Here is a 144179-nt window from a genome sequence, read left to right as displayed (position 1 = left end):
GTGATCTGGGTTGTGAACAATAGGTAAATAAGAGAAGGTACTGCCTGACTGGTGTGGCTCAGTGGTTGAGTGTTGACCCATGCACTAAGAGGTCACCGGTTCGACTCCCAGTCAGCGCACATGCCTGGGTTGTGGGCCAAATCCCTCGTTGGGGCCTGTAGGAGGCGGCCAATGTTCTCTCTTAAGGATGTTTCTATCTGTCTCTCCCTCTCCTTTCCTCTTTCTCTCTAAAATCAATGAAGGGGAAATTTTTTGAAAAAAAAAAAAAAGAGAAGGTACGAAGGAGTTGCTTTTTGCCAGGCTAGCACGAAGCAGTGCTAGCACTTTACATATCTGATTGAATGGGGTTCTTCAACAACTCTATGACATAGGGATTATGTTCCTGTTTTGTAGATGAAGAAACAGCTTTGAGTGTTTTGCTTGGCCAGAAACACCTCTAAGATTATAAAGAAGCTTTAATTAATGAGAAATTATTGTGTTACTTATAACGTCCAGTGGGAAAATAATTTATTTACATAGATTCCTGGAGGAAAAGGAGCTGTTTGGTGTTGCTAATTGCTGCAGATTAAATGTATATACAGGGTATAACATGAGTATCAAGCAGAGACATACTAAGAAGGAGAGTCTTTGGGGAAGAGAATGAAAATAATCTGAAGAAATGTGAATGTTTTCTATTCTCCTCTTTTGTGTTCTATATATAAATCCCCAGCTCTTTATCACAAATGGTGAAGTAGTATTTTTTTTTCTTTATTGATTTGAGAGAGAGAGAGGAAGGGAGAGGGAGAGAGAGAGAAACATTGATGAGAGAGATTTTCGATTGGCCGCCTCTTAATGCCGCCCCCACTGGGGATTTGGCCCACAATCTGGGCATGTGCCCTGACCAGGAATTGAACCTGTGATCTCTTGGTGTACGAGTCAATGTTCAACCACTGAGCCACACTGGCAGTGCTGAAGTAGTATTTTTGTATAGGCCTAATCGTATGGTTCATGACCAAACTATTATGAAAAGTATAGAAAAGAATTTTGCTGTGCTGCTAACAGTGTAAATAAACAAGGGATCTTTCTTTATCAAAATTAGGGGAATAGTACCAGAATTTGCACTAGAAAACAAGCAGACTACTTTCTCTTTATATAGTCCTAGCTGTCATTTCATCTCAGCGTAGTGCAGAAACTAGTTTATATGTATTTCTTCGAACTCCTTTGTGACTCATATGGAACAAAAATCATGTCTCTAGGAGTTGCTTTCAATTATACTAATAGCAAAGTAAAATAAATTTCAGAAATGTCATAATTCTTAGCCTGATTTATTTGACAAAAAGCTCCAGATTCAACTCTTCTGATGTATGCCAGTTGTAAAGTTTCGAGGATTTAGTGTGATTTGGAAAAGTGACTAACATTCAGAACTTTCACTTATTTATAGAGATCTGTTGAAATAGTCAAATTCTTCCGTTGTTACTATTTGCCCAGCAATTTTAATGAGCAGACAGAATACTTTCTGGGATGTATATAAACACTATAATATAGACCAAGTTTCAAAGCAAAGGCTATCCTCATTTTTAGGAATTGGTATAAGAGAACAGAGCTTATAGTAATCGGAAGATATTTACTTAGGTCATCTTTACAACTTTCTTTGATACTTTAAGACTCCTTGTGAATTTGAGATTAGAATATAAATTACTTTATTCCCCCAGAGGCTTTAGGAATTCAATGTTAGCAAGACTCCCTGTGCACTCTGGGAGGTCTTCTGGTTTATTTTCACATAGACTTTTCTACTTCTTCATGTTTTGGGAAGCGTCAAGCAAATAGAAGGTGAGTAAAATAACTCTCATATTTCTCAACACTAATTCTGAGCGTTAAATTGAGAGCAGGACTTCCATCCGTTATCTTCACTGCTCCACCCACTGTGTCTATAACATTGCTTAGCACATAGAAGCATTCCATACGCACTTACTGATAAAGTGAGTAAGTGAATGAATCTGTGCTAGTCATATGTAGCTTTTCAGGATGGCATCAAGACAAATAATTAGTAAAGTATTAACTTCACTGCAGACTTAGAGGATAGACATAGAGATACATTTCTTAACAATTAAACATAAAATAATGTTAAACTATTCTTAATAGAAAACAAAAAATTTTATTTCTTAGTCAGTTTTGTTAATATATTTTAAACTAATTACAATCTCTGAACATGAAAAAAAAAAGTCTAAATTTTGAAGTCTTCCCAGAAGGCAAAAATGGGTCTAGTGTTGGGAATATCAAAAAGAGAGATTTTGACATATGTGTGTGTATAGGATGGCATCAAGACAAATAATTAGTAAAGTATTAACTTCACTGCAGACTTAGAGCATAGACATAGAGATACGTTTCTTAACAATTAAACATAAAATAATGTTAAACTATTCTTAATAGAAAACAAAAAAATTTATTTCTTAGTCAGTTTTGTTAATATATTTTAAACTAATTACAATCTCTGAACATGAAAAAAAAAGTCTAAATTTTGAAGTCTTCCCAGAAGGCAAAAATGGGTCTAGTGTTGGGAATATCAAAAAGAGAGATTTTGACATATGTGTGTGTGTATATATATATAGTGGTTGTTGTTTTTTTTGAGAGAGAGAGAAAGGGAGAGAGATTGAAACATCTATGTGAGAGTGATCGGCTGCCTCCTGCATGCCTCCTACTGGGGATGGAACCTGCAACCTGGGCATGTGCCCTGACTGGGAATTGAACCAGGACCTGTCGTCCATGGGATGACACTCAATCCATTGAGCCACACCAGCCGGGGCAGAGATTTTGACTTCAAAAAGCTAGAACTCTTTATCAATTAGGAAATAAAAAAGATGAACCTAAGGAAGATTTCACTTTGGAGGATGTTTCAAATAATAATTCTAAGATTTCTTTCAATTAGAACATTTCCTTATGTTATGATTCTTTTCCTGGTTTCTCTGATCATTATTTCTTCTGAACTCTTACCAATTTTATTTACCCAAAACATAATTTAGTGACATGTATTTTAACTGTCCATCTTTACTGTAAGCCCTTTAAGGGCAGGGATGATGTCATAGACTTTCCTGGTATACCCCACAGAACCTAGCAGTGCTGTCTACAAACTTCCTATTCATTATCAAGTGGCTGTATAATATATGAGAGAATCTTATTATTTGCAGCAATAGGCTTTAGGTACTTTACTTACATTACCTAATTTAATCCTGACTACAACCATATGACATAAGTAGTGGGACTGAGATAAGAATCTAGGCCTGTCCGACTATATCTCTGCATAACTCATGCAATTTAAATGATTATCTGTCAGCATCTCTAATTTGAAGTCTTGAATAAGCGTTGTGCTATCATATGGTAATACAGTCCTCTTAGATTCTGTGGTTTGACCAAGTCACATAGACGGCTTTTGAAATCTATTATTCTATTTAGGCATTTCTTAGGCATTGGGGAAGTAATGTTATTTTCTTACTTATTGGATGTTTGGCTGGAGGGAAAATCATAGATGAAGCATACATAAAAAGTATAAATTTTGACTAAAAATTGTTGTAAATGCCAAGAGTTGTCAAGGCTAAATGTTGTCATCTCTTTTAGTTCTTTGAATTAAATGTAGCTATTATTTAGCTTGGTATAAGTGAAGGAATGTATTGTTTAAAATATGTTATTCACTCTCTCTTATTATTTTTTTTCTGTTAATTGCCAAGCTACATAAAGCAATTTAAAGCTTACTTACTAAATGATTTACGAATATTTAATAAAAATACAAGTTTTTTGTTTTCCAATCAGCACCCATTTTTTATTACTTGTAGATTGGCTAGTTTTTAACTCTAGTAGTTATTATAAAAACAAGTTACAAAGGGAAATAGGGCTAGTCATCTTTTATAGGAGAATAAAAGACGTACTTATCTTCTGCCTGGTTTGGTGCTAGTGTAGATTTTTGTTTATCATTTTATCATTTTTCAATGTGACCCTGAGATTTCACTAGCAGTGTTTAGAAACTCTTGTCAGTCTTCATTTTGCAAATGGTCATTTATTTCATTATGCTAATAAGTTGAATAAGTTTAACATTGGCCTAGGAGTGAATTTGAGTAAGCTTCTGGGAAACCTCTGCAAATTCACAAAGTTAATGGCTTGACCTCCCAATTCACCAATGTAAAATAAGCTATAATGACTTTTCAGGCCCTTAGCTGTCCTGCATTTAAAAAAAAAAAATTAGAGTTCCCATTTACTTCAAACAACTTGACTTCCCTTATAATCGCATTGTAAATGAATAATCCTTTATTTATCTTCTGAAATAATTCACATCTGGGTTTGGCTGAGACCCTTCTTCATGACAAAGAAAGAAACATCTCTTAGCAGATGTTCTGAATAAAAACAGTGAATTCTTTGAAATTTATGACACCAGGAGGATATTTCAAAGAGGCAGCTCATATATTTGAGCAAATACCCAAAGAGGAAACATGATAAACACTTTTAATACTTAATTACTTGATTTACAGAAGGTTGGTAAAGTAGAAAGGAATGTATGTGATATAAAAAAAATTTGACCTGTGTCCTTTTAAGACCTTAGGAACAGTTGGCTTTTCTTTAATATTAGTCAATTCTAACAACTTCTTGTTAAACTGAAACTTTGCCTACCACATTACGTATATAATTCTTAATGAATGGGTACACATTCACAGCTAATGCTTGAGTAATCTGGTGCTATCCTAAGGAAAAGTCTCACTATTTTTTGTTGTTGAGATTAATGCAAATAAGAAAAAATAGTAGGATGATTTTAGAATTGTTTAATGTTGGTATAAAGTTGTATTTTTTCTATACAAACAAAAAGGATTATTACTGATAGCAGAAGCTAATAAAATAGGTTTTAAAAAGTTAAATAATTATCAAATTTGATAGGGACTAATTTGAATCTGACTGATCATATTTTTTTATTTATTAAAAAGATAGTGGCAAAACCTCTTATTTTGACTCTTTGGTTGCAAAGCTACCATATTTCTGCTGAACAATCACATTATGGGATATATTTTGATAGGTTTTTACTCTATTTTTTTTCCTCTCTTGACTTAGGAATTTGTAAAGCAACAAATAAAATGTTATTTTGTTTGTTTGTTTTTATTGATTTGAGAAAGAGAGATTGATGTGTTGTTCCACTTATTTATGTTTCTTGTATGTGCCCTGAATCAGGATCGAACCCACAACCTTGGCATATTGGGATGAGGCTCTAACCAACTGAGCTACTCCGCCAGGGCCATTAGAAGAGTCAATTAATGTCAATGTTTTCTGATCTTAGAAAGGAAAGAGAAAGTGAGTTTTTTGAGGGGGTGGTAGTGTGGCTGTAGAGTTTGAATCAGAGTCTCTTCCTTTAATGAATTTCTTAAAATAGTTCATTTACTCTAATGTTTTCTATCATCTTTATTAGTTTGAGTTTTAGAAGGTAGGTGCTAAAGGGCTGTTTTCGTGACATCCAGTTCCCTGGTACAAGGATTTATTCAGAACTGACTTTAGTATTCTCAGCCTTTGAGGTCCTGGCTCTGAACAGAAAGAGTGCATATATTTTTTGTTTGTTTGTTTGTTTTCAATTTTGTAACAGCCAAAGAAGACAATGGTATCATTAAGCAAAGATCTCAGATATAAGCATGTTACCTTCTGTCTTTGATGATTTGTCCCTGATGCCATTTCACACTAGAAACATGATTAGAGAAAGACAGATCCCATACAATTTCACTTACATGTGGAGTCTAAAAAACAAAATAAATAAACAAACAAAACCAGAAACATGTTCATGGTTGCCAGATGGGAGGGAGCTTAGGGGGCTTGGATAAAAACAAAGAAGGGATTAAGAAGTACAAATTTGTAGTTACAAAATAGTCATAAGGATGTAGCATTGGAATATAGTCAATAGTATTGCAATAACTATGTATGTTGTCATGGTTATTAGATTTATTAGGGTGATTATTTTGTAAGTTATATGAATGTTAAATCGCTATGTTGTACACATGACACTCATATACTATTGTTTGCGAACTTTAATAAAAAATAAAAATTAAAAAAAGAAAATGACTACATTATATTAAAAAAAAAAAGAAAAAAGTTCAAAGGAGAGCAAGGAGCAGTCTTGAAAAGCTGAATCCCAGTGTGAAATGTTCTGCTTTCCCTGGATTGACTTTGGCAAGAAGCACAAGGCAAAGGGAGACCCTGGTCATGACTGCCTCGTGCCTGGTTAGTAAAGCAGATGGCACTTGTGAAATAGGATGGTCATAGCTGTGCTGTGCCAGGGGTCCTTGTGGGTTGCAGATTCACTTAAGTCCACAACATAGGCAACTCTGCTGAAAGAGGGCTTGGGGGATTGGGTCAAAAAGGAGAAGAGATTAAGACGTACAAATTTGTAGTTACAAAATAGTCATAAGGATGTAGCAGAGGAATATAATCGGCAGTATTGCAATAATTGTGTATGCTGTTATGGTTATGAGACACCAACTGTAAAAACTAGAAAATAAACTTCTCCAAGTTGCCGTTATGTTGCTAATATCTTGAAAATGGTCTATTGTTTGGGAGATTTAAGACATATTCCCATAAAACAACATTTTCATCTATCATTGTAGCATCTTTGAAGAAAAAATACCGTAAAGTGATACTTTCAATGAGAATAAATTGCTAGAAGACAGGGTTCTTATAGGCAAAAATCTGAGAAAAAATAGCATCATGAGTGTTGGTTCTAAAACTTTTAAGTGAGGTTTTAGTGTAGATTGTGAAAGATTAAAAAGAGATATAAATTATTTCTACCTGATGGTTAATTTATATACTTTTTATAGCAACCTATTATTCTGATCTTATTTTTGCATTGATCAATGGGTTCCTGGAGCCAATTGTTTTTAAAAATTAAATTGCAATGATTAAAACATGTGCAAGCATTTTTATTCTGCAAGAAATGTTACTTGCTTGCCATTGAAATAATATTCATGGCACCTAAATTTCTATACTTGGCACCTTTCATTTTCTTTGGTATATAAGCCTTATTGGCACTGTGGCTTAGTCTTTTGGTATCAATAACTTTGGGACCTGGACAGAGTTTAGCCATTAATATGCCTGGAAACTTTTGGGTCTAATTGGATCTTTTTTCTGTACGTTTTAGTCAATGTAACAAACAGAATCACAGATAGAAACAGATTTCAAGAAATTATTTGTTCCATGTCTTCAGGCAGAAAAAAAAATAACTTTTTTTTTCATATTAAAAATGTTTTATTAAACTGCAACAAAAAAGTACATGACTCAAATGTAAAGTTGTCTAAATTTTATACACTATACACCATATATGTATATACACACACACACACAAATGATTTATTTTTATTGTTGACACAATTACAGATGTCTCTTTAATAACATCAAGGTCTAGTTATTTAGCCCAAATTAAATGGAGAATTGTGTAATTCTTCAGTGAATGTTGGTTGACTGGACAGGCAATATAGGGGAAAATTTCTATTTCTGCCTGAAGAATCCATCTTAAATTAACTCATAATTTTCTAAAATACTTTGACTATGTGTGCAATTCAAAAAGGATGCTTAAATGTTTTGAGGTCCCCTGAGAAATAGAAAGTATCAATGATATATTTTCTTTCCTCCATTCCCTCCCCTCAGCATTGAGACTTCCTGTGTTCACATCTGGATTCTATAATCTCTCCAGTAAGGATGGATGGGCTTATAATATAATAACAATGATAACTGATGTTGCATTCTCTTCTCTCTCTCATAGTGAGCCTCCGTATTCCCTGCAAATCCTCCCTCTGTATGAATGCCCCCTGCCCATTGACTGCCACTTACTTTTAGAAGTCTTACTAGGATGTTTCTCAAATGGATTCACCAAAGTACAATATGCAAAGTTGTATCCTTAAGCACTGGATACACTTTGCCAGACACCATCATCAATAATGAATGTAATTCCTACAATTCCACTACTGTACAGTGGTATGTGGCCTATTTGGAGAGAAAGCCTTGCTCTCCTTGTGTGACTTTCTCATAGAGGTTGGTCTGCCTGTGCTCCAATGAGTCAGAGTTTTAGTGTCATAGCTGTCTCAGTTTTCATAGTTTTCTTGCTCTTCAGAATAATTATTTAGGAGGCAGATCCGAGAACAAAAGTCATGCTTTCCGAATAGTCCTCCTGTTGATGGTTTAGGCTGCATGACTGGTTTAAGATCATAGTGCCTAGCTACATGTTGCTTCAGGATGAGTTCTTCTTAGAGCCCTCCTGAGCACAGACTCTTGGAGCAACCATTTCCCTGCTTTATAGACTTACACTGATATATACAAATACCACTGAGAATCATGCTGGGACCGCCTCCACACTCCACCTGCATTGCTATTCATTGCATTACTTCATAAATTTTATGAATTGAGTAGCCAATTAACTTTTGCCTTATAATCTCTTTAATTGCTCAAGGCTTCAGTTATTTCACTTACCTGAACTAGAGTGCTGGAAAAAGCGACAATGTGTATTTTACATAGCTTCTTGTTTGGAAGGTATATCTACCAAAAGGGGTTGTGATTTTATTTACGCATCCAGATCTCTTTATTTCTCCCTTATTGCAACATTCAGATGAAGGCGACTGTAAGATTTGAGCTGTGGTTTTTAAAAATCATTCCTATTGTGACAAACTAGAGCCCACCTTTCCTTTTCTGTAAAACTCATAAAATTTGCAGCCTCTTGGAGAATTTCCATGTGGGAAGAATAAATAAAAGAATATACCTGGAGGAACTTAACAGCTCTAGAACTGTATTGAGGCTGTGAGGTTTCTTCTCATGTGCTCTTCTCGGCTAAATTTTTTAGTGTATTTGACCTAAAATGTAGTTTGTACTATTTAAAAATGATTTTGACTTTACTAATGTCCGGGTAAGGAGAAAATGGGATTACAATCACTTGCCTTGGCACCCAGTTAGGCTGCCACATGGCAGAGCGAGCAATCACATCACCAGGATGTGACATCACTGCAGACAGAAGGTGGCGCTGTTGATCAGGAACAAGCTCCACGTTTTCCTATCAAACTCGCGATCAAGTTGTTATCACAGTCATTCTTTACTGAACAGGAAAAAGAAATCACAGTCAACTGGAACTTATTCTGGCATTTGATTTCAGTTATTTCTCTGCTTAAAATCGGCCTGAAGAGTAAGTTATTCCTTATTCTTTTATGTAGGTCTTGGAAGCTGTGTGGAAAAAAAAGTTTAAAAATATAGTGCATGTTTCCCTCCATGCGGTGAGGTTTAACATGATCTACATTGACAGCAAAACATTCAGGGGCCTGGATGACTCACTGGTTGCAAGAAAAAGCCACACATTTAAAACTAACATGATATTGTTACATTTGAATATTAATGTTTTCTGAACACGGAATATTGAAAGAACATTTGCTGACTCTGGAGTGCTCCCTGGATAAAAATTTCTTTAGTGTGTGGTACTCAATCAAGCTCAGGCACCAGAAAAGGAGCTTGTCTTCCCCCTGCACCCCCCCACCCCCCGAGAACGGTGGTCACATCCCAGGGCTCCTGGCTAGGGTTCTGAGGAGGGATGAGGAGTTCTAGGAGCAGGCACAGGCTCATGTCCCTGTGAAAGACCAGGGAAGGGCAGGAAAGCTAGAAGTCAGGTCACCTAAATCATCTGCAATATCGTGGAAATAGGTTAATATTGCAAAACTATAAGGGTTAGGGCTAAAGTCAAATCAAGGGAACCATGAGCTGACTAAAGTCTAGGCAGTGAGAGCAATGGGACAGTCAGGTGGTGTTTTATTTAGTTAGTGAGAGGTCCAGATGTCTAACATTAACACATCAGTTAACACCGTAGTTGGAGAACTGTGTTGGGCTTGAAGATCTGTGTGTGTCTTGTGATATGTGGTGCCTCCTTTGGAGGAAATCTGAGACAAGAAGAGAATCTTAATTAGCAATAATAATAAACTTGAATCTTTCCACTGAACTTGAGAATGTGTATGTTCTCCTTTTTCAAAATCCCCAATATCTCTTCAGGAGTTGTAAGTGATTTGTATCTAATTCTGGTTGGAGAGGCCAGCTTAAAGATTTGTGGTTTGAAACATGAAACCAGGTTGTCTGTCTTTTATTTATTTTTATTTTATTTATTTATTTATTTATTTATTTATTTATTTATTTATTTATTTATTATTAATTAATTTGTTTTTGTTAAAGATGCTTCTTCTTTTCCCCCCACTGATTTCCCCCTTCCCAGCCCTCCCCGCCCTGTCCCCAGATTTGGTGTCCATGTCCATTGTTCATGCATAGCTGCATATAAGGCCTGTGGTTTATCTCTCCCCCACCACTCCCTCTTCTGGGAATTGTCAGTCTGTACCCACTTCCACGTCTCTGGGACTACCCCATTCCTCAGACTGTTATGTTCATTATATTCCACAAATAAGTGAGATCATATGATATTTGTCTTTCTTTGTTTGGCTTGTTTGGCTTAGGATAATACTTTCCAGGTCCCTCCATGTCGTCTCAAAGGATAAGAGATGTTTCTTTCTTACAGCTGTATAGTATTCCATTGTGTATATGTACCACTGCTTTTTTATCCATTCGTTTACAGATGGACATTTGGGTTGTTTCCAGATCCTACTATTGTAAATAGTGCTGCTATAAACATGGGGGTACATATATTCTTTCTGATTGGTGTTTCAGGCTTCTTAGGATATATTCCAAGAAGTGGGATCACTGGGTAAAATGGAAGTTCAATTTTTAATTTTTTGAGGTAACACCATAGTGTTTTCCATAGTGGCTGCACCAGTCTGCATTCCCACCAGCAGTGTACTAGAGTCTCCTTTTCTCCACACCCTCGCCAACACTTGTTATTTAATGATTTGTTGATGGTGGCCATTCTGACAGGTGTGAGGTGGTACCTCATTGTTGTTTTAATTTGCATCTCTCTGATGATTAGTGATGTTGAACATTTCTTCATATGTCTCTTAGCCATTTGTATGTCCTGTTTGGAGAGGTGTCTATTTAGTTCCTCTGCCCATTTTTTAATTGGGTTCTTTGTTTTCCTTTTGTTGAGTTGTGTGAGCACTCTATATATATTGGAAATTAACCCCTTATCTGATATATCATTGGCAATTAAACTCTCCCATACAGTGGGTTGCCTTTCCATTTTAATGATTGTCTCTTTTGTTGTGCAGAAGTTTTTTAGTTTGATGTAGTCCCATGTGTTCATTTTCTGCTTTGTTTCTGTTGCCTTAGGTGATGTATCAATGAATATTCTGTTGCGTAGGATGTCAGAAATTTTGTTGCCTACATTTTCTTCTAGGATTTTTATGGATTCATGAGTCACATTTAAGTCTTTTATCCATTTTGAGTTTATTCTTATGTGTGGTGTAAGTTGATGGTGTAGTTTTATTTTTTTGCACGTAGCTGTCCAATTTTCCCAACGCCATTTATTAAAGAGGCTGTCTTTACTCCACTGTATGCTCTTGCCACCTTTGTCAAATATTAATTGAGCATATTGCCTTGGGTCCATTTCTGGGTTCTCTGTTCTGTTCCACTGGTCTATATGCCTGTTCTTGTGCCAGTTCCAGGCTGTTTTGATTACAGTGACTTTGTAGTATAACCTGAAATCTGGTAATGTGATTCTTCCTACTTTGTTCTTCTTTTTCAAGATTGCTGTGGCTGTTTGAGGTCTTTTTTGGTTCCATATGAACTTTTGAAGTATTTGTACTAGTTCTGTGAAGTATGTCATTGGTATTTTGATGGGGATTGCATTGAATCTATAGATTGCTTTGGGTAGTATGGACATTTTAATGATGTTAATTCTTCCAATCCATGAACAAGGTATGTGCTTCCACTTTTTTATATCTTCTTCTATTTCTTTTTTCAATGTCCTGTAGTTTTCTGCAAAAAGGTCCTTTATTTTTTTGGTTAAGTTTATTCGTAGGTATCTTAACTTTTTTGCCGCAATGGTAAATGGAATTGTTTTCTTAGTTTCTCTTTCTGTGAGTTCATCATTGGTGTATAAGAATGCCATTGATTTCTTGACGTTAATTTTGTATCCTGCTACTTTGCAAATTCATTTATTTAGTTTAGTAAATTTTTGATGGAGTCTTTGGGGTTTTCTACGTATAATATCATGTCATCTGCAAATAATGAGAGTTTCACTTCCTCCTTTCCAATTTGGATCCCTTTTATTTTTTTCTTCCTGTCTGATTGCTGTGGCTAAGACTTCCAGTACTATGTTAAATAAGAATGGCAAAAGTGAGCATCCTTTTTATCCTTTTTTTTCCCCAAGAAAATAGATGTTTATTTATTATTTATTTCTTTATTTCATTTATTTATTTTATTTTTGTTATACATGTTTTTTTTTTTTTACCACATTCACACCCGCCTTCCCATACCCCCAACCCCGTCTCCGGCTTTGTTGTCCATGTCCATTGGTTATCTGTACATGCATATAAATTCTGTGGTTTATCTCTTTCTTCCCCCCACCACCCCATCTTCTGAGGGTTGTCAGTCTGTACCCTACTGCCACGTTTCTGGGTCTACCCTATTTCTCAGACTGTTATGTTCATCATATTGTACAAATAAGTGAGATCATGTGTATTTATCTTTCTCTGCTTGGCTTGTTTCGCTTAGGATAATACTTTCCAGGTTTCCCCATGTTGTTTAAAAGGATAAGAGATATTTCTTTCTTATAGCTGCATAGTACTCCATTGTGTATATGTACCACTGATTTTTTATCCATTTGTCTACTGATGGACACTTGGGCTGTTTCCAGATCTTAGCTATTGTAAATAGTGCTGCTATGAACATGGGGGTACATATATTTTTTCTGATTGGCATTTCAGGCTTCCTAGGGTATATTCCTAAAAGTGGGATCACTGGGTCAAATGGAAGTTCAACTTTTAATTTTTTGAGGTAACATCATATTGTTTTCCACAGTGGCTGCACCAGTCTGCATTCGAAAGTGGGCATCCTTGTCTTGTTCCTGTTCTTAAGGGAAATGCTTTTAATTGTTGCCCATTGAGTATGATGTTGGCTGTAGGTCTTTCATATATGGCTTTTATTATGTCAAGATATGATCTCTCTATTCCCAGACTGCTAAGCATTTTTATAAGAATTAGGTGCTGGATTTTGTCGAATGCTTTTTCAGTATCTATTGATATGATCATTTGACTTTTATCTTTCATTTTGTTTATGTGGTGTATTGCATTTATTAATTTGCAAATATTGTAACAGCCTTGCATCCCTGGAATGAATCTCACTTGGTCATGGTGAATAATTTTTTTGATGTATTGCTGGATTCGATATGCTAGTATTTTGTTGAAGATTTTGGCATCTATGCTCATCAGGAATATTGGCCTGTAGTTTCCTTTTTCTGTAGTGTCTGTTTTTGGTTTCAGAATTAGAATTATGCTGGCCTCATAAAATTAGTTTGGAAGTCTTCCTTCTCCTTGAATTTTTAAAAATAGTTTTAGGAGAATGGGTATTAGTTCTTCTTTTAATGTTCGGTAATATTCCCCCAGGAAGCCGTCCGGGCCTGGGCCTTTGTGTGCTACCGTGTCTTTTAATTCACTGATCTGGTCCTCAACTTTCTCTATTCTGCTGTTTAGTCCTTCCAATGTGTGCTGAGAGAGTCTTGATTACATCTTCAATTTCCTTTGTTGTTTTTGGTGTGTTCATATTTTATATCTCTTCCTGGTTCAGTTTTGGGAGACTATGTGTTTCTAGAAATTTGTCCATTTTGGTGAGATTGTCGAATTTGTTGCCGCATAATTGTTCATAATATTTGTTAATAATCCTTAGTATTTCTGTGGTTTCAGTTACTATTTCTCCTCTTTCATTTCTGGTTTTGTGTATTTGGGTTCTCTCTCTTTGTTGCTTGGTGAGTCTAGCTAAGGGTCCATCAATCTTGTTTATCTTTTAGAATATCTCTTTGTTTCATTGATCCTTTGAATTGGTTTTTGGTTTCCATGTGATTTATTTCTGCTCTGATCTTTACTATTTCCTTCCTTCTACTAGCTCTGGGGTTTTCTTTTGTTTGCTTTCTAATTCTTTAAGTTGGGAAGTTAGATAGTCTATTAGAAATTTTTCTTGCTACTTGAGGTAGGCCTGTAGTGCTATGAACTTTCTTCTCAGAACTCCTTTCACTGCATCTCATAGATTTTGTGTTGTTGTGTGTTCATTTTCATTGGTTTCCAGGAAGTTTTTAATTTCTTCCTTGATCTTCTTGGTAACCCATTCATTGTTCAATAACATGCTATTTAGCCTCCACGTGTTCAAATGTCTTTGCATGTTTTTGTTGCAATTGATATCTAGTTTTATGCCATTGTGATCTGAGAAGATACTTGATATGACTTCCATCTTCTTGAACTTGTAGAGACTTAGTTTGTACCCTAACATGTGGTCTATCTTTGAGAATGTCCCATGTGCACTTGAGAAAAATTTGAATTCTGCCGATTTGGGGTGTCATTCTCTGTAGGTATCAATGAAATCCACTTGATCTAGCACTTCATTTAGAGTCTGTATTTTCTTGTTAAATTTTTGTCTTGATGATCTATCCAGTGATGTCAGTGGGGTGTTGAAGTCCCCTGCTATGATTATATTGCTATCGATTTCTCCTTTGAAGTCCTCCAGAACATTTAAAATATATTTTGGTGCTCCTATGTTGGGTGCATATATGTTTACCAAGGTTATATCTTCCTGTTGGATGAATCCTTTCAATATTATGTAGTGGCCTTCTTTGTCTCTAGTTATGGCCTTCATTTCGAAATCTACTTTATCACATATGAGTATTGCTACCCCAGGTGTTTTTTGCTTTTCGTTTTCTTGAAAGATTTTTTCCATTCCTTCACTTTCAACCTATGTGAGTCTTTTGTTGTGAGGTGGGTTTCTTGTAAACAACATATATGTGAGTCATGCTTTCTTATCCAGTCAGCTATTCTGTGTTTTTTTTTTTTTTTTTTTTAATCAGAGCACTCAAACCATTCACAATTAAGTTGCTAATTGATATGTACTTATTTATTGCCATTTTTGTTTAGTGTGGTTCTCTTTTTCTTCATATTTCTTCTACTAATTACAGCAGTCCTTTCAGCATATCTTGCAGTGCTGGATCGGTGTTAATATATTCCCTTAGCCTTTTTTGTCTGGGAAGCTCTTTATTTGACCTTCTATTTTGAATGATAGTCTTGCTGGGTAGAGTAGTCTTGGATTCAGATCCTTGTTTTTCATGACCTTGATTACTTCATGCCACTCCCTTCTGGCCTGTAGTGTTTCTGTTGAGAAGTCAGCTGAGAACCTTATGGGGTTTCCTTTGCAGGTCACCTGTTGCTTATCTCTTGCTGTCTTTAGGATTCTCTCTGTCTTTAATTTTTGGCATTTTAATTACTATGCATGTTGGTGTGGGCCTGTTTAGGTTCTTTTTACTTGGGGCTCTCTGTGCTTCTTGAACTTGAATGCCTTCTTCCTTCTCCAAGTTAGGAAAATTTTCCGTCACCATTTCTTCTAATATATTCTCTAACCCTTGCCTATTTTCTTCCTCTTTAGGGACTCCTTTGATGCAAATGTTATTACATTTCCAGTTATCCCATGGTTCTCTTAAGCTGTCATCCTGTTTTTTCATTGTTTTTTCCTTTTGGTTTTCTGATTGGTTGATTTTTTTCTACCGTGTCTTTTAATTCACTGATCTGGTCCTCAACTTTCTCTATTCTGCTGTTTAGTCCTTCCAATGTGTTCTTAATTTCTGTTATGTCATTCTTCATTTCCATTTGGTTGGTTTTCAGTGTTCCTATATCTTTACTCATGGTGCCGATGTCCTTACTCATGCAGTTGAGCTTCCTCAAGATCATGGCTCTGAACTCTACCTCTGATAATTTGCTTAGCTGCATTTCATTGATCTCATCTTTGATAGTGTTCTCTTGTTCTTTCATTTGGGATTTGTTTCATTGTTTTACCAATTTGGCTATGTCAGTGGGTTTTGGAGGCTGCCAAATTTTCCCTGTTGGTATTGGCATTCTGCTGTTTCTCGCTCACTCTACTGGGTTTGGATGAGCCTGGGTGGGCCCACATTAAACACCACTGTCAAGTCTTTCTTTCCTGAGTAGATTTGCAAAGAAATGTAGACACAAAGAAATGCAAATTGAGGCTCATTAATAACCAGCATCTATCCCACCCGTTGGAAATCCTCTTATGCAGAACACCAGGGCTACATTCCAAGGCACTGAGTAACTGAGACCACTAGCCACCAGGAAAAAGCTAGAGGATAACTGAACCCTTCCTGGGCTTTTTCCTGGTGGCTAGTGGTCTCAGTTACTCAGTGCCTTGGAATGTAGCCCTGGTGTTCTGCATAAGAGGATTTCCAACGGGTGGGATAGATGCTGGTTATTAATGAGCCTCAATTTGCATTTCTTTGTGTCGCCTGTGAAAGGCTGAATCTTCAAGGTTCGGGGGCTGCTGCTTCTCCCCACAGCTCTGGGATGGAGCACACTCGCCACCGTCCTTTGTGACCACAACTCAGCAAAACCTCTGAGTGCCCTTAAAATCCCAGGTGTCCCCACAGAGTTCCAGCCCAGCTACCCTAACCTCTGCTGTAGCCCCCAGGTGAGTGGCTGTGGCTATTTTAGCACTCTGTCCTGGCTCCCTGCTCTGTGGAGCCGGCTTGGTCTTTATTTCCCAATGGCACTGTTCACAGCTAAGAATGCTGCTGTCAGTGGGCTCCCAGCCCACCACCCTCTCTTGCCTCCACAGAGCCTTCCAGTGTCCTTGGTTATATGGTCCTGTCCTGCTGCTTTTCTGTTGATTTTTTTTCTGAGGTTTTGTCTTTATTTTATTTGTTATTCCCGTTTGGTCCTAGGAGATTGTCTGTGTAGCTTCTATTCACTCCACCTCCATTTCTCACATCCTCTGTGCCTATCTTGTGTGCAGCTGAGTTGCACAGGCCTTCCTGGTACCCCAGCGTGCTGCACATCCCACGGGTAACGGGATCGCACAGTCCCTTTGGGAACTCGGCTCTATGCCTATGTTCTGGGCTGTTGGGTTGCACAGTCCTCTCTGGTGCTGCAGCATTCCACAGGTCCCACGGGTAACTAGATAGCACAATCCCTGCTGGGTCACACATGCCTCTCTGGTGCTGCAGCACCCCACAGGATCCAGGGGTAACTAGATTGCATAGTCCCTGCTGGGTTGCACAGGCCTCTCTGGTGCTGCAGCACCCCATAGGTCCCACAGGTAACTACACAGCACAGTCCCTGCTGTGTTGCACAAGCCTCTCTGGTGTTTCAGTATCCTGAAGGTCCTGGGGGTAACTAGATGGCACAGTCCCTGCTGGGTCGCAGAGGCCTCTCTTGTGCCCCGTACCCTGCATGTCCCCAGGGTAGGCAGCTGGATCGCACCAGTCTCTCTGTCTCTCTTGGGCTCTGGCTTCCCACTTCTCTTGTGAGCTACTGGACTGCACAGGCCTCTGTGGAGCCCCAGGTCCTGCGCTGGCAGCTGGGGAGTGCTGCTGCCCTGTGGGGCTCAACTCCTGATCAGCTTTTGTTGTAGTTGTTTTTGGGGATGGGTCTCAGCTGCTGGTCTGTGCTTCTGTTGCCTGGGGATAAATGTCAGCTCCCCAGCCTCTGTTGCTGGGGGTATATCTCGATTCTGATCTGGCTGCTACTGTAGGGGATGGTGCTGGGCTCCCGGCTGGCCTAGGCTTCTGCAACCGGCACCTTGGGAGCTCCACTACTGTGCACAGGTCTGTGTGGACATAGAGTGTCCACTGATCTGATGGTGCCAGGTGTGCTGGTGGGCTCATGTTACTGGGCCCTAGCTGTTCCCACTGCCTCCTCTCAGGGAAGACCCAGGATCTTCAAAATTGTGGGATCTCCCCGTGGTGCAGGGGGGAGTGTCCTGAAGGGCCACTTACCGTGGTAGCCGGCTGCTCCGTTCACAGCACAGGAACCTTCTGCTCAGTGTCTCTGCACTGCTTGGGTTTGGTTGTCCACCTTCAGGTCCACCCACAATCTCTCACACCCTCTCACACAATCTCACCCTCCTTTTGGTCCTACCTGCCACCATCTTTTTTCCTGTCATTTATTTATTTTTAATCCTCACCCAAAGATATTTTTCCATTGATTTTTAGAATAGAAGGGGGGAGGGGTAGAAACATCAATGACACATCTATTTGACCCTGACTGGTGCTGGGGATCAAACCTTCAACCCAGATACGTGCCCTTGACCAGGAATCAAACCCTTGACCCTTTGGTCTGCAGGCAGTTCTCTAACTGCTGAGCTGAACCAGGTCTAGATTGTCTGTCTTTTAAATGAGGTTCCACCATTTGCTGGTTTCTTTTTCATGCCTCAATTTCTCATTTATACATAATGAAAGTACCCAACTCATGGGGTTGTATGGAGCCAATCAGTTTACACAGGCAGAGCATGATGAAAACAATCTGGTTCATAGTAAATGTGGCTGGAATAGAACTTGTTACTATTATTCCTGTTGACTCCGGGAGGTCTGAGAAAGGGTACAAGTAGCAGAAGCTATATCAAGGAGGATGTTTCCTTTCTGATGGTACCTTTTCTCTCTGCCAGGACATGATCTCTTTTTGGAATATGCCCTGGACTTCTGTCATCACAGGTGTTACAGACTGTGTAACATATATCAAAGGAATGAGTATGTCAGTGATGGCAATAATCTGCCACTTAACAGCCAGGCACAATAAGCCTGAAACCTGTGTAACTAGGTCCATAAATGACTTTCCCAACAGAAATATTTTTAGAAAGAAAATAATAGATTTATCGGACAGCTGTACTGAGATCTCTATACACCTAGGAAGACATGCACATGAGATCTTAAACATTAAGACAAAAGGAAAAGTAAAGCATGTGTTTGGAAATAATAAAGATCCTGAATAATAAAGGTCCTTTTCTATGAATAGGAGAATCTGATACTTTCTCAACAGAATTGCCATGGTGTAATTGTTTTTTTTTTTTCAAATATCATCTCCAAAGAGGGTCCTCTTAGGTTTACATACTTTGCTTTTATCTATTTCTGATACAATTTTTTGATGCATTTGTATTTGATATAGGCTTTTTTTTCTTTTATGTATTTTTTAAAATGTATTTTATTGATTTTTTAGAGACAGGAAGGGAGAGAGAGATTGAAACATCAAGGTGCGGGAGAAGCATCAATCAGCTGCCTCCTGCATGACCCCCCACTGGGGATAGAGCCTGAAACCCGGGAATGGAATCAGGACCTCTCAGTCCATGGGGCAATGCTCAATCCACTGAGCCACAACAGCAGGGCTATTTTTTCTTTTAATGAATTAAAAAGTACAACTCCTTCAAATACTTTTTAATTTTAGAAATTTTTTTATAGGATAGGAAAAACGTATGTTTGTGCTAGATTATATCATTTAAGGAAACAAAAAACTATAGAGGAATATATATATATATATATATATACACACACACACACACACACACACACACACACATAATATCCATTGATAACCTCACTTTTGGTTTATATGACTTTGCCTTAAATCCTCCAGATTAGGCAACTTGCCTTGACTATGTTGCCATAATACTCTATGCTTCTTCTTGCTTTTGGGAGAACAGCATTGCTATTGACTAATTGCATCTCTAGCTTTGTGTGTGAGCAAAAAGTGAATCAGGTTCATCTCTGTGTCCATAAAATTTAGCAAGGTGTCTATAGTACGTATTCAATAGTATTTCTTGAATTAATAAATAAATGAGTGGTGGCAGGTGATCAAATATGTGTGTGTGTGTGTGTGTGTGTGCGCGCGTGCGCGAGAGAGAACTGAAATTTGAGGCAAAAAATTGACATTTGAGCTCTAAGTGGCTTGTCTGATTTTCCTCAAGAATTTTGTCAAGGGATGTCTGTTCAAAACTCTCTGCTAGTTTTCTGGTGCTTCGATAAATTTAGAGGTGCTGAGGGAAATTTCAGTTTTTTCTGAGCCAAGCACCAATACTTGACATTTGTTGAATGTTAGGAGAACAACTAGCTAATGGTAGTTCACATACGCAACATTAGATCATACCACACTCTTTCCAATCATATTTTGAAATTTTGTTGCTTGATAGTTTTTGCCATTAAAAGCAAGTAGGAAATGAAAATATTTGGTTGATCTGGTTCCAAAACTTCAGAGATTGTGCTGTGCCCAATAGGAACACACATCTCATTAGGAAAAGATCACAGTTATTTAAGAATGAGAGAACATATTTTCCTTTCAAAGTATGTGTATATCATTTCAAGTCTCTACCAGGTTGTTAGGACATAAATACTTTTTTTGCATCTTACAACACAATAAATGTAGCTATTAAGTATCTTTTGGCCTAAAGGCACTGTGAAGAAATTACTGAGACATTAAGAGCATTGTGAACTAAAAAAGTTGCGGGGCACCTGTTCAAGGATAAAAAATAGAAAACTGGACATGGGATCCATGATGGGAAGATTCAGCTTTTTGAAGGTGGCATGATGCCAGGACTATGGCTTTGTTCCTGAACATGGGTTTTCAACTGAAGATCAGGACAGATAATTAATTTGAGACCTTCAGTTCAAGTCTAGGTGAAAATTTTAATCATATTATTATTTAATAGAGTTATTGCTACATGAGACTTGGTTTTATTTCCTCACAGACCATAAAGCCTTCCAAATTAAATATTTTTAAATTACCCATGGATCAACTACTATAGAACCTAGTAATATGACAGGCAAATATAAAGTAATTTCTAAACTTTCCTTTAGAAATGTAGGATAATATTTTATTTTTAGCCTTTTTAATACTGCTGCAAAATTCTAAAGCAATGATTGGCAGTATTGTTTTACTTATAGTTGATTTTAGCCTTTTTAAAGCTTTCTATCAGTCAAGTTAAATAAATTAATAAAGAAGTATCACATGTTATTATGACTTTGGGCATCAGTCAAAATTTAGATTTTGTTTTTTTCTTACTTTACACAGCTAATTAACAATTTAACTTGACAACAGATATTTTTTTTTTCTTTATCTCCCTTTAAGGAAAGATCATAATTCATGAGAATTTGGAAAAAAAATATAATTCTGGATTTTAGATTCATATTTTAATAAAAGTGCTTTTTAGTAATCTTGGTTTTTCATAAAAGCTTTTAGCTATCTCTCTGAAAGTGCCATCAGTGTGTAGCAAATGTCTTTAATATCTGCTACTTGTGATAGACATAGGAAATATTTTCAGGACCTGCATATTAATCTTGTGATTTTCTCTATTTGAAAAGAAAAAGAATATGCATGAGTTAATCTGAAGGCCGTATTTTCCCTTGATGAATATCTCATCTTTTTTCTTTAGCACTGCAAAGTACTTTTGTTCTTTATTTGCCACTGATGCTTATGATAAAAAATTAAATTACTGTTCATCCTTTCAATATGCTTTCCTCAGAGGATCGCTGCAGAAGAACAAACATTTAAAAGAGGATGCAGAAGATTTAGTTTTATACACAGCCCTGCTATATTATTCATTGCAATGAATTTTTAATGTTAGTGAAAGAAAAGTAAAATATATGTTAATTTCTACGGTGAGACAGGTGGTGATTGAGAGGATGATAAATTTACAGAGGCTGGAGATGTGTGCATGACAATAAAATAAATCCTCTCTCTTCCAAATCCTGAGCTTTTTCTCTACATGTGGGAAGAAAATTCACTAGGTTTTTTTAGTGACAATCTCAAAACATGATCTCCAATAGCTAACATGTCTCAGACTCTTCATATTTTCAGGTTAGAAAAAATTCACCAGAGAAGATTATTAAAAGCAAAAACACAAACAAAGCAAAACAAAAAAGGAAGTTCTATCAATATAACTGATAGGATTTTGCTATATCCTTTATGAGATCCCCTGCTCTCATCTCACCAATTTATTTTACATTTATTAACAAAATTTGTATTCTTGTTGCTCAGACATAAGCCAATTATTTTTCCTAAATAGATGAACAGATTTATGTGAGCATTCTTTTAACTTTTAAGACCTGACACTATTTTACAAGAACAGAGAATGAATAACGTGTTTTATTTTGTCTATGAATTGTCAAGGCTAATGGTTTTCTTTGTATTGTATTCTTTTGGAATTCAACAATTTATCTTCAATCCAAAAGAATTACAGTGTCTGATAAGGAATCGATTTACAAACTTCTCACAATGTAAGAGAACAGATTACAATTTATGGACTCTTTTCTTCAAGCTCCCATAAGCTTCTCTGCTCCCAATAAAGGGCTGGGCAGTTTGATATAAACAAGAGATAGTGACAACACAGGTGTTCTCTGATATTTTCTCAACTTTTTAAAAGCTGTATTCAAACTGTTGTCATAGGAAAACACACATTTTGAATTTAGGGAGAATGAATGTGTGAACAACAACAACAAACACCCTGTTGTGTGGGGAATTGTCTATTCTTTGTTGTCTGCCAAATACCAAGTAGTAATTCTGTCAATCATTAAAAAAAAGAGAGAGGGCATTTTTCATTTTCTTTTGTTGAGGAGAGATAAGCAAAAAAGGAAAAAGCTATATATTTGGAAAAACATGTATGAGGTATGAACTGTGTTTGCAAAATATTTAATTTTATAACCCCTGAACCAAAATCAATATGCTGTATTATACTCTTAATCTCAATACAGAGCATCTCTTAGAATTCAGTTTTTCATGCAATCACTGTATGTTAGCATTTCTTTTTCTCAGTTCTTTCATAAATATTAATGTAAAACTGGAAATACCTACTGCTTAGGGAAAATATAATTTTATTTCAGTGCTCTAACAATATATAAAACAACAAATACCTACTTTTAGAGCATTACCTCTTTCATTGTATTCTAGACATGTAGTGGTCTTATTTTTATTTTACCCATTTTATAATGACTATCACCATAGTAACCAGGCAGATTTTACCAAAATGAAAAGACCTTCTTTATAAGTAGCAAACTACAATGCTCATGATAAACAGAATACACACCAACACTGAATCTATGATGACATTCAAATTATCAGTCACGATCAAAGAGTAACAAAACCAATCACCCCCAAATTGTTGTTTTGTCTTATTCATTTCTACTTCTTTGTTTTCTTCTGTTATATTGCTAAGGTATCTAGATACTTCATTGGTTTAAATTACAGAAGCCTGGGTTTCTAGGAGCAAAGTTTCTATTTAAAAAAACCATTGCTACTATTATCTAAGTCTGTTCAAATTAAATTTGATAGGGAAGTGTGCTTTTTATAAAAGAGAAGTAGTTAATATGCCTTAGGACACTCCATGTATTTATTTAGGATGGTCCCTATGTTTGTTTCTCAGAGGCAATGTTCAAGTAAGCATGAAATATGTGTTCTGGAAGGCAGGGTGGTATCTTGTTCTAGACATTTGTGAACCTGCCATTTTCTTGTAACCTAAAATCATTGACTTAAAAATCCTGATGCTTGTTGTTTTTAATCTTTAAAATAGAGTTTCTGCAACAAGTAATTAAAGGCATTGTGTATAGCTTTAAGCACAAGGTCTCATACATGGAAATTGCTCAAAAATGTTAACTATGATAATGATGGTACCAATGGTGAAATAATACTTCCTCTATAAGTGTACCTTTTTTCTTTTTCATCTCAAACTATATTTATTCTTATTACCTGGCTGAGTTAAAGTTAGATTTCTGAAACCTTTACTCCCAAATACATTTAGCAAGTTAACTAAAAATAAATAAATAAATCTTTTTTTTTCAAGCACAGTATGTATTCATATAACCCTGCTTCAGTGTTGTATCTAATAACATTTCAAATTTCTACGTACTTATCTTGGGAAAAATATTCACATATAAAAAATTCAGTGATTTTTTTTTTGGTCTATAAAACTTATTTGTTATTTACAATTAGAAAATATTACTTTGAAACTCTCAACAATATTTTCTGAAATATTTTTTCTGTAGCTCTGCTGGATTCTGGGCAGATATTTATATCATTTTTTCTTAGCATAACTGAGGTCCATTAGTTTCAGACTTGAGCACTGTGATTCAGACCAGAAAAAAGTGGAAATTCTGGGTATTTTTTGTGTTTACAGATCGTGAGCCTTTCATGGTTATTTTATCCAATCTAAGATATGTCAGAATATAGTCACTTCCAAAAAGTTACTTCTAGAAGCTACAGTCAACATTTTGGTGCACAGAATGACAGCCAACCGAGCCACACCAGCCAGAGCTCTACGTGACATTTTTAAAGTACTGAGTGACTACGTCAAGGGCAGGATCAGGGTGAGGGTTCATTCACACACTTTTGCTTCTTAGACATTGGTATAGCAGGACTTATCAATTGTGCTTTTCTGGAATCCAGTTCTCAGAGATGTATTTCAGGCAGAACTGACTGCGACACATTTGATCATTATTATCAAATCTTCCATACTCCCTTGTTACCTGTGAAGCATTTTCCAAACTGCGTCATCACATTGTTGACTTTCTTCACTCTTGCTTCTGTTCCAGTTTATAGAAGACCCATTGCTGTTTAAAAAAAAAAAATCATAAAACCATGCTGACCAAGGGACCTTATCTCAGGCTCTGTGACCTTTGGTATAAGAGTTTGCATTTACTAAGACTGCCCATTTATCAGATATAATTACACATTTCACAAAATATCATAATTGCTCTTTGTGTTAAGGATGGTTATCCCCATTTTGCAGATAACAGAAACTAAAATTTCAAATGTTTATATAACTAAGGATTAAAAAATGATGTGGGCAGAGCCAGCATTAAATATCAAACAACAGCAACAAAAAGAAAGCACTTTGTCTAATGTCTGGCAGGTACCTTGTGCTCATTAACCATCATCAGTGGGGTCAAAGCTGGTGCTATTATCTGCCCCTCAGCAATATTTTGAGTCATCTCCCCAGAGTCCTATTTTGTTTACTGCTTTTTCTTTTCCAGAACTTATACTTTTCTCAAGCTTTAATCTCACCTCTGCTCCTCTTAGCAGAGGTACCTGGGGAATACTTTACTAAGAAAACTAACAAAATTACTTAGTCTTACTCCTTTTAGCAGAACTTCTATGTAACAACCCCCTCACTTCTACATCAAAATTTATAATCACCTTTTCTCATTGTTTCCTTTCCTCTGTCTCCAAGGAAAACAAAAGCTGTCTTCTAAAATGAACTGATCTTTTTACCTATACTCTTGATCTCATCTTGTTTGCCTTCACCAGGACCTGGTTGATCATTTATGGTCTCGTTTCTATAATCAATCCTTACATATCCTCCAATATCAGAACTTTTCTCTATGCCTATAAACATTTTCAGATCCATTTTTCCAAACCACACCAAGCCAAACAAAAACAATGCAAAACATTAGAAAAACATCTGCATTAGACCTAGAACCTGATCATTGCCCCTGTATCTCACAGTGACGTTCTTTATCCTTTCCTGAATACATTTCTTGAAATAATCACAACATTTTGTCTACACATTCTCACTTCAATTTCATCTTTGTATATCCTATGATCTGACCTTTTTCTGCAGCCATCTACTGGACACTCTCACAGTTCAATGGAGACTTCATATAAATAGTACATAGTCAATATAAAACTTTATAGAAAAATAAAATTATTGTTTTGGTTCAGTCATGAAAGGGAGAATGAGAATTGTTCCCAGATGAGTAATATAGACCATACATTATGAAGAGCCTTGTATTTTTGGTTAATATTTTGGACTATTTCCTGAAAAAAATGGGGACACGTGAAGGGATTTTTAACACATTGTGGTAGAATTTGTTTTTAAAACCTGTGGGTCTGACTCCTTTGGGGGTCGAATGACCCTTTCAGAGGGGTTGCATAAGACCATCAGAAAACACATATTTCCGATGGTCTTAGGAACCGAGACACCACTCCCTCTATCCGTCTCCAGGCAGGTCTGTCCACATGCAGATACGCCCACATACAACATGAGGAACTGTATTAAAAGGTCGCAGCATTAGGAAGGTTGAGAACCACTGGATGATATGAAAAAAGAACACCCAGATTTTTGAAGAATGTATTAACAGAGACAACACTACAGAGTTATCAATTCAGAAATTATTGTAATCATACAGGAAAGAAAATGATGAATTTTGAACTAAGATAATAACAATAAGAAATTAGAAAAGGGAATTGATGTGAAGCTATTTATTTAATTTTCAAATTTTCTATAATGGGAAATTGAAAACATATGCAAAGATAGAGAGAATATTATAAAGATTAATCACATATTCACCACTCAGGTTCAGTAATTTTTTTTAAGCTTCATTGAAATATAATTGACATATTATTGTGTAAGTTTGAGTGATTTTATATATGTATATATTACAAGATGATTATAACAATAAGGTTGGTTAACACATCATCACCTCACATGATTATAATTTGTGTGTGTGGTGAGACTTTAAAAATCTACTCTCTTAGTAAATTTCAAATTTACATGACAATATAGTAAACTATAGTCACCATGCTGTACATTACATCTCCAGAACTTACTCATCTTATAACTGGAAGTTTGTACTCTGACAACTTTCCCACATTTCCCACACTCTCCACCACCTATTGCTGGAAATCACCAATCTGTTCTCTATTTCTATGAATTTGACTTTTTAGATTTCACATATTAATAATATAATACAGTATTGTTTTTCTTTGTCTTTCTTATTTTACTTAGGATAATACCCTCAAGCTTCACCCATGTTGTTGCAATTGGCAGGATTTTCTCCTTTTTTATGACTGAAAATAGTTCATTGTATGTGTGTGTGTGTGAGTGTGTATATATCACATTTCCTTTATGCATCTATATCTATTGATGGACATGTAGGTTGTTTCCATGTATTGGCTATTGTAAATAATGCTTCAATGAACATAGGAGTGAAGCTATCTCTTTGAAATAGTGATTTCCTTGGGATATACAGTCATTGTTTGATATCTATGGGGGATTGGTTGCAGGACACCCAAGGATACCAAAACACACAGATGCTCAAGTCCCTTAGATACAATGAAGTAATATTTGCATATAACCTATATTTGCATGTAGGCTGCTGCCTGCTTTGTCTACACATCACTTCATTCACATGGCTTTGGCGAAGTGCTTATTTGGCAAGTTCGAGTTTTGCATTTTGAAACTTTTGGGGATATTTTAAAAAATATACTTTCAATCTGTGGTTGGTTGAATCCATGCATGTAGAACTCACAGATATGGAGGGCTGACTGTATACAGAAGTTGGATTGCTGGATCACATAGCAATTCTATTTTTAATTTCTTGAGAAACTTCCATCTTGTTCTATTGTGGCTGTACCAGTTTACATTCCCACCAGCAGTGTATAGGGTTTCCCCTTTCTCCACCTCTGCACCAGCATATTATCTCTCTCTTTTTTTTTTTTTATCATAGCCATGCTAACAGGTGTAAGGTTTATTTCTGGGTTCTCTATTCTTTTCCATTGATTTATGTATCTGTTTTTGCTGTTGTTGTTGTTTTTCCACAAAATCATGCTGCTTTGGTTACTATAGCTTTGAAATATAGTTTGAAATTAGGACATGCGATGCCTCAAGCTTTGTTCTTCTTCCTCATGATTCTTGTCTCTGCTGCTACTACCCTCGTTCTGATAACCATCACCCCTTACTGTGTTTCTGTAACAATCTTCCAACTGGTCTACTGCTTCAAATTTTGCCCTCACTAAATGCATTTTACAATTAGTAGGCAGAGAAGTTTATAAAAACTTAACTAGAATAGACACCCATAGCTTAAAATATCCCAATGCCTTTTATTGCATTTAGAATAAATCCAAGTGCTTTACCAGAGCCTATACATCCTTCATGACTCGTGCCCAGCTGTCTGTTCTGACCTTATCACCCACAAATTTCCCTTCCACTCTCTATGCTCCAGGCACATTGGCCTTTCTTGTCCTCCAGAGTGTCAAGCTAAATCTTCCGAGACATTTATCCTTGATTATCCTTCTGCCAAGATATTCTTCCCTCAGGTCTTCTCCTATCTCTTAGTTTATTCAAGTCTCATGTGAAATGTAATTTTTCAATATTGCATAACTTGACACCTAATCTAAATTGGTGCCTTCTGTCAGTAATATTTCTTTAATCATCCAGTTTTATTTTTTGTTCTCAGTTTGTATCACTATCTGAAGTTCTTCAGACCTGATATTTAAGAGCTATCTTTGAATAATCTACCTTACCTACCACATCCAATTAATTCCCAAGCCTTTCATTTTTTTTCTTGAAATATAATTAACGTCAATGTTGTCCTTCTTATGTCTATTGGTATACATGTATTCCAGGCTTTTTTATCCACATGGAGTATATCTGTTTCTTTGTTCTCAAATGTGTCTTCTTATCTCTAGTTTTTCTTCATTCTGACCCATTTCATTTATAGTCAAGATCAATCTTTTTTAAAGTGGGCTATAATTTTGACACTTCCCACCTCAATGTTCTTTTATTATTCAAATTTGCCTAAGGAGTAATGTCTCAAATTCTCCCTCTGGAATTTATGGTCTGTAAATTTAATTTCTCTCTATTTCTCTAACTTTATCTTTTCTCATTAACTTTTATTCTATCCAAACCAAAGAGGTTTTAATTTCTTAGTTTTCTCTTATTTGGTTAAAATGATATGAAGTACAAAAATTTTTTTTAATGGAACTACTAATTCTATCTCTTTTCTCTCTTAAACAATTTTAATTTACTTAAATTAACCTATATTTTCAACATAGAGATTTTGACTCGACACTATTGGGAATGAGTTTTGTAGATGGTACTTTAAATTGAGACATTGTTTTTGTGTCTATTCAAGTGCTGCTTCTATCTTCCAACTCTGACAAGGAGGGAAACAATTTTTATCATTTATATGTACATGGCAATTCATCATATTAAAAAAAAGTAGTACAAAAGCATTATTTCTGCTAGGATAATGGCACTGATGCTTTTTTACTTTATAGTATTTAAAGACAAATTGCTATGTGATTTCTACCTCAAAATTTTAAAAATATATATTTTAAAAGTAACTTGTTTTTGGATTTAAGTAAGTGCTAATAGTCATTTGATAGAGTAACTATATACTTCTATTAAAACAATATAATATTATTGATCAGGTATTTTTATTATATTCTATACTTTATAAAACACCTCGATAATAAACATAAAATATAACATTTACTTCTCTCTTTTCCTTCTCACTCGATATACATATAGCCCCATGATAGGTAGAGATCATATTTGGGTTTGATGACAAAGAAAGACAGAATTAGAAACCATAATCTTCCGTTTCTAGTCCAGAAGTGGTTTAGCAGTTAGCATTTTAGTTTTTTTGATGTTTCATTAAATTAAAATTAAAACACTTTTAGTGTTATAAGACAAATTAAATTTTAGTTCTATTTTATATCTTACTTTTTAATTTCCTAGAAAAATATTAGAATGAGCTTGTCTCAATTTAAATAAGTATAAAAATAAAAGATTTTGAGGACAATCCAAAAATGAGAAAGAGCAAAAACAAACAAACAAACATTAATCATTTTTTTCCCTATGTACTGGCCCTTCCTTCTTTCCTTCCTTCTTTCCTTCCTTCCTTCCTTCCCTCCCTCCCTCCCTCCCTCCCTCCCTCCCTCCCTCCTTCCTCCTTCCTCCCTTCCTTCCTTCCTTCCTTCCTTCCTTCCTTCCTTCCTTCCTTCCTTCCTTCCTTCCTTCCTTCCTTCCTTCCTTCTCTTTCCTTACCTCTTTTGTTTTCTTCACTGAGTTTCTTTGGTTCCCTGAATTATTTTTGTATCCTCTGAGGCCCAATTTTCAAGAAATCTTTGTTTCCTCATCTTGGTTGTAAGGATTACTCAAATGTCTATGATTCTCATTTGGTCATGATAATAAGAATGAAGAGATGGGAAACTGATTTGAGTTTCTATTCACATGGATATAAGTGTTTAATGGTAAGTAATGCCTACCCCATGAAGAATTGGTTATTTCAATAAAGACTCCTCAAATGTCTGAATCCAGAGAAAGTGTTCTTTCTCTAGACCACACAAAACTCAGAGAGTTTATGCAGTTTTTTTCTTGTTTAAAGCTTAGCTATTGGCCATTCTATATGCCAGAGTACCTTCAATTTGTACTTGATTTTTACATCATGTTTTACTTTTTTCCTGTTATATTTGACATAAGTGAGTCTGGGACATTCTGGGCTTAATTAAGAAGATTTCTTCTCTTCACTGTTGTCAGCCTCTCTGCACAGTGACCAAATATTCACCATGTGTTTTCTGGGCACCTATTATGTTCTAGACTTTGTTCCCTGTGCTGGAGATTCACCATATATACCTGTAAGCAGAACTAAAAAAATATTCCATCATAGAAATTATGTCTTAGCAGGAAAGACATTTCCTTTACACCCCATGAAGCTGACCATTTAAAAAATCTGATTCAAAATGGCCACTTGGATTTCCTTCTTTTTTTGAATTGCCTATTTATAATCCTTATGCATTTTTCTATTGGAAATTTTTTTTTTACTATTAGTTTATAGGAGGTTATTGTATTTTGGAGGTATTTAGTACTTGTGTCATATATTTTGTAAAGTAAGTCAACAGTGAGGTATCATGATTATCTGACCAGATTTAGAAAAATGACAAGGAATAACAATATGATGCAGGGAAATAAGCACCCTTTCACATTACTTATGAATTGTGAATTAATATAACATTTTAAACAGCAACTATTTAGATTTAGAAGTCAAATGCCAACAGCTAAAGCTATTGTATACTGAAGACATTAATTTTTTTTAGTAGGAATACAAGATAATATAAAAATGGTGATGCCTAATGCCCTTGCTAAAGTTATTTGTGTTGCTATTATATAACCTCCATTCTCTGTCTTTGGTAATTATCAATAAATTATATTGTATTCAAGAATATATTAGATTTTGAGGTCACCTAAAAATTCTTCTCAATTTCACTGGCAGGTGTAACTGATACGGGAAAAAGAACACGTGTAGAAGTAGTACCTAAACATCTATCAGTGTGGAGAAGATTTCAAAAAATGTAATATATAAAGGTATAAAATATTGTACAATTTAAATAATGAATTTGGTCTAAATTTATTGAATTAATATCTGTAATTCATTCTTAAGTGAAAGAAAGCTGAAGAATGTGTCTTATATAACCCCATTTATAAACCAATGAAATAGCCTGGTCAGTTTGGCTCAGCAGTTAGAGCATTGGCTGTGGACTGAAGGGCCGCAGGTTCAATTCATTCCTGGTGAAGGGCACGTACCTAGGCTGCAGGTTTGATCCCTGGCCCCACTTGGTGTGTCTCTCTCACATCCATGTCTCTCTCTCTCCCTCCCTCTTTTCGTCTTTACCTAAAAATCAATGGAAAACTATCCTCAGGTGAGGATTAATAACAAACAAATAAAATAAAACAGATACATCTGTTTATTTGAGCATAAAGAAAAATGTAGAGGAATTCACAGTGGATTGTTACCTAACAGGTGTGAGAAAGGAAGATGAGAACACAGAGGCATATTTAACTTATTCTTTATGACTATTTAAATTAAAAACCTTTTTAAACAACCATGTGCTATTTAAAAAAATAACTGTAAAATTTTTTATTAAAAAAAGTCTAACCGAATAGTATATTATTGTCTCTGCCTGAGACTTTCTGAATCAGAAGCTCTGGGATCAAAGTTTTAGAATTTGTACTTTTGAAGAACTCCTTACATGACACCAACACACATTTCAATGTTAGACTCAGTCACTTAGAGGAAAGCAATAATTAGAAAAATAATAGAAACATTAATTTATGTATCTAGACTAAGACTTATCCATGTATATGCAAATAACATGAATTAAATGTGATGACTAAATTTTAAAAGCTCACATAGTGTAATGTAGTTCTGTAGAGGAAAGTTCATTAGACATTGATTCAAAAGATAGGTTTGCAAAATGATTATCAATGACTTCTGTTGTTTTAAAACAGTCAACAATTCTCTTTACAGAGGTGTTTAGAAGAATGCATGCAGGCAATGAGGACTATCCATTTCAAATGATGACTCACAAAAACCCCTCAGCAATGTGATATCCATGGAATGGGTGAATAGTCACCCAAAGTAATTAATTAGAAGGTGAAGATTCATTTTTATGTAGAAGTTCTGATATGACTACAACAGCTAAGTTCTACCATACACAAGACAAAGAGTGGCAATAAAGAAGCGGGATCTTGGATGTGGGTCATGGGTGGAGGAGTGGGGGCATATTCCCAGAGTAGGACTGGGCAGCAAATACAAGCAGGCAAGCATCCTAAAGAGTGTGGCACACTCTGGTATTTTCTTAACAATCTAATCTCACAGTAGAGGGGATCTCCAGAAAGTGACAATAGCTAGACCCTGGGAGGAGACTTAAATTGTCACTGATCTTTAGGGGTTGAATTGGGGAAGATCCAGACCTTCTTATTCCAAATCTGTTCTGCATGCCTTGCATCTGACTACTATTTTCTCTATGATTTAAAAACATGAATACACAGATATTTGCATATCATGTATGAAGATATAATTGTGTGATGAATATTTGCTATTTCTGCTGCCCAGAATCCTTCACTCTTCTGTTAACAGTAAACTGATCGGGTTCCAGGTTGCTGCTCTCCTCTGTTCCCACTAATGTCCTCAGGTGAGGGTGACTAAACTCCTGGATTGAGGGGCAGACATGTGTGACCTAGACCAGATGAATTAGAATTTATCAGTCCCTGAGTAACAGTGATTGGTTCAGGAAGACTCACCATTTCTAACGAGTCAGTTAGATTTTGTTTGTTTATTTGAGGGACTAGAAAAAATGAATTTCCTTTTCACAAGATGTGTACCTGAGAGGCTACAGTCTAAAGGCAATGGTGCTACCGAATGGTGCTACCAAATGTTGCCATAGATTGATGCTAGCACAGAGCCAGAAGTTGGAAAATGACCAGGTTCTAGATCCAGAGGTCAAGCCACTGGATCAACTGCATTTTTTTAGTATGTGACCAACAATTTCTCCTTATTGCTTAATTCATTTTGAACTTCGTCATTTGTCATCAATGAGCCTTGGGTAATTGTGGCAGATTATTTATTGGGTCTGTCATTCCCCCCACCCCTGAATCTTGGTGGGCATTATGACTGCTATGCCTAATAGAAAGTGGCAGAACAGACATGCCAGTTTTCAGTTTCAGACCTTAAGAAACTGGCAGTTTCTGTGTCCTTTCTAATGAAACACAACCTCGAGGAGCTCTCAGACACAGTGGAAGAAGACCAGCAGCCCTGGGACTAACACACTCAAGAGCTCAAGAGACAATGTGTTGTGTAAGCACATTGGTATAAACAGTCCCAGCTGAGAACAGCCTGCCAGCCCAGCCACATGGCATGTTGACTGAAACTACTTTGGATTCTCCAAATGAATTCATCCATTGAGTCCCAACTCCATTTGAGAAAATAAGTAGCCAAATACCACCAAGTGACCTCAGTTGACACTACATGGAGCTAAAGAATCATCTAGCTGAGACTTGATAACATTATTGACTCAATTTTGTTAGAGATATACTCAAATAGTTAAGTTTGGGGGTAGTTTGTTACCCAATATATAACCTGAAAACAGATAAAAAAAAATGTTTTTACCTATTAAAACTTAAAGTTATGTAATTTCTTTTTCTTTTTCATTTTCTTTCCTTTTTTGCCAGTCGGTGTTGAGAAGAAAGTAAGAAAAAATATTTTTTGTTCCCCAGGAGAAAAGTGATAAAAAAAATAAAAAGGTGAGGCATTTCTCATATGAGAGGTGAAAATGGGACTTCTGTTTTTTTGGTATGAGCTACAACAGACCATGATGTTTTCAGTATTCCAATTTTAATCAAAGTATCTAATTTGTCTAGTAGGGTCCCTTAGGGTTAATAAAGTAAATCCTGCTTATTACACAGGTTAAATACACACACACACACACACACACACACACACACACACACATATATGGGCATATCATATATTATAATTTTTGTGCACAAATTTAGGGTATTATTATGATTCCATTTCTAAATTCACATATATAAAGTATGCATCATGAATACATTAGTGATTAAAAATTGATTTCTACCATGACCACCACCTATTATTTTGTGTGTGCAACTATACAAAGAATATATGTAAAATAATGTTATCTACATTGGAAGATTTAGAATTATCTCTAAGAAAGGACTAATTGCAAATAAAAAACAAAGCATTCACATAAAGTTTGGTGAAAACCTGGGAGTTCACGTGAATAAGACTCTTGTAAGACTCAAAAGTAACGTGTAAGTATCACACTGAGAAGAAGGGTGTTATGATATTGATATGATGAACTTTGTGCCTCAGGAGATGTGATTTGAATTCCAGTTCTGGCACTCACTAGCTTTTGTATTTGAGACTCATATGTATACCTTCTATAAACCATACAGATAACATTGCTTTGTTTTGTGCATAATTATTAGGTGATTTTGAGAATAATCCCTAAATACATCAATGGTATCTACAGAAAAATTATGATCTGACAAAATGAGTATCTTGAAAGGCTATACTTTTTGCATGTGCATGTCAAAGGTGTCCATTAAACAAATGTATCATTTTTTTTTTATATCCATGTCATGTATTGTTCCCAGCATTCCTCCAGATGTAAATAAATGGAGTAAGATTGAGCTGGAGGGCCATCTTCCATGGAGCTCCAAATTTACTTAAAAAGTAATGTAAAATAATATGCATTGAAAATGGTTTCACTGCAATTGAAATGTAGGAAAGTTAGAATTGTTCGCTTATTTTCCGACATTTTCTAAATATTAAACAATGGTTTATTTATTTATTTATTTTCAGAAGAAGGTAACTGCAGACATTACTGTTGTCTGGAAAGAGTACATTGTCAAAGCTTTCTTTTTTCCCCTTATCATTATAGCAACATTTCCCATAATATCCTTTTTAACTGGTCTTGAGTGATACCTGATTTCTTTGCCGTTCCTGCCTTGCAAATCAAAAACCTAATTTTAAATGATGCAATTTTTCACTTGAAAACTTTCTCAGGTTTCTGTAATGATTTAAACCTATCAATATTTCCTGCTTAGTTTCTAGCCTACAGCAGAGTTGTGGAAAACATTATAATTTTCCTCCAGAAGTTCAATTTGATCTGTGGTCAATGTAATTGAAAACACACACACACACACACACACACCACCACCACCACCACCACCACCACCACCATTTGCAGTCTTCTTTCCATTAACCATGCCCTAGGAAATTTTATCCAGACATCTTTCCTAGCAAGGCTACACTAAAACTAATGCCCTGTTTTATAAGTTCTTTCTATCTCAGACTATTAGAGTTTGTGGACAACCTGAATCAGAATCACTCTTAGGATCTTGTTAAAAATGAAGATCCCAGCATCCCATACACAAGATTCTAATTTAGTCAGTCTGGGATGGAAACCAAGGATTCGCAGTTTTAACTTGTCCCTAGGAGGATCTTATGGATTCAGGCAATAACTCATACAATAAATATTAGGTCCATTGGTAATTAAGTTATCCACTACATACAATATGTACTCACAGACAAAATGAAATACAAAACAGAAATAATAATTAAATTAGTTCTTCCTTTTTTTAATCCTTAGTATGTAGAAATATCTTCATGAAAGATTATATGATACATAAAATTGAAAATCTCACAACCTCCTATTTCCCCTTCTATTGCAATATCAATGGATAAGGAGCTTATGTATAAAATCAGTTAAATCATTGTTCACTTTTTGATGATTTTAAAATATATCCACAAATTCTTTGACATTCTTCCCTTCAAAAGGAGCTGCTTAATTCCTCCTTTCTCCTGAATGTGAGCTATGTTTAGTGACAGTCTTTGAAGAAATAGAATGTTGTGGAAAGGACTGTGTGATTTCTGAGGGTAGGTCACAAAAGACACAGGGGCTTGTATCTTGAGCTATCTTCACAACTCAGTCTGCAGGAAGCAGGCTGTCATGATGTGATCATGTTAAGAGACCCTGATAAAGCCTAGGTGGGGAGTCTCAGGTCTCCTGCTAACAGCACCAAGCCGTCAGTCATGTGAGCTCCTTTAAAGCAGATCCTCAACCCCTACATGAGCCTTTAGATGACTCCAGACCTGGCTGCTATCTTGGCTGCAACCTCATAGGAGACACTGAGTCAGAACTGCCCGGCCAAGCCATCCTCAAATATCTGGCATGCAGAAACTGTAAGAGTGTTCAAATCCATTGTTTTTTAAGGCAGGATGTTTTAGATATGCAGCCATAAATATCCAGTGAACACACTCAGGTGGTAGATATATTTCATTCTGTTTTATGACTCCAATTTATGAAGAAATTATTACAAACATTTACATATCAGCCCTGGCCGGTTTGGCTCAGCGGTTAAAGCATCGGCCTGTGGTCCAGAGAGACCCGGGTTCGGTTCCCGCTAAGGGCGCGTACCTCGGTTGCAGTTTGTCCCCGGCCCTGGTTGGTCGTGTGGGTGGCAGCCACTCAATGTGTCCCTTCACGTCGATGTTTCTCTCTCTCTCTCCCCCTCCCGCTCTATCTAAACAAAAAATGGAAAAATGTCCTCGGGTGAGGATAAAAAAAAACAAAAAAACAAAAAAAACATTTACATATCAGGTAAATTAATAGTTGATGCTGAAGATTAAAGGTAGTTGATAGGCCTGTGTTCATCGATCTTGCATTCGCCATAACATTTTTGTTATCCCCACAATAAAACTGCTAAGCTTCTTTCTAAATACTACATTTTTGAAAAGGACATTTTAATCATAATATTACTCAATAAGCCTAGTTGAGAAAATAAATATTTTTGCTGTGTGTCATCTATTCTTGCTTTAAAGCAGTATTTATTGACACCTGCTAAAAAATGACACCTGTTAGTCATTCTTCTAGGACCTTGCTATACATCGGTCAACAAAAGACACAAACATTTCTGCTCTGATGAAACTTTTAGTATTAGTTATTAATCATTTATTAAATAAATACGTTTGAGGACATGCTATGTATATGTAGAAATATGTATATGGCATAGACCCTGCCTTTGCTTAAGCTGTTGTTTACCTTCCACATGAGTGCTTTTTTTATGAACTCAATATTCTTCAAAAATAAACTTTTAAACAATTTTTGTGTCAATTAAAATATATATTACAATGACAAAATAAATTAAGATAGTAATTTTGTCTCTCTTCCATCTCTGGCTATTCATGCAAATGCAATAAGAATGTTTGAGTTCTTCTGATTATTCTGACTGTCAGCTTGTCAGATTTTAATGTCAACTCCCTGTTCATTAGGGACAGTCTACCCAGGAGGCTCTATCTTTTTGTTTCATTTAGTAAAGAGTGATAATGTCACAAGGCGCGTGAGATTTTCTGCATAACGGCTCTTTGACATTCCAGCACTCTCATGATAAGAAGGAAGACATGATAGCTATTTTGTCTAAGCTGAGAATGATACTGTCTACTATTTTTATAGCATTTATATTAAACTTGCGTGTTCCTGGATTTATCAGTGATCTATTAAAGTACATTTTAAGTATAAAACAATGACTGCAGATTTACAAATTTAAACCTTATTTCAAATGAGGTCAACTTTATAATGGAAATGTAATTAGAAATAACTGTTAGCAATAACAGCCTTTCATAGACTTCAAATTTTTTTTTAAATTCAAGCTTTTTATAGACCAATAGTTAATTGAGTTCAGATTCATCAGTTTATAGATAAGAAATCATGGTCAAAGAAATTTTAGTCAGTTAGCTATTGGCAGAAAACCAACAAAAACTCTAGCCTGTGACTCTCAGCTCAGTCTTTTCATCACACTGAGGTTTTATCTCATTATTACGAATAGAAAGAAGCAGAGAAACATTCATTTCATAAATTTTTATCTTGCAGAAATGAACTTTAAACTTTAATGTCTCACATTCTTAATTATTTGTTAGGCCAATGTTAGTTTATTCTTTTAATAAAATATGTCTTTATTGATTTTGAGATAGAGAGGAAGGGAGAGGGAGAGAGAGATAGAAACATTGATTGGCTGCCTCCTGCATGCCTCATCCTGGGGACTGAGCCCACAACTCAAGCATGTGCCCTGACTGGGAATAGAACCCATGACCTCTTGGCACATGGGATGACGCTCAATCCACAGAGCCATACCAGCAGGGCTGAATTTATTCTTTTTTTTTTTGAAATGGACTTAACTGGAGAAAATTACTACAGAAAGTTTTTAAAATAGAGAAAAAAATTTACACTATTACAAGCAATATCTTATGTACAGGGTTCTACTGGTGTATAATTGTCCTTATTTCATTAAAATTCTTTTTGGAGGAGCATTATGGGCTAAAAGATATAAACATATATTCCCTTGATATATATTTCTATATTCCTTCTCAGGAGGGTATGGTACCAATTCTTCCCTGTTGAAAGCAAATCAGTATTTTCTTATTTGGTTCCTCACTGTTTCTTCCTCACCTAGCCCAGGAACTGGAACAAAATAAACACCTAAAATTCATTGCTGAATGGATAAATAAATGTAAAAGTACCAGCTTCTGTTCCAACCCAGTGTTTATTTCACTGTCATAGACATTCCTATATAAAATATTTTGCTTTAATTTGCCATTTACATAAGTTTTAGTATTTTTTACTATAACCAATATGGATTTAAACTCTTTAGCCACTAAATGAGTATTTACTCACTGATGTTTTTAGAACTTACTCATTAACTACTTGCATACTGTGGAAATATAAGCCATTCATACTCCAAGACTTCTGGCATAAGAGAGAGGCCAAAACACCCCAAATTGGGAAAGAATTGGAGCTCTTCAGGTAACAGGCAAGGTAATGAACGCCATGTGTCATGTGGGAACTTGTGATCATCTTTAAATATGTGTAAGTTGTGATAAATTTAGGGTGCAAATGAATCGAGTGACCACATAGTTTGTGAATTAAAACATTTTGGGAAATGAAAAAGGCTGCCCTTCACAATTATACCAGGACAACAAGCATGAACTGGGAATCTCCTCTGAAAACCACAATGCGATCACTCTAATTGTGGGCGTAATAACAACCTTGTTTTAATGTTAGTCATGTCTCTATACCTCCACTTATACCATTATAAAAGGGCTCTGTGTTGGTAGAAGAATGGTGCTGGGGAAGGAAAGTCATTCAGATTGTGTGGTAGTAGAGATAACTTCTGCATCAGTAGAGATCCAAGTCACAAAGATATTAGAGGAGATGAAATTCACATAGAGGACAAGGCAACCTAGAAATTGCCTTGATATTTCTCCAGGTCTGCCACCAAGGCATGGTGGTGTTGTTAACAACAGTTGGGAATTAGAACTGCCCAGTAGGGATTAGAACCACTATAGAGCTGAGCAGGCAGAAGCCAGAAAGAAGCTATTTGTGGAAGCTGGAACCACATGGAGACACAGCCATTGCCATAGACACATCCTTGAAGTGGAGGTGGGGCTGGGAGTTACCTTGGCTTCTCCCTTCTTCCTACTCTCCAGTCTCCTACTAGTACTCCTCTTTCTCTTTGGTTGAACCAGACATCAATTCCAAAGAAGCCTGGAGTTTATACTTTGTAGAGCCAGCCCCAGTGATATCACACTGAAAAGTACAAGGGAGAAGATGGATCTGAGAGCACCTAGGAAAATGATCACCACATGCAATATAATCAGCATTTAAAGAGAATAAAAAACAATTTACAAGTCAAATATGCTAATCTGTGGGCTATGCTGTTCAGGTTTGATGTACAGCTGGACCTAGTGTGATTTCCCACATGAGCTATGGTCATCTGTTAACCATTCCTGAGTTCTCTACAACATGCACTGAGCTGAAAAACTCTGGCAGACAGAACGTCTCTAGTCAAGGGCACAGGTCAGTGCAACCCAGATTTATTTATTTAGTTTTGTTCATTAAAGTATGTAAGACATGTACAATAAATAAATAAATAACGTCAGATGTATTTAAATGGTCTGTTTAAAATGTTGCTTTTATTTTATTTTATCTTTAACTGAGAGACAGGCAGGAGAAAAGTCAATAAAGAAATAAAGCCCATTGAAATTATACATCTTGATGCATATTATTAATTGGTGCTTACAGTGCTTTTCTCTTTATACTTTAAAAGTAAATGAAATGTATATATGTAATTTGAGAGAAAAGGCTTCTTTTATGTTACTCTCACAGTGTCTATAGTTAAGGTTTTGATTTCTTACTTTTTAACTGCTCTTAATTTGCAAAGGCACAGACATGGTCCACATTTTATCCACACGATGTCTAGACTAGGACAACAGCCCGTCGTGCTGATTTCAGTATCTAGCACATTCAGCTGAGACTTTCTGAAGCAACAAGAATCAAGAATCCTTCAGTATAAATTGGAAGGCAAAGCTCCTGTTCCGAGAAGGAAAATAACTACTGGCTAAAGTCTAATTAGAATTCTAAATTAAGGGCTTCAAAATTCTTAATCACTAGGATTCTCTCTGCTTAGTTGATCTCATTTTCTGTAACATTTAAAGTCAAACACTGTGCTCCACAAAACCAAATATATTCATTCTCACCCACACAAAACTCAGCCGACTCAGCCTTGAATCCTGGTCTCCTATCATTTCACTGTTTAATGCCAGTTCATTGCTTTCTATGAGTCATAACATTCTTCTCTTAGTTAATACTTTTTTTAAATAACACTTCCTCACCATGATGACTTCTCTGACTACTGACAGTAAGATCATGAGATTTATTGTATAAAATGGGATGCTTTTAAGAGTAAAAAAGATGCTATTAATAATTATACCAGGAAAAAAATTCACAACTGTCCCTGGTAAACCAAGATAAAAGTTATAACCATAGTCCTAATCATTCCACAAATCTCTGAACATCATAAACACATTTAATACAGATATATACAGGTATTTTCTTCCTTCTTTCCACTTCCATATTATTCCACTTATTTATTATTTACTATGACTTTGAGTTTGGTTAATATCAAAAGAAAGCATTATTTTGATATTTTAAGGTCTGAGTTTCTCCAACTACCCCCATACTCTCAAGGATGAATTTTTAGTTTGTTCTTTGGGGACCATTGAATATAGGTCATGTTACCGTTTACTTATCCTCACTGCATTGTCTCTTCATAACTGATAGGGTTTGGAGGAATGGAGGACTTGTGGTAAGTTCTGGGTAAAGGTGTGATAACTGTGTGTGATCCTAGGGTCTGGGAACAATAAAATAGGACTGACCAACAATAGCAAGGATCAGGAGACTTCTGGTCAAGATGGTGGCATAGGTAAATGTGGTATCGTCTCCTCCCATAACCACATCAAAATTACAACTAAACTACAGAACAGCCATCATTCAGAAAAGACTGATCAAACTGAATGGAAGTCCTACAACTACGGAATTAAAGCAGCCACATTGAGACTGGTAGGAGGGGCAGAGGAAGACGGGCTGGTCCCTCACCACATGTGGCAGACAAAAATCAGGAGGGCACCTCGGCTGGGAAGGTCCTCCCTGAGAAGCAAGGGGTCCCTGTCCCACACCAGGCACCCAGCTCAGGGTTCCAGTGCCAGGGAGAGGAGTCCCTACAACTTCTGGCTGTAAAAACCAGGGGGATGGAGGCTGAGAGAGGCTGCGGCTGCTGAAGCCCCAGGCAACTCATCTTAAATGGCCCAGGCATGAACTTACTCGGACTTCTTGAAAGGCACCAGAGACATACGGGGAAGAACTGAATTGTTCGGCACTGGGGCGAGAGATGGAGGGGCAGCTGTCTTCCAGACACACTTGCTGTGGGAGGCAATTGTTTATTGGGTGAGTTCTTCCCCTGGTGGCAGACGACAGCCATATCTGGGACTCCAGCAACTTGGTTCACCCTCTTTGCCCTGCCCTGGTGATTTCCTGAAGCCCCGCCCCACCCAACTTTCTGGCTCACCCAAGCTGTTTCCAATGACATTACCACAGGATTGGCCTATCTTGGATCCTGCTTTATAGTTTCCTAAAATCTCTCAAACAAGCACCATCTGGTCTCAGCGAGCCCCATACCTCTCATTAAGTGGCCCCAGCCTGGCACTAGAAGCAGCCAGCCTCGGTTCACAACTTGGCTTTCCCTGGGCACCTCCAGCCCAGAACAAGAAGCAGCCATCAGCAGATCACTTTGTAGTTTATGTTGAGTGGCCCCAGATAGAGCACAAGCAGTGGCTGATCTTGCCCTACACCCAAGTGACAGCTTCAGACCACATAAAAACACCACCACCCAACCACCTCCACAAGTGACACATTCAAGGAGTGGACTTAGTGGGTACCAGAGCCCTGATGAAGTCAGTCTTACTTTGTGTGGTTGGCCTCTACACAGCTGATCCTCCAAGGTAGTCAGAGGCCAGTGGTCAGTGAGCACAGCCAGTCTTTGCAGCTGATCAGCCTGAGTAAATCTCTCCCATTGACATGCCAACAGCAATCAAGACTCAATTACAACAGAAGAGTGTACAGTCCACACTAGGGTGCACCTCGTGGGCCAGTTGAGGAGATCAGGGAGGCTGTTCCACTGGATCCTACAGGACACCTACAACAATAGGCCACCCTATGAAGCCTAGGAGATATAGCAACTCTACTTAATACTACTTTAAAACAATCACAGGGAGGTAGCCAAGATGAGGAGACAAAGAAATATGTCCCAAATGGAAGAAAAAAACAAAACTCCAGGAAAAGACCTAAACAAAATGGAGATAAACAATCAATCAGATGCAGAGTTCAAAACACTGGTTATAAGGTTACTCAAGGGACTTAGTGAGGCATTCAAGGAACTTAGTGAGACCTTCAACGAACTTAAGGAGACCTCCAAGGAACTTAGTGAGAACATCAACATCAAAAAGTTCAGTCAGAAATAAAGGATGCACTAACTGAAATAAAGAATAATTGACAGGGCCCTGGCTGGTTTGGTTCAGCGGTTAGAGCGTCGGCCTGTGGTCCAGAGAGACTTGGTTTGGTTCCCGCTAAGGGCACATACCTTGGTTGCAGTCTGTCCCCGGCCCTGGTTGGGTCGTGTGGGTGGCAGCCACTCGATGTGTCCCTTTCACGTCGATGTTTCTCTCTCTCTCTCTCCCCCTCCCACGCTATCTGAACAAAATATCGAAAAGTCTCCTTGGGTGAGGTTAGAAAAAAGGATAATTGACAGGGAATCAATAGTAGAGTAGGTAAAGCCAAGAAGCAAAGCATCGATTTGGAATATAAGGAAGCAAAAAACACCCAATCAGAACAGCAAAAGGAAAAAAGAATCCAAAAAAATGAGGATAGTGTAAGGAGTCTCTGGGACAACTTCAAGCACACCAACTTTTGCATCATGGGGATGCAAGAAGGAGAAGACAGAGAAAAATAAATTGAAAACTGATTTGAAATAATAATGACAGAAAACTTTCCTAACTTGGTGAAGGAAACAGACATACAAGTCCAGGAAGCACAGAGAGTCCCAAACAAGATGAACCCAAAGAGGTCCACTAAGACACATCGTCATCAAAATGCCAAAGACAAAGAGATAATTTTAGGTTAAAGACAAAGAGATAATTTTTTTGGGAGGAAGAGAGAGAGAGAGAAACATTGATATGAGAGAGACACATCAAGTGGTCGCCACCCACACGACCCCAACTGGGGCTGGGGACAAACTGCAACCGAGGTATGTGCCCTTAGCAGGAACCAAACCTGGGCCTCTCTGATCCATGGGCCGATGCTCTAACCACTGAGCAAACTGGTCAAGGTCAAAGAGAGAATCTTTTTTTTTTTTTTTTTAATCCTCACCCGAGGACATTTTTCCATTTTTTGTTCAGGTAGAGTGGGAGGGAGCGAGAGGAACAGAGAGAAACATCGATGCGAAGGGACACATCGAGTGGTTGCCACCCACACAACCAACCAGGGCCGGGGACAAACTGCAACCAAGGTACGCGCCCTTAGTGGGAACCGAACCCGGGTCTCTCAGGACCACAGGCCGACGCTCTAACCGCTGAGCCAAACCGGCCAGGGCAAAGACAGAATCTTAAAAGCAGCAAGAGAAAAACAGTTTGTTACCTACAAAGGAGCTCCCATAAGACTGTCAGCTGATATCTCAAAAGAAACTTTGCAGACCAGAAAGAAGTGGCAAGAGATAATCAAGGTGATGAAAAGCAAGGACCTACAACCAAGATTACTCTATCCTGCAAAGCTATCATTTAGAATCGATGGACATATAAAATTTCCCAGACAAGAAAAAGCTAACGAAGTTCACCACCACCAAACCAGTATTATATGACATGTTGATGGGTCTTCTTGAAGAAGAAGATAAAAAATGTGAATAATAAAATGGCAATAAATACATATCTATCAACAATTGAATCTACAAACAAAATGAGCAAGCAGAACAGAAACAGACTCATAGATACAGAGAAATTTTGTTGTTTGCCAGATGGGTGGGGGCAGGAGGGATGGATGAAAAAGATGAAGGAATTAAGAAGTACGCATTTGTTGTTAGACTGATGAACCTCAAAGGGAAAGGCGGAGGGAAGGTGGGATGAGATAAACCAAAGAACTTCTATGCATATATGCATCACCAACGGACACCAACAATAGTGTGGGGAAGGCAGGATGGGGGTGGGATTGGGGAAGGAGGTGATCAATGGGGAAAAATAGGGGGGGCATATGTAATACATTCAACAATAAAGATGAGTTAAAAAAAAAGAGTAAGGATCAGGCTGCCTGTGTGGGAAAAACCTGTTTATGAGTCTGTTTTTGTTGTGCTTGCTCATTTTGTTTGTAGATTCAATTGTTGATAGATATGTATTTATTGCCATTTTATTATTCTTATTTTTTATCATCTTCTTCAAGATACTGTGTGTAGTAAGCAAGCTGTTAAGACCAGAAAGTTCAGCTCAGGGGAAAGGGAGGAAGCTGTAGGCTGTTCCATGTGACTGTGCACCAATAATTCAGATTCCAGGAGACAGGGCATGTACACCAACATTGTTAGCTGGTGCAAGCCTGTTGCAAGCCTTCCTGGTTTAACTGTAGGACGTGTGCAAGTAACTTTTAAAGTGCAATTCTTCATGCTAGAAAGAAGTCACCTGTGGCTTGTTGGTGCATTTACTCTCATGAAGTAATTCAGCAATGATTATACCATCTAGCATGAATGGTCCCTAACCCCTTGACTAGTAGGTTTACTTGAGATTTTCTAAATTTAGAACTGATTTGACAATATTTGCCTGTGTGTTATTAAAATGTAAACATTCAGCTGGTATTTGAGGCTTCTCTTACATCAAAAAACCCTTTTGTAGTCATATAATGGATTACTTTATGATTATTTATCAATAAAAATGGACATGATTTTGTCATTGTTTTCAAAATTCTTTTTTTTTTTTTTTTTGGTTAATCCTCACCTGAAGATATTTTTTCATTGGTTTTTAGAGTGGAAGGGAGAGAAAGAGAGAAACATCGATGTGAGAGAGACACATCAATTGGTTGCCTTCCGTATAACCCACAACCTAGGTACATGCCCTTGACCAGGATCAAACTGGGATCAAACCACTGAGCCAACCTGTCCAGGGATGTTTTTAAAATTCTTTAAAAAGCTTTTACTTTGTCTAATAATGAATATAAAAAAGAGAAGGAAAAAAAAAAGCTGGACTTACAGCTTTTGTTGATAGTTAATGTGTCAATGAAGCAAGGTCCTTTGAACTCATTTGCCCTCTCTTTTACAACATGATATCTATCTGTGGTGAAAGAGATGACAAAACCTGAAAACACTCACCGCCAACAGAATGGTTTAGGAACTGGGGTATCAAGGGAGTTGGGAGAAATAGTTGAGATATCTCAATTTACATTAAGTTTTTAATGTAAAATTTTTAAATTTAAATTAAGTTTTACTTGTTGTTCTTTTATTGAAAGTTTCTTCTGTTCCATCAATGACTCTTACTCAACAAGTAATTTCTAGTCTAAATATTATATTACTTCTGAATGCCATATGCCTCAGAATGTATATGTAAATGTAAATGTGTTTATGAATAGATACATATACATACATACACATGTAACTATACACATATATATATATAATATATATTATCTATATAACTGTGACAGCTTCTTGTATTAGTTTTATAAGCTATATATTTCTAGAGGTCAGCAACTGCATTATTTTTTTCCTCTTTCCTTGGTGTCCCTGATATGTCTTCAACAATCATGGTCATATGACATGTATTCAAGAAACATTTGCTCAGTAAAGAAATGCTTTGCTTGTAAGAAATACATTCAGAGTTTGACTACCATAAGAAAAGAAATATTGTAGAGTTCTTTTAATCACCTTGATTAATATCAAATAAGAAGGAAATCAGAAATATCTTACTATATCAGCACTGGTGCTAACAAATTAAAGATTGGAGGCCCTGGACAATTTGGCTCAGCAGTTAGAGCGTCAGCCCACAGACCAAGGAGTCCCAGATTCGATTCCAGCCAATGGCATGTACCTTGGTTGCAGTTCATCCCCGGCCCGGTTGGGGTCATGCGGGTGGCAGTCAATCAATTTGTCTCTCTCACATTAATGTTTCTCTTTCTCCTCTCCCTCCCACTCTGTCTGAAGATAAGTGTAAAAATATGCTCAGGTGAGGATTAAAAAAAAAGGATTGGAGAATTTGTTCTAGAATTATAGAGACGATTTAAGGGTTAAAAATAAGGTTATCATTGTCCAGCCTGTGTGGCTCAGTGGATTGAGCATCATCCCATGGACTGAGAGGTCCAGATTTGATTCCTACTCAGGGCACATACCCGGGTTGGGTTTTGGGCTCGATCCCCAGTAGGGGGCATGCAGGAGGCAGCTCGTTTATGTTGCTCTCTCACATCGATATTTCTTTCTCTCCCTCTCTCTTTCTTTCTAAGGAAAAAAAAGTATTACAAATAATCAAAGTGACATAGAGATGAGAGGGGAATCTTCCCTGAGCCCCGAAGGCCCCAGGGATTTGAGTCTGTCTTGGAATGGGTTCTCTGCTGGTGTATAATGGGGAGGCAGAGCAAGCAACCAACGCCGATGGACACAAAGATGTAACTGCACCCTGATCTATTTTTCAAGATGTCTGGCCTGAGAAAGATTATTATTTTAAAGTTGTAGTTCAAGTTTCTTCATCAATACCAAGAAAAGAATAAGGAAAAAAATGTTCTTTACACTATGCCAGATTTCATGGATATATAAGGAAGAGTGTTTTGGAGATAGGCTGGTGAGTACATTTCTTTGGAGGTCTTCTTAAGAACTTCGTCATGATTTTCTTCTGGTAGGACTTAGGTACAGCTTTCCACAGAGAATGAAGGGTAATTTAAAAAAGATCTTTATTTTCCATCAACCACCCTCCTCCGTGAATCTCCCAAATACTTTTGTATATTATGCATAAGTGTGGTATGACCCTTTAATTGTGTACATGTGTGTAGATTAACTCGTTTAAAACATTTTAAGTACAAGTAAAATATAGGTTCTGCTTTTCTTCCTAAACACACCGTTTAAAAAAAAATAAAGCAGCAGACTGCTGAGATGAAAATAAAATTGACCATATACAGAATGATTAAGGTAAAATTTCTCATGCAAAGGTATATAAAACATACAAAAATGACAGAAATAGCTTTATTTTTAAAACATTGTAAAAATATATCTGTACCTTTAATATGTCTGGAGGCTGATAAACACAGCTGTCCATAATGAGAAAGCATATTACATCATGTTACTCTAAATAAGCCTTCTAATGAGAAATTAGGATTAAGTTGATTCTGGAGGAGAAATATGTATTTGCCTTGATAATTTTAAGCCGATCTTCCCTGGGGAGAATGATGAAACATTAAGAGATTTTAAATTGAAATGAGGTTATGGGATTGTAATTGCTGACAGATATTTAGTAAGTGATTTAGTGTTTGTGTTTACATTCTAGTTTAGACAAGATTTTGACTTTTTCAGCAAACTAAAAAAATGTCTTCAAACACATTTAGCTAATCAAAATGAAGCATCCAAAGAGTGGGGAAGAATGAGCAATTAAACTGATATATTTGAATTACGCATTAAAATTCAATAATAAGCTTTCATTCTCTGAGCAAACCCCAGTCTTTATAAAGTATTTTAATGGCATGCAATTAATTTATTGCTATCAACTAATGATCTAGTGTACTATCCTTCAGCAAGTGTTATAACTTATAATATCAGGTTTATTAAAAAATACTTCTTTAGCTCTTCTCATTTGTAGAGAAGACCACGATTAAGCAAAATCCAGGAAGATTTCTTTTCTGGTGATTTGGTCCCATAGTCTTTCTGAAAGCATTCAGGAAGTGAAGATTTTATATGGAAGATATCGTGTTTATTGTTCACCCACCAAGAGTGAGCGGCATAGCTCATGTCCAACTAGCTCTTTAAAAAAGAGTCCTCTGGGGAAGATGGATAAGGCCAAGATGGATAACACAACTTACTCCCTTTTTTCCTTTTGAAACTTTTATTTTCAATGTGACACCTACTATCATACACAGTCACTTTCTCTTCTTTGTGACAAAGTCACACAGCTTGGAAAAAGTGATTCAGCCTTCATTAGAGAAATGCCACCCAAAGGGTCTCTTTCAAAGGCTTTGTGTTTTTCAGCTGGAGACAAGACCAAATACATCATGGTTTCTATGGCCCTAGAATATCTAGTCCAAGATAGAAGCCCCTGTCATTACAGATATTGCAGGAAAATGTGCTATTTCTTACTGAGCAGCCTTGTGGACCAGTGCCACTGGGGAAATATCAGCCTGGTTTATGGGAGCCTGTCTTATTTTATATGCAGGTACATCGTAAGGAGCTTTTTTCTTGGGAGGCTAGCTATGGATACAATGCTTTCCATTCAGCCAAGATTCTCCTTTTTTATTTTGCCTATTGGAAAAATAAAAAAGGAGAATGGTAGATGGCTCACCATCTACCTTTTTATGTCCATTTCTAAGTTGGAATAATCTACTTTTCTAATCAGATTTCTAAATCTGACAACCTCTTGGGGCTTGTGTCCTTCCCTTTGCTTCTTCACATATGTTTTCTTCTGCCTTAAAACCTAGGCAATTAACTTCTGTCACCCTAAAAGCCTTTCTTACAGCACATGGCTCCAGCTGTTGAAGCATCTGTAATTACATCCTACCCTACCTGGCCTGGGGCATGCTAGTTTCATACAATTTTCATATCGCCCCTTTTTCATTATTCAAGCAGAGTGAAATTTTAAGGACAGTGTGATTAGGCTGAAATTGGAACTATTCAAGGTTTGGCATTGTGAGAAAAAGCAGGCTCTTTCCTTCCCTACACTGAACTAAAAAGCTATTGTTAAAAAAAATGTTCAATCAGCTTGGCACACACACTGGCCACAGGTTCTGAACTGTCACAGTTAAGGCTTTTAATGGAGTCATATTAAGACTCATCAGTATATTTATGACTGAGTTGGAGTTTTAAGTTGAGGAAAATGGTGTTAATAATTAAGGGTTCTGTGGATTTATATAAATTCTGTTCTGATTTTGGCAATGAGAAACAAGAAAGACACACAGAAGTAATATAGGCATTTATGCAAAGTATTCCAATGAGGTGCTTAAAGAATACTGAACATTGCTTGAAATATCATTGTTCAGCCCTGGCTGTGTGGCTTAGTTGGTTGGAGTGTTGTCCCAATACACCAAGGTTGCAGGTTTGATCCCTGGCCAAGGCACATGCAAGAATCAACCAATAAATACATAAATAAGTGGAACAAATTGATGTTTCTCCCTCCCTCTCTCTCTCAAATCAATAAGTAAGAACAAGGTAATCATACAAAAAGAGAAAAAGAAATAAAAAGTTTAAATAGTTGTTCTCCCTTTATATTATATCTCAACAAAATCTTACGAAGCAGACATAAACATAAGAAATGAACTCAATCCATTTTAAATTAATAACTATTTTTCTAACTTTCTAACATCCTAGTCCCATAGTTCTCTAAATATACTGTGGTTCTTCCCTGGCTGGGTGGGTCTGTTGGTTGGAGCATCATCCGGTGCACCAAAAGGTTGTGGGTTCAATTTCCAGTGGGTGTGCATACTGGAGGCAACCTATAGATGTTTATAGATATTTGTCTCTCACATTGATTTTTTTCCCTCTCTCTCTCTCCCTTCTTCTCTATTTAAAATCAATAAAAACATATCCTTGGGTGAAGATTAAGAAAAGAAAAGATATACTGTGGTTCAATGTAATCAATAAAGTTTTATTTTTATTTATTAATTTGTTTTTGTTACAGATGTTTCTCATTTTTCCCCCATTGACACCCTCCTCCCCTTCCCCAGCTTTGTTGTCTATGTTCATTGGTCACGCATACATGCATGTAAGTTCTGTGGTTTATCTCTTCCTCCTCAATCCCCTCTCCTCTGAGGCTTGTCAGTCTGTACCCCACCTCTGTGTGTTTGGGTTAATTTTGTTCAGCAGTTTGTTTAGTTCATTATATTCCACAAATAAGTGAGATCATGTGATATTTGTCTTTCTCTGCTTGGCTTGTTTTACTTAGCATAATACTCTCCAGGTCCTTCTATGCCATCTCAAAGGATAAGAGACCTTTCTTTCTTACAGCTGCATAGCATTCCATTGTGTACATGTACCACGGCTTTTTAATCCACTCATCTACTGATGGACACTTAGGTTGTTTCCAGATCTTAGATATTGTAAATAGTGCTGCTATGAACATAGGGGTACATATATTCTTTCTGATTGGTGTTTCAAGTTGTTAGGGTATATTCCTAAAAGTGGGATCACTGGGTGAAATGGCAGTTCAATTTTTAACTTTTTGAGGTAACACCATAGTGTTTTCTACAGTGGCTGTACCAATCTGCATTCCCACCAGCAGTATACTAGAGTCCCCTTTTCTCCACACCCTCGCCAACACTTGTTGTTTGATGATTTGTTGATGGTGGCCATTCTGACAGGTGTGAGGTGATACCTCATAGTTGTTTTAATTTGCATCTCTCTGATGATTAGTGATGTTGAGCATTTCTTCATATGTCTCTTGGCCATTTGTATGTCTTGTTTGGAGAGGTGTCTGTTTAGTTCCTCTGCCCATTTTTTAATTGGGTTTTTTGTCTTCCTTTTGTTGAGTTGTATGAATACTCTATATATTTTGGAAATTAACCCCTTATCTGATGCATCATTGGCAATTATGGTCTCCCATATAGTGGGATTCCTTTCCGTTTTGATGGTTGTTTCTTTTGCTGTGCAGAAACTTTTAAGTTTGATGTAGTCTCATGTGTTCATTTTCTCCTTTGTTTCTGTTGCCTTAGATGATGTATTAATCAATAAAGTTTTAAATATTTTATCTCTTCAGAATTAAATTGGGTTACTAAAAACATTAAATTTATAAAGTCTAGGTAATTTTGATAATTCCATTTACTGCCCACAATTGAAAATAGAGTTGAAAAGTCAATCAATGCCAAACCCCTAATACTATGACACATTTTCTCATATGCAAGTCTATAAATGCTATTGATTTGAAATAGTTACATCATACAATCTTGCTATTTTTATCAAATGATCCAATCCAATATTATATCACAAGTTATCAGTGGGATATGTTTTGAGCTTCCAGAAACAGCTGTCATGCCATAAAGCATAAGGGAGGCAGGCATAAATGAGGTGTATAAATATGCATTTGTCACAATATGGGAAGATTGTTTCTGTGTCTGAGCATATATAAGTCAATTTTAAATTTTTCTATGTTATTTTGCTATTATTGCTATTCTTTCTTTTTAATTAGCAAAGATAGCAAAGAGTTGACTACTTATAATCTTAGTTGTTAATAAAAGTTACAGGCCATATTTAAATGCATGTCAGCATGAGGGTCTCTTTCAAATATGAGTTAAATTCTTAAGCAAAAATGATAATAAAAAAACAACAACTATTTTCTATTTTCCCAGACTAGAACTATATGATCATGTATAATTTTACTTTCTCTTTTTCTCAATGTGTAGACTCTGTCTGATAATATACATCTATGTGGCAAAAACAGGAGTTCCAAAAATATCAAATATTAGAAGGGGGTCTTTTGTCTACTACTTATAGGTATGTAAATTGGTATAAGCAATTTGGAAAAGAGTTTGGCATTATCTAGTAAGATTGAAGGTGTACATGTTCTTTGATTGAGAAATTACAAGCTTAGATATATTACATAGACAAACTCTTGCATGAGTGTACCAAGGGATATTCTAGAAATGTCTGTAATAACATTTTTGTAACAGAAACCACTGGGAAATGGTCCCAAACTATTGGCTGAATATTATATAAATAAATAGAGGCATATTTATATAATGGTATGTTTTATACCAGTGAAAACAAATTAATTAACAGCAATATGAATATACATAATTAAATCTCAGATTTTAATATTGAGCAAAAAAGCAAGTCTTAGGAAAACAGATAGTATTATTTTACTTATATAAAGGTAAAAGTAAAATTACAAAGATTGTCTATTTTTTGGAGATACATACATATTTGATAAAAGCATACTAAAACACAAGATAATGATCAGCCTCCCATCCCAGGGCAGTGGTTGTTTCTGAGAGGGATCTGACTGAAAAGAGGAATAAAGAGGCAATCAATGGTAAGAATAATGTTCAATTTCTTGAGGTGAGTGGTAGGCTCATAAATGTTATTTTTTATTACTGAACCTAAATATATATATTTATATACATGCATTTTTTGTATGTTTGATATATTTTAAAAGAAAAATAAAACAAAGGGAAACATTACACGTATTATTTAAGTTCATCCCAATTATTTCATATCATCTCACCTACTTTTGTGAGTGTTGAACAATCTAGTAACTGTTTCTTTGATATTTACCGTAGTCTACTGGTTCTTATTACTGGAGAGATCATGGTAGACAACAGAAAATGGTAAGTAAAACGGACTGGAATTAGAGATAACAGTCACATTTTCTTCCCTCTACACAGACTGCCTTCAAAATGTATTTTTTTTTCTTAAAAAGTATCTCTCAATTACACTTCTATGTAAAAAAAGAAAAAATACATTATGGAGGAGGCAAGATGGTTGAAGCCTGAGGAAGTTCCGTCCCTGTGTTCCTGGCACAGGACCGGACTCAAGGCTAAACTGCAGAACATTCAGCTTGAAAAACCACCTGAAAATAGCTGATAGGAAAAACTGCAAGTGGGGAGCCTGGAGAGGGGACAGGAGAAGTTGCGCAGCTGTTCTGTGTGGCTGGGAACAGGGGGACTCAACCCCACACAGAGATCCCCAATCCAGAGCAAAGGAGAAAGGAGGGGCAGCCCACGCAGCATTGGACAGTGGGCATCAGAGGTGATTTGGTGTGTGTGGGGGTGACTCAACACTTATCCCAGGCTAAAAGCGAGTGCTTGGTTCCACCAGCCTGGGAAGTTCGCTCTGGCTGTGGGCCCCAGGAGGGGCTACAGAGCAGAAGGGTGGCCTGAGGAAGGGTCTGAATGGATCACACAGCTGTGAATCTGAGGAGCCGTGATTTGCTGAAAACTTGGACAAAACTAGCCAGTGTGCCCGGGGAAAGAGGCACGTTTGTCTCCACCTGCGGGGAAGAGAAGGCGCAACTTCCCCCACCCTTGGAACAGCTCTGGGCTGGACAAGGCACCCCAGTGGCAGGGCCTGGTGGCGTAAGGATTCTGACGTCTGACCTGGTGGGAGTCTGGGCTGAAGCCCTGCCCGGGGAGACCAGGCAGTGCTGAAAGATTAAAGAGCCAAGCAGGGTGTTTTTTTTTTTTTTTCTTTTCTGTCTGTTTTCTCAATTCTCCCTGCTCATAGGGGCGACCAGGGAGTGCCAGCAAGCCAGGCAGAGCTGAAGCATTGGAAGGCAAGGAAGAGACTGCATGCCTGTCCTATAAGCTACAGGCACCACCCTCGATGCAAATCTGTTTAAACCATCCTGACTGGACCTGATACTGGACAGAAACCAGTGCCCTGAGGGAAGGGAACGCAGCCCAGAACAAATACATTCAAGTGGCAGTCTGGAAGCAGACTCAGCATCTAGGCTAGGGAGGTCCCACCCACTGGACTCCCTGGGATCCCACCCTGCAAGGCTTCAGCCAGCAGGCCCAGGGCCAGACTGGGACAGCTATTCACGCTGGCCTGCACCAGAGGACTGCCCAAAGGACAGGGACACACACACCAAGGGGCCAGATCCAACAACATCCACGCAAAATCCAGTGAGTTCCATAAATAGCAGATCCAAGGTTTTGGGTTGTTGTTTTGGTGTGTGTGTGTGTTTTAATTCAATTTCTTTCTTCTTTCTTTGTCAATTTTTTACTTTCTTATTATGTATTTTATTCAACTTAGCATCATTACTCTCTAAAATTATTATTATTTCAGTCATTATTTTCTACCTTTTATTTTATTATTATTATTTTTTTCCTCACCCGAGGATATTTTTCCATTTTTTTTTTGTACAGATAGAGTGGGAGGGAGAGAGAGGAAGGGAGAGAGAGAGAGAAACATCGACGTGAAGGGACACATCGAGTGACTGCCACCCACACGACCAACCAGGGCCGGGGACATACTGCAACCGAAGTACGTGCCCTTAGCGGGAACCGAACCCGGGTCTCTCCGGACCGCAGGCCGACGCTCTAACCGCTGAGCCAAACTGGCCAGGGCTCTACCTTTTATTTTTTATACTTACCTTATTTCTGGTCTCTGCCATCTTTGCTTTCATATTATTTTTTTCTCCCTCTCCTAACTCTTTTGGTCTTACACCTGCCTTCTAGTATTCTGTATGTGTGTGTGTGTGTGTTTTCTGTTTGTTTGTTAGACGATGAGGTATCACTTCATACTTGCCAGAATGGCTGCCATCAACAAATCCTCAAATAAGTGCTGGCGAGGGTGTGGAGAAAAGGGGACTCTAGTACACTGCTGGTGGGAACGCAGACTGGTGCAGCCACCATGGAAAACAATATGGTGTTTCCTCAAAAAATTAAAAATGGAACTGCCATTTGACCCAGTAATTCCACTACTAGGAATATATCTTAAGCCTGAAATACCAATCAGAAAGAATATATGCACCCTTATGTTTATAGCAGCACTATTTACAATGGATAAGATCTGGAAACAGCCCAAGTGCCCATCAGTACATGAGTGGGTACAAAAGCAGTGGTACATATACACAATGGAATACTATGCATCTGTAAGAAAGAAAGATCTCTTACTCTTTGAGATGACATGGAGGGACCTGGAGAATATTATGCTAAGTGAAATAAGCCAGTCAGAGAAAGATAAGAACCATATGATCTCACTTATTTGTGGAATATAATGAACAAAGTAAGCTGATGAATAAAATAGATCCAGAGACATGGAAGTAGGGAACAGATTGACAAACCTCAGAGAGAAGGGGGGTAAGGGTGGGAAGAAATAAATCAAAGAACTTATATGTATATATGCGCAACCAATGGAAACAGACAAAGGTGTGGTGAAGGCGGGGGTAGGTGGGGAAGGAAGAGGGGTGTCAATGGGGGAAAAAGGAGGGACATCTGTGATAAAAAAATTAACTAATTAAAAAAAAGAATACATTGACTGTGTCATATGTGCAAGTGAAAATGAAAGGAAACAATGTTTTACAGGACATAAAATTGATCAATAAATAATGAAACCTTTGACTTTTTCTCCAAAGTTTAACAATATCCTACATTTTTATAAAAATAAATTTGTCAAACAAATCAATTGGTTCTTTGCACTTTTAGTTATGGGTATGAGGTTTTTATTTCAGTGTAGAGATGTTGGTACACATACATTTTAATTCTTTGCATCATAAAACCAATGTATTTTAAATAGACACTTCTAAAGGCATCCCATTTTTAAATGCCTTTGGAATGTGACATTCTAAGTATTGTCTGAATGAGATGACTTCTGTAAAATTCTTATAGCCAAGTCCTGAAACAGTAATGATGAAACCCATGAGACCCCCTGAGGGAGAGAGAAACTTCCTAATTACACATGTGAGAAAATAAAGTCACCAAGAGTTTTAGTAACTTGCTGGAGGTTACACACCCAGAGTCTGGATTTGAGCACAGGTCTGTAGGACTCCACTGTTTATGTTCTTAACTGTTTCCACCTTACTACTTTCACTAGCTTCCCAGAATTTCTCATGCTCTGATTTTCTCTGCTGAAGTTGATCTTTTTGCTAAATCAAGTGTTTAAAAAATCCAACCAATTTACCTAAAACAGAATTGCTTTTACTATGTTTTCTTTTTTTCTACGTGCTATCTTACCTCTACTGCTGTTTTCTCAAACACCATACCATCAAAAAAAAATTTTTTTTTTGACGCTGGTTACTTTTTTATTGAGCCTTTTAGTTTATAACATGAGGTAAGAGGAAAATGAGTTCTCCTTCACCAGCATTTTACACAGCTGTAGTAAAATATTTTAAACTTCAGGGATTTATAATGGATTACATTTCTTAAAAGTTTGGGGAGAAAGTAAACAAATTCTAACATAACTCCATGAATTTTCCAGTTGACTGTTTCATTTCAATAGTAACCAGTGGTAAGTAGTTACATAACTTTCTTCAAGGCCATGCTGATGTCTTGAGATCTGAAGTATTGCTATTTCAATCAATATCCACAAATTCCACTTCAAAAATGAGTTTTGCATTTGGTGGAGTTTTGGGATCAGTCTGTTCTTTCTTTCCATAAGCCCATTCTGGTTCAATCTCCAGTTGAGCCTTTTCTCCTTTGCTCATAGTCAGAGCTTCATTCCATCCTCTGAAAACTACCTATTCGAACCATAAAACTTAAAGGCTTGGCACTTTTCATCTTCTTTGAACTCGTTTGAATATTAGTATCAAAAACAGTTCCATCCTGTAGTGTTCCTGTATACCAGCAGTGAACAACATCTCCCCTTTTGGGGAAGTTGGTTTTATCCCCTTTTTTAAGAATAGATTTTGTATATTTTGGTGGACCTTCATCCAGAGTCTCTTCAGACTTGGTTTCTTTGGGGTTATCTTCATTAAGTTTACATTTTTCACCTGCTTGGACACTTTACTTATACTTTCAGTACCCTTGAAATGCTTACTTTCAAAAAGATGGTTATAGACTATAACCAAATGGTCTTTGTTAGCTGTCTTGGCCACATTTTTAATGTTTCCTAATAACTTATGTTCTGCAAGAAACGAATCTGAACCATGGTCCTGTAGAAACTTGATAATGTCCTTCTTGGGTAGCTGCTCGCTGTGGAACAGCCGCCGTCATCTTCCCCGCTGCCTCCCCATCAACGCTTCTTAAACTGATCTATTTGGTTACCATTTAGTCCTTAATTCCCTTGTAATCTGACTTTTAACCTCACCTTCATATACTGAGGAAATGCTATGCAATGTAAAAATAAGCTTGCTTTGAGATACAAGATGAGTCATTTGTCTTAGGATAAAAACTATTATCCTACCTTAATTTCGAATAATATTTTTAAAATTTCACGTCAATAAAAACTGTCTTTGTGTAAAGTCACCAATGAACTTCCAGAGTAGAGTCTACATCTCAGTTTACTCACTTTACTGAACCTCTTTTCTGGAACTTTTCCCACTAACTACTTTCATTTTTTATTCTTTGATAACTTTGTTCTCGCTGTCTGAAATGTCCTTACACCATCTCCATCTATTCTAATCCAGTTTCTTTCTCATTACATTTCAATGTTTTTCCTGATCTCTCCCAAGAATGGTTATTTTTGTGTCTCTATTAAAACACCACAGTTTTTCTGAAGTCATTCTTTTTGTCTCTACATTTATGCTGAATTCTCCCTCAAGGTTTTAGAAATTATTGCATAGCCGTCTTTGTTTTTTCATCATGCCCGGTACAATGTATAGCACATATGAGATTCCAATCAATATGTGCTAAATTAAATCAAGATTTTATTATAGTATTTTGACAACATTTAGGGACTAACCAGTAAAAAATGTTTTCTGAAAAAAATAGTGAGATGGGGCATTACTTATTTGAGTAGGTATTATCTGTTTAAGTGTGTTTTTGTTATTCTAGCTCATGGCCACGAAAATGATACAGGAGATGATCAAGTAGTAATTTATTTTTATTTTCCATCATTAAAAAAAATCTATGTATATCTTCAGAGAAATCAAAGCAATTCAAAATAATATCCTTCTTAGAGTGAAATTTATCATAGCAATATTTTATACCATCTTGAAAAAAAAAGCTATTTGCAGCCATTTAGAATCAGAATAAACTTAAGTGAAATATAAATGACAGAATTTCAAGGATTTCTTTTTCTATCACATATGTAACATTTTCTGTAAAAATGTTATCCACTTTTGCAAAACAAAAACAGTAACATTAAATGCAGTACACTCTAAATGTATGGTTTAGAGGATTTGGAGATCTGGGGACATGGTTTCTCTATAGGAGCCTTGAAGTGAGTGTTGATGTTTCAATTAATGCCAATTCACAGCCCACGAGAGCTGTGGAGAGCTACCATCTGGTGGCTTACTACACACAGAGAAGAGATGCGTGTCTCAGGGATATAACTGACTTCCTAACAGATAATTCCTCTGTGAATAAATCTAAGAGCAATGCAAGTGTATATTTATTTCAGCTTTTTTATTGGAATAAATAAGACAGGTGAACAAATATCCATTAAGGAGTTACTGCCTTTCATGCAACTTACGGTGACAGAAGGCAATATAAGATTTTCAGTCATTCACAGAAGAATTGTGCAGCTTGGCAGAATAAATGTCTGTTGTTCTCTTAGATTAATATTCCGGAAATTGAATTTAAAGCCCCAAATCATGTGGATTTATTTTAAAGTTCAGCTATAAAGCTTCCCAGAGTAATAACCCAGCCAATCAGAAAACCTTGGAGCTAAGAGTTAGGTGGTTCTTGCTACTTTAGGGTGAACATGAAAATATGGTATTATATAGCTTTCTGTCAGTTTCTAAAAATCATGACATCCACAGGAATTCTATTCGGTCCACCAAATTAGCCCTCTCACATCCCATATTCCCTAGTATCATATATGTTTTGCTGTTTTACGTCATGAGCCTAAAGCAAGCACTGACAAAAAAAAAAAATAGAGGCCATCTCCAAATAAATATCAGATTTATTCCAAAATCAAGTTATGTGAGGAAGGAAATGGATGACTTTATTAATTAAGTTTTCTCAGACTAAATCCTGAATTGTATTAAGCTCACTGAATATTTAGGTGATCAGCGTTTGGACTAGCATTTATTTTCTATTTCTCTTTTCATGTTCTCCTTCAAAATAAGTTAGTGACATAATGACCATTTACTGAGTGTTTATTACATGACAGATCTTTTCCCAAATCAGTATGTGCATTTGTCATTTCATGTTAAAAACCTACCTCTAGGGTAGTTACCAGCTACATATTCTGATGAGAAAACTTGGCCAAAATCATCAGCTTGGAAGCATTTGAGCCAAGTTTCAAACTCAGTTTTATTTCTTATGCCTATGTTCATGACAGTAAGACATTTACCTTAAATATCTGTGTTGCAAACTCTTGTTGCATATTCAAAGATATTGCATCTTATTTCAGGTTTCCTCCAAATAATTTATAATAGTATACAAATGTTCATAATTTAATCAATAATATTTGAGATTTGGGGATGCATATATAAAACAAAGAGAAAAAAGATAAGGTTTATTTTAGGAAAATACACTCTTTTAAAAAAAAAACTTATTGAGGTATGATTGATGGATAAATAACTATACATAATTAATGTATAAACTTGATGAATTTGGAGATAAATATATATCTGGGAAACCATCACCACAATCTATGCTATAAACATATCTATCACATCCAAAGTTTCCTCCAACTCTCTTTATTATTATTATTATTTTATCATAAAACCAAACATAACATCTACCCTCTTAACAAAATTTTTTTTTTTTGGTACTTGCCCCTAGCGGGAACTGAACACCGGACTCTCTGGTCCGCAGGCAGACGCTCCAACCTCTGAGCCAAACCAGCTAGGGCCAAATTTTTAAGTATACAATTCAATATTAATAGCTACGGGCTCTGTGGTGCACAGTAGATCTCTAGGACTTTTTTATATAGTATGACCGAAACTGTGTATCCTTTGACTAATACCTCCCTATTCCTGGTTTCTCCCAGACCCTGGCAACCTCTATGAGTTTGACTATTTTAGATTTCTCATAAAATAAAGCCTTATACATTTCTCAAAAATAAGAAGCCTTGATGGTTTCAAAGGTGTATACTTATCTCCAAACTTATCAAGTTGTTTACATTAAATATGTACAGCTTTTAGTATGTCAATTATGCCTCAATAAAGTGGTTAAAAATTAAAGAAACACAGAACACTAAAATATTTAACTTCTAAACAACAAAGTAAATAAGCAACCAAATTAAAAGATAACCTACAGAATAGAACATATTTACAAGCTATATATCTGATAAAGGGTTAATATCCAAAATATATAGGAAACTCCTACAATTCAATAGCAAGAAAACAAATAATTTAATTAGTAGATGAGCAAAGGAACTGAATCAAACTTTTTCTAAGAAGACATACAAATGATCAATAGGTGTTCAACATCATTAATCTTCAAGGAAATGCAAATCAAAGTTACAATGAGATACCACCTCATGCCTATAAGGATGGCTATTATAAAAACAAAAACACAAGTTTTGGTGAGGATGTGGAGAAAAGGGAACCCTTGCATATTTTTCATGGAAATATAAATTGAGGCAGCCACTATAGAAAACTATATGGAGGTTCCTCAAAAAATTAAAAATGGAACTACAGTATGCCATTTCTTTATGTTATTGATATCAGAATTGATATCAGAATCTCGAAGAGATATCTCCCTCCCCATTATATATTGAAGCATATAACCAAGACATGGAAAGCAATCTAAATATACATTGGCAAATGAATTAATAAGAAAACTGTGACATATACATACAATGAAATATTATTCAGCCTTAAAAAGAAGAAAATCCTGACATTTGTGACATAAATGAATCTGGAAGCTAAATATATTCCTGCCTTATTTACTGAATAATGTGCCTTATTATATTTGTTTGTGTTTGTATATTTTATTAGTCTAAATATTATATTTCTATATAGCTATTAAAGTATTTTTTATGGTGTAAGTACTGATTACTTTATTTATTGATAGGCTTTTGCTCTAAAATCTTTAATGATATAAGAAAAGAAATCTGGAAGCTATGTTATGAAAAGTGTTCTCTTTTCGCTGACCTGAACTTAATTACAGCTTCATTTTTTGTCAGCTGCTATCATTTAAGATTATTATATATGTACCTACTTTATTTCAAGTTTTTAAAATATAAAGCAGTACTGTTTTCTGAAATAATCAATAGTTTAAGTTCTCCAGCAACATATTTACTTCTATTAAATCTCACTAAAGATTTTCTAATACGACTTGCTAATAGGAACATTTGCTACTTATATTCTCACATATGAAAAACCTTCATTACAGATATGGATAAATAATATAAAAGTTTAATATAGAACCTTGACAATATTTATTAAAAGTTAATAGTAGTGCTCAGTTTGGCAACACATTTCCTAAAATTAGAATGATACAGAAGAGATTAGCATGGTCTCTGAACAATGATGACACTCACATTTTTAAAGTATTTTATATTTAAAAAAACCCATCAAATTAATAGTAAAAACAAGGAGTACAAAAATAGCTTTAAAAGAACAGGGTTGTTATAATGAAAAAAACATATTGGAAATGTGTGTTTAGTCAATATAAATTTTGTTCAAAAATATATTCTTTAAGCCCGGCTGAATTTAACTTCAGCCTTATTCCAATGATGGGATCAGCAAATCCTGACAAGACTGATTCAAATCAATGTCTTTCTTCTCTATATTGCTACACAGGGCCAAGGTGACATAAGGTGATGTAGGGAAAATATTAAGTGATGTAGAACTAAATGGAGATAGTAATTGAAAATGCATCACTACCTAAAATAATACCATTCAATAATTTACAAAATCAGAGAACTTTCATGAACATAGTCATCCTAAACCATTTACCTCCAGGTAATTTATATTTGATATTGCCCTTAAGCTATTTTCTACATATGATGCCTCCTATACTTAATGCAGAATTTCAACTTTGCCCTATTTCTTTCTGAGCCTGTGTAGAACCATTAGAAGCAGATTAGTATCTATTTTGGTGATAAGTGTTTTTCTGTGTGTAATAGAAAAGAGATTCCAAGTCCATGATACCAGGAAATCATTCTGTAGCTGTGCTTTCCATCTCAACTCAACCCTGAGGGAAGAAATGCAATCGATGTTGATGAGAAGGACTAGTCACACAGTACATCCATAAACTCAACAGCTATTTTTCTTTTGTGACATTTTAAGGATTATTAGCAGTTAAATAATAGTACTAAGTGATTATTTTTATGTCATTACCTATTTCTTATGTTCAACTACTTATGGGATCCAGATCATTTTTGTTTGAGATTTTATTTTATCAGAGTTCTTGGTTAAAGCACTATTATCTTTGTCTAAGCTTGTTTGCTTTTTTATTATGATGCACTATAAACTAATGAACCAAGACACATGTAAATAAATTCAACATTGTAATATGTGGTGAATGTGCTCCTCCCCTAAACCACCCTCCTAACTCCCCTCATTTTTGGATAACCACTATTCTAAAAATAGTATGCAATACAATACTATATTATTTACTATACCACTATGTGCTATATACTGTACTATATCAATATATATCTACCTACCACAGTATACATACTAGTTTTATCACACATATATACAATTCTATATATTGTGCTTATGTTGAGTAATTTGGAATTATATGAGTATCATAAGAGTATAGGAAAATGCATTATATTTGAAGATTTAATTCCTGTTGATAGTTATAATCTCTTAATCTATTTTTTTTTCCTGGAGTTGATGGGCTTTTTTACACATCAAGTAGGGGAAGAAAGATGTAAGTTATTTCTAAACAATTTACGTAAGCTATAGATAAAGGGGTGTGAGAGTGTGAAGTGGGGCTAGTTCTGGGATAGGTTCATAGTTCCTAAGGGAGAAGTGTTTGTTCCTTTGGCTCAGTTGGGGGCAACGGTCTGGAAAGTGCATGTGTGAGCAAGAAGCAGAGGCTCCTGGTGGTCAGTGGTGCCTAGCTGTTCTCTAGATAATCACAGAAATAGCCACCTGGAATGTATGCTCTGTCTAGTGCCACCTTCCTGAGGTTAGAAACGTTGTCTGTCATCTTTTTCCTGTAGTGTTCCCCGTTTCTTTCAATACTCACCAGCAGCATCCAGCACAATACCCTGCTGGCGGCTGGAACAGCACCAGGTGTTAGACTGGTGGGGTCAGACCAGACCTGAGTTCAGCAACCTCAGTACTTGAGTTCTGGGGGAAAAGGAGGAGCAGGGAGAGTCTCTTAATCTTTTAAAGATAATTTTTTATGTCTTCTGACTCCTGTTGCTGTTGTTAAAAATTCCATGGTCCTTTTAACAGGTAACCTGGCCTTTTCTCTTATTCAGTTTTACTATGGTGTGTCTTGGTATAGATTTCTTTTTGTTTAGTCTTGATTGGAATAAATTGACTGTGGATCTATATGTTTACATGGGAAAATTTAATCCTAATATCACATTAAATTTTTTTTTAGCATTATATCTAGTCTTTACTTTTGGAACTGCAAGTAGATATAAGTTAGAAATGTTTGTCCTATTCTAGTGTCTCTTAATCTTTCTTGTTTTTCATCTACTTGTCTTTCCTTATTGCCTACAAAGTAATTTTTTACATATGTATTTTTTAAGTTCACCAATCCTCTTTTAAATACATGTAATCTGTCATTTAACCTGTTCATTGAGTTTGTTTTTATTTCAACAACTATATCTTTAATTTCTAGAAATTCAATTCACTTTAAAAAATCTATCTTTATTGTTGAAAGTATTACAGATACCTGTCTCTGGATCTATTTTGTTCATTAGCTTATTTTGTTCATTATAGTCCACAAATAAGTGAGATCATGTATGTGATACTTGTCTTTCTCTGACTGGCTTATTTCACTGAACATAAAATTTTCCAGGTCAAGGAATATATAAAAACATGGAAGCATATACCATGCTCATTAAAATAACCATACTACCCAAACCAATCTACATATTCAATGCAATCCCTATTAAAATATCAACAGCATATTTCACAGACCAAGAACAAATACTCCAAAAATTTGTATGGAATTTAAGAAGACCCTGAATAGCCACAGAAATCTTGAAAAAAAAAAAAGAACAAAGTTAGAGGGATCACAATAACGAATATCTGGTTATACTACAAAGCCACTATTATAAAAACAGCCTGGTACTGGCACAAGAACAGGCATATGGATCAATGGAACAGACCAGAGAACCCAGAAATCAACTCAAGACATCACGCTCAATTAATATTTGACAAAGGAGGCAAGAGCATACAATGGAGTAAAGACAGTCTCTTTAATTGTTTTGGGAAAATTGGACAGGTGCATGCAAAAAATGAAACTAGACCACCAACTTACATCATACACAAGGATAAACTCAAAATGAATAAAAGACTTAAATATAAGTTGTGAAGCCATAAAAATCCATAAAAAAAAATAGAAGAAACTGCAGGTAGCAAAATCTCAGACAACACACGTAGCAGAATTTTTACCAATATATCACCCAGTCTTAGGGCAAGAGAAACGAAGGACAAAATTAATAAATGGGATTACATCAAACTAAAAACATTTCTGCATAGCAAATTACTTTTCAAATTTTAATTCTGCAGGTATATTGGGCAAACTTTCCTGTAGTTATGGTTTGTTTCTAATTCTGGCAGTGGCCAACCCCGACCTACGGCCACTTTAGCACCCTTCCGACTCAGAGGAGAGGTCTCAAGAAAATTTCCTTACCTTACTACTCTTCCAGTAGTCACAGGACTAAGGAAATCTAGGGTCTGGTCAGCCCACCAACTTGTCTGCTCCAATTCTTTGTTGCTTTACATTGGCTCTCTGCCTCTAAATTTCTCAGCATCATCTCCAGATCCAGCTCTCTGATGCTTTAACTCCAGGCTACTGAAGCTTTGATTCTTGGTCTCCTAACTCTACTCAGGTGTAGGTTTCTTGGCAGGAGGAAGTGGAGCCTGGAGACTCCTCCTACCATTACTGAAAAGAACAATGGTATAAAGAGTGAATCTTATATTGGGGAGACATCACAACTCTAGTAAAGTGTTGGTAAATTTTTCAATGTTCTCTTTAAACACATGCACACTAGAGATATAGTGATAGAAATGATAGAGATAGATAAATGATAGATAGTTAGATAGGTAGATAGATAGATGATAGATAGATAGATAGATAGATAAAAAGACAGCTATAGGGTTTTTCCTGACACTTTGCTTTCATATTGTTTTAAAGAAGCCAATAAATTATTCTACACAAGAGAGTTATTTTACCTAGATCAGAACAATATTATAGAGTTTAAACTTTTATACAGTTTCCCTAATATTCATAATCAATTTTCATTTTTGTATTTTATACTTATTTCCTGAAAAAGTATAATTTAAAAAGTATAATTGTAGATAATGATTATAGTCTCTTCAGTTTATATATTATATCCATTTCTTTCATTTTAATAATTTTGTTATTTTAGCTTAAGCTTTATTAAGGATTTTATAGAATTTTCAAAATATGTTTAGTTACATAGCTCTTATAAGGAGACATGCAGTGGGAAAATGAAGTCTGTGTAAAAAGTGATTGGAAACACAACACAATACATAGTAAAAATACAATGACTTCACTAAAAAGTTATATAGAACACCTTGGTTTTCTTTTGGTTTCTAAATTATTAACTTTATTTTCAAAGAAAAGAAAGTGAAACTGTTGTCTCTATGCTAAAGAATTTGAAGAAAACATGGCATTATAAGAAAAGCTAATGATCTTTATATGTATAGATTAAAAAATGAGCCCTGGCCAGTTTGGCTCAGCGGTTAGAGCGTCGGCCTGCAGTCCGGAGAGACCCGGGTTCGGTTCGCGCTAAGGGCACGTACTTCGGTTGCAGTTTGTCCCCGGCCCTGGTTGGTCGTGCAGGTGGCAGCCACTCGATGTGTCCCTTCATGTTGATGTTTCTCTCTCTCTCCCCCTTCCTCTCTCTCCCTCCCACTCTATCTGTACAAAAAATGGAAAAATATCCTCGGGTGAGCATAAAAAAAAAAAAAAAATGAGCTCGGCCGGTGTGGCTCAGTGGTTGAGTGTCAACCCACGCACCAAGAGGTCACTGGTTCGATTCCTAGTCAGAGCACATGCCCAGATTGTGGGCCAAATCCCCACTGGGGGGCATGCAGGAGGCAGCCAACGATGTTCTCTCTCATCTATGTTTCCATCTCTCTCTCTTCCTCTTTCTCTAAAATCAATAAAGAAAAAAATGAGATTATGAATTAAATGTATTTACTCAATTGTAGTACCTAGATAAAAAGGCAATTTGGTCTGTAAAATATTAAATAATAAATAATGACTCAGTGTCTGGAGAAAAGACACCTGTGCAATATTTTTTTTTTTATTCTTTATTTTTTCTAAGTATTTTTTTTATCCTCATCCGAGGACATTTTTCCATTTTTTGTTCAGACAGAGTGGGAGGGAGAGAGAGGAAGAGAGAGAGACACATCCACATGAAAGGGACACATCGAGTGGCTGCCACCCGCACGACCAACCAGGGCTGGGGACAAACTGCAACCGAGGTATGTGCCCTTAGTGGGAACCGAACCCGGGTCTCTCTGGATCACAGGCCGACGCTCTAACTGCTAAGCCAAACCGGCCAGGGCTTTTTGTTATTCTTGATAAAAATGCAAATTAAATCATTAATTGTTTATAAAAGAACCTAGCTAAGAGACAGCACATGTATATTGCATTCCAAATTAAATAAAAGCATTACGTGTCCCATTATATTTATTGAGGTAAACTCTAAAATCACTTTATATTTATGAAACATAAGTTTTAAATTTTTATCTTGTTTTTCTTCCATGAAACCATTCTTTATGCTACTATGAATTTTGGCATAAAAGAAAAGTCAGAATATCATTTTCTCTCATTATTTTATTGTTCACCCCCCTCTCTCTCCACACACACACACACGCACGCACACACACACCATACCCCAAATATTTATATCAGGAGAGAAGGGATAAAAGACAATAAAATCATATCAATTTATTAGCTTTTGGGTCAACCTCAGAGTTAGGTAACTATATTTTTGCCACAAAGAATTATTGATCATATCCAGACAGGTTTTGGTTTGTAATGTTTGAGTTTAGTATTTTTATACAAGTTGTTTGTAACTCCTCCCCTCTACTCAAAGATTTTATAAGATGGTGGAGAAATGGAATAAACAAATGCAAATGTGTTATGTGATCAGTTTTTAATGATCATGTGTGGCCTTTAAATGCGTGGCTTCTTTGTGATGGAGTTTGTTTCTATCCAGATCATCATCTCTCTGTAATCAGAATTCTCCTCAATTGCTTCCACTTCCCTTCTCAAGATGTGCAGATAAAGTTAATACTTGCAAGAAAATATATAGTTATAAAAGCAAATCCTGTGAATAAATGTATCCCCCAAACAACTGCCCTTATCACTCTTTTAGATTATCCATGTCCTGTTCCCTTCATTACAACTAACTGTTAATTTCCTGTAAATAAATTACTTCAACAAGGCTACATATATCAAACAAAAGCAAAATAAATTATAGAAATGTAGAAATAGTTATTCAATTATTCAAATATGTGTTGAAGTTTATATTGGTTAGTGTAGTGAGATTTGGGAGTAATAAGTAGGATAGCAATTTTAGAAGGAAGTTAATTTATGTAATCCTTTTTGCTTTCATTTTAGTTATAAAAGAATATCATGTCATAAGATGATGATGAGTTTTTGTGAAATTACGACTGAGCAAAGAATCTTGGGTGGGAGAAGACAGTGCTGGTAGAACAGGGCAAGGTGAGCCAAAGGAAAGCGTAACAGTAATGACAGATGAACTCTAACAGCCATTATTCCATCTGAGATGTAAAGTTATTTGATTAATAAAGCAGATAGTATTATTTCAATTTTAAATATGAAGAAACTCAGAAAATAAGAACTGTCATATCCAAGATACCCAGTTTGAAATGTACAGAACTGACTCAAATGGTACAAAATAGTTATGATAAAGAAATTTATACTTTCCATGGGGGCAACCTCACCTCAAAAATGTAAGTGGATAGTTTAAAATGAGTAGTCTCAGGGTACTATCTCTTAGTGAGTGCACTGGGTGCCTACTTTAGAGAATTTTGACTACGCTAAGGAAAGTAAGCCTAGCAGTCAGATAGCCACTCAGCCTACCAAGGTAATGTTGAGGACTTTCTGAAACATGAAATTGTGTTGGAAGTTGATTGTAGCAATTCCTGCCATGGTCCTCCAACCAAGAGGTAGAGTTAGTGTCTGCATCCCTTGAATATAGGCTAGCCAAGGGACTTCTGCATCAAGTTTTATTAGGCTTTTAAAATAGACTTGCAGATGGAAAAATTTTTATAAATGGTATTCTGTTATCTCTTTTAAGCCACTGAGAATATCACCGTCTTAGTCAGTATGGGTTGCCCTCACAAAATATCTTAAGTTGGGTGGCTTAAACAAGTGACATTTTTTAATTTTCTGGAGGGTGGGAGGTCCAACATCAAGGCTCTGGCAAATCTGGTGCTCAGTGGTGAGGGCCCCCTGTCTCATTCCTAGACAGCTTGGTGTTCTCATCTGTTGAAAGGCGTGAGGGAGACCCCTGGGGTCTCTTTTATATGAGCATTAATTCCACTCACAAGAACCCTGTTCTCATTGCCTATTGCACCTCGAGGGCTCCATCTCCTAATATAATCACATGAGGAATTAGGTTTCCATATATGAATTTTTGGGATACAAACATTTAGTTTATAAGAAGCATTTCATTAATCTCTGGACACTCCTTTATTTTATTTTATTTTTTTCCAAATCAACTATTGCAAAATACCTGCCCCAAAATTCACATGCAAAAAATGTTTGCTGTTTACATAAACAGATTGTACTTGTGAGTGAAGCAGCTAGTTTATTATTTAATATTTTTCTTACCTACCTTTTTTATTTTTTACTAACAGAGCTCTGATTTTGTTGTATATGCAGGTGACCTCCTTAAAATACTGCATTTCCTAGCATCTTTTGTAATTATGGGATACAGTTCAGGCCACTGCGATTTATAAAAAAATATAGCATGTACTCAAGTCCTTAAAAGGAAATCATCTCAGCCAAAATGGCCCGTTAACCTTTTATTCTTCCCATCTTTCTGCCTGGAATATGGTTGCGATACTGAAGCGTCAACAGCCATCAGTCACAATAAAATGAAATGAACATTTTAAGGACAACTGAGCAGGGGACAAAAAGAAACTGGGTTTCTGATGGTAATTCTATCCTAAATTGTAACCATGGAATTTTTGTTATTTGAAGAAAAATGCATACTCATCTTGTTTATACTTCTATTATTTACTTGGGTTTTCTGTCATAGATAGCTGAACTCAATATATTATTCTCATGCAGTGCACATTGTTCCATTCACAGATGACCAAACTGAGGTACCTAGAGGTTAAATGAAGCCAAAAATCATAAGTAGATTTCAAAGTGGAAGAGAGAGCTCTGGTTTCCTGAGCCCCACCCCCAACCCTACCCCATAGTATTTTTCACTATAACACTACTGGATTGCTTATAGAGTAATACAATCTTTGAGGGCGGAAGGTTACCTTTATTTTATTTATTTTAATATATCTTGTATTTCCTGAATATAAACATATGTGCTTGAGACTGTTTTTGCTACTGGATCCCCAGAAAAGAAAAGTAAGTCTTTTGTATGTATAGAATTTATATTCAAATGTGTGGATGAATGAAACTGTGAATAACCAATCATTGTTTTCTTTCTGGATGATTTACTAGAGATTATAATGACTTATATTATTTCTCACATTTAGAACAGTAGGTGAATATGTCTATTCACTTTCCTCCTCTATTTAACCAATGAGTAATCTGAGATTTATTGACATGAAATATTATGTTCAAGGACACACAATCCCTGCAAGGTCATGAAGCAAAATCTATCTGATAGGATTCATGCAATAAATTGCAGATGCATCTAGCCTACTAGTCTAGTTGTAGCTGGAAGTTTCAGAGAGGCAGGGGTCCTCCTGCTTTACTGGGACATGGTGGTAGGAAGAATTTTGTTTACTCTAAATAGGCTAATAGGAAACAAAAGCCATCAAAGAAGGATGGTTTCAGAATGTCAGCAAACTGAAGAGTCTGAACCAAATTGTACAGAAACAAAATGTTTCTTTTACATCAGAGCAATAGATCACCACCTAGGATTAAAAGACCAACCAGAGTCTAAAACAGCAGGTGGGGCCACAAGAAGAAGCAACTTTTGCAAGCTATAATACCAAATGCATCTTTGAGATAGTGTCTCAGGACATAAGGGATTAGCCCTGGGCAGAGTTGCTCCCTTAAAAGCTTCTCTGCAAAGTCACTGCTTTTTACAGGATAACTTTGGTTGATGCTGAGTGCAAAGAAACTAACTAGAACTGGGGTTTTAAAGAGTACTTAATCCTTAATGCAGTAAGTTAACGATTTGAATTAAGTCTGACACTTCTTTATCATGGGCCAAATAGGGTTTAAATAAAATATTTCTCAGCTGTTTGATGAAAATCAATACTATTTACAGTTGTAGTAAAACCGTGTGGATCTTAAACCTTAGCCCTCTTATTTATTTGGTCTTATCGACAAATCCTTTAAGACAGGCTGTGTTCCTAGAGGATTGAGACCATGTAGGTGACCATGTCCTTTGAATGGAATAAGAGGTTTTGTTCTAATTTTTATTTATTTTTTGAAACTAGTGGAACCGAGTCAAACTTAATGTATTTTATTGATTTTCTGTCTCCCAGTTTTTAATACATGAGCCTGGTTGGTACAATGGCCTAAAGAGAGCTCAATGACTTCCAGTGTGTTCTTCTCATGTATTGTTTCAATCCAGATTTCTAGGTTTTTGTTTTACACATTTCAAAAGTTATGAATAGAATGTAAAGAACAACACAGAATAAGAGTGGATGGCCTCATGGAGGAAATTTACATGGAAAGACCCTTCCGGAAGATTTACTGGTGGTGTGATCTATATTGACTGGGTGGCTGGCATAAAGAGTCACTTTAAAGCTAAAATTTAAGCAAACTCCCTATTTTAACTTATGACATTTATTTTTGTATATGTGTCTTTTACATGATTTCATAAAGAACGGTTTGCAGTTTAATATGTTTATCCTGAGTATCATTATTCCTTATTAAAAAAATATGACATTTGCAGAATTATGGAAACTTGAAAGTTTTTTAATAGAGAGTATCTTCTGACTTTTTGATATGTATTTTCATAATGTAGAATGAAAAATTTTACTATATTCATTTTATATAAACATGGGAAGTGATTATCTTCATATGGAGTCTGATATTGCAAAAATTTAAGCTTATACTTTTGAATAATGTGTAGTGTCAATTATATTTTGAAAGCCGAACTATTCCATATAAACTGTAAAGTTTACTCTTTCAAGAAAGATGTTTATATTTCAGGCTTGTAATATTTTATATGTTTTATTGATTTTTTTAGAGAGAGGGGAAAGGAGGGAGAGATAGAAACATCAATGTGAGGGAGAAACATCAATGAGCTGCGTTCTGCACGCTCCCTACTGGAGATCAAGCCCACAACCTGGGCATGTGCCCTGACCTGAATTGAGCTGGGATCTCTCAATCCATGGGACAATGCTCAGTCCGCTGAGCCACACCAGCTGGGCAGCAGGCTTGTATTTTTGAAGCTCTTAGAAATGAATGATCTTTTGATAAATGTTAGCCTTTTATATTTATTACATTCTGACTGTAACAAATTTCAGCTGAGGTCTTCTTGTCCCTTGAGAAAAATATATGCATATATGTGAGGTATACACGCAATACATAGGATTTATATATATATGTATATGTGACCCATCTTTGTTTATTTTCTTACAGTGGCATACCCAGGGAGTAAGAGTAGGTATAGTCTACCTTTGATACAGGCATTGTCTTCAGATAATTTAAAAAAAAAAGAAAACCTTCTCAAAATTATATGTTTTGATCACCATATGCCAACAACTCTAAATGATGCCAATGATAAAATTCTCCTTCCTGAAAATATCTTTGTTGACCTAAGTAATAAAAATTGCTACCATTGTTGTTTAATTTAAATTAATTAAATATACACATATGTATGTGTATATACACGTGTATGTTTCAAATTAGTACAATGCATTATTTATCTCCTAAGTTTAAGTATCTGCTGCTTCATTTCCTTTGTTTCTTTTGCTTTCTAAACAGATAAAGAACAGGAACCTAAATTTTATGATGTTTTTACGCACTACCACTACCACCATGCAAAATATTTCTGTGTGGATTTTTCTATTGAAGAGCTGGTCCTTGGTGGGTGTAGTGGAGAGTGTATGAAATAGCTGAACTACTCAACACTTTCTCTACTTTCTAATCCCTTGTTCTTTGTCTGCATCCCCATATTCATAAGCCTTTAAGAAGGTCTTACATTTCTCAAAAACTCAATTTATTCTAACATACAAAGAAGTTTAGGTCTGTACTCCTGATTCAACCTTGCTATAAAAGAGATTCATTAATGTGCTCTGCTTGACAACAGATAAATGATCTAATTCAGTTTCCCCATTTAGCAGCACATGAGATACGAAAGCAGTTTTGGCATTTGCAGCATAGACATGTACTTCCAACTCAAATGAGCTGTACTATTTTCCTGAGACAGCGCAAGTGACTACTGCCAATTTTAGTTATAAATAATATATCTACTATATGGCGATTTAAAGTAGATTTCATATTTCTAGAGTAGACTTCAGGACACTCTGGTTGTGAGAATTGTTAAAAACAAAATTTAATTGAGTAAATTTGGAGATTAACTAGGTTTTATGAAATGGTTCATGAATCGGGCAACATCTCACTTAGTAGGTTCTCCCCATAGAGATTCTCCCCTTGGTTATGCAAGATGAAAGGCTTTTATGGAAGAGAGGACAAGACAAACTCTCAGCAGGGAAAAATGAAATTTCATTGGCAGAAAGTAAGAGTTCAGGTGACAATGACTTTCATTAGCTGAGCTGAAATATTTCCATTGGCTGGGCTTGTTGCTGGGCAAGAAGAAAAATCTTCCTCTTGCTGGAGTTGGAAAGTAGTGTAGGGAGTGCAGTGTGCATCTCCTGTTGGAGTCTGTCACTGAATTAACTGTAGGTTTAACTGGTGACATCTTCCTGTCTGGGCTCCCTCTACGGGACATTCCGATTCCAATCGTAGTGGGAATTCTCTTCATTAATTTTCACAGAACAAAGTTGGCCTCAAGGACAATTATTTATCTCTCTAATGTTTAGTCTCATTACCTGTAAAAGGGAAGCGCATTTCTGGATTCCTTTTACATATAAATACTGATGAAGAACCTTGCATGAGACTTTTTATGGCTGCCGTAGTCAAGTGCCCAGATCATGTCTTAAGAATTCTGCAGCCTATCAACACAGGCAGTTCGGTAGTGATAATAATAACAAATATGATGTTAATTAAACATTTTACTGCTTTGGATTAAATGTTGTATACTTATCCTTTCAACTGATTTTGGCCTTTTCAAGTTTTCGTAGTAAATGAAGCTACCATCCTTTGGCCTGTTCAAACCCCCAGACTTTTGATTCTTCTGTGTTTCTCACCCCTACATATAGTCCTTCAGTGTGTCCTGTTCTCCAAGCTATCACCTCTGTCAGAACTCCAGCAGTGACTTTGGAATTCTGTAATAGGTTTTCTGCTTCCAATTTCCCCCATACAATCGATTTTTCTATGCAGCAGACAGAGTGAACTTTTAAAAATGCCAATTAGATTATGTTACTGACCTGTTTTAACCTTCCAATGGCTTCAGAGTTTCAATAAAATCTGTTTTTCTTACCTACAGTGACCTGTGTTACCCAACGCTTGCCTGCTTGTCCTATTATCTTTGTCACTTCCCTGTGTCTCCATTGGGGCCAGCAAACGGGCCTTGTTCTAGTTTTCATAAAGTCCACATTTTTCTCACCCCGAGGGCTCAGCATTTTCTCTTCTTGCCAAGAAAACTCTGGCCCAAGTGTTCCCAACTGCTGGGTCTTTCTTGTCAAACATCATCTCCTCAGTGCAACCTGATCATGACACTCCTGGAGTATTATCACAATATCATGTTGGTGTCAGAATCACCTCTCAGGTGACATCAGGACTCCTGAGGTATGTGCCCTGGAACAATTTGTCATTTGTGTACAGTACCATGCTATGGTATTGTAAATAGGTGGAAGTTTGTAATAAACAAATACATAATCCCTTATAGTGGAGGATTTCTCCCAGGGGCTGCTCCACAATGTAAGAAAAATAAAATGTCACATGCATATTTTATATAGGACAATTTGTTGGCAAAAAGCTAGAAATTCAGGATAACTCTTCTGAAGGAACTCACAATATATATATTTGAAAATGCTCACTTATACATACATAAAAATACACAATCATGGCAGTATAGTTAGGTCAATTTTTATTGAGTTCACACATCCATGAACCAGCACCCATAGTGAGAAACAGCCTCTCTGGCACCTGAGAAGCCACTCTCCTTCCTTCTCAAGGTAAGATTTCCTCCCTTGCCTGCTCCAAGGTAACCATTATTCTGACTTTTGAGAAATTCGATTAGTTTTGCTTGGTTTTGAACATTTTAGACATAGAATCATACTATATGGATTCTTTTCTGTATGGCTTTTTCTTCTTTCTCTCAATGGTATGTTTATCAAGATGTCTTCGTGTTGCTGAGTATAATTACAGATTTTTGGGGTGCTACTCTATATTATTCCTATTGAATAGAAGACATGTATCTATTTTATTTGGATCATTTTCAAGGGTTCTGGCTGTAAAGAATAGGCTGCTATCAACATTCTTGTTCATGTCATTTGGTGTGTGTGTGTGTGATGAGTCGATGACTAGGAGTAAAATTGCTTGGCCATGCCCAGCCGGTGTGGCTCAGTTGAGTGTGGTTGAGTGTTGACCCATGTACCAAGAGGTCTCCAGTTCAATTCCTGGTCAGGGAACATGCCCAGGTTGTGGGCCAATCCCCAGTGGGGGGCATGCAGGAGGTGGCCAATCGATGCTTATTCTCATTGATGTTTCTATGTCTCTCCCTCTCTTTTCCTTTCTCTCTAAAATCAATAAAGAAAAAAAAATTGCTTGGCCACAGAATGTACATCTGATCACTTTAAGTCAATATTGACAAATAGTTTTTCAAAATGACCGTGTAAAATTTTGCTCCCCACAGAAGTGTAGCCCACTTGAAATATTTTTTTCTCACTTTTAATGTATGAGGTCAACACAGAATAAAACATTAATCTAATTAGAGCCATTATCTACAAGTTATGTCCATTCTGTTAAACTAAACTGACACTTCAAAAAAGTAGAATGTTACTCCTTTTTTTCTGCAGTCATTTCCAGAGGATTCCCCCCCCAAAACAAAATAGAACTCGGAACATGATAAACTGACGAAATGCTGAGACAGTCAGGCAGTATGATGTGTGAAGAAGACACAGGGCTTAGAACTAAATGGGGTATACTCCAATCTTGGCTCCTTTACTGGTTCTGGATTGTTCGGATCATATTGTCTCTATATTCTTAGTTCCTTCATCCATAAAATGGGAATTAAAGAAAAATTTTAAATAACTGAGTTTTTATGAAGCTCTAATAAAGCAATGTTGGAGTTCTCTCTCTTTACTAAGATGTAGAATAGTCTCTACTTCAGCCAATGAAAGGCTAATAAGAAGGAAAAATAATGATTTCTATATTTGACTGACACTTGTATATGCCTCTACAGCATACTCTGCCCCCACTACCTCGTTTCAGAAACTCCTGAATTGCATTTGGAGGTCTATGTGGCTCTTTAGAAACAGATTCTACTCATGGTCTCCTGGGTCGAGTTGCAATACCTAAACCTCTTCAGTTCATGTATGTTGTTTTTCTGGTCACAGGGATCATTTTAGCAGCTAGTAGTCCAAAAGGAGTGACAACTCTCAGATCTCTTCTAAGATTGTGAGCATCCTTTTTTTTTTTAGTTTTCATTTTTTATAACAGCTTTATTGAGATCTATTTCACACTATTTACCCATTTAGAGTGTACAATTTGGTGTTCTTTAGTATGCACAGTGTTGTATCACTATCTAATTTCAGAATATTTTTATTACCCCATAAAGAAACCCTATATCCGCTGGTAGCCATTCTTCATTGGCCCTCACACCCAATCCCCCACAGACTTAAGCAATCACTAGATTTGTCTATTTTTAATATTTTATATAAATGAAATCATACAATGTATCCTTTTGTGACTGGCTTCTTTCAGCACAATGTTTTTAAGGTTTATCAGTGTTGTATCTTGATTTGGGACTTGAACAGTCAATACGTACTTGGCAGGTACTGCTGTGGGATCTGAGAACGCCCCCTGAAACTCGAGGAGTTGAAAGTATCCTAGTAGTCAATTCTTTTATGGATTATGCTACACTAACAAGTAACCCTCTTGTTCCTGGCCCTGTAGACAAGGAAAGTTTTTTCCTATGTCCTCAAAAAATGTATTTTCTAAGCTGCTAGTGGCCTAAACTTATGCAGGACTTACTTTTTCACTCTCCTTCTCATACACGCTGGGGATCAATGTAAATTTGAATTTCTGTAGCTTTATCTTCATGTTGTCCTTTTAGATTTAATCACTGAGATTTCTCAGAGTTCAGTGACATTCAACATTTTCCTCTAGTCTAGCATCTGGATTTAGAAATTACCTTGATGATGAGTAACTTTGTTGCTTGTAAACAATCTTCATACTCAGAAGAGCCTCTTCCAAAGGCCATATTCAGTCTTTTTGTTGTTGTTGTTCAAAGTCTATTACTCCTATAGTATTATGTATCAAAACCCACCAAAGTTGACAGGCAGATACTAAGCTTAATAATGCTGAAATCTTCTCTCTCAGATCTCTTTTTCCACTTAATTTCTGATTCTTAAGGATGCATTAACTAGATTTTCTTCCTTTCTTTTTTTCCCCTAGCATCCAGGTCACATTCACAAACCACCATAAACATATATTAAAGTTACTGACAAGACAGTCAGTGGGAGAGTTGCTTTTTTTAAGTGTAACAGCCTAGAAGTGTTATCATGACTTCACAAATTTATTAGTGTTTTAATGTTTCTTCATAGACTTTTTGCAATAGGAAATGGCTTAATCTTCCAAACTCTTCCATTTAAACATTTTAAAGACTACAATGGCATATATTTGTTGCACTTTTTGCAATTTACAAAAGATAGAAACAAAACTGTCAGATTCTGTTTGTTCGTTACTCAAGTTCATACAGTAATTTGAGTGCCTTTCCGGAGAGCAGCAACCAAATACTTTTACACATATATCATGAATTTTTGTTGCTGTTGTCTTACTCAAAGCTGATTAGGTCATTTAATCCACAATGAGTATATTTGTTTCATACTACTCTTATACTACTACTGATGAAATAATATTAAAAGATTCAATTTGGTAATATGAATTCCCCCTCTCCAACCTATCCCCAGAAAAACAGCAGTTATGAAGAAGAAATGTGTGGAAATAAGAGGCTAGACAAAATAAAGAGAAAAAGCAACATTTTAAAAAATTGTCAGTATAGAAAATAATTTCAGACAATGCAATATAAAAAATGTACCTTTCCCTCCATGATTTAGGTTGTTTTTGTTTGGTTTGGGGCAAGACTCATTCAACAAACACATATTAAATATTTGCTATAGTCACGGCACGAAGGAGTAATCAAATGAACAACACGTAGGGCTCATTTTCAAGGGTCTTAACATTTAGAGGTTTGAACAGTTGCCTGTCATTCTAACTGATTTTGCTAGGACTAAGAAAAACTTACTTTAACAACAAAAAACTCATTAACAGGTTTAGCATGTCAAATTTAGGGTTACTGCTAAAAGTTCATTATATTTGAATTAAAATTATCTTTAGATATTTTGTTTTATTACTTTAATGACAAAAATAAGTCCACTCTAGGGCATTTGGGTTTCTTACAAAAGGCAATATTTGACTAAAAGAACAGGCATTATCTTTATTAAAAATATAACAAAAGGGTAAAGATCCCACACAGTTTGGGGATAATTATTTAAAGGTGATATGATACACCCGAGACTGTTACTGTAAAATCTTCAGCTAATAACACAAGGGAGCACACACTTAGAAATCAATGATTATAAAATAATCGTATTTTGGGGATTTGGGAAAAACATGGCATGGGAGGGTAAACAAGATGAGGCTGAGTAGTTAGTTAAATCTGAAAGAAAGCAAAGATTCAGGAAATGCTGATTTCTGCAAGTTAAAGCCTTTGTTAAAGATTTTGTTGGAGCCATATTGAATTTGCCTTTACTACCCTTTCTCAGATTGTCCATTTTAGTAATTTTCAGGTCCAGTTCAAGATCCACCACCTAAGACACCTCATGAGATTTCCTACAGAAGATTGTGAATGGGAGGTGGCCTTTGGCCAGAGCAAATAATGGCTATTCAATGGAAACCCCAATTAGATACTTTTTCTTATAGTTGAAAAAGTGGAGGAAAATAAGAGTGATGGAAAGTTAAAGAATAAAATATCTCTTTAATGACAAATTATATGAAACGTATACAAATATGACTATGTCATAATTCCAGATTAAGTTACAACTTTCTCAGTTTTCTCTCTGTTCCCCACACAGACATAAATAACCAATGTACCACCCACACAGGAGAGAATTCTCACAGATGGAAAAACTTGCTATCTCCCATTCTCTCATGATTGTTTTGCTTTTTAGTGTTTCTAGACATGCTGCTACCTGCTTGTCTGGTCTACACAAGCAATGAAATATTATAAAACTGCCATTTTTATTCCTGAGTGTTTACTGTCAGACTAGTAACCTGAGTTATTTTTTCAAGTATTCCTGTGGTCTGTAGCATGAATAAAGTCTATGTAGTCTTCAGATCCAGTTCGGCTACTGAGCACTTACTGGGCATGGTGCTAAGCAACTTGAATGCATTTATTTTTATCCTACCTTTAAAGCCACATCAGAGTTGGTTTCTATTTTCATCTCCATTGTATAGATTAGAAAACTGAGGTTTAAAGGGATGGACAATTTATCTAACTGAGGTCATACAGCTAGGAAGCTATGGTTTCATAATTCAAACTTACTACTATTTCTATCATCTGACAACCACTCTGTTGTACTATTGATTATGTCTGGTCAAGAAATGTTTCCAATTCATATTTCTTTTTTTTCCCTTTCTACTCTTTCTATCACTTTTTTTAATGTGGGTTTATTTTGTAAACTTGCATTCCACTAAAATGTTTTTACTTTCATTATATAGAATAATGACTGTGTTTTACCTTCATTATAGAGACTAATGACTACTTCTTTAAAGAAAAATAATTGTTACAGGATATTAACTTAATTTCATTTATATTTTTATAAGAAAATTAAAGGAGTTGTCTCAGAAAATAGGACATTGGGAAATAAATAGAACATTAATTCCTTATTTAAACTTACGTTTATCAATAGTTTTACTTTTCCCCCATTTATTTTATTTTAGGAAAAGCTGATATCCAAAGATTTACAACTTGTTCAAAGACAAGACACAAACAATCATAGCAAAACCAGATCTCACATCTTTAATTAAATTTCAGTGATTTAAAAAAAAATTAATTTAATTAGATGCTCTATTTAAAAATGTTTTCCTCTTTTGCCCATACACATGGAGAAAATGTAGAATTATTTTCACAATGAGGTAAACAGTTGTGACCTAAAAGTTCTGCTCAACGATCTCATTTAGATCATTTATTTTTTTACAGTATTACCCAGCAGACCTGCTTCGCGAAGTCGAGGGACGAAACAATAAGCTAAATGTGAACACTTTAACAAAGACTTTTTGAATGATGTTTAAAGAATACACATTATTTGAATGTCTCAGCATAATTGACATGTTAGAACTTGAGCAATCTTAACAATAAATCTTCACTACTTTTCTAAATTTTTAACATGAATCAGAGTGATTGTCTTTGTTTCTGCTGTTTTAGAAAAATGCTTTAGTTGTTCTTTTGGTTGATTACTCTCGTTTCAAAAGAACAATTTACATTTTTAACTCTAAAATCTTAAAAAGAATAGATATTCAGAAAAGAACTTCAGTTTTGACAGTCTTTTTTTTTTTTTAACTTATCTTTATTGTTGAATGTATTATAAATGTCCCCCCTTTTCCCCACATTGACTCCCTTCTCCCCAATCCTACCCGGTTCCTGCCTTCCCCACACTATTGTAGGTGTCCATTGGTTATGCATATATGCATTGAAGTTCTTTGGTAGTCTTTTTTAAATCAAAGTCTTTTAAATTAATCTATTAATAAGAATGTGAATTCCTTGATACTTAAAAAAAGGCTATATCTTTAGAAGAAATCTAGTTAGGACAAAAGAGACAATTCTGCATGCCCTCTTGGTTGGACCTACATCAATACTTTAAAAGTGTTTGCTGCTTTGAAACACAGGGTTGGTGTCTGACAATGATTTATGTACTAATATCCCAAGCATATTGCCTCTTTTTCATAATCATAAACCTGTTCCAGTTGGATACTAGAGGTAAACATGTCAGTATAAAACACACTGACCCTAAAAAAGGTGTTTCTATCCTGTCAGGCACACCATAGATAATAGCAAATTGGTAGAAGTAAAAAATGGAAAGAAAAACAAAGCCTTTCAGCCCATCAAGGATTTTTTTGAAATAGTACAAACCTTTTAAATTTACCTTTTTGGACTAAGAGATTAAATGCATGGGTGCTCTAAGAATATTAATAATTGGGTACCTCACACAGGCCAAATAATTTGGCACCCTTTTAAACAAATATAATTTTGACAATTTCTGGTGAAGAGGTTGAGACTAAATTAGAGAGGGAGAACTCATGATCACAGGGTCAGTCATTTCTTGTATTATAACTAAGAAATTTGTTCTGTCTTAGAAAATGCATGACCTTTTCCCCCAAAGGCCTTTAATAGACCAGGAATGACCTTCCTTGAATGACCACTTAGTGACCATCTGTTGTTATTCAAGAAGGTCCCATGGAATTCTCACTAACCTGCACCCTACCTACATGATTTATCAACATCTTCCTTCCAATCTTATCCGATACTCTGCTCAAGATGAGTTTTGGTAAGTGCTAAGTTATCCATCTTACTTTGGGGGCTGTGTCAGCTTCCTGTTGGCCTTGCTATGACTTGGCTGATGGTGGTGACAATTTATTATCACTGAATTTTTTCATTTTTATCTCCCCTGACTCCTTTAGAAAGTATGAATGGGTACATTAAGTAAGCCATGTTCAAAAACATTTGAGAGGCAAAGCCTTAGAGAATTATACTAAAAATAGCAAGTTGACATTAATAAGTTCTTTATCAAAGCATGGAGATTTTTAAAAACTGTAATTCAGCCCTGGCTGGGTGGTTCAGTTAGTTGGAGCATCATCCTGTACACCAAAAGTTTGCTGGTTCGATTCCCGGTCAAGGCACATATCTAGGTTGTAGGTTCAATCCCTGGTCAGGGCACGTGGGGGAGACACCACTCAATGTTTCTCTCTCACATTGATGTTCCTCTCTTTTTCGCTCACTCTCTCTGTCTCCCTTTCTCTCTCTAAAAACTCAATAAAAACATATCCATGGGTGAGGATTAAAAAACAAAAACGAAAATAATAGATCTAATAATACATCTAATAATAGATTTAATAATACATCTGTAGATCTAATAATACATCTTCTGGCTCAATTATCCCAATATTACTGATTTAAATATTAACATTAGATATAAACTTTACTTGATCACTTATAGTGATTTCTTGAAAAGCTCCCAATTATATAAAAAAAGAAGAAAACAGATTTTAAAAGATTTCTAATTCTACAATAGAAAAATCCATAAAGGCTTTCATTGGAACTTCCAACTCAATGTAACCTAAGGAAAACTTCCTTTTCCTCAAACTCTTATTAAATCAAAACATGACAAACTTATTTCCCGTGTTATTTTAGTTATCTTGTTAACATCCTTCTCCTATAAGTCCAATCCAGAAACAGAGGAACTTCAGGCTAGATTTCTCCTTCTGGCTGCCTTCTAGCATCAGTAACTTAACTCATTCTCTCTGTCCTAAACATCTCTCTTCTTGGTCTTCTCTTCTCCATCCTCACTGTCCTGACCTAATTTTCTTTCTCTATTCTTCTCACTTGGATAAATAATCATATTAATTTCCTTTTTTCCCCGCTCTATGTTTACCTTTCTCTAGTTCATCCTCAATACCATCTACAGAATAATCTCTCTCACACAGATATCTGACTAGTCAACTACAAATGGAAGTGTAATTTTAAAATACTTAGAGAATAAAATCTGGTCTGTATAATGTACCAGATTCTTCTTAGTGTGAACCTCACATAAATGTTGTAGCTCACCTCATTCAACATTCCATTTTCACTTTCTGAATTACCTAGTGTTGCCAGACCCTGTCAGACTCATGCCTTCACACCTGATAGTCTTTTCATCTGTCAAACTTGCTGCTGATTGTCACCCAAGTGTCTCTTCTTTCTGTAAACCTCAGCTCAAGTCTCCCCTGTTCCTGAAATACATCTTGGATTATTCCAGATAACAGATAACTACCTACCTTAAATTCTCCCTGCACCTGCTATATCTTATTATAACAACAATACATTGTATTATAATTTTTGGTTAGCATGCCTAGCTCCATTCTACGAGGTCTTAGAAGGAAGAACCAATTTGCCCCCTATATTTATACACTTAAACCTCGGTTCTCGAATGTCTCCCATCTCGAACAATTTGGTTCTTGACCAAGATGTTCACAGAAAAAAAATGTCTTGGTTGTTGCCCAAAACTACAGTTTTGGACTTGACAATCCTTTCATGCTGATATCTCAGCATGACAAAAAACATCTCCCAGGCAACAAACAAAGGAGAGCCTGCTTTTGTTGCTGGCAAAATGGAAGATTAGCACAATTTGAAAACATAAAGAGGCCATCAGGAGTGCTAATGTTGCCAAGGGTGTGAAAGTGCTCACAAAACAACAATCACAGGCAACTGAAGAGGTAGAAAAACTGTTGTTGATTTGGATAAAGGAAAAGCAGTTAGTTGGTGATAGCAGGGAGGCAGTGATACATGAAAAAAACAAGGATGTTGCATGCCAGCCTGAAATACCCCCCTGAAAAGAGTGCTCATAGTGTTTTAGAGCTAGTGGGGGGGGGGGTTCAATAAATTTAAGATTAAACAGTACATTAGGCATATACTGTATATAAGAAAGGTTAAAACGGAATCATTTGTCAGTCTAGAACAGATTAATTCAACTTATATTATTTCTAATGGGAAAAAGTGATTCAGTTTTCGAACAAATTGCTTCTGAACAGCCTTCCGGAGAAAATCAAGTTTAAGAACTGAGTTTCACTGTATTCTGACTACTTAATATTGATCTTAAATGGGCTCAACATGGTACATATTTCATAGAATGAGCACCTTTGTCAAATAATCTTTTCTATGAATGCAAGGATAAAAAAAAAACAACCCACATTATATGTTTTCCAAAAAGTGATTAAGGTGAAATAAGTCCTCATTCATACCACCTTAAGAACCCTAGCTCTTCAACGACTTGGTCTTTGTGAGACATAAACTGGGTAGGGCACTGACCTGGCACACTTTTTGCCAATGGTGACAAACAGTAGTAAGAGAATCTTATCCCACTGTTTGCCAGATAAATATTAACTGGAAATCTTTGTCTATTAGAATGTTGAAATCCTAAATTCAGGTGTTTATAGTTCTGCATCACCCAAGTTGTAGTAGATATGTACATTTTATTACCCTAAGGCCTTCAGTGAGTAAGATACTCATCTCTATCTTCCCCTACAAGGAACAGGACAAGATACCTATCCATTTTGAAGACATGGACTTTGATTGTATGGGTAGATAGTGAACTTACTGATGAACTAACACACTGTGAGGTGGTTGCTAGAGATACAGAAGTAAGCATTGCCCTTTGCATGCCTGTATTAATTTTGTCAACAAATATAAAACTTACATTTCTTCTATTTGAAATAGCAAATTTCGGAAACATCTTAATATAAATTGACAACATCAACTTATTTTTTTTACTTGAAAATTTCTTACTTGACAAATTGTTTTTTTTGCTAATTATTTTTAAGTCATCTTTTTTTTTTTATCCTCACCCGAGGATATTTTTCCACTTTTTGTACAGATAGAATGGGAGGGAGAGAGAGGAAGGGAGGGAGAGAGAGGAAGGGAGAGAGAGAGAGAAACATCGACGTGAAGGGACACATCGAGTGGCTGCCACCCGCATGACCAACCAGGGCCGGGGACAAACTGCAACCGAGGTACATGCCCTTAGCGGAACCGAACCCAGGTCTCTTTGTACCGCAGGCCGACGCTCTAACCGCTGAGCCAAACTGGCCAGGGCTTAAGTCATCTTTCTGATAGGCTAAATCTTTGCCTATATAGGAGAAATATTATTAAAATAATTTATTCATTGTTCTTTCCTTATGTGGAAAATAGCTTAAAAATGTTTTCCTACCACTCAGTGTAAAAACTGTCATAAGGTTATGTTTTAAAAGCTTAAATAATATCATGTCTTTCATATATTCATATACACAAATTGTGCCTACAAGTATATACACCTAAATGTAATTATAACCAAGATTAGAATAATATGATGGGTTCTTGAGAAGTAATATGAATAAGATTAAATTAGATACTAAATTTTTACCAAAGACTTCATGGTTAAAGTGCAAATGCTGGTTTAGGTATATTGGTGCATGATAATGACACTCCTAAATCAGTTGCACATTTGGTCTCTGTGTTTAGAGATTCCACATTCTTGTCCAGGTTCTGCCATCTTCAACCACATTCCCCCTCATGCTTCCCTGGCCAGTGTTTCAAGTTGACAGATATACTTCCTAACCCCTAGACATTTGAAATGAGATGAAGTATGTTGGATGGATATAAAAGCCTGAAGGGAAGCATGTTTCCTGGGAAGTGGGAGGGTATCAGTGGACAGATTGCCATTTTCTCAGAGGCTCTCCCAATCTTTTGCTGCTTCTCCTCGCTTAGAGGATGAGGAGGGTGAAGGAGCAGGAGAATAAGGAGGGGTGCGAGGCAGTGACCCCATCTCTGTCCACCTGAAGTGTTCTTGCCCTCAGTAAGAAGAGGAAGGGAAGAACCTTTGAATTTTAATAAAGTTTGGAGTTTTGATTATTACTTTGCCTGAATATAACAGTTATTGAAATGGATCTCTTGGGTAACTGGAGGCTTTCATAAAAGCAAACAAGGACAGGAAATGTTCTAGGCTCTGCTTGAGATTTCATCCAGAATAGGAGAACATTAAGCCTCACCAAAATGGTTTGCAGAGCGGAATAAAAAAATAAAGTTGCTTCATCATTGCCTCTATGAATCCGACATGTGGGGAGTTCCAGTTGACAAGTATGGCTTGTAGCAGCTTTGAATACAGCTGCAACAGGGAAGAAGGGGATTTTGGTTTTGTCCTACTTTACACAAATTTACTGCATGTGGAGCAAACTAGACTTAATTTATGTATGAGCCTAATTCCAAGTATTGCTTTGAAATATGGATACACAATTTGATAGTGCACATAGGATATGCAAATGTGGTAGTTTTTATTCTTTTAATTCAGTGAAGTAAATTTTCAAATACATGCATTTTTGAAATCTGTGTTTCATTGTATATTTACATTACATTTTTAAATGCAAAATTCATCTCTTTATAAGATGTTTATGTTTGTGGAATATAAGGATCTGGGGATTATTCTCATTAAAATTATATTATATTCATCTATAATTTACAGTGTTGCTATGAGGCTCAAATAAGATAATGCACATTATGAGCCTTGACAACTTAAAAAATAACAGATATTAAAAATTTTATTATTATATAAGTACTAATAATTGCTCCGTATTTATGACACAAAATACCTTTATGTTCAATGTTAATGTCTTGATAGAATTAATGAATATCAATAATAAAGTTATAATAATATCAATATGCTATATTGCATCATTTTGTTTAAATTTTAAAGCCATGTGATTATGGATTTTTATATTTGAGTAAGCATAGCAATAGAAATGTGACCATATTATGAAAGATAAATTTTTTTATCATACTGCTTGGCATTTTATATTTGAATATTTTACAATAGTTTAAATGGTCTATTAAAAGAGTGTAATCTATACTTCAGTATATGACACAAATAACACATATAGAAAGATACAAATGGTACATTAAAAGAATAAAAGTTCAAAAGTCAGTCTTTATAATTGCCTCCTCCCTTTCCCAGAATTAGCCAGTTTTTTTTTTAATTGTTTTAATTTATGGATCTAGAGAGAGAAAAGAAGGGAGGGGAGAGAGAGAGAAAGAAACACTGATGAGAGAGAACATCAATTGGCCACCTCGTCCATTTCCCCTACTGGGGATTTGGCCCACAACCTGGGCATGTGACCTGACTGGGAATCAAATTGGCAACCTCTTGGTGCATGGGTCAATGCTCAACCACTGAGCCACACCAGCCAGGCAGAATAGCCAGTTTTGTATGATAAAACATGTAGCTATAAATAAGTTATTTTATTTTATTTATTTAAATTCTCACCCAAAGGATATTTTTCCATTTATATTCAGACAGAGTGAAAGGGAGAGAGAGAGAGAGAGAGAAAGAGAGAGAGAGAGAGAGAGAGAGAGAGAGAGAGAGAGAGAGAGAAACATCGATGTGAGAGAGACACATCAAATGATTGCCTTCCACACGACCCCAAACAGGGCTGGGGACCAAACTGCAAAAGAGGTGTGTGCCCTTGACTAGAGTAGAACCTGAGACTCTTTGGTTCACAGGCTGACACTCTAACTGCTGAGCCAAACTGGCCATGGCATAAATAACTTATTTTATAGAATAGAATCATTCTTAACCCACCATTCTGTGATTTACCGTTTTTTTGTTTGTTTGTTTGTTTGTTTTATGTTTACTGATCATTTCCTACAATCAGCATTTTGTGTCAATTTAACACGTTTTTAAAATCCCTGCATAAAATTTTATTGTATAGATTTATAGTAATTTATTAGATCTGTCTTCTACTTCATGATATTAACACTGATTTTAATATTTAAAAGAATTTTCAGATATCTATATTATTGAAACTTTAAGCTTGAAAGCTATTGGGTATTTCCTAAAAATGTGTTGATTTTCAGTAAGAATTTTTGTATCTACACTTCCAAATTGCTTTTCAAAAATAGACATATTTCACCAACAACAGATAACACTATTCTAGCATAGTTTCATTAATGTAAGATTTTGTAAAGTACTTTGTCTTGTATCATTTTGGCAGTTTAGAAATGGGATGTCATTGCTGTTTTACAGTAAATTCTTTTTTGGTGAATGAGTCTGACCATTAATTTCTAAATGCGTTTTCACTTTCTTCTTACTTTTTGTGAAGTTTTTGTTTTCATAATTTGCCTTTTCTCAAAAAGGTATTGGTTCTTCTTATTGATCAGTAAAAGCAGTTTAGTATTTAGATTAGCCTTGTGGTGCTAGATTTCCCTTTGCATAGGTAAGAGTTCGCAATATTGTAAAGCTATAAATAATTCATATTTCAGACTAGTGTTTTTACTGGAATATATTAATATTCAAAATAACTCTCATTATATAAAGTGATCATAAAAATTAATCCATATATATAAACATGTGAGACTAGGAGGACAGAAAGAATTTTACTATATAATTAAAACAATGCTGCAATATAAACATTCACAGATTAAGAGATTAGGATACAAAATCCAGGAGGAGATTATTTTTTATCATCATTTATGATAAATGTGATATTTTAAATCAATAAAAATATTATGGACAATGTAATAGTTGATATTAGAAACTACATCTAAAATCTAAATAGACTGATAAACAGTGAGGAAATTGAAACAACAATCAAAAACCTCCCCCAAAATAAAAATCTAGAACCAGATGGTTTTACTAGTGAATTCCACCAAACATCAAAGGTTTTATACCTATCCTTCTCAAACTTTTCCAAAAAAATTGAAGAAGAGGCAATACTTCCTTATATATTTTATGAGGCCAACACAACCATAATACCAAAATCTAGCAAGAATAATACCCACACACAAAACTACAGACCAATATCTCTGATGAATACAGATGCAAAATTACTAAACAAAATACTAGTAAATCGAATATAACAGTACATTAAAAAAATAATACATTGAAGTGGGGTTCATTCTAGGGACACAAAGATAGTTCAACATATGCAGATAGATCAATGTAATACAGCTCATTAACAAAACAAAGAATAAAAATCATATGATCTTGTCAACAGATGCAGAAAAAAACACTTGATAAGATACAATGTCCATTTATGATTAATAAACTCAATAAAATGGGTACAGAAGAAAAGTGCCTCAATATAGTGAAGACCATATATGACAAACCCTCGGCCAATACCATACTCAATGGTAAAAAACTCAACACTTTTCTTCTAATATCAGGAACAAGACAAGGATGCGCACTCTCACCACTTCTATTCAACATCATTCTGGAAGCTCTAGCCAGAGCAATCAGGCAAGAGAAAGAAATAAAAGGACTCAAATTGGGAGGGAAGAAGTAAAAGTGTCACTCTTTGCAGGAAACAAGATTCTGTATCTAGAAAATCCTAAAGACTCCACCAAATAACCATTAGGAACAATAAGTACAGCCCAGCCAGTGTGGGTCAGTGATTGAGCATTGACTCATGCACCAAAAGATCACTGGTTTGATTCCTGGTCAGGGCACATGCCCAGGTTGTGGGCTTGATCCTAAGTGGAGAGCATGCAGGAGGCAGCCAGTCAATGTTTCTCTATCATCAATGTTTCTATCTCTCTCTTCCTCTCCCTTCCTCTCTCTCTAAAAATCAATAAAAATATATTTAAAAAAGGAAATAATATGTACAGTAAAATTTCAGGATACAAAATCAATGTACAAAAATACACTTTTTTAATATATATTAACAATAAAACTTCAGAAAAGGAAAAAACAATCCTTTTGCAATTGCAACAAAAAGAATAAAATACCTAGGAATAAATTTAACAAAGGATGTGAAGGACCTATATATTTAAAACTACAAAGCATTATTAAAAAAATTTTTAAAAAGACAGAATGAAATGGATATTTCTGCATTCATGGATTGGAAGAATCAACATAGTTAAAATGGCCATATTACCCAAAGCTATATACAGATTTAATGCAATCTCCATCAAAATCCAAATGTAATTTTTAAAGAAGTAGAACAAAAAATCATTTGATTTGCATGGAACTACAAAAGACCCCAAATGACAAAAGCAATCTTGAGAAAAAAGAAAAAAAAGCTGGAGGTATCACATTACTTGACATAAAATTATACTACAGAGCTATGATAATCAAAATAGCATGGTATAGTAAAAAACAAAACCCCAAACAAACAAAACAGACACACAGACAAATGGAACAGAATTGAGAGCCCAGAAATCAACCCACATGTATATGTGCAAATAATTTTTGACAAAGGAGCAAAAAACAACAATAGAGAAAAGAAAACTTCTTTAATAAACGGTGCTGGGAAAATTGGAAAGCCATAAGCAAAAGAATGAAACTGAATTAGTTTGTCCCATATTCAAAAATGAATTCAAAATGACTCAAAGGCCTAAATATAAGAGCTAAAACAGTAACTTATGTAGAAGAAAACATAGGTATAAACTTATAGAACTTGGTCATAGAAACATTTTATGAATCAATTTGATCCCAAAGGAAGCAAGGGAAACAAAGGCAAAAATAAATAGACGGGACTATTATCAAACTAAAAAACTCTGTACAGCAAAAGAAACCAACAACAAAACAAAAAGACAGCCAAGCAAACAGGAGATATTTACAAACAGTTCTGACAAAGGGTTAACATCCAAAATGTATAAAGAACTCATACAAATCAATATCAAACAAACAAACAATCCAAATACAATTAAAGAATGAGCAGAGGACCTAACAGACACCTCTCCTAAGATGAAATACAAATGGCCAACAGATATATAAAAAGGTGTTCAACCTCATTAGCAATTTGGGACATGCAAATCAAAACTACAGTGAGATACCTCCTCACACCTGTTAGAATGGCTATTATCAGCAAGACAAGCAATAAGTGTTGGAGAGGTTGTGGAGAAAATGGAACCCTCATTCACTGCTGGTGGGAATGTAAACTGGTACAGCTACTATGGAAAACAGTATGGTGGTCTCTGATAAAATTAAAAATACAGTTACTATATAACCTAGCTATCACTCTTCTGGGTATCTACCAGAATTACTTGGAAACATTTATTTGCATTAATATATGAAACCCTATGTTCATTGCACCATTATGTACAGTGACCAAGACAGAGAGACAACCAAAATGTCCTTCAGTAGAGGATTGGATAAAGAAGATGGAGTACATTGTGTAAATGCTGTAAAAAAGAAGGATCTCTTACCCTTTGAGACAGCACGGAGAAACCTGGAGAGTATTATGCTGAGCAAAATAAGCCAGAGAAAGACAAGTATCACATGATCTCACTTATATGTGAAATCTAATGAACAAAATAGTTCCAGAGACATGGAAGCAGAGAATAAATGATGAATCTCAGAGGGAAGTGGGGAGAAGGGGTGGGAAGAGATTAATCAAAGAACTTATATACATATGTGCATAACCAATGAACACAGACAACAGTGTGGTGAAGGCATGGGTGAGGGGAACAGGTGGAGGGGGGTCAATGGGGGAAAAACAGGGACATCTGTAATACTTTCAACAATAAAGATACATTATTTAAAAAGATGTGGTACATATATACTAAAGAATACTACTTATCTATAAGAAAAGATGAAATACTGCAATTTGTGACATAGATGGAACCTTGAGAATATTATGCTAAGAGAAATAAGTCAATCAGAAAAAGTGAAGAACCAGATTATTTCACTCATATGTGGAATATAAAACTCAAACTAATTGACACAGAGTATGGTGGTTACCGGAGTGAAAAGGGTGGGGTGAGGTAGTAAAGAGTAAAGATGATTTGACTTTGGGTGGTGGACACACAATGCAATATACAGATCATGTAGCATAGAAATGTGCACTTGAAACCGATTTGATTTTATTAACCAATAAATTAAAAAATAAAAAACACACATCCTTGACAGGGTGGCTCAGTTGGTCAGAGCATCATTTAATACACCAAAAGGTTGTGGGTTTGATCCCCGGTCCAGGCATGTAAGAGACACAACTGATTGATGTCTCTGTCTCACATCAATGTCCGCCCCCCCCCCCCCTTCCTCTCTCTAAACATATCTTCAGGTAAGCATTAAAACACACACAAAAAAGTTACATCTAAAATGTGTCATTACAGATTTAATTGTATATCAATTTATATGTCTAAATGAACAATAGACATGCTAGTAGAAAACACATAGTTTTTTATTATTTGTGTGGTGGGTATTATTTTAAGGAGAACATAAAACAAAAAATTTCTAAAGGAAAGAATATGACAATAAAATATGACAAAGAATATAACAATGTGTTAAAAAACAAAACAAAAACATCAGCAACTGAGACAGACAACAAACTCCAAAAGTATGGTTTCTAATACATAAACCATAGTTAAGGAATGTATAAAAATTGAGTTTCTATAGGAGCAACTGTAGTCATCATTTTGATAGGGTCATTTTTCTTTTATCATTTGCATGCTGTACTTTGATGTTGTCATTTTGATGTCAAGAATATTTTGATGGGACCACCATTAACTTTACTTTTTCATAAATAATTAACAACTTTTTCCAAAATATACATGTCTGTATTGCTTTTCCTCTGATATTAAACTTAATACAAATTTATTGTAAGCTGTTAACCAAATGGTTTAATGAAGTTATAATCATCCATAATTTAAGAATGACCATTTTCAATATATTTGTTAAATATTTTTCTAGTTTTTGTTGTTTCTCTTTCTTTCTCTCTCTCCCTGGCCCATCTCTTTTCTGTTTTTCTTCTCCCTACCTTTTAAAACAAGAATACCATCATAGAGTACATGCTTTGGAGGGCTTTCTTTTTTCACTTAATATAATTTGGACACATCTTAAAACTAACTCAGAAACTAGTTTTTATACCTGAAGAGTATTTTTTTTTAAATGTGGATATACACTAACTAAATATTGTTGATGAACATTTAGGCTAATGATACTTTTCACTTCGATAGACAACTCATCTATGTATATATATCGCTGTACATTTACCACTTACAATATGTCTAATTATTTTCTTAGGTTAAATTTTCAGAGGTGATATTTATAGATTAAAGTATCTGCACATTAAGAATTGTGATGGCCCTGGCCGGTTTTGCTCAGTGGTTAGAGCGTCGGCCTGCAGTCTTGAGAGACCCTGGTTCGGTTCCTGCTAAGGGCATGTACCTCGGTTGTAGTTTGTCCCTCACCCTGGTTGGGTCGTGTGGGTGGCAGTCTCTTTCACGTAGATGTTTCTCTCTCTCTCTTCCTCTCTCTCCCTCCCACTCTATCTGAACAAAAAAAATGGAAAAATGTCCTCGGGTGAGGATAAAAAATATATATATATTTAAAAAAAAAAATTGTGATGCCTATTGCCAAATTGCCCTCCAAAATAATAGACTTGGCATTGGAGTGTTATCCTTTTTATTACCATTTTTAATTATGCTTTTTAGTATTTTTATTATAACATTTTTATTTCCAATCTAATTTTTGGAAAAAACTCATTTAATTTATTTTGCATTTATTGTAGCGTGAGTGAGGTTGATTATTTCACATATTTTTATGCTTATATTTTCAAATGACTTCCTAAAGATTTCCTGTAGGCAATTTTCATTGCCTACTCTTTCTCTGTATAATTTTATCTCTTTCTATTTGACTTGAAACTTTCTTGCAATAATCTCTTGTTCTAGGTACTAAAATATTTTTCTCTATTTGAATTATCTTTCAGTTTGTGATTTTATGTAATCTAAAATATTTTTCTTAATGATATATGACTAGGATTTATATTTTAGAAAATTATTTCTCAATCTTGAGTGTAAGAAATAGTCACCCAAACATTCTTCTAGTACTTTTAAATGCCATCATACATATAGTTTCAGTCAAATGCCCAACAGACTCTCCTCTTATGGGAGTACTTGTTTCTACTAGTATCTTATTCCTGCCCAAATGTGCTTTACCCTTTCTTTTTAAAGTAGAACAAATAGATCATCTATCAAGTACGATGGCAAAGTAAGTAGTGAGTTCCTATGCATTTGTTGAGTAGGCTATGGGGAGGCATTAGTTTTATAGCCTAAAGGATTGTTTCCAATTTCATGTTAAAGTTTCAGATCATAGCCCAGTGTTGCTGACCAACTGCAATTGAACTGAAGTTACTACAAGAGCGGTAACCTGAGTAAGCAGATACCAAAGAAGTTTACAACAATATCTCATTGTTGTGAGATATTGGCTATCAAGTGGTATTCATGACCATTAAAGAGAAGGAACAGGCAAATATTCAAATGTGCACGGAAAGCAAGGTATTAACATAGAGAATGATGTAAGGTGAGGAGAGAACTAGGGAAACACATGTGGATGGGACCATGACTGGGTGTGATTCATAGAGGGAAATGGCAGAAAATCTAATGCAAGAACCTTCTCCAAAGTCTAGATTGGAATTCTCTACAGCAATCTCCTGTGGCCAGTCATTCAAAAGCAAAACTTATATTTTTGTTTATTTTTAGGTTTCAATATCTTCCTGTATGTTTACCTAATACTCTTGCAGTCCCCAACTACTAAACTGGTAACTAATAATTACTAACCTGGTCAGCCTATGGCAATAGTTGCAACCCAAATAACAGCATATGTCTGCTGCTAGATATTTTTTTAGACACAATTGTACAAAAGCCAACCACATATATGAATCACACTTTTTGGCATTATTAATTTGCTTTATCTCTGTAAGGAAAATTCTGATTAATAATACATTAGTCCCTCAATGGTTAATGCAATGATGTAGAGGCTCCTTGCCTAGGTCTATTCAACTACATTAAGCAAAACTTGGTAATTTTCACTGAAGTAATAGAATTTTCAAAGTTGTCAATAAATGGTGATAAACAAAGACTTGACTTGGGGTGGTGAACACACAACACAGTGTACAGATAATGTGCTGTAGAATTGTGCACCTGAAACCTGGATAATTTTGTTAACCAGTGTCATTCCAATTAATTCAATAAAAAGAAAAAAAAGTCAATACAAAAACATTCACATAACACCCAACACTGACCATAAAAACATGGCAGCCACACAAGAAATAGGATAATCTACAGGGTATATCAGTATACTGTGCAATGACTTAGTGTCTAGCAAAGCATTGATTTTGTGTCTTTTACAATGTGAATTGTGTCAACACATTTTTTTTCCCTTACAAATGAAACATGATGCCATCATCTTCCTAAAATAAATAGATAAATTTATATCAATCAATAAGTGCTTAGAAAGTATCAGTCATGTTCTCAGGTCTGTGTGTTAGAAGCCAAGGAAATTTAAAAGCAGATTTCAAACAAGAGGTTTGCTTTCAACAAACCTGAAAGTTAAAGAATAGAAGAGAGAATTATTTGTGAGAAGCATCACAATATCAGGACAAAAAGGTAGACTCACGTGCAAATGCCTGGGTTTGAATCCCAGCTCTGCCATTTATACACTGAGTGACCTTGAATAAATTAATTAATTTATCTGAACCGTAGTTTTTTCATCTATAAAATGGAAATCAGAAAGAATATATGCACCCCTATGTTCATAGCAGTGCTACTTACAGCCCAAGAGCCCATCAGTAGATGAGTGGATACAGAAGCTGTGGTACATTGACCCCATGGAATACTATGCACCTATGAAAAAGAAAGATTTCTTACTCTTTGAAACAGCATGAAGAGGCCTGGAGAGTATGATGCTAAGAGAAATTAACCAGTCATAAGAAGACAAGTATCACATAATGTCACTTATATGTGGAATCTAATGAACAAAATAAATTGACAAACTAAATAGATCCAGAGACATAGAAGAAGTGAACAGACTGATGAAACTCAGAGAAAAGGGGGGCAGGGGGTGGAAAGAGAAAAACCAAAGAATTTATATGCATATATGCATAACCAATGGACACAAACAATAATGTGGTGAAGGTAGGGGTGGGGCAGGAACTGAGAGGATGGAGTCAATGAAGGGAAAAAAACACATCTGTAATACTCTGTTTTTAAAATTTTTTAAAATTAATTATTTTATTTTTGTTTCAGATGTTTCTCCTTTTCCCCCCACTGATTCCCCTCTCCCGCCCACCCCACCCTGTCCCCAGGTTTGTCGTCCATGTCCATTGTTCATGCATACATGCATATAAGTTCTGTGGTTTATCTCACCACCTCCTCTTCTGGGGATAGTCAGTCTGTACCCCACTTCCATGTCTCTGGGACTACCTCATTCCTCAGACTGTTATGTTCATAATATTCCACAAAAAATGAGATCATATGATACTTGTCTTTCTCTGTTTGGCTTGTATCGCTTAGGATAATACTTTCCAGGTCCCTCCATGTCATCTCAACAGATAAGAGATCTTTCTTTCTTACAGCTGCACAGTACTCCATTGTGTATACGTACCTCAGCTTTTATCCATTCATCTACTGATGGACACTTGGGCAGTTTCCAGATCTTAGCTATTGTAAACAGTGCTGCGACAAACATGGGGCTACATATGTTCTTTCTGATTGGTGTTTCAGGCTTCTTAGAGTATATTCCTAGAAGTGGGATCACTGGGTCAAATGGCAGTCCAATTTTTAATTTTTTGAGGTAACACCATATTGTTTTCCATAGTTGTTGCACCAGTCTGCATTCCCACCAGCAGTGTACTAGAGTCCCCTTTTCTCCATACCCTCTCCAACGCTTGTTTGATAATTTGTTGATGGCGGCCATTCTGACAGGTGTGAGGTGATGTAGTATAACCTGAAATCTGGTAATGTGATCCCTCCAACTTTATTCTTTTTCAAAATTGCTGTGGTTATTTGGGATCTGTTTTGGTTCCATATAAACTTTTGAAGTATTTGTTCTAGTTCTGTGAAGTATGTCATTGGTATTTTGTTGGGGATTGCATTGATTGCTTTGGGTAATATGGACATTTTAATGATGTTAATTCTTCCCATCCATGAACAAGGTATGTGTTTCCACTTTTTGATATCTTTCTCTATTTCTTTTTTTAATGACCTGTAGTTTTCTGCAATTAAGTCCTTTATTTCTTTGGTTAAGTTTATTCCTAGGCATCTTAATTTTTTTGCTGTGATGGTAAATGGGATTGTTTTTTTAGTTTCTCTTTCTGTGAGTTCATCATTGGTGTATAAAAATGCTGTCAATTCTTTGACGTTAAATTTGTATACTGCTCCTTTGCCAAATTCATTTATTAAGTCTAGTAATTTTTTGATGGAGTCTTTGGGGTTTTCTATGTATAGTATCATGTCATCTGCGAATAATTCCAGTTTCACTTCCTCCTTTCCAATTTGGTTCCCTTTTATTTTTTTGTTCTGTCTGATTGCTGTGGCCAAGACTTCCAGTAATATGTTAAATAACAGTGGCAAAAGTGGGCATTCTTGTCTTGTTCTTGTTCTTAAAGGAAAGGCTTTTAATTTTGCATATTAAGTATGATGTTGGCTGTAGGTCTTTCATATATGACCTTTATTATGTCGAGATATGATCCTCTATTCCCACATTGCTGAGCGTTTTTATCAGAAATGGGTGCTGGATTTTGTTGAATGCTTTTTCAGCGTCTATTGATATGATCATATGATTTTTATCTTTCATTATGTTTATGTGCTGTATCACATTTATTGATTTGAGAATATTGTACCAGCCTTGCATCCATGGGATGAATCCCACTTGGTCATGGTGAATAATTTTTTTAATGTATGGTTGGATTCGATTTGCTAGTATTTTGTTCAGGATTTGGCATTTATGTTCATCAAGGATATTGGTCTGTAGTTTTCTTTCATTGCAGTGTCTTTTTCTGGTTTTGGAATTAGAATTATGCTGGCCTCATAAAACAAGTTGGGAAGTCTTCTTTCTTCTTAAATTTTTTGAAACAGTTTGAGGAGAATGGGTGTTAGTTCTTTTCTGAATGCTCAGTAAAGTCCCCCCGTGAAGCCATCCGGGCCTGTGCTTTTGTTTGCTGGGAAAGTCTTGCCTACATCTTCAATTTCTTTTGTTTTTATTGGTCTGGTCAAGTTTTCTATCTCTTCCTGGTCAAGTGTTGGGGGACTATATGTTTCTAGAAATTTGTTCATTTAGTTTCGATTGTCGAATTTGTTGCCGTGTAATTGTTCATAATATTAGTTCACAATCCTTTGTATTTCTGTGATGTCAGTTATTATTTCTCCTCTTTCATTTCTGATTTTGTGTATTTGGGTTCTCTCTCTTTGTTTCTTGGTGAGTTTAGCTAAGGGTGTATCAATCTTGTTTATCTTTTCAAAGAACCAGCTCTTTGTTTCATTGATCCTTTGAATTATTTTTTGGTCTGTATGTCATTTATTTCTGCTCTGATCTTACTAATTCCTTCCTTCTACTTGCTCTGGGGTTTTGTTTTTGTTTGCTTTCTAGTTCTTTAAGTTGTGAGGTTAGTGTAAGGAATCAGGGGCGCCACCGAAAAGCAGAGAAGAGACTGGAGAGCCAATCAGCCGAATAAACAGGGATCAGGCTTTATTGGGTACACTCCAGGCGGGTTCACAGACTCCGGGGGTTGAGTCCTAGAAGCCGCGCCCAATGCTGGGGTTTGTGTTTTTCTTTTTTTTTTTATCCTCACCTGAGGATATTTTTCCATTTTTTGTACAGATAGAGTGGGAGGGAGAGAGAGGAAGGGAGAGAGAGAGAAACATCGACGTGAAGGGACACATCGAGTGGCTGCCACTCGCATGACCAACCAGGGCCGGGGACAAACTGTAACCGAAGTACGTGCCCTTAGCGGGAACCGAACCCGGGTCTCTCCGGACCGCAGGCCGACGCTCTAATCGCTGAGCCAAACTGGCCAGGGCAGTTTGTGCTTTTTTATATCTGCCCGTTGCAGCTGAGATTTGTCTGTTAGGTTTGACCTTGCGGCGGCTATGCATGGGAGCCTCTGGAATGTGAGTTGATAAGAGCAGGATGGGAGTTAGTCTACAAGCTCGGGGCAGGCCATTCCGGGAACAGGGTGGGAGGCAAGGCTGAGCAAGCGAGACAATGGTCGAGCAGTTTGCCTAGCGCCAGTTCCCAGGCTATCGGACAGTTAGATAGTCCGTTAGAAACTTTTCTTCCTTCTTGAGATAGGCCTGTAGTGCTATAAACTTCCCTCTCGGAACTGCTTTCGCTGCTTTCCATAGATTTTGTGCTGTTTTGTGTTCATTTTCATTGGTTTCCAGGAAGTTTTAAATTTTTTTCTTGATTCCATGGTAACCCATTCATTGTTCAATAACATGCTATTTAGCCTCCATGTTTTTAAATCTCTTTGCATGTTCTTGTTGCAATTGATATCTAGTTTTATGCCATTGTGATCTGAGAAGATACTTGATATGACTTCAATCTTCTTGAACTTGTAGAGACTTAGTTTGTGTCCTATCATGTGGTCTATCTTTGAGATAGCCCCATGTGTACTTGAGAAGAATGTGAATTCTGCAGTTTTGGGGTATAATTCTCTGTAGATATCTATTAAATTCATTTGAACTAGTGCTACATTTAGAGTCTGTGTTTTCTTGTTAATTTTTTTTCAGAATATCTATCCAGTGATGTCAGCAGGGTATTGAAGTCCCCTGCTATGATTGTATTGCTGTTCATTTCTCCTTTGGAGTCCTCCAAAAATTTTTTAATATATGTTGGTGCTCCTATATTGGGTGCATATATGTTTACCAAGGTTATATCTTCCTTTCAATATTATGTAGTGGTCTTCATTTTGAAATCTACTTTATCAGATATTAGTATTGCTACCCCAACTTATTTTGCTTTTTGTTTACTTGAAAGATTTTTTCCATCCCTTTACTTTCAACCTATGTGAGTCTTTTGTTGTGAGGTGGGTCTCTTGTAAACAACATATAAGAGTCATACCTTCTTATCCAGTCAGCTACTCTGTGATTTTTTATCGAAGGATTCAAACCATTCACATTTAAGGTGATAATTGATATGTAATTATTTATTGCCATTTTTGTTTAGTGTGGTTCTATTTTTCTTCCAATTTCTTCTACTAATTACAGCAGTCCTTTCAGCATATCTTGCAGTGCTGGTTTGGTGTTAATATATTCCCTTAGCCTTTTTTTTCCTGGAAATCTCTTTATTTGACTTTCTATTTTGAATGATAGCCTTACTCCATAGAGTAGTCTTGGATTCAGATCATTGTTATTCATGACCTTGATTACTTCATGCCACTCCCTTCTGGTCTGAGTGTTTCTGTTGAGAAGTCAGCTTGCTGCTTTTAGGATTCTCTCTTTGTCTTTAATTTTTGGCATTTTAATTACTATGTGTCTTGGTGTGGGCCTGTTTGGGTTCTTCTTACTTGGGGCTCTCTTTGCTTCTTAAACTTGAATGTCTTCTTCCTCCACCAAGTTTGGAAAGTTTTCTGTCACTATTTCTTCAAATGTATTTTCTAACCCTTGGTCATTTTCTTCTTCTTCGGGGACTCCTATAATGCAAATGTTATTATGTTTCCAGTAGTCCCACAGTTCTCTTAAGCTGTCTTCCTGTTTTTAAATTGTTTTTTCCTTTTGGTTTTCTGATTGTTTAATTTTTTTCTACCCTGTCTTCTAATTCATTGATCTGGTCCTCAGCTTTCTCTACTCTGCTGGTTAGTCCTTCCAGTGTGTTCTTAATTTCTGCTATGTCATTCTTCATTTCCACTTGGTTGGTTTTCAATGTTCCTATATCTTTACTCATGGTGCTGATGTCCTTATTCATGCTGTTGAGCTTCCTCAACATCATGGCTCTGAACTCTACCTTTGATAATTTGCTTAGCTGCATTTCATTGATCTCATCTTCGATAGAGTTTTCTTATTCTTTCATTTGGGATTTATTTCTTTGTTTTACCATTTTGGCTATCTCAGTGGGTTTTGGAGCCTGCCAAAGTTTTCCTGTGAGTGTTGGTGTTCTGCTGTTTGTGGCTCCCTCTACAGGGTTTGGATGAGCCTGGGTGGGCCCACATTAAACACCACTTCAAGCTTTACTTTCCTGAGTAGATTTGCAATTCCACGAAAGGTTCAGTTATCTTTTAGCTCTTTCCTGGCAGCTAGTAGTCTCAGTTACTCAGTGCCTTGGAATGTAGCCCTGTTGTTCTGCATAAGAGGATTTTCAGAGGGTAGGATAGATCCTGGTTGTTAATGAGCCTTAATTTGCATTTCTTTGCCTCACCTGGGAAAGGCTGAATCTCTGATGTGGGGGTGGCTGCTGCTTTTCCTTACAGGTCTGAGAAGGTGCACACTGGCCACTGTTTTTTGTGGCTGCAACTTAGCAATAACTCTGAGTGCCCTCCAAATCCGGGGGTGTCCCCATAGAGTTCCAGCCCATTCAGCCCTCCCTCTGCAGTAGCCCCTGGTGAGTGGCTGTGGTTCTTTTAGCACTCTGTCCTGGCTCTCTGAGCTGTGGAGCGGGCTTGATCTTTATTCTCCAAGCGCGCTGCTCACAGCTAAGACTGCTGCTGTCTGTGGGCTCCCAGCCCGCCACCCTCTCGCGCCTCCGCAGATCCTACCAGTGCCCTTGGTTACATGGTCCTGTCCTGCCGCTTTTTTGTTGCTTTTTTCCAAGAATTTGTTTTTATTTTAGTTGTAATTTCTGTTTGGCCCTGGGAGATCATCTGCGTAGCTTCTATTCACTTTGCCTCCATTTTTACATCCTCTAAGCCTACATTGTGTGCATCTCGGTCTCACAGGCTTCAGCACCCCATAGGTCCCGCGGGTAACTAGATAGCACAGTCTCTGCTGGATTTCACAGGCCTCTCTGGTGCCCCTGCACCCTGTAGTCCTGCGTGGACAGCTGAATGGCACCAATCTCTCTAGGCCTGGGGCTTCCCACTGCTCTTGTGGGCTACAGGACTGCACAGGCCTCTGTGGAGCCCCAGGTCCCACAGCTGGTGGCTGGGGAGTGCTGCTACCCAGTGGGGCTCAACTTCTGCTCAGCTTTCGCTGTATTTTTGGGGGATGGGTCTCAGCTGCTGGTCTGTGCTTCTGTTCCCTGGAGATGGATGTCTGCTCCCCAGCCTCTGTTGCTGGGGGTATATCTCGACCCTGATTGGGCTGTTACTATGGGGGATGGTGCTGGGCTCCAGGCTGTTTGCGGATTCCATGACCGGCACATTAGGAGCTCCACTCCTGTGTACAGGTCTGTGTTGACACAGAGTGTCCACTGGTCCAATGGTGCCAGGTGTGCTGGTGGGCTCACGTTGCTAGGCTCTAGCTGCTCCCACTGCCTCCTCCCAGGGAAGACCTGGGCTTTTCCAAAATGGTGAGACCTCCCCGTGATGCAGGGAGAAGTGCCCTGAATGTCCACTTACCGTGGTAGCAGGCTGCTCCCCTCCACAGCACAGGAACTTTCTGCTCCGTGGCTGGCTCTGCACTGCTGGGGTTTGGTCGTCCACCTTCACATCCACTCACACTCTCTCACACACTCGAATGCACCTGGCACATTACACGCTAAATTAGAGAATAAATAAATGTGAAATAATTAGGAAATAATAAGTGCTAGGAGATGAGATATTAACAGTATACACTGTTAGAAATAACACAAACAACAATAATAATAATTATAATCACCACATATTTACAGCTGATTTTATATTATACGCTGCACTAAACATTATATCGGCATTATCTAATTTAATTATCGTAAAATCCAGTTATAGAGGTGCCATTATCTTTATTTTACATGAAAATTAAAGTAATTTAATGGGCAAGATTAAGATTTAAACCCTGGTTTTCCTTATTTTGGGATGCTCAGTGATTAAGTAATCTTTTGTTGCTTTTCTTCCTCCCTTCCTCTCTCAGTTCCTTCCTTCCTTCCTTCCTTCCTTCCTTCCTTCCTTCCTTCCTTCCTTTTTTCCTTCTTCCTTCCTTCTTTCCTTCTAATACATGTTGGTTGAGTGCCAACTTAATTCTGCAAGCATCACTCAAGCTGTTGGAGACACAACAAAGACAGGTAAACATAATAATGTGGAGACTAGAGACTAGACTACAGTTTCACAAAAAGAAAACATAAGTAAATAATTGAAAGGTTTAAAGAAAAGAGACATATTAATATAAACACAATTTTAGACTATGACTCAGGTGTGCCAAATGGTAACTTTCCTTTCTACAATAAATATTCTCATTAGACTTGATGAAAGAAAACCTAGTCTTACTTAGTCAATTCATATAAACTTGGTCAATTTGGGATTACAAAACTATAAATATAGGATTATTCCTAAATCCTGCATCTTCCCAGGGACATTTTCCCTTTATGAACCATAGATAACATCACATCTAGATTAATGGCTGGCTCCCAGTCACTGCTATTGGCATCTTTACAGTGGCTTGTGTGAAAGCCCTCCCATATGATTCATTTTCCTAACAAGCCATCTTTTTATAACAACTGCAAGTCTTTTACAGGCTCAACAGCATGGGGTGTCATATCCTTGACACTCTCAGCCCAGGGGCATAAAGAGAGCTGGGAGTTGGTTGCTCCTTGTGTCCTACCAAAGCATGTAGGGATTGTCTCAACACTGCCTCTGTGTTGCCTCAACACTTACTTCCTTACATGGAAGAAACACGTTTCCTACTGAAACATTTGTGGGATCAATCTACCCTTCACATGCACATACACTCTAGAGCTAATGCTAGAAAGGGCAAGACTCAATACTCCTTCAATGCCTCTCACTCTGTGACTCTTCTCCCTTCTTCCCAATCTGCAAAAACCTTTACCAGTTTTATGTGCCTGGAAATACCATTCACTGATCAATTCCTTATTCACTGCTACGTATAGTGATACCAAGAACTTAGGTCTTGATGCTCTAAACATCTAGGCTCTTGCAACTCAAAAACTAAAGACTTTGTCAATGCTTTAATTTTTATTTTTATACAAATGCTAAAAATTGATTATTTCTATCTTTATTTCTGCAGTTACCATAATAACCTAAAAGAGGCCCACCTTGATCTTTTTCTGGCTCTTTTTCCATTACTCTCCTACATGGTATCCTCACTCAAAGATCTTAGGTTTGGTCACAGGAAGAACTTCTGCAATACTAAAGTGTAGTGTAAAATCTTTCACTATAAAAAGGTGCCAGGTTTCAGGAATTTATAAACTTTAATAGAATTTGTATTCACTTTCAAGACTGACAAATATTGGGGAAATATTTATAGTGAATTTCTTAAAAGGTTTTGTCTACTACTTCTTACAACATTTGTCCTAATTCTGTAGGACATTCCCTGCAGATGTTACTTGCTTAGTCACTAAGTGGGAAAAAAAGTTAATCAGAGAATGAGACACAGTGTTCCAACCTCTAGACCTGAAAAATCAAAGAAAAGAACCAAAGACTTTTCAGGAAAAAAAAATACTTTCCTTTTTTCTCATTTTTTCCTGTTCCCTTCCATCATCCTGCTTTCATAATCTCTGGAATTGAGCACTAGTAAATTAAATACTTTTGTCAAATTTATAATTTTGCCATCTGAAGATGCTCTTAGCAATGATGTTTTTTTTCCTGTGTTTACAAGTGTTCTATAAAAAGGTAAATACAGTGCCTGTGAAGAGTTACTTTAATGAATGGAATCGCTGCCAACTTGTCCATATTCTAAAGAATTGTACCTTTCTTTGACTGCAGTTAATAATCAATTATTTAGGTTAATTTAACTTTAAGTAGTAAACTGGTAGAGAAATTAGGATAGAATCACATTGAAATTCAAACATTAGAGTTAGAATTGAGTCAGTCAACCCCCATTATTGTTTTATTCCAAACCCTGCTGCTTCAATCCTAACATCTCACTTAACTCTCAAATCCTACAGTGCTCACACTAAGTGTTCTAATACAACAGCTTTGTTAAAAGTCTTGGACAATCAATAAGAACCTCACTGTAGTGGAAACACACAAGGAGTTAAGCTTTGGGTTGCCCTTTCTTGTAATTTTCAGTAATCTAATGGTGGTAGAATAGTCAACTCATAGTGATTCCTTATTTTAAAGCTATTTATTCTACCCTCACCTATAATAAAAAAGCTGGGAAATTTGACTTATTTGAGGTTATATTTAAGTATCTTGAAAAGCATAGTTGATTTGTGTGCTTCTCAGAAACAGAATACCTATAATTTTCTTAAATATGTTCTCTTCTAATTGTTGAAATGTTGCTGGAAAACATAGGAATGGTTGTCGAGTATAGCATTACTTTTAAAACAACTTTATACAGGACTAGTGATTTAGATACGACTTTTGGCAGAATTATCACTGAAATAGTCTATAAATATAATAGTTCAGAATAACTATAAGTATATAATTTCTGAAAATGCAATTACACATAAAAAAAGTGCAATGTAGAACTTCTGTATATGTTGCTGATTCTGTTGGAATATGGTAGCAGTTCCACTGACCTATGGGATATAAGTCATTAGTTGTATACCTGGCCTTATTTTAGCCACCCTATATTTTACTAATTTAACCCTAAAACTTGGGGGCAAAGCCTTATAACATATCATATTCATAGGGTATATATGCAAAATTGCTTTGCAAAGAGTCTAATTTTGAGATTTCTGATGAGAAAGAAAATACAGGTGATTCTCTATTAACTTATTAATTAATTAGTTCATTTTGCATGTTTGCTGTGTCCCTCATTTGTTCCACTGATTCTAAGTAAGATGATATGGCATCATTTTGATACATGTAGAATAATTTGGTAAAGGAGTGATCAATGAAAAATTTGGAGGTAAGGTGAAAAATAACTTGAATTCTTTTCTCAACTTCCTTTAACTTTTCTGTCTTTATCTGGAGATATTTTAGCAGAGCTGTAAAAATCAATATTATTTTATCTTTGGAAAATAATGAACTCTGGCCTAAGGGAACTTGGCTGGTTTTATCTTGAAACTTATTGCCATTTCTATACATTTGAGAAAGTTCAGCACACTGACAACTAAGGAATTGAGGTAAACTTATATATTTTCAATAAATTCTGTGAAACTCTGCATTTTGTACTTTGCCTATTGCATGCACATACTTTGACTTAAGAGTAAAGTTAATAATATTTTGATCAGGAAGATTTCCATTATCACCAGGAAAAAAATCCGAAAGAATAGTGAGGCTTGCCATGAGAAGCTTCCTAGAAGAGGTAAGTCTCCACTTTATCATTAACAGATGTGTAGGATTTACATAGCAAAAGGCGATAATGGGAGCTGCAGAGTCACCTGACAACCAGCACAGCAATTGCAATTTCTAGCTCCTCAGATGTGCTCTGAACTTCACAACTACCTCTAAAAGAGCAACTACTTGTCTTATTTACATTTATCTTACATGCTTGTTTTCCTCTCCTAGTCTGCATAGAAAGAAGCCTACAGGGAAGGAAGCATGTTATATTTATTTTCAAAAGTAAATGAATAAATGAACAAATGAGTGTATGAATGTGATTAATTTGTAAAGAGAGAAGTATAAAGAGGCTTAACAAGCATGTGTGGTGATGACATCTTTGAAACAAACTTGGCTTAGAAGAGTGTTGCAGATTCATTTCATTTCCAGTGAAGCAAAATGTGAGATGGAGCCTATTGAGCAATGTGCTTATTCAGGACAGCTGTTGGGGTCAACTCCTGTGAAAGGGAGAGGACAAAGCAGGAGGAGTGGGCAGAAGGAGAAGTCAAGAATGCAACCCCAATCATGGCCTCAGTCAATCCTATGGCAAGCTCTGGATCTAACATGACATTTCAGAGTTACAGGCTAAGTTGATCAGGATGTCATGTGTGTGTACTAATGAGTCATTGGATATAGGGCACCCAGGGAAGAGGCATGACCTTGTGCACAGTGGCTCCCTGGAGGTGAGGCAATTTCTGGAAAGTCACCCCTGACACTTACCTGTCAGCACGTTTACTGTCAGCACGTTTTGCTGCTGGGGCAACCAGTCCTTTTGGGTGGTGCATTACAGGTCCACTGCAGTGAGGTGGGACTAGATTATAAAGACAGAAAAGAATGGTTTAGAGCAAATAAAATTATGAGTAGTGAACAGGTGTCCCTTTTTAAATAAAAGTACAATAATAGCATGGAGTTTATTCTGTTAGTAGTATTGCAAGTGGCATAGGACTAGACAAGGAGGTCAAAGCCAGGGAAGCTATGTGAGGAAGCTGATGGACTGATTCTCTGATGAATGGATTGAGAAATTAGGAAATGCTGCCTCAGCAACTTTTGAGCTTCTGTGTGCCAGATACTCTTGTCTATATTTTGCATTTAATATTCTCAATAATGTAGAAAAGTATATTATATAATGTAGAAAAATAAGAATGATAACTACACCAACTTATTTACCTAGTATGCTTTAAATAACTAGGCTTTAGTCTTTGTGAGAACTCTATTGGGCAGATGTCACTATAATATTTATTTTACAGATAAGGAAACTGGGCCTTAGAGAATTTAAATAAACTGTTCGAGGTCAAATAGCTAGTTAATGGTGGAGCTCAATCTTTAAGCCAAGATTGCTTGAATTCTTTGTTACCAAGCATCATCCTGTCTTATTAAAAACTGCCACCTAGTCAAGAGGCATGATATTGTTATTAATTCATTTAAGTAGTTGCTAATCTATGTTCTCACTTTTTGAGTATTCATCAAAACCTAGATAATCTCACATTTTAAAAATTTGTGTCTGGCTAGTTATAATTTGAAGAAAGGGACGCCTTTAAGGTTGCCACAAATTCCTCATACAGGATATAGATTTATATTTTAGTTGCTTATATTTAGTAAGATGGGGATTTACTGATTTAGTTTTCAAGAGCTGCTATAACAAAGTACCACAAACCAGGTGACTCAAAACAGCACTTATTTTCTCACAGTTCTGGGGTCTAACAGTCTGAAATCAAGATGTTGGCAGGGCCATGATGCCTCTAACACCTGTAGGGTTACATTGCCTCTTTATAACTTTTGGTGGTTTGCTGGAAATCCTAAGTGTTTCTTTGTTTGTAGACACATCACTCTAATCTGTCTTTACGTGACTTTCTCCCTATGTGTCTATTTTTACATGGCCGTCTTCTCACATGGAGATCAATGATATTGTATTGGATGCCCATCCTACCATCCTACTCCAGCATGACTCTTCATCTTAGCTAATTACATCTGCAACAACCTTATTTCCAAATAAGATTATATTCTGGGGCTCTCAGAAATAAGACCTCATCATGGCCTTTGTGGGGTGGAAGGTGCACACAATTCAACTTGTAGCACTTGCATACATAAAACCAAACTTTGTGGCCCAAATCCCTTTCTATTTCTTTCCATGTCAATAAAAATGCACCCGAATCTTTGTTAGACATATTCCATACATGCATTCTCTGTACCTATTTAATCTGAATTATATTTGGATATATAGCAAATTATTTCTGATAAGCTAGAACATGGTATGTCTCTTGTTTGTATGAAATTCCAACTGGTATTATTGGGTATATTCCTCTGGGAAGCAAACAACTTTACTGATATTACTTGTGATTTTGTTATTCACAGTGGGTTGCATTTTCTTTTTGCTCATTTAAATAAGTTCCCTGGAATACAGAGGAAAAACTTGTAGGATAGTCTTGGGGAATTTGCTCTTCCTAATGTGCTTCATTCTAATTATATTTTTTATTACTCGTATTGTAAATGAGATAGACTAAAGAGGCGCTGCCAGACTAATTTTTTTCTTTCAGCTTTGTAATTTAGATTACTCTCCCTCCATATGCATCTAATTATAAGAATTTCTTAGATGTAGATATCAAAGAGTCTTAATATTTAATTTTCCCCTAGGAATATGATGGGCAAGGTCTTATGTTTATTAAATTGGTCTTAGGGCAGGCAGCCCTAAAGTCAGATGCTGTGATCCATGATTTGTATTTGCATATCATTAAACCATGTACAAATTATGTGATTACTTCATACATCCGTTACATGAAAATAAGACCTTTGTAATTGCCAAATGTAATTATATATTTCTAGATTTCAGTATCATTTGCCTTTTTGTACATGTTACGACTTCTCCAAATTTTTTCTTCTGAAATCTTCCACACCACGCGTGCACTTTATACATGAACATTCCTTTTTTAGCCTTCTCTTCTCCCCTCTTTTCATCTCTCAACCATTATGAATTTGTATTTATTTTAAAATATTATCTCCTGATCCTTGTCATATTGTATGCACTGCAAAATTGTTACATATTTATACACTAGTGTTGGCCAAATCTGTTTTCTTAGCTTTGATATCACCAAGTCTTTAACCTAAGTTGCTTCTTGGATATACCCTGAATGTTTACATGCATTTTTCAGTATAAAATGCACCAAATTTATTTATTTATTTATTTTACAAAAGTGCTTTGGTAGTAAAGTAGATCTCATTCCTTCTTTAAATGATACTTTTTTCCCATATAATTATGCAATTCCTTTCTTAAAATATAGAGTGAACCTCTCCACTCTTACATTTCAGGTTTGGATAATTACCTGACTTTCTTTGGCCAATGGGATGTTAAAAGCAAGGGTCTTTTCAGTGTGGAGGGACTGAAATGTACTTGTGTGGTTGGACACATTCTTTTGTACCTTGCTATTGTAATGAGAATACTGTGCCTTTGCTAGATTGCTGGTCCAAGGAGGTTGTGCAAATCATGTAGTAGAGCTGCTTGGTTAATCCACAGACCTAAGTTTAAAGTAGAACTGTCTAGTTAAGCCCAACCAATCTCAGTAGGTTCACTGATGTATGAGTGAGTCCAACTGACAGAAACAGAGAAAACCAATTGATATATAAGACATGTGAGAAAGCCCGGCTGGTGTGGCTCACTGGTTGAGCGTCAACCCATGCACCAAGAGGTTGCCGGTTTGATTCCCGGTCAGGGCACATACCCAGGTTGTGGGCAAGCAGGAGGCAGCCAATCGATGTTGTCTATGTTTCTACCTCTCTCTCCATCTCCTTTCCTCTCTCTCTAAAACCAATAAAGACAAAAATATTTAAAAAAAAAAGATGTGAGAAAAATTTCTTGTTTTGGTATATCATCAATTTTTGTAGTTATTATACAAAAAATGTTATCGATGCAAAAATTGGCATTTAAAGTGAGTGCTGATAAAATTTCAGAAACTAAAATATAAGGACTTGATTTTAGTCCTGGATGGCAAATCACAAGGAAGCTCATAAAGGAGGCTTAGACAATTATAGCCCATATGAGATAGTGATAAAATATTTTTAAAAACTTTCCCTTGTAATTATCTAGAAGGCTGACATAGTATTTAATTAATTCATAGATTTGGTCAAGGGGAGTTCCAGAAAAAGTTCAAAATGAGTGATCTAACTTTATTTAGAAAGATTTCATAAAATGATAGAAAAATAAACGAGCTCAGAATGGTCTATCCACTCAGTAAAGAGAATGAAAAGGTAATAGAGGGCTTCCACAATCTACTGGTTTGTAAAACTCTTAAAATTTCTTGAACACTGCCAGACAGTAAAATATTATCAAATTAAGATACAGTCTTAAGACTAAAATAAAATCTTTATCTTTACATTGGGTCTTTACATTTTACCTTAGGGGTATAGACCAAGGCAAGGATTAGCCCTGTTGTGTTTTCTTAAGAAGTTTGAAAGAATTAAGGTAATCTCGGAACAAAAGATACACACAGATTTAAAAGTAAAGGATGGAAAAAGATATTTCATGCAAATGGAAATTAAAAAACAGGGAGTACCAATACTTATATCTGACAAAATAGACTTTAATTTAAAGCAGACTATAGTAAGAGATTAAAAAAGGACACTATGTAATAAAAAAAGAGAGCAATTCAACAAGAAATATAACCTTTGTAAACATTTATGTCCCAAATAGGAGCATCCAAATATATAAAGCATATCTTGAGCAGGTGAAGGGAGAAAGTGACGGCAATACAGTCAGAGTAGGAGATTTTAACACCATATTTATATCAATGTAGATCTTCCAGACAGAAAATAAACAAGAAAATGATTATCTTAAATGACACACTAGATCATATGGATTTAATTAATAACTTCAGAGCATTTCACCCCAAAGCAGCAGAATATGCATTCCTTTAAAGGGCACATGGACAGTTTCCTAGGACAGACCATATGTTAGGGCACAGAACAAGTCTCAATAAATCTAAAAAAACTGAAATCACATCAAGCATCTTCTCTGACCATAATGGTATAAAACTGGAAATCAATCATGAGAAAAAAAACTGAAACACACACAAACATGGAGGCTAAATAACATGTTACTAGACAATAAATGGGTTAACAATGAGATCAAGGTAGAAATAAAAAAATACCTTGAAAAAAATGAAAACACAACAATTCAAAATGTATGGAACACAGCAAAAGCTATCATAGGAGGGAAGTTTATAGCATTACATGTCTATCCCAAGAAACAAAAAAAAATCTCAAATAAACAATCCAATTTTATACTCAAAGGAACTTGACAAAGAACAGCAAATACACTCAAAGTGAGTAGAAGGAAAAAAATAACAAAGATCAGAGCAGAAGTAAATGAAATAGAGTCTTAAAAAATGATACAGAAGATCAGTGAAACCAAAAGCTGGTTTTTTGAAAAGGTAAACAAGATTGATAAACCTTTAACCAGACTCATCAAGAAAAACAAGAGAGAACCTGAGTAAATAAAATCAGAGGTGAAAGAGAAGTAATAACTGATTCCACAGAAATATAAGAAATTTAAAGAAAATATAAACAAACAATGATATGCCAATAAATTAAACAATTTGGACAAAATGAATAAATTCATAGAAACACACAATCTTACAAAACTGAATGAGAAAACCTGAATACACAGACTGCAACTAATGAAATTGTATCAGTAATAATAATAATAAAAAACAAAAAACAAAAACAAAACTCCCAAAAAACTAAAGTCCTGGACTGGATGGCTTCACAGGTGAATTTTACAAAATATTCAAAGAAACACTAACACCTGTTCTCCTCAAACTGTTCCAAGAAATCCAAGAGGATGGGAGAATCCAAGTTCATTTTATCAGGCCAGCAATTATCCTAATTCCAAAACCAGATAGACCAATATCCCCGTTGAACATAGATGCTAAAATTCTTAACAAAATATTAGTAAAATGGGTCTAGCAATATGTTAAAATGATCATGTGCCATGATCAAGTAGTCTTTATTCTGGGGATGCAAGGTTGGTATAACATCTGCAAATCAGTAAACATGATATACCACATAAACAAAAATAAGAATTAAAACTACATGATCATATCAATAGATGCAGAAAAAACATTTGATAAAATCCATATCTGATAAAAACTCTCAATAAAGTAGGATTAGAGAGAACATACCTCAATATAATAAAGGCCATATATGACAAACCCACAGTCAACATCATACTCCATGAGTAAAAACTAAAAGCATTTCCCTTAAGATCAGAAACAAAACAGGGATGTCCATTTTCATACTCTTATTCACATAGTGCTGGACGTCCTAGTCCCAGCAATTAGACAATAATAAATAAAAGAGCCTTGGCAAGTTTGGCTCAGTGGCTAGAGCATTGGCGTGTGGACCAATGAGTTGCAGGTTTCATTCTGATCAATGAGTTGCAGGTTAGATTCCGGTCAAGGGCACGTACCTTGGTTGTGGTTCATCCCCGGCCCTGGTCAGGGTCCTGAGGGAGGCAGCCAGTCGATGTGTCTCTCTCCCTCTCTCTCACTCTGTCTGAGTATAAATAGAAAAAATATCCTTAGATGAGGATTAAAAAAAAAGAAGAAGAATAAATAAAAGGCATCCAAACTGGAATGGAAGAAGTAAAATTCTCATTATTTGCAGATGACATGATACTGTATTTAGAGAACCCTAAAGATTGCTCCAAAACCACAACTAAAACTGATAAATGAATTCAGTATAGTAGCAGAAAACAAAATAAATATCCAGAAATCAGTTGTATTTTTATACACCAATAATGAACTGTCAGAAAGGGAAACTAAGAAAACAATCCTAGCTACAATTGCATTAAAAAAATACCTTTGAATAAATTTATCCAAGGATGTAAAAAAACTTGTATTAGGAAAATTATAAGACACTAAAGAAAGAAACTGAAGAAGATACAAATAGGTGGAAGCATATATTATGTTTATGGATAGGAAGAATTAATATTATTAAAATGTCCATACTACCCAAAGCAATCTATAGATTCAACACAATTCCTACCAAGACACCAATGGTGTATTTCAGAGAACTAGAACAAATATTCCCCAAATTTATATGGAACCACAAAAGAACTCTTAATAGCCACAGCAATCTTAAGAAAGTAGAGCAAAGTTGGAGGAATCATGCTAGTTGATATCAAACTATACTACAAGGCCATGGTAATCAAAATAGCACAGCACTGACATAAAAACATACATAGATCAATGGAACAAAAAGAGAGCTCAGAAGTAAATAAAGGAAAAAATGTATTTTGGGGTAAAATAGTCTGTCAGTAAATGGAGTTGGGAAAATTAGACAGATACATGCAAAAAAAAATTAAATACACCATTTTCTTACATAATATACAAAAATAAACTCAATGAATTAAAGACTTACATGTTATATTAAAAAGCATAAAAATCCTAGAAGAAGAGATAGTAAAATCATGGAAATTTCTCATAGCAACATTTTACCTGATATGTCTCCTCTGGGCAAGAAAAACAAAAGAAAAAATAAACAAATGGGGACTTCCAGTCAAGATGGCAACATAGGTAGACATGGTACTCGCCTCCCCCCACAAACCACATCAAAATTACAACTAAACTACAGAAAAACCATCATTCAGAAAAGCCTGATCGAACTGAATGGTAGTCCTACAACTATGAAATTAAAGAGGCCACATTGAGACTGGTAGGAGGGGCAGCAGCGTGGATGGGGTTGTCCCATACCCATGTGTGGCAGATAAAAATCAGGAGGATACCTCAGCTGTGAAGGTCCTCCCTGAGGAGCGAGGGGTCCCTGTCCTACACCAGGCACACAGCTCAGGGTCCAGTGCCAAGAAGAGAAGTCCCCATTACTTTTGGTTATAAAATCAGAGGGAACTGAGGCTGAGGGAGGCTGAAGCTTCTTGAGTCCCAGGCAGTTCCTCGTAAAGGGTTCATGCACAGACTTACTCAGACCCGCTCCCTCCAGGCTCCAGTGTGGGGGAGGCAGCTTGAAAGCCACCGGAGACATATGGGGAAGAACTGAGTAGTTTGGCATTGGGCTGAGCCATGGAGGGGCAGCTTTCTCCCAGACAGATGTGCTGTCAGAGGCCTTTGTTCCTTTGGTGAGCCCTTCCCCCACAGGCCGGCAAACAGGCACCATATCTGGAACTCGAGCAACCTGGTTCACACTGTTTGTCCCACACTGGTGACTCTGATTCCCTGAGGCCCTGCCCCTCCTAATTTCAGGCCCACACAAGCTGTTTCCAGTGGTTTTACCAAAGGATTGGCCTTTCTTGGTTCCTGCTTCAGATTTTCCTAAATTCTGAAAGCAAGCCCATACATTTCAATAAGTGGTCCTAGGCCCAGCACTAGGAGTACCCAGCTTTGGTTCACAAGTTGGCTTTGCCTAGGCATCTCCAAGCCCAGCACAAGAAGCAGCCATCTGCATATCACTTTGTAGCTTATGCCTGGTGGCCCAGGTAGAACACAGGCAATGGCTGACCTTGCCCCAGAGCCAGCACACCCAGTGGACAGCTTCAGACTACGGTGAAGCACCACCACCAAAACACCTCTGCAAGTGACACACTCAAGGAGTGGCCTCAGTGGGTACCTGAGCTCTGCTGAAATAAGTCTTGCTTTGTGTGGTGGATCCCTACACAGCTGATCCTCCAAGGTAGCCAGAGGTCAGTGGTCAGTGGGCACAGCCAGTCCTTGCAGCTGATCAGCCTGAGAAAATCCCTCCTATTGATGTGCCAACAGCAGTCAAGACTCAATTACAACAGAAGGGTGTATAGTCCACACTAGGGGTGCACCTTGAGGGTCCAGCTGGGGTGATCAGGGAGGCTGTGCCACTGGATCTTACAGGATACCTACTGTAATAGGCCACCCCAGGAAGCCTAGGAGACATAACAACTTTACCTAATATATAGAAACAAACGCAGGGAGGCAACCAAAATGAGGAGACAAAGAAACATGTCCCAAATGAAAGAACACAACAAAACTCCAGGAAAAGAACTAAATGAAATGGAGATAAGCAATCTAACAGATGCAGAGTTCAAAACACTGGTTATAAGGATGCTCAATGAACTTAGTGAGGGCCTCAAGAGCATAAAAAAGGACCAGTAAAAAATGAAGGATGCACAGTCAGAAATGAAGAAGGCACTAACCAAAATAAAGAATAATGTACATGGAATCAATAGTAGAGTAAATAAGCCAAGAAAGAAACCACTGATGTAGAATACGAGGAAGTAAAAAACACCCAATCAGAACAGCAAAAGAAAAGAACCCCCTCAAAAGTGATGATAGTGTAAGCAGCAATAGAATAGTTAGTTACCTACAAGGGAGCTCCCATAAGACTGTCAGCTGATTTCTCAAAAGACACTTTGTAGGCCAGACGGGAATGGCAAGAAATATTAAGTTATGAAAAGCAAGAACCTACAACCAAGATTACTCTATACTGGAAAGCTAGCATTTAGAATTGATAGACATATAAAGAATTTCCCAGACATGAAAAAGCTAAAGGAATTCAGCACCACCAAGCCAGTAGTATATGAAATATTGAAAGGTCTTCTTGAAGACAAAGAAGATCAGAAATATGAACAATAAAATGGCAATAAATACATATCTATCAACAATTGAATCTACAAACAAAATGAATGAGCAGAACAGAAACAGAATCACAGAGAAGTTTTTGTTGGTTATCAGATGGGAGGGGGGTTGGAGAAATGGGTGAAAACGGTGAAGGGATTAAGAAGTACAAATTGGTTATTAGCCTGACAAACTTTAAAGGAAAGGGGGGAGGGAGGGCGGGAAGAGATAAACCAAAGAATTTATATGCATATGGACATAGACAGTAATGTGGGGAAAGCAGGAGGGGAATGAGAGCAGGTAATAGGGGAAAAAGGAGAGACATCTGTAATACATTTAACAATAAAGATATGTTTTAAAAAATAAATGGGACTGCATCAAACTAAAAAGGTGTTGCACAGCAAAAAAAACCCCATCAACAAAATGAAAAGACAACCCACATAATGGGAAAACATATTTGCCTACAATGCATCTGAAAAAGACTTAATATCTAAAATTTATAAAAAAAAAACTTATGAAACACAACAACAAAAAAATAAACAATCCAATTAGAAAATGGGCAAAAGACATGAATAGACACTTCTCCATAAAGTAGTACATACAGATGGCCAATAGGCATATGAAAAGATGCTCAATGTCACAAATTATCAGAGAAATGCAAATTAAAACCACAATGAGATATCACCTCACAGCTGTCAGAACAGCTATCATCAATAAATCAACAAACAAGTGTTGGCAAGGAAGCAGACAAAGAGGACCCCTCCTGCAATGTTCGTGGGAATGCAAGTTGGTGCAGCCACTGTGGAAAACAGTATGGAGTTTCCTCAAAAAATAAAAATTGAAACTGCCTTATGATCCAGCAATTCCACTTCTGGGAATATATTCAAAGGCACCTGAAACACTGATTTGAAAGAGTATATGGACCCCATGTTCATTGTAGCTTTATTTGCAATAGCCATAATTTGGAGGTAGCTGAGGTGCCCATCAGTAGATGAGTGAATAAAAAAGCTGTGGTACATTTAAACAATGAACTACTACTCAGACTTAAAAAAGAAGAAAATTTTACCTTTTGCAATAAGATGGATGGATCTAGAGAGCATTATGCTAAGTGAAATAATCCAGCCAGAGAAAGGTAATTACCATATGATTTCACTTATATGTGGAATCAAATGAACATAATAAACAAACAAACAAAATAGAAACAGACTCAGACACAAAGAACATATTAACAATGTTAATTGTTAATTAACATTAGCTGGAGGGATGGGTGATAAAGATGAAGGGATTAAAAATAACCCTCGTAGTCACAGACAACAGTGTTGTGATTATCAGAGAGAAAGGGGGTTGTGGAGAGGTAGAAGAGGGTAAAGGTGGATAAATGGTGACAGAAAGAGACTTGACTTTGGGTGGTAAACACACAATACAATATACAGATGATGTGTTATATACCTGAAACCTATATCATTTTAAACAATGACACCTCAAAAAATTTAATAAAGTTTAACAAAAAAATCAATGTGGTACTCCATATATCCTCTCAGATGATAAAAAGACCTCTAGAAATTATGGTCTTACAAATTCCTGATGGGTCAATAAAATTCAAAGCACACAAATGTCTGTGGTTTTTCTAAATATAGTTCATGGGAATAGAATGCATAATAAACCCCACAATTTTATTATTTTGGAAATGTAGTTGAGCATAATCAAGTACATAAAACCCTTAGGGTTTGTGGAGACTTGATGAAAGCACCCCCAACCAGGGCTGAAAGGGATTGAGGTAATTTAATATCTAAAATAACTTTTGCATCTCCAAATTGGTAGGCAGAAATTAGGCTGAGAAAGCTACTTTGCTGACACAGAGGGTACATTCTTCAACAACTTCCTTAGAATGGAACAGGGATGATGAAAAAAGAGAAATCTCCCAAGTTTGAGGTAAATGCCACTAGGGCATTATAGACTGAGAGCCACTCCCAGAAAGCAGAGTTGGGATTTAATCAAGGAGCATCTTTTACGTCCAGAGTAGGGGACATGCCAACATGATAACATGGTTTCTGAGTTGCCATGGAGTAGTGATTTCTGTGGGCTTCCCTTTCTTCCCCTTTTCAAACGGGAAAGTTTATTGGAATCCCCTCGTCTCTAGTCCACAAATTGTACAATGTGTGTACGAGGTCAAAAAATGTACTTGTTTGTTCATTTCTCTCCCTCTTTCTATTTAATTTCATAGGTTCCTCGATCAAGAGGATGCATGTTTAGATTTGATATAAATCACAAAATCTCAGACTTTGAGCCTGATGCTATGATTAGAAAAAAAGTTTTGAGGATTTTTTGGATGGGGTTGGGTGAGTATATTTTGCATATGGCAGAAGTGTGTGTATTAATATGGCCAAAGGGTCTTTTCTGACCTCCTAATTTAAAAAACAAACACAACAATATTTTTTAGGCATCGTCAAGTTCTGAAGGCAGCGTATTCTATACTTGAGAATATTGCTCCAACTAATTTGCCTAGTGACATGGAAGGTTGACAGCTTTCAGTATGGCTCTGAAGCAAGTCCAATGTGCTATGCTAGTAGCTGTCACTTGAGTCACAGAGCTAGTAGGCCCTTTCGTATCTGTGGTAGGAAAAGATGTCATGTCAAGCTATAATAGGAAAATTACAATAAAGACCCTTCGTTTTCAGAGAAAAACCCCAGGCCATCTGAAACACCATTCAAAAAGCATCTTTGTTGTTCTACTAAATCCCAATATTGATGAAGTATCTAACTGTGAGACATCAAGTGTCTATGCAGTCAGAGATGCCAAGACCAATGAAGTCATATGATTAGGTAGGCTCAGGAGCACTCCATTGTAAGAGGGAAATGATATATTTAGGAGAGTCATGAGCAGCATCAAAAGCAAACGAAGTTGCATTAACAGGTGGCCCAAGCCCCAACTATGGTCTTTCATCACAGTGACATCACTGCCTTTTCTTATCTTATGCCTATACCAAAATGGAGTGGGTTGTCTTATAACAAGATGACAGAGATGGAAAATCCAAGGCTGGTTTGTGATGGGTCAGTCTGGTATGTTGGTGCTAACTAAACATGGACTGCTGCTGCATGGCAACCACACTTAGGGGTAGCCCCGAAAGAAGGGGCTGATGGAAAATCTGAACAAAGGAAAAAGCTCCACACCATGCACTTGATTATCAACATAGTGTGGCAAGAGTAATGACTAAGGCAAGAATGTAGAGAGGTTCATAGGCTATAGCGAATGGTCAGGAAGATTAGTCAGGAGCTTGGAGGATAAAGCTTAGAAGATCAAGATAAGGAGGCCTGTGGAAGAGATATGGATGAACAAATGGAAGTGGTGACAAAACTTGTAGGTCCTTGTATTAGTCATTTACATTTCCAGAAGAGATATACCTTTACCAATAGAAGAAACAATATTTAAGTAAGCTGAGAGAATAGTATCTCCAAATGGTGTTAGTCAACTCAGTCATTGGGCAGTCATTGCAGGCAAATTAGGCAAATAAATATGGTAGGCAGAGTGACAGGAATGGATACTATACATAGACCCAACAACATGGGTCACCATACAAAGACTCTCACTAGTGCGATCAGTGTGCCTCAGAGGTTGAGTGTTGACCCATGCACCAAGAGGTCACCAGTTCGATTCCCAGTCAGGACACATGTCCAGGTTGTGGGCCAAATCCCCAGTTGGGAGCATGTAGGAGGTGGCCAGTTGATGTTTTCTCTCATCAATGTTTCGATCTCTTTCTCCTCTCCCTTTCTGTCTAAAGTCAGTAAAGAAAAAAATTAAAAAAACAAACAAACAGAAAAACAAACTCTCACTCATCACTGCTGAATGTCCCACCTGCCAGCCATAGAGATTAGGAGTGAGCATCTGATATGGCATTCTAACTTGACAAGGCTAATTTGGTGGCAACTGATTCCTTAAACCCTTTCATCCTTGAAACAATTTCTTTTATTGAGATTGACACATTGTCTTAGTCTGTTCAAGCTGCTATAACAAAATATTACAGACTGGGAGGATTTTAAATAACAGAACTTCTCACAGTTCTGGAGGCTGGAAGTCCAAGGTCAGGGTGCCAGCAGTGTCAGATTCTGGTGAAGGGTCTCCTCTGGGTTGTAGACTGTGACTTCTTGCTATGTACTCACGAGTGGAAGAGGCGAGCCAGCTCTCTGGGGCTGCTTTTATAAAGTTACTAACCCCATTCACGAGGAGTTTGCTCTCATGCCTTAAGCACCTGCCAAAAAGCCCATTTCCTAATGACAAGATCACTTTCACTATTCTGGGTGTTCTGTGTTCCATATGCATTTTAGGAGTGCTCTTTCTATTTCTGCAAAACATGCCATGGCAATTTTGATGGGGATAGCATTTGATCTATAGATGAGTGGTATGGACAGTTTGAGTGGTATGGACTGTTGAACAATATTAAGCCTTCCTATACATAGACATAAGATATATTTCCATTTATTTATGTCTCCTGTAATTTCTTTCATCAGTGTTTTGTAGTTTCCAATGTAAAAGTATTTTACCTCTTTGGTTATGTTTATTCCTAAGTCTTCATTCCTTTTTATGTTTTTGCAAATCAGTTGTACACTTTTGGTGGAAATGTGAAATGGTACAGCAGCCTAGAAAGTTCTCAAAAAATTAAAAATATAACTACCATATTATCCAGCACTCTCATTTCTGAATATATACCTAAAAGAATTGAAATCAAGATCTCAAAGAGATATCAAATTCCCATGTTCATCGCATTCTAATTCACAATAGCTAAGATATAGAACTCAAGTGTCCATCAACAGATAAATGGATAAAAAATGTGATATATATATATATATATATATATATATATATATATATATATAACAAAATACTCCAGTTTTTTTAGATTGCACAAGTGTGATCAAGTAGGTCTAAATGTACTGAAATACAGGGTGGGGCAAAAGTATGTTTACAGTTGTGAATATGTGAAACACAGTTTATTCTTGTATTATAATTTATTATTATATTATTTTTCCATACAAACAATTGTGAACCTACTTTTGCCTCCCCAACCCCCCGCATTTTATTGGATTTATTCCCCTTTAAATTAATCCCACAAGTAGTGATATCTTTATGTCAGTTTATCTTTCTCCATCTTATTAGAATTTCCCATTTTCCTGTTGGTGTAGGTGGCTGGGAGTCAAGGAAGGGAATGAGAATAAGAAATGGGTTCAAATAAATAGTCTGCATCAGAAAACAAACAAGTGAAGCACATAGGTTTGAAAGGTAGAGCTTGAAAATTCTTAAGTGCAACAAGATAGAAAAACTAAGGTTTTCATAGGTCACTTAGGAGCCTTTGGATAGAAAAAGAATTAAGGGGGACATTCTGGAAAATTCACTTTCATCTGTGACTTATAACCCTGCTTGTAATTTATATTTATTTTGCCCATAACACGTTATATATGACTGAACTCCTTCATATTAATGTCCCACAAACATATTACACTGCATATGTCCCAAACTAATTTATTATCTTCTTCCAAAAACTCTGTTGCTGTGTTGAACTCTATTTCAATTAAAGACACTCACCAGAAACTTAGATATCAATTTCTTTTCCCACTTCTCCATTTCTATATAATTTAAGGTCTCACTTTTAAACCCATTATTTCAATATTTCCTAAATGATACCCTGGTTCCAGTTTTTCTCATGCAACAATACTCACATAATCACTTCTTTTCTTGCATAAAGTCTCCAAGTGACTCCTCATTGCTTATACTAATAGAAGGCATGTTGCTATCTCCCCAACTCATTCATGCTGTTTTTCTCTTGCTCCAGTCATATGATAGATATGCTTAAAGTTTTCTGACTGTGTCATTTTGGTACGTGCCCATTTTGAATATGCTGTTCTCTACTGCACGGAATATGCTATCCTTCACGTCAGCATGACCAACTCATTCATTTTTCAACCCCTCGTTCAAATATCTCTATTGTCTGAAGCCTTGATCACCATCTCTATATGGTACCACCCTATCTTACAATGAATATTTTATTGTATATATTACACTCCATTTTAATTATTTGCTCAGATATTGTCTATCCTAGAGGTATGATTCTTTTTTAATATATATTTTCATTGGATTTCTTTGGGTTACATTGGTTAATAAAATTATATAAGTTTCAAGTGTACAATTCTATAATACATCATCCGTATATTGTTCTGTGTGTTCACCACACAAAGGATCATCTTTTTCCATCACCATTTATCCCTCCTTTACTATCTTCTACCTGCACCTACCCCCTTCCCGTCAGAAGTACAATTCTTGAAGGGAAGAACATATCTTGTCTTGGTATTTACAATGCCAAACACATAGTAGAGATATAATATATTGATTAAATAAATAGATGGAGAAATAAATGAAACAAAAAATTTTAAAATTATAGAAAAGTTTATTAAAAACTGAGTACTAAGAGATGAACTTGTATTCTCACTCTTCCTCCAAATCAAATTGTACCTTTTGTAATATGTAAAATATAATTCATTTTTTCATTGCTTATTACAGATGCTTTCCCTATCCAAAAAAGGAGAGTCACAAATTAGCAGAACATCCTGACAATTGCCCTTTTGTTGACATGCAATCTGAGGGTGTTTTGAAAATGTCTTCTATTGCTTATGCAGAAAGATAAACAGGTTTGTAAAATATATCTTCTGATTTCAGGATGCTTCCATCATTTCAGAAAATCTGTAATTATTTTGTTCTGTTCACACTGTCATTAACTATGTAATTAGTTGTATTCATGAGATTTCAACTCTACTTAACATATATTTTGACGGTTTGAAAGATTATTAAGAAAACACCATTTAAATTATGTTTTGCTTACAGATGGAAGTGGGTAAAACATAAATTGATTTTCCTTAACTAGAAATTCTTGACTAGTCATATGTTATTAGAGACTTGAAGATTATATTTGTTAATACTAACTGAGTTTGATTAGACCAAAATGATACACATTCAATAATGATAAACATGAAGTGATGGTCTACATTTGAATTTTTTTCTGCTCTTGAAATATCAAATGGAAAACGTTCTCCTTCATTTCTCCTGTGCACTGGGAGACAGATGGGTGAGGAGCTTCCTCCACACCTCTCCTGTGGACTCCATGCTCCAGGGCAGCACTGTAGTCCCCAAGTCTCCAGCTTCATAACTGTCAGATACGCAATTTCTCTGAGTACTTCAAAGATGTGCAGCCAAGTAACTGAAGGAATGCTCAGTTTCATCTTTCAGTTGACATGACTGCCTGGGAGGTCTTGCACTGACCTCTAGGAAGGCCATGCATCTTGAAAGGTAAACTTGTGTCTACTATTTAATGGCAAGAATACATCTTCCCTCTCTGGTCCCATGAAAATTTTGCCTCTATGGATTTATCACTCCCTATTTTCCAAATTGGTCCTGGACACAAGACATAATTATAAAATTCCATTTCAAGCTAAATGGTAATTTTCTGATATGTAATCAGGACTATAATAGCAAATATTAGAAACTGAACAATGTAGAAATCTTATAAGATGAGATACATGTGAGTTTTATATGTGAGCACTATTTCTATGCTTATTGAATATAATAACTGTTAAACCAATGCAATTTTTTTTTCTTTATTGACTTTAGAGAGAGAAGAAAGGAAAAGGAGAGAGAGATAGAAACATCAATGAGAGAGAACATCAATTGGCTGCCTCCTGCATGCCCCTCACTTGGGACCTGGCCCACAACCTGAGCATGTGTCCTGACCAGGAACTGAACCGGTGACCTCTTTCTTGGTGCATGGGTCAATGCTCCACCTCTGAGCCACAACGGCCGGGTACAAATTTTTTCTTATTTTTTTACTTTGAGACTTGGAAAGTTTAGCCTGTACAATTTATAATCCAGACTCTGAATTTTTCATAGATATTAAGTTGAAGGTTTTGAAATGGAGCCCAAGTGGTTGAATTTGGGATGTTAGATTTCCCTAGGGTAGCAGTCTGTCAAGAAAACCTACATGACACACAGGTAAGTCCAGATTCTCTCCCGAGAGTTGAAGGGAATGAGGCTCTCTGCATTAACTAATTTAAAGTTCTATGTTGATAAGCAGAAAATGGTGAAACTGTAAATGTATAGCTTTCATTATTATTAAGATGAAGGCATTACCTTTAGAGGTTTCTTATGGTTTTATTCCACTCTAGGTATAGAGGAAAAGAAAGATTTATTCACCAGATTTCTGAAAATATCTTCAGAGCAGTAAGAAATACATTTCTGGAAAGAGATTTTCTTATCTGTGACAATTTCTAAGTTAACACGATTTATTTATCCTTTAGTTTACCAAGGTCGTATTGAACAAAATGTGTCTCCATTATACTTCTGAACCCATACCATCCAACCTCTCCAAATCCTTAACATCCCTGCTCATGTTTTGGGACAATATTTTTCTCTCTAATCTCTCTAGATTTTTCACTCATTTTGCCTCTATTTCCAAAACAGTTTTTTTCCACCAAAGTATTTATTCTAAGATACTTGCTTTCTGAAAGTTGAAATACACAATGACTGTGTTGTGGATGTAGGGCCTTGCACTGTACAGCTCAGAAGCCATGGTGGCCCTTACTGAATTCCCAATCAGAGTTGATGTTCACATCCTCAGGACATCCATGTTCTCAGCTTGTGACTCAAGCCCAAAACAGTCATTATCATCATAAGTTTGATATCACAAAAGCTAGAATTTGACCCAGTCCACTCAGCCAGACATCATTACATGACAGTTAGACAAACAGGACAAGGTGCACAACTACCACACTTTCCTAGAATATCTAAGAGAAGAAAAAAAAAAAATTTTGATCATTCACCATTATTATAAAGTATCACTTTAGTGACTCATATCAACTGATTATTTTCTAAATTTATTTTATAATTAAAAAATAAAAAATTCAAAAGTTTCCCATTTCTATGTACTACATTAAATTTCTTAGCATTGTCGGGCCAGTGTGGCTCAGTGGTTGAGCGTCAACCCATGTATGAAGAGGTTGCCAGCTAGATTCCCAGTCAGGGCACATGCCCAGGTTGTGGGCCTGATCCCCAGTGGGGGGCATGCAGGAGGTGGCCAATCGATGTTCTCACTCATCAATGTTTCTATCCCTCTCTCTCTCTCCCTACCTTTCTGTCTAAAATCAATAAAGAAAATACAAAAAAATAAAAATAAATTTCTTAGTGTTTTATGCAGAATTCTAACCCAGCTCTTAAAACAACTATTACTTTTCTACAGGAACCTGTGCTTGAAGCATATTTACTTATGCCTACACATTTTGTCATCATTACTACGCTCTCTGATATTTATGAAGATTCTTCTTTATCCACATGCAGTCTTACTTCCTCCATGGAGGCTTTTTAAATGACCGAAGCTCTTCTCGATCTCATCTATTTAGAATTTAACATACAATGTATTATAGAATTGTATTTTTATGTGTATATCATGAATCCCAGAAGACTAAGATCAATCTTTTTACTTTTGTTAAGAAGTGCAAGGGAATTAAGCTCCTACCCCTCTCAAAGACACTGGGAGATGAGGGTGCTGTTATTTTTGTTGATGTTTACTTTTTAATGAATTGGTTCTCAGGTTTTTCAGAAAGGTATTCCTGGGTCCTTAAGCTGGCAAAAAACTCATTTAGCTTTGAGACGGATTTACACATTTTCAAAGAGACAGAAAAGAAAAAAAAACAACCTCAATTTAAGCAGTTAATATTCAAAATCTATACACAACACATGATTTGGAAACATTAAAAAAAATTAGTAGATCTGCATAAAAAATTTTCCAAAAGAAGACATACAGATATCTAAAGGGCACATGAAAAATATTCAACATCAAATTATCAGGGAAATACATGTAAATCAAAACCACAATGAGATATCACCCCACAATTGTTAGAGTGACTATTACTAAAATAACAAGAAATAATATGTGTTGGAGAAAATGTACAGAAAAGGGAACACTCATACACTGTTGGTGGGAATGCAGATTGGTGCAGCCACTGTAGAGAACAGTTTGTAGGTTCCTGAAAAAATTAAGAATAGAAGAATCATCTGATCCAACCTCTTACTTTTAATTTTTATTCACCATTACATAAATATATTTCAAACTAATAGTACCAGAGTAGGGAATAAGGGTTAATACCAGAAATTTTTCTTAATTTCATCTGGGGATGTCATTTTCTGCCATTCCCAACCTATAGACAATATGGTGTCTATATGAGATAGGAACCCCATTCCTGTTTGCATTAGAAAAAAGAATAAACCTCATAAAATCTCAAATGTATTACAGACTATAATAAGCTAGAAACTATTGACAGTGAAAGAGTCTTAGAATTATTTATAATAGAAAATAATGGTTTAAATAATACAATATAGATTTTATAATAAAGGATTTTCTTTTAAAGGTACACATCTATTTTTTCTTTATATATTCTTAAAACACATTAAGGAACCAAGAAAGAACGAAGCAAGAGGTATAAGGAATGGGGCCAAGTTTCCAGTCCCGAATTTCAACAGACTCCTGCCGCATTTGATCATATCTTATGTATCTTTCAATGAGTTCAAGTGTTATTTTAACAGTCAAGCTAACACAAATACCTCTTAGACTGCATTAACCTTTTTCTCATGCCTAAATTTGTATAGATTTATTATAACAGGTAGTGTATAATAATTTTTTATCATTAAAATTTGGTCACTGGGGCTGAATAAAGTTGGGATAATGTCTCACTTGTATTATACAATTTAAGGAATACAGAAGATGAAATTGGAGATTGCAGGTATGTTCCAGCTTCGCCATGTATCAACCTGCTAGGTAATTTGAATATCTACTTCCATGGGTTACTGTGAAAATTAAACAAAATTATGTGGTGATACAGTGTAAATCGTAAAGCAAAAGTAGGTCTAACTGTAGCTCAAGGTATGTTGTGTTTAATAGGTTTTCAAAATTCTTCTAAGACCAAGGATTTCATGCTTTGTCAATTTAGGATTTAGGATAACAGGATTTACATCCTTTAATTTCCACAGTTCTTTTCATTCATCTCATTTTCACTATTTACACTTCAGTTGCATTTATTAAGTTTCTTAAGCTTTTACTACATGGATACTAACCTTTTTGCATGGAATAAAATTAATTGGGTATCCACTCATGTCTTTGAGACTTATTTAAAATTGAAACTGGGCCTAAGTCTGGTAAGAAAAACAAGTTGAAAGCATGATATCTCCTTCATGACAAAATATATTTATTTGATTATAATTAAAAAATGTAATTCTTTAGAGATTTTTTTTCTTTAATTAGAACAACAATCCAAAAACTTGATTTTACCTGGCAGGGAAAAAAAAGCAATAAATATGTTGGAATTAGAGATGTGTTCATTGTCTCTTTTCTTTTTTTAAATATTTTTATTTATTGATTTTAGAGTGAGAAGAAGAGAGAGATAGAAACATCGATGAGAGAGAACATTGATTGGCCGCCTCTTGCATGCCCTCCACTGGGGATCAGGCCCACAACCTGGGCATGTGTCGTCACTGGGAATTGAACTGGCGACCTCTTGGTGTATGGTTGTTGCTCAACCACTGAGCCACACCAGCCGGACTAGATGTGCTAATTGTTTCTTAAAACATTTTTTTTTTTCCATGAAAATTAAAAATATGTAAAATACCAATTTTATTTCTAAACACATTAAGGAAGATGCTAAAAATGTTACTTTTCTGACACACACACACACACAAAAGAGGGCATTTCACATTCTACACAGTGTATTCTCTTGAGCATTAGGGTACATGCTGAGATACACCAAGAAAATTAGAATGCCTGTCCTGGAGATGCAGGTGTATACTTTCTGAGAGAGAGGTCAACAGGTGTGTGTGTGTGTGTGTGTGTGTGTATATATATTTTATATATATATATTTATTAATTTATTTTTGATACAGATGTTTCTTCTTTTTTCCCCATTGACATCCTCCTTTCCATCTTCCCCACCCCGTCCCCAGCTTTGTTGTCCATGACCATCAGTTATGCATACATGCATATAAGTTCTGTGGTTTATCTCTTCCCTCCCCCCCTCTTCTGAGGGTTGTTGGTCTGTACCCTACTTCCACGTCTCTGGGTCTACCCTGTTCCTCAGACTGTTATGTTCATTATATTCCATAAATAAGTGAGATCATATGATATTTGTCTTTGTCTGCTTGGCTTGTTTTGCTTAGCATAATACTCTCCAGGTCCCTCCATGTTGTCTCAAAGGATAAAAGATCTTTCTTTCTTACAGCTGCACAGTACTCCATTGTGCATATGTACCACCGCTTTATTATCCATTCATCTACTGAAGGACACTTGGGCTGTTTCCAGATCTTAGCTATTGTAAATAGTGCTGCTATGAACACGGGGGTACATATATTCTTTCTGATTGGTGTTTCAGGCTTCTTAGGGTATATTCCTAGAAGTGGGATCACTGGGTGAAATGGCAGTTCCATTTATAACTTTTAGAGGTAACACCATAGTGTTTTCCATAGTGGTTGCACCATTTTGCATTCTCACTAGAAGTGTACTAGAGTTCCCCTTTCTCCACACCCTTGTCAACACTTGTAGTTTGATGATTTGTTGATGGTGGTCATTCTGACAGGTGTGAGGTGATACCTCAATGTTGTTTTAATTTGCACCTCTCTGATGATTAGTGATGTTGAGCATTTCTTCATATGTCTTTTGGCCATTTGTATGTCCTGTTTAGACAGGTGTCTATTTAGTTTCTCTGCCCATTTTTCAATTGGTTTCTTTTTCTTCCTTTTGTTAAGTTGTATGAACACTCTATATATTTTGGAAATTAACCCCTTATCTGATGTATCATTGGCAATGATGCTCTCCCATATGGTGGGTTCTCTTTTAAAATTGATGGTTGTTTCTTTTGCTGTGCAGAAGCTTTTTAGTTTGATGTAGTCCCATGTGTTAATTTTTTCCTTTGTTTCTGTTGCCTTAGGTAATGTATCAGTGAAAATTCTGCTGCGTATGGTGTAAGTTAATTGTCTAATTTCATTATTTTGCATGTAGCTGTCCAATTTTCCCAACACCATTTATTAAAGAGGCTGTCTTTACTCCACTGTATGCTCTTGCCACCTTTGTCAAATATTAATTGAGTATACTGTCTTGTGTAAATTTCCGGGTTCTCTGTTCTGTTCTACTGGTCTATATGACTATACTTGCGCCAGTACCAGGCTGTTTTGATTACAATGGCTTTGTAGTATAACCTGAAATCTGGTAATGTGATCTCACCTATTTCGTCCTTCTTTTTCAAGATTGCTGTGGCTATTCGGGTCTTTTTTGGTTCCATATGAACTTTTGAAGTATTTGTTCTAGTTCTGTGAAGTATGTCGTTGGTATTTTGATGGGGATTGCATTGAATCTATAGATTGTTTTAGGTAATATGGACATTTTAATGATATTAATTCTTCCAATCCATGAACAAGGTATGTGCTTCCACTCTTTTATATTTTCCTATATATATTTTTTTCAATATCCTGTAGTTTTCTGCATATAGGTTCTTTACTTCTTTGGTTAAGTTTATTCCTAGGTATCTTAATTTTTTTTGCCGTGATGGTAAATTAGATTGTTTTTTTAGTTTCTATTTCTGTGAGTTCATCAATGGTGTATAAGAATTCTGTTGATTTCTTGATATTAATTTTGTATCCTGCTATTTTGTCAAATCCATTTATTAAGTCTAGTAGATTTTTGATGGAGTCTTTAGGGTTTTCTATGTTTAATATCATGACATGTACGGAAAATAACTCCTTTCCAATTTGGATCCTTTTTATTTTTTTCTTCCTGTCTGATTACTGTGCCTAAGACTTCCAGTACTATGTTAAATAAGAATGGCATAAGTAGGCATCCCTGTCTTGTTTCTGTTCTTAAGGAAAATGCTTTTAATTTTTGCTTATTGAGTATGATGTTGGCTGCAGGTCTTTCATATATGGCCTTTATTATGTCGAGATATGATCCCTGTATTCCCTCATTGCTGAGTGTTTTTAACAGAAATGGGTGCTGAATTTTGCCGAATGCTTTTTCAGTGTTTATTGATATGATCATGTGGTTTTTATCTTTCATTTTGTTTTGTGATATATCACATTTATTGATTTGCGAATATTGTACCAGTCTTGCATCTCTGTGATGAATCCCACTTGGTCACGGTGAATAATTTTTTCGATGTATTGCTGTATCTGATGTGTTAGTATTTTGTTCAGAATTTTGGCATCTATGTTCATCAGGGATATTTGTCTGTAGTTTCCTTTCTTTTTTTTTTTTTTTTTTTATTGATTAATTTTTGTTACAAATGATTCTCCTTTTTTCCCCCAGTGGTTCCCCCCTCCCCCTTCCCTCCCCGCCCCTTCCCCCGATTGTTGTCCATGTCCACTGTTCATGCCTATATGCATATAAATTCTGTTGTTCATCCCTCTCTCAGCTCCCCACTCCTTAGGGGATTGTCCTCAAACTGTTATGTAGTTTCCTTTCTTTATAGCGTCTTTTTCTGGTTTTGGAATTAGAATTATGCTGGCCTCATAAAGTGAGTTTGTAAGTCTTCCTTCTTCTTGAATTTTTTGAAATAGTTTGAGGAGAATGGGTGCTATTTCTTATTTGAATGTTTAGTGAAACTTCCATGTGAATTTGTCTGGGCCTGGACTTTTGTTTGCTGGGAGAGTCTTGATTACATCTTCAATTTCCTTAGTTGTTATTGGTCTGTTCAAGTTCTCCATCTCTCCCAGTTCAGTTTTGGGAGACTATGTATTTGTAGAAATTTGTCCATTTTTCATAGATTGTCAAATTTGTTGACGTATAATTGTTCATAGTATTTGTTAATGATCCTTTGTATTTTTGCAGTGTCAGTTGTTACCTCTTCTCTTTCATTTCTGATTTTGTGTATTTGGGTTCTCTCTCTTTGTTTCTTGTTGAGTCGAGCTAAATGTCCATCAATCTTGTTTATCTTTGTTTCATTGATCCTTTGAATTGTTTTTTTGGTCTCTATGCCATTTATTTCTGCTCAGATCTTTACTATTTTCTTCCTTCTACTTGCTCTGGGGTTTTCTTTCTAATTCTTTAAGTTGTGAGGTTAGATAGTCAATTAGAAATTTTCTTGTTTCTTGAGGTAGGCCTGTAGTACTATGAAATTCCCTCTCAAAACTGCTTTCACTGCATCCCATAGATTTTGTGTTGTTTTGTGTTCATTTTCATTGGTTTCCAGGAACTTTTTAATATCTTCCTTGATCTCTTCAATAACCCATTCATTGTTTAATAATGTGCTATTTAGCTCCCATATGTTCTAATGTCTTTGCATGTTCTTGCTGCAATTGATTTCTAGTTTCATGCCATTGTGATCTGAGAAGACGCTTGATATGATTTCAATCTTCTTGAACTTGTAGAGACTTAGTTTCTGTCCTAACATGTGATCTATCTTTGAGAATGTCCCATGTGCACTTGGGAAGAATGTGAATTCTGCAGTTTTGGGGGTAATTCTCTGTAGATATCTATTAAATGTATTTGGTCTAGTGCTTCATTTAGAATCTCTGTTTCTTTGTAAATTTTTTGTCTAGAGGATCTATCCAGTGATGTCAGCGGGGTGTTGAATTCCCCTGCTATGATTATATTGCTGTAGATTTCTCCGCTGAAGTCCTCCAGAAGATTTTTAATATATTTTGCTGCATATGTTTACCAAGGTTATATCTTCCTGTTAGATAGATCCTTTTAATATTATGTAGTGACCTTTATAGTCTCTAGTGATGGCCTTCATTTTGAAATCTATTTTTATCAGATGTGTGTATTGCTATGCCAGCTTTTTTTTTCTTTCTGTTTGCTTGAAGATTTTTTTTATCCCTTCACTTTCAACCTATGTGAGTCTTTTGTTGTGAGGTGGGTTTCTTGTAAATGACATATAGATGAGTCATGCTTTTTTATCCATTCAGCTACTCTGTGTCTTTTTATCAGAGCACTCAATCCATTTACATTTAAGGTGATTATTGATATGTGTTTATTTATTGCTATTTTTGTTTAGTGTGGTTATATTTTACTTCCTAATTTTTCTATTAATTACAGTAGTCCTTTGAACAATTCTTGCAATGCTATTTTGGTGCTAATGTATTTTTTAGCCCCGCCCCCCCCTCCCTTTTTTTTGTCTGGGAAGCTCTTTATTTGACCTTCTATTTTGAACAATAGCCTTGTTGGATTCAGATCCTTGTTTTTATGATCTTGATTACTTCATGCCATTCCCTTCTGGCCTGTAGTGTTTCTGTTGAGAAGTCAGCTGACAGCTTTATTGGGTTCCTTTTTAGGTAACCTGTTGCTTACCTCTTGTTGCCTTTAAGATTCTCTATTTGTCTGTAATTTTGGCATTTTAATTACTATGTGTCTTGGTGTGGGCCTGTTTGGGTTCTTCTTACTTGGAGTTCTCTGTGCTTCTTAAAATTGAATGCCTTCTTTCTTCACCAAATTAAGGAATTTGTCTGTCATTATTTCTTCAAATATGTTCTCTAACCCTTGCTCATTTTCTTCTTCTTCAGAGACTCCTATGATGCAAATATTATTACGTTGTCAGTTGTCCTATAGTTCTCTTAAGCTGTCTTCCTGTTTTTAAATTGTTTTTTTTCCTTTTGGTTTTCTGATTTGTTGATTATTTCTACCCTGTCTTCTAAATCACTGATCTGGTCCTCAGCTTCCTCTAGTCTGCTGTTTAGTTCTTCTGATGTGTTTTTTATTTCTGGCATGTCATTCTTCATTTCTTCTTGGTTGTTTTAATTTCCAATTGGTTGATTTCTAATGTTTCTATGTTTTTACTCATGGTGTTGATGTCCTTACTCATGCTGTTTAGTTTCCTCAAGATCGTGGCTCTGAATTCTACCTCTGATAACTTGCTTAACTGCACTGCATTTATCTCATCTTTGGTAGTGGTCTCTTGTTCTTTTATTCGGGATTTGTTTCTTTGTTTTACCATTTTGGCTATCTCAGTGGGTTTTGGAGCCTGCCAAATTTTCCCTGGGGCTGTTGGTGTTCTGCTATTTGTGGCTCCCTCTACTGGGTTTGGATGAGCGTGGGAGGGCCCACGTTATACACCACTGTCAAGTCTTACTTTCTTGGGTAGATTTGCAAGCCCAGGGATGGTTCACTTATCCTATGGCTTTTTGCCTGGAGGCTGTCACAGTTACTTGAAGAGCCTTGCTTTCTCAGTTGAATTAAAACTCCCTCAATTGTTCCACATAAGAGTATTTCCTGATGGTGGTGCAGAGGCTGGTTGTTAATGAGCCTCAATTTGCATTTCAATGGCCCACCTGGATGGTGTAGAATTTCCAAGGGAGGGGCTACAGCCTCTCCCCAGAGCCCTGAGAAGGAGTAAAATGGTCACCGTCCTGTATGGCCAAAACTAAAAGAAACTCTGAGTGCCCTCCAAATCCTGAGTGTCCCCACACAGTTTCATTCCTGTTCGCCTTCCCTCTGCTGGAGCCCAAGGTGTGTGGCTGTGGCTATTTTAGTGCTCTGCCCTGGTTCTCTGTACTGTGGAGTGGGCTAGGGATTTTAACCCTGAGGGCACTGCATGAGCCCTTGACCAGAATCAAACCTGCGACTCATTGGTTTGTTGGCCGACACTCTACTTCTGAGCCAAATCAGCCAGGGCTCAACAGTATAAAAGTATTTTAAAGTACTTTAATACGTTGAGTAGAGAATGTAAGAAAATAATAAGAAAAGAAAGAAAATGTTTAAATGTTAAAATCTATTTGGTGTAGATAATGTAAATTGGCGTGAAGTAATATAATAAAAGAAATTTTAAAAATAAGGTGGCCTAAATTTTACATTTAAATGTTGTGGGTAAAAATTTCATAACTTTAGTTTTGTTGTTGTTGTTGTTGTTAATCCTTATCTGAGGATATTTTTCCATTGGATTTTAGAGGGAGTGGAAGGGAGGGAAGTAGGTAGGGGGAGAGAAAGAGGAACACTGATGTGAGGAGACACACTGATTTGTTGCTACCTAAAGATGCCCCAACCAGGGCCGCCAGTTTAACCTGCAACCCAGGTACATGTCCTTGACAAGAAATCAAACCCCAGACCCTTAAGTGCAAGAGCCAACACTAACCACTGAGCAACAATAGCCAGAGCTCATAACTTTAGTTTTGATTTGCTAGGGATTCTATTTGGAGACCGAGTGAAAATCAAGTGTGCCTGGGCATGTCTTGCAAAATTGAGAGGACCAAATCCTGGGTAGTGTCCAGTGTTCTGGCTACATAAGGAATAAAGAATCTCTGAGGAAATTTTATTCAACATGATAGAAGAATAGCCATGAATACTGAACATGATTTAATGAGAAGAATAGACATTTCAAGCACATCCTTTTTGATATTATTGAATTGTTAGTCCAAGACCTGTACTATGAAAGCAAAAGAAGCACTACTATGAAAGACCATTAATAAAACATAGTGAGAAAGTAGAAACCAAATGTGTTACTCCCCACCGCAAGCACACACTTTACCACCTGCTACTGTTTGAAAACTGAAACTACAGAAGTCACCAGAGCGACACCGTCATTATGGTGACACACTGGGAATTCCCAGAGTGTTTTGAAGGGTCTGCCACAACCACCTGGGCAGCTCCCATGGTGCTAAATGAAATAAATTCATTACTAAGCATATGTGAGAAATCACATAATCAAAAAAATACTTAGAAGAAAATTTGTATGGGACTGGTGAAACTTCATTATAAATGTTAAGGAAATGGTAAAAACAAAACAAAAAAAAAAACAAGCTATTTTTCTTAATAAGAATCCATATATATGCACAGGTGAGGCCTTGGAAAACTGGGAGAACTCTAGCAAATGATTGAATGTGCCTGTCCTCTAAGAGAAAACAGTTTTGAGAAGTATTGAGGAAAGGCCCTTTAGTCATTTGCATGGATATCCAAAAGGCTTGATGCAGAAGGGCTTGAAGAAAGTTGGGTGAATTGAATTTGCTTTATCGTAGTAGGGTCCTAAATGGAGCTGTTGAGCAAACACATAATGGACAATATGGAGTCTCAAAAAACCAGATTATGTCTTGTTCATCACAGTGAGCCTCACACTATGGGATTTTGTTTGAATAAGTTGTGAATGAAAAAGATTGTAACTTGAACTCTACTGTCACCAGAAAGGGACTGGGTGTAAAAGAGTTCTGCCTCGGACTGGCCTGTAGTGTGTGGGTTCTTGACTTTGTGCAGAAAAGATTCCACAGAATAAAGGTGTGGGCATGCTCTGGAGGGAGCCCATACTGGCTTCCTTTATTTTTAGGGGTTTTATCTGTTTTCTAAAGGTGGGAATTTTAGGGGAGGTCTCAAGAGAGGATTTCAATCGAATATTCATCAGCTTTCCAGGTGTGTCCTTTCAGGGTTGTGGTTTCCAGTGATTGGTCAGCACTAGAAGGGGGTCATTAATCATTGCATCTGGTCCTGATGTCAGTCACGGCATCATTCTATCTGCTTTTGCATCTTTTCTGGGCCTGGAACTGAAACACAACTGAGACTTATATGTTATCTTTAGGGAGGAAAGGTCAAAGGGTCTAAACCACATGACCAGCAGTATGAAAGGTCTAGGAGTCCACACCATATGGCCAGTGATATGCTAGGGGAGGAAAGGTCACGCCGGAGATGAGGTCCCATCCAACAATTGTCCATTGCTAAGCACCCATGGCTTTCCACCCTGGTGACCTTCTGTACCTGGACAATTGTCCTTGCTCTGCTCATGTCTGTCTAACTGCCTACAACATACCTAAATATATTTTCTGAAATATGTGTTTCTTTGAAGATCGGGCTTACAGTTCAGATGTATAACCAAGTGAGGTATGATGGGATAAGATCTAAACTTTTCTGAAGTTTGTGGGGTCAGAAATACACCCACTTCCTTTCTACAGAATTAGAACTCTAAAGAAATTGAACAATTCTTAAATAATAGCCTCTAAGAAAGGTACATACTATAGCATTGCATTATAGCAAGTATTTAAAAACAAGAAATCTTGATTGAAAATAGTTGGGTATTTTCTCAAGCACATTTTTCTAAAGTATGCTTCTGGTAACTTTCTAAAGTTAATTACCCATTGTTAATTGGCCTTGAAAAGGTGAGTTGACTTTATCCCAATATTATTATTGCCAGCAATAGGAGAGAGAACACAGACCAAGTCAGAAACTCAGTTTCATTGTAACAAAAGGGGAAGGGTTTTCTTTTCTTTTTTTTTTTTTTTGTACATATCCCTAGCAGGAACCAAACCCAAGACCCTCTAGTTCACAGGCCTATGCTCCAACAGCTGAGCCAAACCAACTAGGGTAGGGTGGAGGGTTTTAAAGTGCTGGGTTGAGTTGTTAGAAAAGTCCTGGAGTACATTGTGGGGAAGTTGATCAATAAAATATGGGGTATCCATTGGGTAATTCTGAGTTCGTGAATGTTTTGGGGATTAGGCCATTGGTGTTTGCTAATTGACTTCCTTCCAAGTTGGGCTCCTGACCTGCACAAAGACTGAGAGATAGGAGTGTTTTCTCCTTTCATGTTTCATTTCAAAGAGATGGTCTCCAGGTCCTGGAGAAAGACATTTCCTGGGTTCTAAAACTGTGAAGAGTCTGGGAGATTTCCATACAATTTAAACAGGTAGAGAAAGAATTTAAAGTAAATGCTTTATGGATGCACAAATCACATTTAAGTTCTTTCATCCATTTTGAGTTTATTCTTATGTATGGCATACGTTGGTGGCATAGTTTCATTTCTTTCTTTCTTTCTTCTTCTTTTTTTTTTTTTTTGCATGTAGCTGTCTAATTTTCCCAACACCATTCATTAAAGAGGCTCAAGAGACATATGAAAAAATGCTCAACATCACTAATCATCAGAGAGATGAAAATTAAAATGACTATGAGGTATCACCTCACACCTACCAGAATGGCTGCCATCAATAAATCATCAAACAAGTGCTGGTTAGGGTGTGGAGAAAGGGAAGTCTAGTACACCACTGGTGGGAATGAAGACTGGTGTAGCCACCATGGAAAACAATATGGTGTCTCCTCAAAAAATTAAAAATGGACCTTCCATTTGACCCAGTGATCCTACTTCTAGAAATATATCTTAAGAAGCCTGAAACACCACTCAGAAAGAATATATGCTCATAGCTGCACTATTTACAATAGTTAAGATCTAGAAACACCCCAAGTGTCCATCACTAGATGAGTGGGTAAAAAAGCTGTGGTACATAAAGACAATGGAATACTACACAGCTGTAAGAAAGAGAGATCTCTCATTTGAGATGACATAGAGGGACCTGGAGATTATTATGCTAAGCAAAATAAGCCAATCAGAGAAAGACAAATACCATATGATCTCACTAATTTGTAGAATATAATGAACAAAAACAGACCCAGAGACATAGAAGTAGGGTACAGACTAATAAACCTCAGAGGAGGGGGTAGGAGAAAGGGAAGAGATAAACCAAAGAACTTACATGCATATATGCATAACCAATGGACATAGTCAACAACACCATGGGGGCAGGGGTAGGATTGGGAGGAGGGTATCAATGGGGAAAAAAGAAGAAACATCTGTAACAGCAATAAATTAATTAATAAAAACAATTAAAATTAAAAAATGAAGTAAATGCTTTAAGAAAAGAGAGGGTAGGGCATATAGTCAGAAAGAAGTTGGTCTCAAGTTTAGTCAAACTGAAAGGAACATTAAGACCATCTAGGTCACCATTATTCTGTTTCTCACTATATCCTCAACTTTTCAGGAGTACTCTTTGCAGTTTAGGCGACACCAGTATTATGCCAACCACAATTGTTAGGAGATCTTAGCGTTCTTATTGTCAAAGCTGAGAGAATATTCGAGCTCTCAGTTTTCCGATAAATCCAGGAAAACAGTTCGAGACTCTAGATTTATCTTTGCTACTTTTTAACAATCTCTTTATTTCATGCTACATTTAATCCACCTTCCATTGCCTGTCCTAGAGGCAGACTCTATTTTTCCTCTGTGCTAATGAGATTGGCCAGTAAGCCAGGACAAGTGGAACAGGGAAACTAAGAGAGATAGCTAAACAAACTGGCCAAGCAATTTACATCCAGAGGCAGAAGGTCACCTCCCTAGAGATAACATGCAGGCCACAACATGCAGCTCCAGGCCCAGTAAAGCAGCAAAACGTGGTGGGCAACACTGGGACTAGCTGCAATGACTAAGGACCCCTGCCCTGATACTGACCAATCAGTGAAGACCACAATTTTGAAAGAGCATACCTGACAACTGATGAATATTCCATTGAAACCCACCCCTGAGATTTTCCTTAAGATTCCCACCTGCAAGAGAGAGATAAAACCCCTCAAGACAAAGCACTCTGTGCCCTCTCTCCCTCTGGGGAACATGTCTGCACCATCCCCTTCCCCCTCATCTCCCCCCACAGGCATGCATCTCATAAACTCTAAGAGACTCCCTAAGACTTACCACCAGGGGAGCAATGGGCAGCAGCAGCTCTTCCTGGGCTAACTCTCTGAACCTGTCTCCAAGGCCCCCTTTTCTCTGACTTCTCAGTGAGCTAAAGCAGCCCAGCCTAGGATCTTTTGTTGATTTTTCTACGCTAAGCCCTTCCTTGTTTCACTGTCCCTAGCTTTAATAAAAATATACCCTCATAATCACCTGGATTTGTTTTATGAAATCTTTTTTAAAAAAATATGTTTTTATTAATTGTTTTAGAAAGAGAGGAAGGGAGAGAGAGAGGGAGAGAGGACAAAGAAACATCAATGAGAGAGAAGCATCCATTGGCTGCCTCCTGCACAAACCCAGGTTGAGCCCAAAACCTCAGCATGTGCCCTGACTGGGAATCAATCTGGTGACCTCTCAGTGCATGGGATGATGCTCAACCACCTGCGCCACACCAGCCAGGATATGAAATCTTTGCTAAACAACGTCAAGAACCCACACACTACCCGCTGGCCCTAGGCAGACATTCTCAGGGCTAGGCCCCCTGTCTGGTAACACTAACATTGAAACAACATTTTAATCACATTTTTTAAATGCCGATTTTTCAAAGTACTAGCAAATAATTTAGATTTTAGTAAGGAATTTCTTAGAGGGACAAAGAATAAAAATTTAAGTCACCAAAAAGGCATTTCTAATTTTCCTCAAAGGCCCCCTATCCTCCATCCCTTTTGAATTTTCTGTGAACATTTTCCTGCCACTGGAGCAAGGAAAGATTTTCTTCCAGATTTTTCGGAGATAACTCTAGGACCTGGGGTAGGAGATACAGTCTCTGTATATCCCTACCAAAATGCAACCCAAGGAAATAGATTCATCAGTGGGGTCATGAGAAAAATATTCCAGGGACATGCACGTAGGAGGAAGTTTCAAGTGATGGGGCAAGCTTTACCAGAGCCAAAGCGCTAGTTCACCTTTGGAGAGGCAGAGAAAAGGCAGGCCAGAGGGTAGTGGCTGCCCCGAGGCCCCTGCTGAGCCTCCATATATTTCCTTGGGTTTGTGAAAAAACAGGCTATCTTTTAAACTATCCAACCTCTTTCCTGGATTTTCTGGGGCTTGTGCTTGAGCCCTCCCCCTAGCCAATCTCTTTCCCCCAAATTTCCCAGGCTTGTGCCCTTCCCTTTGTTGTGGTCACCAGTTTGGCTCCTATTGCCCATGCACCTAGCAGAAGGACTTCCCTGGCTGTTTCTCCCTCTTTGGCCTCCTAGATGGGCAGACTCCCTGGGGCGACCTAAAAGCTGTTTTTTTTCCCACCCAATCAGGCTTAATCAGATGTCTGGTTGTATTTGCGCCCTCCTTTTTGGTTAATACCTAACTAACTGCCCACTTGAACATTCCCCTTTAAGAATTCTGGGCCCTTGTCATCCTACAGAGGTTTTTGTTATTCAGTCCCCTGACTTGAGATGTTCTGGGGTTTGGTTGGCACAAACTGGGTTTCAGTTCTCTCTCTCCTGGACTAGGGTGATTTAAGGTACTCACTCCGTGGTTGGGGAAGAGAAGTATAAACCATGTGCTTCTAATTGTCCTAGATTAGGGAAGATAAGATCTTGCAATTTATTAGCAAGCTGTTAATTGCTTGACCCTGTTTAATTCTCTTGTCTCAGTTTCCCATATCCCACTTGCTAAGGGATTTTCCTTGCTTTTTAAAATCCTGCCTCAAAAATATCCACCTCATTCCCTCATTCCTCCACACATTGGGCTCCCATTGGATCTTTTAGTGCTTTACATAATAGTGCTCTATCAATGGTTATATTTAGGTCCCTTTCCCTTAAATGTGAATAATATTTTAGCAGTTAAAAAACTTTTCTAAAATGTATAAACTTTAAAGAAAAGTCCCAAAAAGATTATGCCTACATTAAGTTTTCATTCCCAGGACCCTAAAACTTCCAGCCAGGGCAAACTCACTGCTTCCTTGACCCATGCATTTTTTATGAATTCTGGTTCTTCTTTACACACAAATAATTGAGTTACATTTCTTAGCTCCTCATGATTCTGCTAAAGCTCTCAGGCAAGTCAACTCAACTTTTCCTAAGAGTCCTTCCTGGAATGTAGCTAAAGTTCAGTTTTATTTCCCTTTAGTGAAGAATTTAATCATAAATTCCATAAAACAAGCCAGATCATACAAAATTTAAAACAGCTCATAATAGTCTAGTGACTCAACAAAACCTTTGTGCTTTCATTCCTTTTTGTAAAATAGGTGATAAAGTAAGCCATTACTGTTCAATAATATGTAATTCTCAGGTATTATTTTGAGATTGTAACATAGTTATTCAGCATAGTTATACTACTGTAGGGTCAGATCCTGTGGCACTTCTAGACAATAAGTTGTACACAGAAAGAAAACCAAGATTTAACAAAAAATGAAATCTATTGTCACAATATCATGTCTGGTTCAATAGAATCATACTTAGAGAATGAAGGTAAGTTACTCTTTTATGTTGAAAAGGTTCGGATCTTTTTTTCTTTGAAATAAAAAGTTGTCAAGACTATTAATGATTGATTTAAAATCTTCTACTAAAAAGTGAAATTCCCAATGTGTCAATTTGTATTCTAAGGACAATCAAACATTATATGATATATGGGCTTAAGTTCCTAGACCTATGCAGAAATGTTTATTTAATCTATAACATAGTTGGTAAACTGTATAGGTACAATAAATTGTAATGGAACAAAATGCATCTTTTTTTCTTCAAACTATCAATCACCATGCAGTCAAGACATTAAAGACATAAAATAGATGAATAACCTACATCTGTCTTGATAGAATAGTTCCACATAAAAGTTGTAACGAAGTCCCAGAAGGATAATTAATGTTAAATAGGTAGTCTAAATCTTAAGTTCCCCATTGGACATGAGAAAACAAGATATAGAAGAAACGGAAAGATAATACTTGTAAAAGAGAAATGATTCTGTAGAAATAAAACTTAGAACTGTGGATATTTTATCAATTTCTTACGAGAAAATTTAAAGTAACATTCATCCCAATCACAGCAACTAGAGCAATAGAAATGTGGGAAGTTCACCAACCATTTTTCTGTCTTTTTATCCATGCAATTAACCATCTTGTCTGCAGCAGATAAATTGGAACCACAAATTTTTTTTTCCCCCAAGGAAAATGAGATAGCTAAGACAAGAAAACAAGGGCAGATTAAGAAGAAGAAAATTTTATCCAGCAGTCCCATATTGAAGGAGAGACAGAGAGAGGAAGAAATGAATAAAATAACAAATGTAATTCTTTAAGGACAGCATGTCTTGGCCCAAATACCTTCCTTGAAACTTTGGCAATGTGGAGAATGTAAAGGAAGAACGCATGGAAATATCTTGGTGGAAGTGGTCCAGAAGAAATGATCATGGCCCAGGGCAGAGGTGATGGCTAGGATAAGATTGGAAGATGGAGACATGGCATCCAAGGTGGTGTGGAATGGTTGTTTGGGAATAAATCTTATTTGCATGTTCAGAGTCACCTGTTTAAAGTTCAGTCTAGTAATTTGGACTTTATGAATCAGCTTTTGATAAATCTCATATGTAGACAGAGCCTGAAGGGAATGTAACAGTCCTTGAGTACATTTGTTAGTATTCCCACCATTTCTGAGCTGTATTATATGGTAGTACTGTGTAGGATGTAATGCCAGGCAGGAAGTTGAGACTAATGGTAACATAATATTAATGAAATGTTGCACAGACAAAGGACATTCTCCTTATGTTTGTCATATATTGAAATAAGTTTTTGGGTTTTATTTTTTTCCCTCACATTTTTTCTAGGAAAGATTAACTGAAGTATGTTAAAATATTTTAAATATACCAGTTGCTTCAAAGGTGTTTAATAGCATAGATGAAAAAATATTTAAAATTTTCTACCAGAAACATCATTAAATAACTCAAAACATATTTCTAATGTGTTGGAACTTTTATTTTTAGATTCTTTTCCTCAACATTGTATGTTGGCATAATTTTAAACAATTCCCTGTGTAGCCTCAAGTAGGAGAAATATAAGAAGTGGCAACATGTCTCAAAATTCAAGTAGAATTCATATTCTCTAAAGCAAAAAAAAAAAAAAAAAAGATAAAAAGCCAAAGAGAACATTTTAATATTAACCCATTTATTGCATATTCTTAAAATAATCTTAATGAAACATTAAACAAAATAATTGCTTTTAAAATTGCCAATAAAACTTCTCCTTGCAAGTATAATCAATTCTGCATATTTCAACTAAAAAAAGACCCATATTCACTTTTGAACTATTGGAGGTGTTTGGTTTTTGTCTTAAGCTTCCAACCATATACTTGCTAATAACAGAGCTGAGGTGGAGCTACATATCTTTATCACTCACTCACTGATGAATACAATCTCTTTGCAATAAAATAAGGGGTGTATAAGAACTTTTCATAGCAACCAGATTCCACAAGTGCTGCCTAATTAAACAACATCTGAAGTTAGAGAATTGGTATGCATTGTAATTGAAGCAAACTTCAAGTTTTGAATCTAAAAATTATCTGTGGAAATTCAATTTTTCTCCCATAAAAATGAGATCTAAGTGACTTGTGCCCGCAAACCTCTTTTTATTTTTTTAATATTTTTAATTGATTTTTAGAGAGAGAGGGGGAGAGAGAGAGAGAAACATTGATTGGCTGCCTCCTGCACATCCCACACTGGGGATTGAACCCTCAACCCTGACATGTGCCCTGAGTAGGAATCAAAGCAGCACAGGATGATGCCCAACCAACTGAGCCACTCTGGCCAGGGCTGCATACCTCTTTTTTTTTTTTTTTTTTAATAATATCATGTTCAATTTAACATTTTTAGAAAAAGCTTATTTAGTCAAGTTCAGCATCCAAATGCTTAAATCAAATTTATATTTAAATTCCACATAGATCACACTTAGGTTTTGCCCTGAGGATTAGTTCAGCAAACTGTGTCAGAGTACAGAGACAGACCCTGGTCCAGTACATTTGGTGGTGGCAAATAGGGGTGCATCTGCCAATATTGTCTTTGTATAAAAGAGGTCATGTCTTTTATTGTTAGTTTAACAAGTAGGAATCTATGCATTTTTTATATTTCGTCGCTAAAATTTCTGGTGATATATGTTCAACTAAAATTTTTAACTGCCACTAGAAGCACAGAAAATGGATAATTATAGAAGCCAAAGATATATACTTTAAATTTTTTATAATTTTATTGGCTTTTATAGCTTTAAAATATTACTCCCCATGTTGACAATAAAGTTGTAAATATGAGTTGGCAGTAGATGTTATTAGTCTTTTTTTTTTCTTTTTTAATTTATGTTTTTATTAGTTTTTGCACAATAACAATATAACATCCACTTACAATAATTCAAGGAATATATATTAATGCCTAAGAGAACAAAGAAGAGATACCATTATAAAGTAAATTAGGCTGGTATAATCATCATATTTATAGTAATAGAGAAATTCTGTTTTCATTATTGTCAAGTTAATCATGTATGAATGAAATTGAGGATTATAATCAGTATAATATTTTTGGAAGTATATCGTGGCTGTATTTCCATACAAGTATAATTGAAATTAAGGATTTTAAATTATGTATCACCTCAACTGTGCTATTTTAAAAATTGCAATTATGTTTAAATGTAATGACTTAGTTACAATAAAATAAATGTACATGAGATATGCACTATTCCCCATTTACATTGAAAAGTCTAGTGACAGAAAAAATGATTATGCTCTATTTTTTCTTTACTCAATGTAATGTAATAGTCTGATTTACTTGGCCTAATCTATCACTCAATAGATAGAATAACCCTGCAATAGGAGTTTGTAGAAATCATCACTAGTAGATGACTTCTAGTGATTTATACTGGTAGATCTCTCTTTAAAGAGTTAGAATACATTAAAAAGCAAAAACAAACAAACAAAGAGTAAAAACAAAAGTCTGATAAATCTCCTCAATAATTAGAAAACAGAAAATAATGGCATGTTAAAGCATTTAAAGAATCTCTCAATATGGTGTGTCATACTAGTGTGTATGGTATTTTAATTGCTATATAACATTACATTATACAAATATATCAGAATGTGTAGACAAGGCCATAGTCCCTCATTGCTCTCACTGGAAATTCAAGGTGTTTGCATTTTTTATTTTCTTTAATAAATAATGCTGCAACTTACACTAATGTAACATCTTTTTGTGCACACATGGAAGTGTAGCATTGCTGTGCATTTTCTACTATATTAGTTATTGATAAATTACTCTTCAACTTTTATTCCTTGGAACTTCATAGCAAGTGTTTAAGGGTTCAATTTTTCCCACAAGTTCACCAACACTTGGTATTATCTGATTTTGTTTTTAACAGGCGATTGTTTCACCTTTGCTGAGTACTAGAGAGAATAGGATTTAACATTATCTATTGATCATTTTTGTATCTTATTCTACAAAATCTTTGCTAATAGTCTTCTCTCATGTTACTCTAGGTTTATATTTTTCTTATTCACAGGATTCTATAACATAGTTTGATAATTAAGTGTTTAAAGATTAAGAGTTTT

The 144179-nt window shown here is 36.2% G+C and overlaps 1 non-coding gene and 1 pseudogene across 1 annotated transcript; one reads left to right on the top strand and one right to left on the bottom strand.

Moving 5' to 3' along the window:
* Positions 1–56569: 56569 nt before the first annotated feature.
* On the bottom strand, positions 56570–123740 carry LOC118619259 (annotated as a pseudogene).
* LOC118619421 lies at positions 61511–61617 on the top strand. The gene has a single exon (XR_004957199.1). It is a non-coding gene; the product is annotated as a U6 spliceosomal RNA (small nuclear RNA).
* Positions 123741–144179: the final 20439 nt, after the last annotated feature.

Source organism: Molossus molossus, unplaced genomic scaffold (genome assembly GCF_014108415.1).
Source record: "Molossus molossus isolate mMolMol1 unplaced genomic scaffold, mMolMol1.p scaffold_m16_p_6, whole genome shotgun sequence".
NCBI classification, from domain to species: Eukaryota; Metazoa; Chordata; class Mammalia; order Chiroptera; family Molossidae; genus Molossus; species Molossus molossus.
The sequence above is the reverse complement of the archived record's forward strand: the minus strand, read 5'-3'. Positions and strand labels throughout refer to the sequence as shown.